The 144,179-nt window shown below is 43.2% G+C and overlaps 2 protein-coding genes across 5 annotated transcripts; one reads left to right on the top strand and one right to left on the bottom strand.

Annotated features, from left to right (window-relative positions):
* Positions 1 to 82,738: 82,738 nt before the first annotated feature.
* LOC308502962 (ras-related protein Rap-2a-like) lies at positions 82,739 to 83,511 on the bottom strand (the record flags this gene model as incomplete). The annotated part of the gene is made up of 1 exon (XM_081080780.1): positions 82,739 to 83,511. One exon carries the CDS (start codon positions 83,509 to 83,511, stop codon positions 82,960 to 82,962), a length of 552 nt encoding a protein of 183 aa, XP_080936906.1. The 3' UTR covers positions 82,739 to 82,959.
* Positions 83,512 to 86,117: 2,606 nt separating this feature from the next.
* Positions 86,118 to 143,710, top strand: LOC308502961 (ankyrin repeat domain-containing protein 26-like). Of its 4 annotated transcripts, XM_081080776.1 has the most exons (16): positions 86,118 to 86,538; positions 89,961 to 90,075; positions 90,238 to 90,411; positions 95,763 to 95,869; positions 97,171 to 97,308; positions 99,620 to 99,690; positions 111,947 to 111,997; positions 114,629 to 114,662; positions 117,184 to 117,256; positions 128,251 to 128,290; positions 128,661 to 128,719; positions 130,770 to 130,842; positions 132,865 to 133,044; positions 133,704 to 133,737; positions 136,283 to 136,334; positions 141,114 to 143,710. In XM_081080776.1, exons 1-16 carry the CDS (start codon positions 86,288 to 86,290, stop codon positions 141,279 to 141,281), a joined length of 1,620 nt encoding a protein of 539 aa, XP_080936902.1. In that variant the 5' UTR covers positions 86,118 to 86,287; the 3' UTR covers positions 141,282 to 143,710. The 4 variants fall into 4 exon arrangements, with proteins under 4 accessions (XP_080936902.1, XP_080936904.1, XP_080936903.1 ...); XM_081080778.1 differs by lacking the exon at positions 132,865 to 133,044 and having other exon boundaries at positions 141,114 to 143,072; XM_081080777.1 differs by lacking the exon at positions 111,947 to 111,997 and having other exon boundaries at positions 86,134 to 86,538; positions 141,114 to 143,073.
* The last annotated feature ends 469 nt before the right edge of the window (positions 143,711 to 144,179 follow it).

The following is a 144,179-nucleotide window of genomic DNA, read 5'->3' as shown; positions in this document are numbered from 1 at the left end:
TAGGACACTATCATGTTGCTGGAGCAAACACTGTATCAACATCTTCTTTACAACCCGGAGAGTGGAGCTCCCTCCTGTTCTGTGCTCTTCATTATCTGCCTGTGGCACAACCAGACCCTTTGTACTTTACTGACTCCTTCCTTCACGACTTTCTGTTTTGATTGCTTCTTTCATTCTATGTGATTCCTTCTACCTCACTTTCCCTATCCCACTCTCTCACTCTCACTCTTTTTATTCTTTCTTTAGTTTGTTTCCTTTTTGTCCTTTTTCACTTATTTTTTTTAATGTGCTTTACATACTCAACATGAAGTCCAACCTCTGAACGTTCCGAAGTATATACTACAGTAGAGTTCCCTATATGTACATAGTTGTACAGGCCATCTCTACATGTTCTTCATCTCTCATTGCCGAAACTGTACGCCCATTCACAGTAACTCCATATACCCACCCCACTCTCGGCAAGGACATTGTACGTTCTGTTTCTATGAGTTGGACTAGTTTACATACTCATTTCAATGGAATCATAAAGTATTTCAATTTGTTTATTTCTGAGAATGGCTTGTCTCACATAGAATAGGTTGATTCAAGATACTTCCAATGGCAGGATTCCCTTCTTTTTCAAGGTGAATTACATTGCATTAAATGTATTTTCGTTATGCTTTCCTCTGTCCATTGACAGTAGGGCTGGTTCTTGATATGGGTTTTTATGAGCAAAGCAGCAGTGATCAGGGCCATGCAGTTACCTCCTGGAGATCCTGATTTCAATTGCTTGGGATGGATAAACAGAAGTGCGATTAGTGCATCTATTTGCAATATTTTGAGGAACTTCAATACTGTTTCCACAATGGGTTCACATTTAATATTCCCATTTGACTTTCATAGTGGGAAGGCATGGGTTGAGGTACACAGGGTCCCTGTGTCTCCGGGTGCCTTCTGGCCTGGAGAGTGGTAGCCGCGACCCAGTCGATGAGTGGGTGGGATGAACATGGATGAAAGATTAGGAGGGTCTGGGGTCAGGTCACAAGCTGTGACTAATGAAGTGTCTCTCTCAGTGGACATGGGGAATTGTTTCTTGCCTCTTAGCTCTGGAGGGATGAAGGGGCAGTTGGATCCTGTGTTGAGGTGAGGGAAGTCTTCGGCAGGGATGTGGACACTCAGAACCCATGCAGTCACTGCACGTGCAGAAGGGTGCTCACATCAGTCGTCAGCAGATAGTGGAGGTTTGGCCTTAATACATTGAATTATGAATTACCAATGCACCAGGGCAGAAGGCCGCTTTCCCGGGTCAGATACATGAATTGCTCATCAGAGTAGGTGAATTAAATGGAAGCTATTTTTGGCAAAGCCGTCATATGGGAGTTGGTTCTCATATGGCAGAATGTTCTTTATTGGCGTGGGAGGCCCTCAGACTGCTCGTCACTCAGGGTGGTTTTCTGGTGAGGGGACACAGGGTGAGAAATAGCTGAGTGTGTGACGTCATTAGGGGCAGAGAGCCACCATTGTGTTCTCCCCTTGACTTTCAGAGGGTCTTGGTGTGGAGAAAATTGTTGTATTTGGGTCATGGACTGAAACGTGGAAGGCGGGGCTGTGTTGTGGATTTGGACTCCTCATGGCTGCACCACCTGCTCCCGGGCATCATCTCTCCCTTGCAGAAACCTTGGGGCATGGAGACTTGAAGGTTGATGTTGTTCAGGGGTCCCAGGCATGATCTCAGTTGTCTCAGGGTCTCTGATCACTATGCCAGGACATCAACCAAATAGTGGTACCCGATCTATCACATAGCAGTGTTGTGAGTCAGGGACAGTTGCTTACTCACGCGAGGTTTCTACGCCCTCCAGTGTAAAATATGGGTCACGACCCTAACTTGCCTCCCTTGAGGTGGCGCTGGTGTGGGCATCGCAAGAGATGATAACAGATACTCTCCATGAGCTGTAAAGCATCACACCCAGATAGAGGGTGAAAAGTCACCTCCCATGTGCCCTTTCAGTGGAGCCATCCAAGTATCCTATCTGAACTTAACCTCTACAAGTGTCTAGCTCATTCTTGCAGCCATTCAATGATTGGAAAGTCAGAGCAATTACACAACACCAGTCTTTTATTTGCCTGGAGGCTTCACCGGTATTTAATTTTGTTTAGACTCATCACATAATACTAACAAGGAGGTCCTCTTCACATTTTCTCACTTCAAAATGGGGCACTGAGTCCAAGTGCGGTCTCCATATCTTTCAGATACGTGCAACTTCTGTAAACGATTGGAACTCAGTGTACTAGGCGTAGTCTCTGTGTTTTGTTACGTTTCTATAATGCCTCAGCTCATTCAAGATTTTTCCTACAAAACCTGTGTGTTGGGGATTTGGTTGCTCAGCAAACTACAAGATATATCTAGGTCCATCTTTAAGTCTACTGGGTCACATGCTCAGCTAGCTGGTGAATGAAGGGAACAATAGTTGGTAGTGTGAATAAATTATTCCTAATGTACCTATGGTCTCCTGCCACTAAGATGTCACAGGCTCTATCTATTGTTGTGTATTTCTCAGGAAGTAGCAGCCATGCTGAGGGAAGTTGTCTTCCCATAAACAGAACCCACTCATCAGTTTCCAGCCAGAGATGGGAAAGAAGAGTGCGTGAGCGGCCACGCCTCAAGTACTACCCTGACAGGGACCCTGCAGAAGGTATTGCGGATCTATGCTCATTAGGTTAATTCAGAATTAAGAATTTTGTGTCCCAGTTTTAACAGAAAACTATAAAAATGCTAAGCCACGTTCTTCTTTTATGCCTACAAATTTAAGTATCTTCACGAAATTAGTACTGCTGTAACTATGAAGTCAAGATGCATTGACAACTCAAAATATCATTCACGTTGAATAGTAAACAATGTCCTGAGCTAATGCTCACATTAGCTGAGTGTTTACCTTTTGCTGAATAGATCCCTCCGGAATACAATGTCTCCAGGTTTGGAAACATGGATACACCTTGTTGAGAACAGGTTGGGATTCACAAAGGAGTTGACAAGACGATACACAACGTTCCCACAGCCCACCAAGCCAGTGCCCCGTATTCATAATACCTCACCTTCCTGTGATACGTTTGTTACAGTCATTGCAATGACACCAATGTTTTATTGATTAAATGTGCACAGTTCAGTTAAGGTTTACGTCTGCTGCGGGGATATTCTATATGTTGGGCGAAGATCATAAGATTAGGTGTCACTGTGGGAGGATCCCAGGATATCAGCACACGGATGTCATAGCGACATGCTTCACAACAGCCAACAGTTGCAAACTTTTCCAAAGTCCATCAAGTGATGAGTGGATAAATACAGTCTGATATATATACCCAGAGTGGACTGTCGTTCAGTCGTGAACGGGAATTGAACTTTGAAATATGCTGCAACATGAAAGGACATTTAAAAAATATTGTGCTTAGTAACACCAGGCAGACACAGAAAGACAAATAATGTGTGATTCCACTTACATGAGGTCCCTGCAACAGGCAGATTCACAGTTGAGAGACAAGGAGAGATAACAATGGTTGGAAGGAGGGAGAAAGTAGAGTGATTTGTTAAAGGGAACTGAGGTGGATATGATGAAAAAGATTGGATCTAGATAGTAGTGACGAGTCCGTAGCGTTGTACATATAATCCATGCTCCAGACCTATATAGTCACAAATTATGAAAAGCAGCGTAAATAGCATTTCTTTCTCATCACTGTCAAAAAGTTAAGAAAATCCAATAATAGAGATGATGAAGAGAGGACAGCATATATGAATTCATGGAAAACTGAAATGGTCTTGTAACATTTCAGGAAAAAGGATGACTGTGTTGTGTTTTAAAATGCGCAGAAAAATTCATGAAAATCTCTCACTGAAACACAACATGCATTTATTTGTCTACCGGTTTTAAGAGTATTTCAAATTAATTACATTCTATTTAGCTAGACACCAAAGACCCCATGTTTCACTTCTATCCTCGCCTCTCCTTGGCCTTGCTTCTTCCACCAAGGAGTTCAGCACGGCACATGTTCAGCTCGTAATTAATTAAAAACCCATAGCCACACAGTCTCTCTCACGTCCACATCAAGCTCATCTCCCTGAGTAGGTTTGAGTAGTATAACTGATGACACATTTACTCTGTGTTCTTGTAGTTCTCCCCGACATCCCAGAGGAAGATGAACTTCCTGATGATTGCAATGAGGACATCAAACCTATCACGGTAAGCTTGTTTTCCACCCTCTGAGACAGAAATCCTCTTTAATACTCTCAATCAAACTAAGATTGAAAACGTTGGCATGTCCATTCCAAAATAATACAGACAATCTTCTGGCTGAGGAGAATGTTGAGTGTGAATTTGTTACCAACTGATACTTGTTTTGAATATGCACTCAACGATGGCAGCATTAGTAACAGAATATATGGGAGTGACCTTTTTCCTATGTAGCATTTTTGTTTGTTTGTTTGTTTGCTTTGGAATACAACTGTGTAACTGGCAACACAATATGCCTGTGTGAGATACTTCCTGCAGCAAAAGTTCATGGCTTTTGACATGAGTACTTTTGCTTGATTTCTTGTTTTGAGTTCCCTTGAGCCACCACTGTTCCCATTGGTTTTCTATTGTTATTAAGGAAACCAAAGACCTGTGCAAACACAACCCACATGATCTGATCCTTGTCATATTTTCTATCATTTCAGGACAGTCCAGTGGACACAGTCTGTGGTACGTATTCTAGAATTCCTCATTTGGTGACAAAAAGTGGAGAACATGACAAAATAGGGGCTTTCTTGCTGGCTTTAAAATGCTGAGGCACTGTAATGTCAGCTTTTTGGTGGCCATGAGAACTGGGGATACGATGATAGAAACTGGCCTCTAGGTACTGAAGTGTTTCCAAGTTGTCCAGTTCCACTTTGGTTGTCCAATGTGCGGTTGTGGGAGTGACTGTCTCTATGTGTTTCCATGAGAGTTATAGTTTTTTTTTTGTTTGTTTGTTTGTTTTTTTTTGTGTGTGTGTGTGTGTGTGTGTGTGTGTGTGTCTGGTAAAATTTTTGTGGGATGAGTGTTTCCTGAGATTAATATTCGTGTAAATTCCACAACTGTTGGTGCTCACTTTCTCAATAAAAATTTCCATTTCACTAGCCATTGTCACCCCAATAAACTTTAATTTAAAAAAAGAGAGCTCACACAAATACATTCCTATCTCATGGCATCATGAGCGGATACCTATGGGTGTATGTATTCATCACAATAAGATAAATGTGGTCACCCACTGTATGCCATGTAGATGGCAATTAACCTAGAAAAACCCATCGCCACACAGGACAGTGCCCGCTGGGTTCTAAAGTGACAAACTCGGATCAGAACTCCTATCCCTGTGTCAATGCCAGTTTCATTCAATTATGACTGTCACCTTTTAGTACCTCTGAGGCATTTCGAATGCACATGATGTGTCACTGCTGGCACTTCCTTCACACACAACACATTTCTCTCAAATGCTTGAGATGGACTCCTCCGCGAAACACAGCTGAGTACTGGGCAGGACTCCGTCCTATTGCAGGTGGCCCCTAGTGTAGCTCCACACCACAACCAGTTCTGGAGGAATGTGAGTTAGGAGTTGCCTCCAGTTAGTGTTGGGGACAGTTCACTGTGACTTTCTGATAGATATCTAACAGTTCACTTGCCAGACTCTTGCTAAGAATACACAATGCCATTTTCATGTCGAAAATCTACCTCCCATTACTCATGCCATCTATGATTATTGCATGGAGGCAAGAAACATTGTACATTGAAAGGGAACAAAGACGTCATCATCAGGACGCAGCACCTGGGTGGCACCGAATCCCCTTCCTGTGAGGATGAGAGAGGTTGTGCATTGTAAGTCAGGGAAAGAGAAAATCATTGAAGTGACGGGACACGGCCACTCGTATCCCTCTAGAACACTCGGGGAGAAAATTGGTCATGGTTTCTTTGGAAGGGCTTTGGAAAAATTCAAGTCAACGGATGTACTTTAAGGCAATATATATAAACTAATTTTGAGTGTTGTTTGGAGCAGGACTACTCTGATTAAGATGTATTTTAGGAAAATTTGATTATCATTTAGGTTTCAATATTTTGACTACAAGCCGAAAAGAATGAGACAGCTTGAATATAAAATGTCACTTGTTTACCCCTGGAACTTCCTACTAGGGAAAAGTTTATCCTAGCAGTCTCCTTCAATCTCCATGATAGTTTACCCCTTGTGCTGAAGGGAACCCTGATGTGTAGGGTGACATGTTAAAACGATTATCACCAACAGCTGGGCTTCAAGAGTTAATCAAGTGCCACCGAGTGGGATAGATGTGTTAGTAAGCTCTGAGAGCTTTTCCAGGACATAACGATGACAACAATTCAGAGTAGCAGAGGGAGACACAGGCAAGGCACCCAGGTCACGTGGTGCTCAGGTGGAGGTTTCAAGGGCAGGAGAAGGAGTATGACATGTATCCCTGTGTCCAGCCTTGCCCACACTTGAGATGTTGTTTTGCTGTTTCTTGGATGGGGATTCGATAGGACACTATCATGTTGCTGGAGCAAACACTGTATCAACATCTTCTTTACAACCCGGAGAGTGGAGCTCCCTCCTGTTCTGTGGTCTTCATTTCTTCATTATCTGCCTGTGGCACAACCAGACCCTTTGTACTTTACTGACTCCTTCCTTCATGACTTTCTGTTTTGATTGCTTCTTTCATTCTATGTGATTCCTTCTACCTCACTTTCCCTACCCCACTCTCTCACTCTCACTCTTTTTATTCTTTCTTTAGTTTGTTTCCTTTTTATCCTTTTTCACTTATTTTTTTTAATGTGCTTTACATACTCAACATGAAGTCCAACCTCTGAACGTTTTAAGTATATAGTACAGTAGAGTTCCCTAGATGTACATAGTTGTACAGGCCATCTCTACATGTTCTTCATCTCTCATTGCCGAAACTGTACGCCCATTCACAGTAACTCCATATACCCACCCCACTCTCGGCAAGGACATTGTACGTTCTGTTTCTATGAGTTGGACTAGTTTACATACTCATTTCAATGGAATCATAAAGTATTTCACTTTGTTTATTTCTGAGAATGGCTTGTCTCACATAGAATAGGTTGACTCAAGATGCTTCAAATGGCAGGATTCCCTTCTTTCTCAAGGTGAATAATATTGCATTAAATGTATTTTCGTTATGCTTTCCTCTGTCCATTGACAGTAGGGCTGGTTCTTGATATGGGTTTTTATGAGCAAAGCAGCAGTGATCAGGGCCATGCAGTTACCTCCTGGAGATCCTGATTTCAATTGCTTGGGATGGATAAACAGAAGTGCGATTAGTGCATCTATTTGCAATATTTTGAGGAACTTCAATACTGTTTCCACAATGGGTTCACATTTAATATTCCCATTTGACTTTCATAGTGGGAAGGCATGGGTTGAGGTACACAGGGTCCCTGTGTCTCCGGGTGCCTTCTGGCCTGGAGAGTGGTAGCCGCGACCCAGTCGATGAGTGGGTGGGATAAACATGGATGAAAGATTAGGAGGGTCTGGGGTCAGGTCACAAGCTGTGACTAATGAAGTGTCTCTCTCAGAGGACATGGGGAATTGTTTCTTGCCTCTTAGCTCTGGAGGGATGAAGGGGCAGTTGGATCCTGTGTTGAGGTGAGGGAAGTCTTCGGCAGGGATGTGGACACTCAGAACACATGCAGTCACTGCACGTGCAGAAGGGTGCTCACATCAGTCGTCAGCAGACAGTGGAGGTTTGGCCTTAATACATTGAATTATGAATTACCAATGCACCAGGGCAGAAGGCCGCTTTCCCGGGTCAGGTACATGAATTGCTCATCAGAGTAGGTGAATGAAACGGAAGCTATTTTTGGCAAAGCCGTCATATGGGAGTTGGTTCTCATATGGCAGAATCTTCTTTACTGGCGTGGGAGGCCCTCAGACTGCGCGTCACTCAGGGTGGTTTTCTGGTGAGGGGACACAGGGTGAGAAATAGCTGAGTGTGTGACGTCATTAGGGGCAGAGAGCCACCATTGTGTTCTCCCCTTGACTTTCAGAGGGTCTTGGTGTGGAGAAAATTGTTGTATTTGGGTCATGGACTGAAACGTGGAAGGCAGGGCTGTGTTGTGGATTTGGACTCCTCATGGCTGCACCACCTGCTCCCGGGCATCATCTCTCCCTTGCAGAAACCTTGGGGCATGGAGACTTGAAGGTTGATGTTGTTCAGGGGTCCCAGGCATGATCTCAGTTGTCTCAGGGTCTCTGATCTCTATGCCCAGGACAGCAACCAAATAGTGGTACCCGATCTATCACATAGCAGTGTTGTGAGTCAGGGACAGTTGCTTACTCACGCGAGGTTTCTACGCCCTCCAGTGTAAAATATGGGTCACGACCCTAACTTGCCTCCCTTGAGGTGGCGCTGGTGTGGGCATCGCAAGAGATGATAACAGATACTCTCCATGAGCTGTAAAGCATCACACCCAGATAGAGGGTGAAAAGTCACCTCCCATGTGCCCTTTCAGTGGACCCATCCAAGTATCCTATCTGAACTTAACCTCTACAAGTGTCTAGCTCATTCTTGCAGCCATTCAATGATTGGAAAGTCAGAGCAATTACACAATACCAGTCTTTTATTTGCCTGGAGGCTTCACCGGTATTTAATTTTGTTTAGACTCATCACATAATACTAACAAGGAGGTCCTCTTCACATTTTCTCACTTCAAAATGGGGCACTGAGTCCAAGTGCGGTCTCCATATCTTTCAGATACGTGCAACTTCTGTAAACGATTGGAACTCAGTGTACTAGGCGTAGTCTCTGTGTTTTGTTACGTTTCTATAATGCCTCAGCTCATTCAAGATTTTTCCTACAAAACCTGCGTGTTGGGGATTTGGTTGCTCAGCAAACTACAAGATATATCTAGGTCCATCTTTAAGTCTACTGGGTCACATGCTCAGCTAGCTGGTGAATGAAGGGAACAATAGTTGGTAGTGTGAATAAATTATTCCTAATGTACCTATGGTCTCCTGCCACTAAGATGTCACAGGCTCTATCTATTGTTGTGTATTTCTCAGGAAGTAGCAGCGATGATGAGGGAAGATGTCTTCCCATAAACAGAACCCACTCATCAGTTTCCAGCCAGAGATGGGAAAGAAGAGTGCGTGAGCGGCCACGCCTCAAGTTCTACCCTCACAGGGACCCTGCAGAAGGTATTGCGGATCTATGCTCATTAGGTTAATTCAGAATTAAGAATTTTGTGTCCCAGTTTTAACAGAAAACTATAAAAATGCTAAGCCACGTTCTTCTTTTATGCCTGCAAATTTAAGTATCTTCACGAAATTAGTACTGCTGTAACTATGAAGTCAAGATGCATTGACAACTCAAAATATCGTTCACGTTGAATAGTAAACAATGTCCTGAGCTAATGCTCACATTAGCTGAGTGTTTACCTTTTGCTGAATAGATCCCTCCGGAATACAATGTCTCCAGATTTGGAAACATGGATACACCTTGTTGAGAACAGGTTGGGATTCACAAAGGAGTTGACAAGACGATACACAACGTTCCCACAGCCCACCAAGCCAGTGCCCCGTATTCATAATACCTCACCTTCCTGTGATACGTTTGTTACAGTCATTGCAATGACACCAATGTTTTATTGATTAAATGTGCACAGTTCAGTTAAGGTTTACGTCTGCTGCGGGGATATTCTATATGTTGGGCGAAGATCATAAGATTAGGTGTCACTGTGGGAGGATCCCAGGATATCAGCACACGGATGTCATAGCGACATGCTTCACAACAGCCAACAGTTGCAAACTTTTCCAAAGTCCATCAAGTGATGAGTGGATAAATACAGTCTGATATATATACCCAGAGTGGACTGTCGTTCAGTCGTGAACGGGAATTGAACTTTGAAATATGCTGCAACATGAAAGGACATTTAAAAAATATTGTGCTTAGTAACACCAGGCAGACACAGAAAGACAAATAATGTGTGATTCCACTTACATGAGGTCCCTGCAACAGGCAGATTCACAGTTGAGAGACAAGGAGAGATAACAATGGTTGGAAGGAGGGAGAAAGTAGAGTGATTTGTTAAAGGGAACTGAGGTGGATATGATGAAAAAGATTGGATCTAGATAGTAGTGACGAGTCCGTAGCGTTGTACATATAATCCATGCTCCAGACCTATATAGTCACAAATTATGAAAAGCAGCGTAAATAGCATTTCTTTCTCATCACTGTCAAAAAGTTAAGAAAATCCAATAATAGAGATGATGAAGAGAGGACAGCATATATGAATTCATGGAAAACTGAAATGGTCTTGTAACATTTCAGGAAAAAGGATGACTGTGTTGTGTTTTAAAATGCGCAGAAAAATTCATGAAAATCTCACACTGAAACACAACATGCATTTATTTGTCTACCGGTTTTAAGAGTATTTCAAATTAATTACATTCTATTTAGCTAGACACCAAAGGCCCCATGTCTCACTTCTTTCCTCGCCTCTCCTTGGCCTTGCTTCTTCCACCAAGGAGTTCAGCACGGCACATGTTCAGCCCATAGATATGAAAAACCCATAGCCACACAGTCTCTCTCACGTCCACATCAAGCTCATCTCCCTGAGTAGGTTTGAGTAGTATCACCGATGACACATTCACTCTGTGTTCACTCTTGTAGCTCTCCCCGTCATCCCAGAGGAAGATGAACTTCCTGATGATTGCAATGAGGACATGAAACCTATCACCGTAAGCTTGTTTTCCACCCTCTGAGACAGAAATCCCCTTTAATACACTCAGTCCAACGAAGATTGAAAATGTTAGCAAGTCCATTCCCAATAATACAGACAAATCTTCTGGCTGAGGAGAATGTTGAGTGTGAATTTGTTACCAACTGATACTTGTTTTGAATATGCACTCAACAATGGCAGCATTAGTAACAGAATATATGGGAGTGATCTTTTCCCTATGCAGCATTTTTTGTTTGTTTGCTTGTTTGTTTTGGAATACAACTGTGTAACTGGCAACCCAATATGCCTGTGTGAGATACTTCCTGCAGCAAAAGTTCATGGCTTTTGACATGAGTACTTTTGCTTGATTTCTTGTTTTTGGTTCCCTTGAGCCACCAGTGTTCCCATTGGTTTTCTATTGTCATTAAGGAAACCAAAGACCTGTGCAAACACAACCCACATGATCTGATCCTTGTAATATTTTCTATCATTTCAGGACACTCCAGTGGACACTGTCGGTGGTACGTATTCTAGAATTCCTCATTTGGTGACAAAAAGTAGAGAACATGACAAAATAGGGGCTTTCTTGCTGGCTTTCAAATGCAGAGACACTGTAATGTCAGCTTTTTGGTGGCCATGAGAACTGGGGATACGATGATAGAAACTGGCCTCTACGTACTGAAGTGTTTTCTTCTGACTAATACAGTGTAACGCGGGTGGGCAGTAGTCCACTGTCCTTTTGATTCTTATTTCCTTGGTGCTTTGTGCTGTCGAGCATGTTTTCAAAGGTCTGTTGGTCACTTATATGTCTTCTGTGTATAAATTTCTTTTTTTTCAGTGTTTTCCCCTTCTTCAATCGGGTCCTTTCCTTTTTTTCTTCATAATGAAGTTTTGGCGTGTCATACATATTTGGATATTAGCTCTTTTTCATAGATGAGGTTTCCAAGCGTTTTCTCCTATTCTGTGGGTGCTTTTCCATTGTGTTGATTGCTGAAGAGATTTCCTTTCTTCCATGGAGTGATATTGGCACCGTTCTTGAAAATCATTTGGTCATATATGTGTGTTTGAGAATTTTGTCTTCTGTTCCACAGAACAATGTGTCTGCCTTTATACCAGCAGCATACTGTTTTCTGTAGATTCCTGTAGCATTGCCATGTGTTTTGAAGCCAGAAAGTATGGAGCTTCTATCTTTGTTCTTCCTTCTCAAGATGCTTTTGGCTACAGGCATTCTTTGTAGTTCCATAACCATTTTTTGAGTTGTTTTTTCTGTCTCTGTAGAAATGGCATTGAGCTTTTCATAGGAGTTGCACTGACTCGCAGATCCCTTTGAGTTGTATGGGAATGGTAACGATGCTAAGCCTTCCAAGCCAGGAACACAGCGCATCATTCAAATTTTGTGTCCTTTTTAACTGTTGCAGCAATTCTGTGTAGTTTTCACAGTACAAGTCATTCACCCTCTTAGGGGTCTTTGCCACTAACTTCCTGCAGCTCTAATCCAGTGTTCAGGTGGATGAAGAGGGGATTCCTGAGGACAGCAAAGTGGCCCCTACTCAGACCATTACTCTGATTCCACCTAGCAGAGGGGTACCAGCCCTGCTGGTCTTCTCAGCTTGCAGTCGGGCCCCCTGCTGCGAATCCTTTAATAGCTGGTGGTCACCTTACTGTTTGAGTGTCCCCAGAGTCTGCAGAAGCACCTGGCACATTCACATGAGTCCTTGAATTCCTATGAGTGAATGATCAGTTCAGATCTGTGAACAACTCTGCAGGAACAATCTGGGGAGGGGAGAAGACACCTTCCACATCTTTCAGTTCTTGCTTTGGCCAATCCGTTTGGGGAGCCAGTGGCCAGCGGTGCCACTTTCAATTTATTTCACTTGATCATTTATTAACTTAATGAATTAAAAGAAGATAAATATCGAGTTGTGCAGTCACAGGAGCCACACTCAAGTTTGTATATAACAGCTGCAATTGCAGGTTGATGAGTTTGGAGGGGAGAGCAATTGTGGGCCAGTGGGACCAAGAAGGTGATTCCTTCCACGTATCACTGATTGGAAGGTTGGCATCTCTGACCAATGCCTCGTTGAAGGGCTCTGACCTCACAGAGTCCCGGGATGGTCTGAGAACCTGCAGGGAAGATGAGGGTGATGCTCTGTGTCTTCTCGTATCCTCAATTGGAGGAGGCCGAATGGGGGAGACAGACACTCTTTCTAATAAATGTATTGCTCATCTTTCTGTTTGCAAAGACTGGCCGGTGGAGAACTTCTCGGACTCTAGCAGTGAGGAAGAAGACTCTACGCATTACTACAAAGACTCGGGTTGGATCTAATGGGAGAGGGTCCCTGCGAGTGGTTAGGTGGTACTTGATGCTTGAAGACTGACGAAGGCACATATGGAATCAGAGACGAAAAGGAAATGTGTGGAAGTCTGATTTGTTCCTTTGCTATATGAATGATGTCTTAGAAAAAGGAATTGTGTCCGTGGGCTCTGAGTGTGCTGCGGCTGACGTCAACATTTTCTGCTTTGCTATGTAAAAATTATCTTTCCCGCAGAACCAGCCAAATCTCAGAGCATGGTTTTTTGTCATGTTTCATTGACAGCTGACATTCAGCATTATTTTATATTAGTTTCAGGTGAACTACATAGTGTGAAACCTTTATATAATTTATGATGTGATCACCCTGTTTTCGCTAGTACCTGCCTGGCACTATACGTAGTTGTTAGAGCATTATTGAGTAGATTCCCTATGCTGTACTTCACATCCTCGTGACTGTTTTGTAATCAGCATTTTGTACATCTTAAAGCCTTTACCTGATTCACCCAGGCCCCAGCCCCCTCCCTTCTGGCAACCATCATTTTGTTCTCTGTACCTATCCATCTGTTTCCATTTTATTATTGTTTCTTGAGAGTCCACATACAAGTGAGATCACATGGTATTTGTCTTTCTCTGTTTGAGATATTCCTTAGAATAATACCCTCTAAGTCCATCCATGTTGTCACAAATGGTAACATTTTTTTTCTGGCCGAGTTGTGTTCCATTTCATATATGTGCCACCTGTGGTTGTTTGTTGTTGTTGTTGACGATGTTTTTCTTGTTTTGATCCAGTTGTCTATTGAATGGGAACTACGTTGCTACCATATCGGGCCTGTTGTAAATAGAGCTGCAGTAGACATATGGGTGCATATGTCTTTGATATTCATGTTTTGGATTTCTTCCGATAAATACCCAGAAGGGGAATTGCTGGGTAATAATCCAGTTCTATTTTTAATGTTTTGAGGAACCTCAGAATTGTTTTCCATAGCGCCTGCACCAGTTTCCCACCTCAGCTACAGCACAGCAGGATTCCCTTTTCTTCACATCCTGGCCAACATTTCCTGGTTGTTGAATCATTCTGTGTTGCAGCCATTCTGACAGGTGTGAGTTGATTTTACATTGTGATTTTGATTTGCAGTTTTTCTCATGATTCGTGACTTGGAGCATCTTTCATATGTCTATTATCCACCTGTATGTCTGTTAAGTTCTTTGTATAGCTGTTAAGTTCTTTGGCCCATTTCTTAATTGGATTCTTTGTTGTTTGGGTGTTGAGTTATATGAGCTCTTTATCTATTTGAATGATAATCTCTTATTGGATATTATGGTGACTATCTGCTGAAATTCAGTTGTTGTCTTTACATTTTGTGGATGGTTTCCTTTGCCATGCAAAAGTTTTTAATTTGATGGTCTCCAGTTTGTGTGTGTGTGTGTGTGTGTGTGTGTGTGTGTTTGTGTTTATTTCCTTAGCCCAGGAGATATATGTTATTCAGAGCAATGTCAAAATCTTTACTGCATATATTTTGTTCTACGAATTGATGGTTTCATTCTCATACATTTAAATCTAATTTATTTTTAGTTTATTCTTGTATATGGAGTGATGAGGTACGTATTTTTCTATACTGCATCTATTTATGTATTGCATGTCATATATTATACATTATTATGCATACATAACATGTATTTTATATTTTCTATAGTACACATAGTATATTACAATGTATATGCATGTTCACATTTTCTATATATTTTATATGGTATGTATACATCTACTTATACAAGCACATATCCTAACATGTTATGTCTATTAAAATTGTATATTTTATGTCACATATATTATTTTTTAAAAGTAGCAACATATACATTAGAAATAAGTAAATAAGTTAGCAATATAATAAGACAAGGATCCTGATCCAACTATTCAGTACAGGAATATCTGAGATCTATTTATTAATTTAATATAAATTTTAAAAATATATCATATAGGATATATTCTGTGTGTTATTCCTCATTTTTAATCCTCTTGTTTCCCGTCATTTAAAGTTAAATACTACCTGAATTTGTTTAGGCATATCATTGTTTTCTTCATATATAACCAATAGTTATTACATGTATTATGTATATAGTACGGGGACATTATCAATATGGTGACATACTCAATGCCTTTTTTATATTACTAGCTTTTTATGAAATGGCATTATTTTTAATTACCATATTTCATTTCACTCTGACTGCGACTTTTAAAATCCGTTATCCTATTGATGATCATTTGAGTTGTTTCGTGTTTATTTTAAAGAACAATATGGCAGGGACCTGGTTTTGTAAATATCCCCAGGTAAACCTATGATCGAGTTACCCCGGAATATGTACAGTGATGAGTGGATGCACTGTGTTCTTATTTATAAATGTAAAGACTTTTAAAATAATGCAAATTGCTTTCCAAAGTGGTTGTACCAATCCACATTACCACCAGCACTGACTAGGACTTATCATGGCTCCACATTTTCAATAAAACTTGGTTTTCCCAGACTCTCAATATCTGCCATTCTGGTAAATACAAAAATTGAAAATTTTGCTTTAGTTTTATGTTTATCTAAGTATTAACAATATTAATGGCTTCTTATATGTTTCTGGCCAAAGTATATTCACTGTTGCTTTTTGAATATCATAAATATGTTTTTATATACTGCATCTATTTGAGTATTGTATGTTATAGATTATACATTATTATGCAAACATAAGATATATTTTATATTATCTATAGTACACATAGTATATTACAATGTATATGCATGTTTATATTTGCTATATATGTTATATGGTATGTATACATATATTTACATGAGAACATATCCTAACATATACTGTCTATTATTATCATATATGTATATATGTATATGTAGGGTCAGGGGTAGGGGTAGAATCAGGGGTAGGGGTAGGGTCAGGGAGAGGGGTAGGGTCAGGGTAGGGGTAGGGTTAGGGTCAGGGTCAGGGATAGGGGTTGGGTCAGGGGTAGGGGTTGGGTCAGGGGTAGGGGTAGGGTCAGGGATAGGGTTAGGGTCAGGGGTAGGGGTAGTGGTTGGGTCAGGGGTAGGGTTAGGGTCAGGGGTAGGGGTAGGTTCAGGAGTAGGGGTAGGGTCAGGGGTAGGGGAAGCGTCAGGGGTACGGGTAGGTTCAGGGGTAGGGATAGGGTTAGGGGTAGGGGTTAGGTCAGGTGTAAGGGTAGGGTCAGACTTAGGGGTTAGGTCAGGGGTAGGGGTAGGGTCAGGGGTATCGGTAGGGGTAGGGTTAGGGGTAGAGGTAGGGTCAGGGATAGGGGTTGGATCAGGGGTAGGGGTAGGGTCACGGGTAGGGGTTCGATCAGGGGTAGGGTTAGGGTCAGGGGTAGGGGTTGGGTCAGGGGTAGGAGTAGGGTCAGGGGTAGGGGAAGCTTCAGGGGTACGGGTAGGTTCAGGGGTAGGGATAGGGTTAGGGGTAGGGGTTAGGTCAGGTGTACGGGTAGGGTCAGACTTAGGGGTTAGGTCAGGGGTAGGGGTAGGGTCAGGGTTATCGGTAGGGTTAGGGTTAGGGGTAGAGGTAGGGTCAGGGATAGGGGTTGGGTCAGGGGTAGGAGTAGGGTCAGGGGTAGGGGTTGGATCAGGGGTAGCGTTAGGGTCAGGGGTAGGGGTTGGGTCAGGGGTAGGGGTAGGGTCAGGGGTAGGAATAGGGGTAGGGTCAGAGGTAGGGGTAAAGGTAGGGTCAGGGGTAGTGGTAGGGGTAAGGTCAGGGGTAGGGGTTGGATCAGGAGTAGGGATAGGGTTAGGGTCAGGGTTAGTGGTATGGCTAGGGTCAGGGTTAGGGGTAGGGAAAGGGGTAGGGTAAGTTGAAGTGTTTGGGTCAGGGGTAGGGGTAGGGGTAAATTCAGTGGTAGGGGTAGGGGTAGGGTCAGGGTTAGGGGTACAGGTAGGGTCAGGGGTAGGGTTTGGGTCAGGGGTAGGGGTAGGTGTAGGTTCAGGGGTAGGATTAAAGTTAGAGTCAGGGGTAGGGGTAGTGTCAGGTAAGGTCAGGGTTAAGAGTCGGGTTACAGTCAGGGGTAGGTGTAGGGGTAGTTTCAGGGATAAGGGAAAAGGTAGGTGTAGTGGTTGGGTCAGGGTTAGGGGTAGGGTCAGGGGTATGGCTAGGTGTAGGGTCAGTGGTAGTGGTAGGGTCAGGGGTAGCGATAGGGTCAGGAGTGGGGTAGGTTCAGGGGTAGGGGTAAGGGTAGGGTCAGGGCTAGGTGTTGGGCCAGAGGTAGCGGTAGGTGTAGGTTCAGGGTTAGGGGTTGGGTCAGGGGCAGGGGTCGGAGTAGGGTCAAGGGTAGGGGAAGGGTTAAGGGTAGTGGTTGCATCAGGGTTAGGGGTATGGTCAGGGGTAGTGGGAGGGGTTGGGTCAGGTATAAGTGTAGGGTCAGGGGAAGCGGAAGGGGTAGGGTCAGGGACAGGGGTTTGGTCACGCGTAGAGATAGGGTCAGGGGTAGGGGTAGAGTTAGAGTCTGTGGTAGGGGTAGGGTCAGGGATAGGTGTAGGGTTAGGGTCAGGTGCAGGGGTAGGGTCAGAGGTAGGGGTAGGGGTAGGGTCAGGTGTAGGGGTAGGATCAAGGGTAGGGATAGGGTCAGGGGGAGTGGATGGGTCAAGTGTATGGGTAAGGGTAGGGTCAGGGTTAGGGTTTTCGTCAGGGGTAGGGGTAGGGTCAGGGGTAGGGGTAGGGGTAAGTCTGGGGTAGGGGTTGGGTCAGGAGTAGTGTTAAGTGTAACGTCAGGGTAGGGGTAGGTTCAGGGGTAGGAGAAGGGATAGGGTCATGGTAATGGGCAGGGTCAGGTGTAGGGGTAGGGTCAGGGGTACGGGTAGGGTTTGTGGTAGGGGTAGGGTAAGGGCTAGTGGTAGGGTTAGAGGTAGGGGTAGGGTTAGAGTCAGAGGTAGGGGTAGGGTTAGTTGTAGTGTTAGGGGTAGGTTCAGGTGTAGGAGTAGGGTCAAGGGCATGGATAGGGTCTGGGGTAGGGGATCGGTGGATATGGGTAAGGGTAGGGTCAGGGGTAGGTTTGGGTCAGGAGTAGGGGTAGGGTCAGGGCTATGGGTAGGGTAATGGTGAGGGGTAGGTGTAGGGGTAGGATCAGGGGTAGGAACAGGGGTTGGTTCAGGGGTAGGGGAATGGTCAGGGATTAGGGGTAAGGGTATGGTCAAGGGTAGGGGTTTGGTCAGGGATAGGGGTAGGGGTAGGGTCAAGGGGACGGGTAAATTTAGAATCAGGGTTAGGGGTTGCGTCAGGTGTGGGTTAGTGTTTGGGTCAGGGGTAGGGGTAGGGGTTCAGTCAGGGGTAGGGGTAGGGGTAGGGTCAGGTGTAGGGGTAGGGTTAGGTTCAGGGGTAAGTGTTGGGTCAGGTGTAGGGATAGGGGTAGGGTCAAGTAGGGGTAGGGGTAGGGTCAGGGGTAGGGTTTGGGTCAGGTTTAGGGCTAGAGTTAGGGTCAGGTGTAGCGGTTCGGTCAGGGGTAGGGGTTGGGTCAGGGGTAGGGGTAGGATCAGGGTAGAGGTAAGGGTAGGGTCAGCGGTACGGTTAGGGGTAGGGTCAGAGTATAGGTAGGGGTAGAGTAGGGATAGGGGTAGGAGTAGGGTCAGGGTTAGAAGTAGGGTCAGGGGTAGGAGTGGGGGTAGGGTCTGGCCAGGGTAAGTGTTGGCTCAGGGGTAGGGATAGGGTAGGTTCAGGGGTAGGGTTTGGGTCAGTTGTAAAGGTAGGCGTAGGGTCAGGGGTAGGGGTACGCGTAGGGTCCGGGGTAGGGCTAGAATTAGGATCAGGGGTACGGGTTGGTTCAGGAGTAAGGACCCGGAGGTGCCAAGGAGCCGCACTGCCTTGGCTGGAGAAAGCCGCCCGAGGCAGTTTGGAGGCGGGTGCCGGCAGGCAGCCCTGGGCTTGGGCTTTGGGGGCGGCGAAGTGGGCGCGGCGAAGGGCTGCCGGTTGACCGCTTGCGCTTGCGGGGAAAAAAGAGGATATAGAAGGGGCTGTGGGGGGGAGACCGGGCCGAGGCGCCTGGCGTGAGGCCGGGGCTGCGAGGCTGTAGGTCCAGGCGGCGGCCCCGACCCCACGCTCCCACTAACCACCCCCACCCCCCCACGACCAGCCCCGCTGGCCAGGGGTCCCGCAGCGGTGTTGGCGGCAACAGAGGGTCCAGGGGCGTGGCGGCCGCAAAAGAAGTGGCGGGCAAAAGCCTAGAGCACCCGGTATTCCCAGGCGGTCTCCCACCCAAGTACTACCAGGCCCGACCCTGCTTGGCTGCGAGATCAGCCGAGATCGGGCGCGTGCAGGGTGGTATGGCCGTAGACGCTGGGACCGGTCTCCTGGCGCCCCAAGAGCTGCCGCCCAGCCTGCGTGGTGAGCGCGCGCCAGCTTGTTGGGCAGCGCAGGCGGCGAGCCTCTCCCCTCTCCCCGCTGGCCGGCTCCAGCATTGCCACGCCTCCCGCCTGCTCCCCGCCTCCTCAGGACGTCGCCGGCGAGGGCAGCGGGTTACTCCTTACCCACAGCGAGGCCCCTTCGCCCCACCCGTGGCTCCACGGGGCCTCTGCGACTACCCTGGCGGTGACGGAAGCCAGACAGACAGGGGTTGGGAGTTGGGGGCGACGCCCAGGCTGGGTCACGGACTGGGACAGACGCACGGAGGCTGTGTTGAAGTGGCAGCTCCCCCACCGGAGTGCTGTGGCGCCCGGGGCTGGGCTCCGTTAAGCAGGCAGTGCCCGGGGGGTGGGCAGTCACCCTGGGACCCCCGGGCAGGCCTCCAGGATCTGCGGAGTGCCGGTGGGGTCCGAGGCACGCATGGGGTCCCGCACGCGGGAGGAGAGGCTCAGGGACAGGCACCCTCCTCCTGTGGGTTGTGTGCCTGCCGGCCTGCCTGCTTTTCCTCTGTGGTGGTCAGTCCTGGAGCCCCGGGGCGCGGGCCACGCGTGCACGCAAGTGTGGCGCTCCCTCATTCCACTGGTTTGTCGGGTCTCTTTTGTGGCTGTGCGCCAGGGGCCGCCGCGGCTGGCCGGGGGGAACCGAGGGCGCAGGGCTCTCCTGAAAGAAGGAAGGGCACTGGGGGAGGGGCCGCGGTGCCTGCCAGCAGAGACAAAGGCCTCTGGTGGGGTGGGGCGGCTGGGCGTCTCCTCGGCCTGCGGTCCGGGGACAACTGGGGCCTCTGTCTCTGGGCCCTGGTGCAGGCAGTAAGATTGTCACCCCTGTGACAAGAACCCCGAGGTGCCAAGGACCGGCACTGCCTTGGCCTGCGGCGAGCCTCTCCCCTCTCCCCGTTGGCCGGCTCCAGCATTGCCACGCCTCCCGCCTGCTCTCCGCCTCCTCAGGACGTCGCGGGCAAGGGCAGCGGGTTAATCCTTACCCACGTCGAGGCCCCTTTGCGCCACCCGTGGCTCCATGGGGCATCTGCCACTACCCTGGCGGTGACAGAAGCCAGAGAGACAGGGGTTGGGAGTTGGGGGGGCGAAAGGAGGGACGCACAGGCTGGGTCATGGACTGGGACAGACGCATGGAGGCTGAGCTGTGCTGTGCTGCGCTGAGCTGAGCTGTGCTGTGCTGAGCTGTGCTGAGCTGTGCTGTGCTGTGCTGTACTGAGCTGAGCTGTGCTGTGTTGTGCTGAGCTGTCCTGTGCTGTGCTGAGCTGTGCTGACCTGAGCTGAGCTGAGCTGAGCTGAGCTGTGCTGAGCCGAGCTGTGCTGAGCTGAGCTGAGCTGAGCTGAGCTGAGCTTAGCTGTCCTATGCTGTGCTGAGCTGAGCTGAGTTGAGCTGTGCTGAGCTGAGCTGAGCTGTGGTGAGCTGAGCTGTGCTGAGCTGTGCTGAGCTGAGCTGAGCTGAGCTGTGCTGTGCTGAGCTGTGCTGAGCTGAGCTGTTCTGTGCTGTGCTGAGCTGAGCTGAGCTGAGCTGAGCTGAGCTGTGCTGTGCTGAGCTGAGGTGAGCTGTGCTGAGCTGAGCTGAGCTGAGCTGTGCTGAGCTGTGCTGAGCTGAGCTGAGCTGAGCTGTGCTGAGCTGTGCTGTGCTGAGCTGAGCTGAGCTGTGCTGAGCTGTGCTGTGCTGAGCTGTGCTGAGCTGTGCTGAGCTGAGCTGAGCTGAGCTGAGCTGAGCTGTGCTGTGCTGAGCTGAGCTGAGCTGTGCTGAGCTGAGCTGTGCTGAGCTGTGCTGAGCTGAGCTGAGCTGAGCTGAGATGTGCTGAGCTGAGCTGAGCTGTGGTGAGCTGAGCTGAGCTGAGCTGAGCTGTGCTGAGCTGAGCTGTCCTGTGCTGAGCTGTGCTGTGCTGAGCTGTGCTGAGCTGTGCTGAGCTGAGCTGAGCTGAGCTGAGCTGAGCTGTGCTGTGCTGAGCTGAGCTGAGCTGTGCTGAGCTGAGCTATGCTGAGCTGTGCTGAGCTGAGCTGAGCTGTGCTGAGCTGAGCTGAGCTGTGCTGTGCTGAGCTGAGCTGTGGTGAGCTGAGCTGAGCTGAGCTGAGCTTAGCTGTCCTATGCTGTGCTGAGCTGAGCTGAGCTGAGCTGTGCTGAGCTGAGCTGAGCTGTGGTGAGCTGAGCTGTGCTGAGCTGTGCTGAGCTGAGCTGAGCTGAGCTGAGCTGTGCTGAGCTGAGCTGAGCTGAGCTGAGCTGAGCTGAGCTGTGGTGAGCTGAGCTGAGCTGTGCTGTGCTGTGCTGTGCTGAGCTGTCCTGTGCTGAGCTGAGCTGACCTGAGGTGAGGTGAGGTGAGGTGAGGTGAGCTGAGCTGAGCTGAGCTGAGCTGAGCTGAGCTGAGCTGTCCTGCTCAGCACAGCTCAGCACAGCACAGCTCAGCTCAGCTCAGCACAGCACAGCTCAGCCCAGCACAGCTCAGCACAGCACAGCTCAGCACAGCTCAGCTCAGCTCAGCTCCCCACAGCTCAGCTCAGCTCAGCTCAGCTCACCACAGCTCAGCTCAGCTCAGCACAGCACAGCTCAGCTCAGCTCAGCTCAGCTCAGCACAGCTCAGCTCAGCTCAGCTCAGCACAGCACAGCTCAAACCAGCACAGCTCAGCACAGCACAGCTCAGCACAGCACAGCTCAGCTAAGCTCAGCTCAGCTCAGCTCACCACAGCTCAGCTCAGCTCAGCTCAGCACAGCACAGCTCAGCTCAGCTCATCTCAGCTCAGCACAGCTCAGCACAGCACAGCTCAGCTCACCTCAGCTCAGCACAGCACAGCTCAAACCAGCACAGCTCAGCACAGCACAGCTCAGCACAGCACAGCTCAGCTCAGCTCAGCTCAGCTCAGCTCAGCTCAGCTCACCACAGCTCAGCTCAGCTCAGCTGAGCACAGCACAGCTCAGCTCAGCTCATCTCAGCTCAGCACAGCTCAGCACAGCACAGCTCAGCTCACCTCAGCTCAGCACAGCACAGCTCAAACCAGCACAGCTCAGCACAGCACAGCTCAGCACAGCACAGCTCAGCTCAGCTCAGCTCAGCTCACCACAGCTCAGCTCAGCTCAGCTCAACACAGCACAGCTCAGCTCAGCTCAGCACAGCTCAGCACAGCCCAGCTCAGCTCAGCTCATCTCAGCTCAGCACAGCACAGGACATCTCCGCTCAGCTCAGCTCAGCACAGCACAGCTCAGCTCAGCTCAGCTCAGCTCAGCACAGCACAGCTCAACCCAGCACAGCTCAACCCAGCACAGCTCAGCACAGAACCGCTCAGCACAGTACAGCACAGCTCAGCTCAGCTCAGCTCAGCTCAGCTCAGCTCACCACAGCTCAGCTCAGCTCAGCACAGCACAGCTCAGCTGAGCTCAGCACAGCTCAGCACAGCTCAGCTCAGCACAGCTCAGCACAGCTCAGCACAGCACAGCTCAGCTCAGCTCAGCACAGCACAGCTCAGCTCAGCACAGCTCAGCTCAGCTCAGCACAGCACAGCACAGCTCAGCTCAGCTCAGCTCAGCTTACCACAGCTCAGCTCAGCTCAGCTCAGCTCAGCTCAGCACAGCAAAGCACAGCACAGCACAGCTCAGCTCAGCTCAGCTCAGCACAGCACAGCTCAGCTCAGCTCAGCTCAGCTCAGCTCAGCTCAGCATAGCACAGCACAGCTCAGCTCAGCTCAGCTCAGCTCAGCTCAGCTCAGCTCACCACAGCACAGCTTAGCTCAGCTCAGCACAGCTAAATTTAGTTCGGCAGAGCACAGTACAGCACAGCTCAGCTCAGCTCAACTCAGGTCAGCACAGCTCAGCCCAGCTCAGCACAGGACAGCTCAGCACAGAACAGCACAGCACAGCTCTGCTCAGCTCAGCTCAGCTCACCACAGCTCAGCTCAGCTCAGCACAGCACAGCTCAGCTCAGCTCAGCACAGCTCAGCACAGCTCAGCTCAACTCAGCTCAGCTCAGCTCAGCTCAGCTCAGCTCAGCACAGCACAGGACAGGTCCGCTCAGCTCAGCTCAGCACAGCTCAGCACAGCTCATCTCAGCACAGCTCAGCACAGCTCAGCACAGCACAGCTCAGCTCAGCACAGCACAGGACAGCTCCGCTCAGCTCAGCTCAGCACAGCTCATCTCATCACAGCTCATCTCAGCACAGCTCATCACAGCTCAGCACAGCTCAGAACAGCACAGCTCAGCTCAGCTCAACACAGCACAACTCAGCTCAGCACAGCTCAGCTCATCTCATCACAGCTCATCTCAGCTCAGCTCAGCACAGCTCAGCACAGCTCATCTCAGCACAGCTCAGCACAGCTCAGCACAGCACAGCTCAGCTCAGCTCAGCTTAGCACAGCACAGGACAGCTCCGCTCAGCTCAGCTCAGCACAGCTCATCTCATCACAGCTCATCTCAGCACAGCTCAGCACAGCTCAGCACAGCTCAGCACAGCACAGCTCAGCTCAGCTCAACACAGCACAACTCAGCTCAGCACAGCTCAGCTCAGCTCAGCACAGCTCAGCTCAGCTCAGCTCAGCTCACCACAGCTCAGCTCAGCTCTTCACAGCTCAGCTCAGCTCAGCTTAGCACAGCACAGGACAGCTCCGCTCAGCTCAGCTCAGCACAGCTCATCTCATCACAGCTCATCTCAGCACAGCTCAGCACAGCTCAGCACAGCACAGCTCAGCTCAGCTCAACACAGCACAACTCAGCTCAGCACAGCTCAGCTCAGCTCAGCACAGCTCAGCTCAGCTCAGCTCAGCACAGCACAGGACAGCTCCGCTCAGCTCATCTCAGCACAGCTCAGCACAACTCAGCACAGCACAGCTCAGCTCAGCACAGCACAACTCAGCTCAGCACAGCTCAGCTCAGCTCAGCACAGCACAGCTCAGCTCAGCTCAGCACAGCACAGCTCAGCTCAGCTCAGCACAGCTCAGCTCAGCTCAGCTCAGCTCAGCACAGCTCAGCACAGCTCAGTGTGGGTGCCTGCCGACGAGAGGAACAGTCCCTGAAGTGGGGAGTGAGGATTGAGAAAAAAAGAGCAACAAAGATGGGATCGGGAGGGCAGGCAATTCTAAGTAGACTCCTGCAGTTCTAAGTAGAATGCCTCAGTTCTAAGTAGAATGCCTCACCCCAAGTTTATTTTTGCAGCTTATATACTCTGGGCCTCAAAAAAGTAACAGAACTGTATGCAATCTAATAGTTACAATATAGGTAATACACAAGGGCTGGTTTCCTGGCCAGCTCCCTACTTCCTGACCTTGTCAATTCTGTGTTCTCAAAGTAGCAAGTTTTGCCTTGCTGGGAGCACAAACCACTCAAGGAAGTCAAAGGTTCAACATTACACAAAACAACACCTGCTAGCAGTTCAGCACGGTTTCACACAGCTCAGCTCAGCACAGCTCAGCACAGCTCAGCTCAGCTCAGCTCAGCACAGCACAGCTCAGCACAGCACAGCACATCTCAGCTCAGCTCAGCTCAGGTCAGCTCAGCACAGCTCAGCACAGCTCAGCTCAGCTCAGCTCAGCTCAGCTCAGCACAGCTCAGCACAGCACAGGACAGCTCAGCACAGCACAGCACAGCTCATCTCAGCTCAGCTCAGCACAGCTCAGCACAGCTCAGCTCAGCTCAGGTCAGCTCAGGTCAGCTCAGCTCAGCTCAGCTCAGCACAGCTCAGCTCAGCTCAGGTCAGCTCAGGTCAGCTCAGGTCAGCTCAGCTCAGCTCAGCTCAGATATAAAAGGCGTCCAAATTGGGAATGAAGAAGTTAAAATATTACTCTTTGCAGATGACATCATGCTATACATAGAAAACCCTAAAGACTCCACCAAAAAGCTGTTAGAAACAATCAATGAATAGAGTAAAGTTGCTGGCTACAAAATCAACGTACAAAACTCCATTGCATTCCTATATACTAACAATGAAATCTCAGAAAAAGAAATACAAAAAACAATTCCCTTTGCAATTGAAGCAAAAAGAATAAAATAGCTAGGAATAAACTTAACCAAGGATGTGAAGGATTTATATGCTGAAAATTATAAGACATTTATGAAAGAAATTGAAGAAGACACAAAGAAATGGAAAGACATTTCGTGCTCATGGATTGGAAGAATCAACATAGTTAAAATGACCATATTACCCAAAGCAATATACAGATTTAATGCAATCCCCATCAAAATCCCAATGGCATTTTTTAAAGAAATAGAACAAAAAATCATCAGAGTTGTTTGGATCCCCAAAAGACCCCGAATAGCCAAAGCAATCTTAAGAAAATAGAACAATACTGGAGGTATCGCACTCCCTGACTTTAGCTTGTACTACAGGGCTACAATAATCAAAACAGCATGGCATTGGCAGAAAAACAGACACATAGACCAATGGAATAGAATTGAGAACCCAGAAATAAAACCACATAAATATGGACAGATAAATTTTGACAAAGAAGCTAAAAACATACAATGGAGGAAAGACAGCCTCTTCAATAAATGGTGCTGGGAGAATTGGATAGCCACGTGCAAAAGAATGAAACTGGACTGCTATCTGTCACCATGTACCAAAATTAATTCAAAATGGATCAAAGACTTAAGCATAAGACCTGACACAATGAACTGCATAGAAGAAAACATAGGTACTAAACTTATGGATCTTGGGTTCAAAGAGCATTTTATGAATTTGACTCCAATGGCAATAGAAGTAAAAGCTAAAATAAACAAATGGGACTATATGAAATTAAAAGCTTCCGCACAGCAAAAGAAACCATCGACAAAATAGAGGCAACCAACTGAAAGGGAGAAGATTTTTGCAAACAGTGCCTCCGATAATGGGCTAATATCCAAAATATACAAAGAACTCATGAAGCTCAACAACAAAGAAAGCAAACAACCCAATTGAAAATTGGGCAGAGGACCTGAAGAGACATTTCTCTAAAGAGGACTTACAAATGTCAAATAGACATATGAAAAAATGCTCAACATCACTAATCATCAGAGAAATGCAAATAAAAACCACAATGAGATATCACCTCACCCCAGTCAGAATGGCTATCATCAACGAGACAAATACTAACAAGTGTTGGAGAGGCTGTGGAGAAAAAGGAACCCTCATACACTGTTGGTGGGAGTGCAGACTGGTGCAGCCGCTATGGAAGGCAGTGTGGAGGTTCCTCAAAAAATTACGAATAGAATTACCATATGACCCAGCAATCCCCCCCCTGGGTATCTACCCCCAAAATTTGAAAAAATTTACACATAAAGACACGTTGCTCCAATGTTCACTGCAGCTTGGTTTATGGTGGCCAAGACATGGAAACAACCAAAATGTCCTTCGATAGATGAATGGATAAATAAATTGTGGTATATATACACAATGGAATACTATTCGGCGGTAAGAAAGATGAAATAGGACCATTTGTGACAACATGGATGGATCTTGAGAGTATAATGCTAAGCGAAATGAGTCAGACAGAAAAAGCAGAGAACCCTATGATTTCACTGATATGTGGTATATAAACCAAAAACAACAAAAGAACAAGACAAACAAATGAGAATCAAGAACTCATAGATACAGACAATAGTTTAGTGGTTACCAGAGGGTAAGGGGTTGAGGGGAGGGAGATGAGGGTAAGGGGGATGAAATATATGGTGATGGAAGGAGAATTGACTCTGGGTGGTGAACACACAATGGGATTTATAGATGATATAATACAGAATTGTACACCTGAAATCTATGTTATTTCACTAAGAATTGTCACCCCAATAAATTTAAAAAATAAGATAAAATAAATAAAATAAAATTACATAGGTTTCAAGGGTTGTCATGAGTGCCTGTAAGTGACATTTCAGTCTCTTCCCGAAAGTCAAGAGGACATTAACCCCTCCACCGGGCCGTATGTCACTGTGTGGTACTCGTGACGTAAGTTGGGAACAAAGTCCTTTCACACAGGTTCAGGTAGAGTGAGTAGCACAGCTTTATTTTGGTACCAATGTCCCTCCAGAGGCCAATGCTCTCCTAAGCAGAGAAGATTATGCAGAATAGAATAGAATTTAATAATGAACCATGTCGCAGGGTCAATTGAGGTGGAGAAGGTCGCTGGTCCAGGAGAGACGGCAGGGCCCCGGACAGGTCTGAGGCAAGATGGTCTTGCAAGGAAGAACTTCAGAGAGTCCCGGAGTATTGTGGCTTGCACCCCACAGAGGACTGTCGGATTTCCCAGAGGAACATCGCAGTGGATCATTCCGGACTGTCTGGTTCAGAGCCTCGCAGAGGGTCTTTGCTCCCAGTCAGACCACTCATAGTATTGCTCTTGAACTCTGCTTTTGTCCTCTCTTCCTTGGACTTGTTTCCTCTTAGGTGAGAACCAGAAGTTGTTTTAGTGAACACGTTTACCACTCAATTTTGTTATGCTCAGTTTCACACATAAATATAATCATGCTGACTTACATGTTTATGCTCTAAACATAAACACGTTTACTTTCACTTTACTCTTATCAGTCTCACACATGTGCAGCCATAGTCCTGTTCCTACCAGTAAACAACTTGTTTTGCACACCTCAATCCGACATATGTGATACATTTTATATGCTCTATACAAGGGTACATTTCTGTATTACATCATCCATATATCACATTGTGTGATACCACCCAGAGTCACTTCTCCTTCCATCACCACATATTTGATCCTTTTACCCTCATCTACCACCCATCTCCCTGCTTACCCTCTGGTAACCACTAAACTATTGTCTGTGTCTATGAGTTTTTGTTTATTTGTCTGTCTTGTTCTTTGTTGCTTTCAGATCCCACATATCAGTGGAATCATATAGTTCTCGACTTTTTCTGTCTGACTTATTTTGCTTAGCATAATAATCTCAAGTTCCATCCATGTTGTCGCAAATGGCACTATTTCATCTTTTCTTATGGCAGAATAGCATTCCATTGTGTATATACACCACAATTTCTTTATCCATTTATCTACCGAAGGACACTTTGGTTGTTTCCAGTGCTGCAATGAACATCGGAGCACCTATACCAATGGAATAGAATTGAAAACCCAGAAATAAACCCACATAAATATGGGGAGATGATTTTTGACAAAGAAGCCAAAAACGTGCAAAGGAGAAAAGACAGCCTCTTCGATAAATGATGCTGGGAGAGTTGGAAAGCCAGGTGCAAAAGAATGAAACTAGACTGTTATCTGTCACCATGTAGCAAAATTACTCAAAACGGATCAAAGACCTAAATATAAGATCTGAAACAGTAAATTGCATAGAAGAAAACATAGGTACTAAACTTATGGGCTTTGGGTTCAAAGAGCATTTTATGAATTTGACTCCAAAGGCAAGGGAAGTAAAAGCTAAAATAAATGAATGGGACTATAGCAAACTAAAGAGCCTCTGCACAGCAAAAGAAACCATTGGCAAAATAAAGAGGCAACCAACCAAATGGGAGAAGACTTTTGTAAACAACACCTCTGATAAGGGACTAATACCCAAAATACGTAAGGAACTCATACAACTCAACAACAAAAAAACAAACAATCCAATTAAAAAACGGGCGGAGGACCTGAATAGACATTTCTCCAAAAAGGACATACAGATGGCTAATAGACATATGAAAAAATACTCAACATCACTAATTATCACAGAAATGAAAATGAAAATCACAATGAGATGTCACGTCATGGCTTTTTTGCCTCGCCTCGCCTCGCCTCACCAACAGAGGGCTATGAAAAGATTTTTTAGTAGGAGTGGAATAGAGCAAAACTTATAGTGTAAAAACTTAATTTCTGATATTGTGGAAGGCAAAGTAAAGGAAAAAAGGGTCTGAAGGAATTTTTGTCTTATGTCTTAAATGCTCATTCTGAGGTGGGGCCTGTCATGCACAAGCCCCTTCTCCACAGATAGAGCTTGCAATAAATATTTTTGTTTCTTTGTTCTTAAATGTGTACAATCAGATATTTGAATATAAGTGAAAGAATATGAGTGAGCCTGAAAATAATGAGAGAGATATCAGAACTTGGGAACAAATCACAGGGAAATGAAATCTGCATCCTTTCGCATGGTTTTTTCTCCATGAACCCTGGGAGGCACTCACACAAGAGCTGGAGAATCCTAAGAAATGCTTCTCCTGGTGAAAAACGTGATGGGGAAGAGCGCCTCTGTAGAAGGAGCATTGAACTCCACTGGGACACTTTCTCTCTACCTCCTCTTTTGAATAGGAGCCTTGATCTGTGGGGCAGGGGAACCAAACACTTTGCTCTTAGAATACTAGTGAAAAGAGATTGCAGCTGGAGAAGAGAACAAGACAATCTATCCTTAGTTGAGGGGCAGGGAAGTACTTGAATTACTAAGAGGATCAGCATGCTGCCTTGAAGGATATGATATCTGGATAAGATTTAACAAAAAAATCAGCAGGTCAAAAATTTAAGGAAAAATAGTATCTTTCAGTCGTAAAGTATCTCCATTAAATATTATTTATCAAGGGGGAAAAAGGAACTTCTCAATGAAAAACCATGGTAGACATTACGTTAATAAAATGACCAAGTTTAACATAACCAGTAATAATACAGATTTACATCATGCCCTCCCTGAAATTGTGCAGTGAGAAGGGCGTGTCACCTCTCTGATAGTCATCTCAAAAACCCATAACTGTATTGTACTTATAAGGATATATCAGACAAAATCAAAATTGAGGAGCTGCCTATAAAATAGCTGAGAATTACGCTTAACATGTGTCAAAGTCTTGAAAGTCAAGGAAAATCTGAGGAACTATTACAGATTAGAGGAGAACTATGGCAATCAAAGATTGGATTGGACTGGATCTTGAAACAGAAAGACAACACTTTAGGGGAAACTGGTGAAATCCAAATAAAGTCTCGAGTTTAGAAAACAGTATTGTACCAATGTTTATTTCTTTTTTTTAATTGAAGTTTGTTTGGGTGACAATTGTTAGTAAAGTTACATGGATTTCAGGTGTACAATTCTGTATTACATCATCTATAAATTCCATTGTGTGTTCACCTTCCATCACCATATATTTGATCCCTTTTACCCTTATCTACCACTCCCCTCCCCCCTTACCCTCTGGTAAAATGTTTACTTCTTAATTTTGATCATGCTAACATTAGGAAATTCTAGCTAATGGAAATAAGGGCACTGTGTACTATTTTTGTAGCTCTTCTCTAAATCTAAAATATTAAAATATTAGAAGCTATTTACATGTATAAATGTATGTCAAAATGTATGAATTTGAGGACACTAAGGAATCCAGGAAATACTGAAATGAGTTAGTATAAGTACCAAGAAAACCAGTAGAAGATCAGATTTTTGGAAAATGTGGTCCAGAGATAAAAATCAGATTCAATGGAATATATAATTATTGAGAGCTTAGAAAAATATTCCAGATGTAATAAATTCATGAAAGACAGATAATTCATTTAAATTTCATGACAGAACTTCCTTTTTGTGGGGCAGAGGAGTCACAGCAATGGACCTACAGAGTAGGGAATGGAATTCTAGCACCCTTCTTGGGTAGGGAGAGAACTCATGTACTTACCGACCGTCAGCCTCCTCCTGAGCCTTACAGGTGTCCTCATCTTAACGAAATGTGAAGTCAAGAGATTTTGGCTCTGGTTTGTGGGATAGGAAATGCAGGTGTACGTATCTTGTTTGAATTTGCATAGTTGACAAATCAGAATAGTGATTCAATAAATTACCCAAAAGAGTAGATAGGGGATGTAAGGGAGATCATCCTCATCTATCATATGGGGAAGGCAATAGTTAAAATATAACATCAATTGCAGAATAACGTTTAGATACAGAAGCAGTATTTGGAGAATAAACATTAATCACCCAAAGAACTCAAAAAGAAAAACTGATGGAGGGCATGTGTTGGACTTGTACAGGAAGGGCAAGATTGAGACAGACACGTATAGTTAGTTCTTTATTGTAAACCTATGATCTTTTACCACATATTTGGAGATATTTTGTTTGCAATATATAGCAAGTAATCTGTTAGAACCATAAAATGATGGGTAAGACAAATAAGTGTGAATATGTTTTTCTTTACATTCTTTTGTGTGTTTATGAGTATATACACATGCATGTGTGGGTATCTATTTAAATGTCAGATACACACACATAGATAGATACGTACGTACATAGATACGTAGATATAGATAGGAAAGAATCATATGCATTCCATATTATAGGTTACCAAATGTAATGCTAAATCACCAAGAAAGATTTTTAGCAATAGAGGCAGACAGTGAAATAGCTCATTTCATAAGCTCTTATATAAGAAAAGACTGCTTTTCTAAGTTGAAGACAAACATTGCGGGGCATATTCCTTTACACTGAAAAATCCTCAGCTCTCAAATCTAGAGCATATTTCAACCAAACTTTCCAAACCAATGTTATTACAACATGATTTATATAAAAGTCACTTGAGAATCACTTGTATTCTTTGATAGGTTGGCTGGAAATGGAATGCACACAGTCAGGCAACTTAAGAAAGCTTTATTGTAAGAGAGCAACAGTATATTGGCTGTGCAAAAGATGGCTACAATCCGGACTGCATGTCTAAAGGAGACTTCCAGTCCTGAAGAGGGGATGAGGAGGTTTTTATAGGGGCTGTGCAGACAGGATAGCATTGTTTGAACATGAAATGTTGAATGACAGCAAGCTAGTAGCTCTTTTGTGGTATTTTTTGTTGTTACAAGCATGGCTCTGTTTGTGTAGGTCAGCCAACATGGCTCTGTCTGTAAGTCAAGGTCTCTGAGACCTAACATTAAATGAAGGTCTCTAACATTCAGAGACCTACCCTTCCAGACTTGTTTGTTATTAAAATGTAGAAAGGCCACCGTGTCTCTATTCTGTAGTTTCTTCAGGCTGAATGAAGGTGGAGAGAGGAGGGAGACGTTGTGGAAGGGGCTGGTAATGTTGTTGTAGGTGAAGCATTTTATGGACAGCTCCATTTGTGCACACCTGGAGTAGGCTCTGCAGGAATTGGGTGAAAAGGTGGAAGAGGCAAAGACCAAAGGCTAGGACCATAAAAGATAATAGTTAAAGGCCCTATGAGGAGAACAAATCAAGAGCCACTCTTAGCTGTAAACTCGGATCGCCACTTGGTTCCTGAGGTGGTGTCTGTGATTCTGGGCCTGGCTGAGATCCTGTGGCAGGGTTTGAAATTCATGTAAGGAGACTCCTAGCCCTGCCGTTCCTTTCGTTACTCCCACAGAGATGTTCAGTGACACTAAAAGCGGATAAGGAGAACGACCATCTTTGGTGCATGAGAGTATATGTGGGGAGAGGTAGAAATTGACTATTGGGGGTGATCTCAATATCTGGAGAAAGGAAACCTAGGATGTAAGTCCCTGTACAATTGGTGAGCAGGCAAGCATATATGGAAGATGAAGAATTAGCTTGTGAGCTGGGTAGAGATAAGGGGTAATGGTAGGCAAAGTGTTATGAGAGGGAAGAGTCATATAATAAAGACAATAATGGGACTCAAGTCTTCTTGGGTTGAAAATCAGGTGATGGAATCAAAGAAAAGGAGCTCTAAAATGGACAAGTAGAGATAAGGAGAAAGGTAGAGATAACGGAGAGGATTTGGAGGGAGAGAGAAGGGGCTGGAGTGAGGTTGGAGTTGTGTGGTTCACGCAATGAGGAAAAGAGGAGAGGGTAGGGATCACAGTTCGTTAGTCTCTGAGTTTTTCCTGCAGGATGTTACAAAGTCAAAACGAGGTGGAGTGGAAATCAGGTGCCATATCACGGAGCCTGGGTGGAGTGGCAGGACAGGGGGTTCAGCTGTTTTTGCAGCTGAGACAAATGAAAGCAGGAGGGGTGATCCAGCAATTGCTGCTGTGGATGTGGTGAGAAGATGGTGGCAAGGCTCTTTCCCAGTTTGTCAACGTCTGACAGGTTCAGGTGTTTGAGATGGACCAAGTTTCCTGGAGCTTAGGGAATGTGAGAAAAACCGAGGAAGTGTCTTGGGGTCGGGGAAAAATGCAGTGTGCATGCTCCCCATGGATCTGCGGAATGAGGCTGATGGCTAGGAGGTAGTCGACCATTGGTGAGCTATTAGCTGTGAGGTTGTCTGGAAGGAAGGATCTGACATGAGGGAGCTTCTCCCCATCTTCCCTTCCTCTGAGGTCACAACTGACAAGAGCTTCCTGGCTGCTCAGAATGGAGTCTGGGGTGACACCTTCCCTATGGAGGGGTGCGTGAGCCTCAGACAGGTGCAGAGCTGGCTTCTGTCTCCTCCAAGCACTAGCTGTGTGACTTCAGACAAAGACATGGGAAGTCAGTGTCCTCACCTGTCAGGTGGGGATAACGGCTCCCTCTCAGGGTGGCTGTGATATCAGTGAGGTGATGCAGGTCAGCTCCTGCCCCACAGGAGATGGTCCCTCACTCCCCCTCCCTCTTCCCTTCTCAGTCCTTTCTCTACCTCCATGGGCTGGAAGGATCTATGAGCAAATAGAAGGACTATTAGCAGATAGTCTCCTGGTGGCAGAATGCGATCTCCTGTTGGTGTCCACACAGCCAGTCCCCTGAGTGCTGACTCTGGCATCTGTGCCAGCTTCGTCCACAGGGCAGCGCTCACCACAGCCCCTCCCTGGTCTTCAAACCCTGCTCATCTCCAAATTCAAGGCCCTTGTCTCAGCTCAGGCCAGAGCGCCTCTCACCGCTCTTCTCACGGGTCTCCCTGCTGCCGTCCTTCCCTCGTCCAGGGCAACCTGCACACTGGGACCAGCTCCATCTTTCTAACTAAGGTGGGGTCTAACCCCGTCACTTCCTGTGCCTACAACCACCAGCAGCTTCACTGGGGCTGGAGAGGAAAGTCTCTGTCATCAGCACAGTGTTGCGACTTTATCAGGCCTCATGTTCTTCTCCTGGTCTCATTTCCTATCATAACACCCCAGTTCACTCACCAGGTACCCCCAGCTGTCACCATTAACCTGTCTGGTGCGGGCTTTGACAGACAGAGGTGTCAGCACTGAGACTGGGCCTGAAAGCAGGAATCTGAATAAAATACAGACTTCAGTGAACAGTCATGCATCAACATGTGTACGTTGATTGTAACAATTCTGGAAAGAGAGGAGAAAGTAAAACTAAAGTTAAGATACACCTATTGCGTCGAAATGGGTGATTTCCATGAACAAAATGGACCCTAAAATAAGGAAAATACTAAGCAATGATCCATCCAGGACCTCATCTTCCCACTTATTCTCGTCACATTGCTCTGGAGTTCCCTCTCCTGGGACAGGGAAGGAAAGGGGACAAAGCAGTTTGGAAGTTCCCCTGAGATCGATCCCTACCCAGTGTCCTCATATCCTGCACCCAGGAAGTCTTGATTTTGATATGTCAGGTAGGACTGGAAGCCACTGAGTTCCCTGGAAGCTGAGGTGCTGGACTGGGGCCAGAGAACAGATGCTGGGTCAGGAAAGCAACAGATTGCACATCACTGAGCCCTAACCCTAACCCCAAACCAAACACCTAACCTGTAAAACCTAAACACTAAACCCTTAGCCCTAAGCCTAAATCTAAACCTTAACATAAACGTAAAACCTTACAACCATAAACCATAACCAACAGCATAAACCGTAACCTAAACCCTCAACGTAATACTAAACTATCTCCAGAAACCACAAACTATGAACCATATCCATAAACCGTGACTATAAACTATAACCAAAAACACATAGCCATAAACCATACATGTAATCCATAATCAATCTCATAAACCATATAACATACATGTAGCCATAAACACTACACATAAACCATAACCAAACTGTAACCCACAATCTTAACTTTAACCCCTGACTCAGCACCACACTGCCCCTCAGCCCCAACCCTAGCCCTGTGGGGACACTACTAGCCCCTAACCAGTCAAATCAGAAGTAGGTCCCAAAGACAGAAGACACAGATCTATGTCCCTTATAGAGTTGTAGTGATGTTCTCTATGTGAAAGGAAGAACTGAAACTGTCTATGCACAGATGACAAGTCGCATCTGAAATACATAACTTCCAAAAGAATCAACAAAAAAATTATTATTACTGTAAAGTAATTCAACGTTAAATGACAAAATATCAATACACAGGAATCTGTTATATTTGTATACGGTAGCAAGGAGTAATCTAAAAAAGAATTTAAGAACACAATTCCATTTTAAATAACATCAACGTTGATAAAATACTTAGGAATAGTGCAAGGCTTCTACACTGAAAATTACAAAACATAATGTCTTTGTTTGCTGAAAGAAATTAAAGGAAACTACCTACATAAACGTGAGGCCATCGCATGGTGATGGAAATTGTTAGGATGGCAACAGAACAGATGCGATGTAAGGATTCAGTGTCATTCCTGTGAAAAGGCCCCAAGGCCTTTGTGGAAAAACGTGCAAGCTGATCCTAATATTCACAGCAAATTTCCAGGGAAGAAAAGAGCCATAAGGATCTTCAAAAACAAAATCAGGTTGGAGGCTCACCCTTCCCAAACGTAATTCGTAATTAGTACAAAGCCACAGTAAGGAAAACATGGTGACACTGGCATAGAGATATACATAGAGAACAATGGAATTGTATTCAGGACCCAGAAATAAACCCGTCGGTCTAAATCAGTAGATTATTTACATACACATGAAATTTATCATTGTCATTTACAACTTTAATTTATAAAACACAGAAATACGCTTTTTTTCTATTTTTTCTGTTCCTTTTTTTTTTTGCTAAGGAGGGCGCAGCTCACAGTGGCCCATGTGGGGATTTAACCAGCAACCTCGGTGTTAGCAGCACCATGCTCTAACCAAGTGAGCTAACAGGCCACCCTCAGAAAGACATTTTTAAAAGTGCTCTATGACTGGAATTTAAACGCTACAAATATTAGTTTTGTGAGTGTAATTTGTATAAATTACAATCCGATAATTGGAGATTTCTTTTCAGTATGGTTACTATATAAATGAAATAAATGGCAAAAGGACTTAATAGCAATATTTTGTTATCTATGTATTATCAGATACTTTAGGACCTAAACCAAGATTCTGAGTATTCAGACTTCATTTACTGTGTTTCATCTTTAAATACTTCCCTACCTGTATTCTGAGTCAAGTCACTTGATGAAAGGGTGTGACTTGGGATAGCATTTTGTTTCATACCAAAACTTTTCCTATCTACAGTCACCACCTTCAAGGAATTAACATTACAAGGCCAAAGTAATCTGCTGGGTCCCTTTTTCGAACAGTTTGCAAAAAATTGTGGCAACACCCTCGAAAGCCAAACAGATACCCCCAAAATGGGACAATCACGCACGGTCCTGTAAAGTATGTTAAGTTTTCCCCCATCTAAAAGTTAAGCTATAAAATATATGAACTACAGTTGACTTGGTTTCAGGAGAAGCACATCTGAGGATTTACGTTAGTGTTCTCATCTTCAGGCATTACCAGGGAGTCTGTAGGCCACCATGCGATTTACTCTGGATAATGGCAGTGAGGCAGGAAGGTAGACGTGCTCACAATTGGTGATCAACTATAGTCCTGACTCTTCCCATTTTTCAGGCACAACCTAATATTTGTATAAATCAGTAGATCAAATGAACAAGAAACTTCCAATAGTGGCAGGAATGTCACTGTAGCTGTGATCTGTCTGAACACAGAACGAGTTTCATTTTGGAGACCTTTCTGAGCCTTTTCTCTGAGTGGACTGTCATTTTTGGCAGTCTTGTCACAATCAATATCAATTATCATCTTTTAAGGACCTCACCCCTTTCAATATTTGAGAGGACTGCCACCAGTTTCTGAACTAAAACTTTCTGTAATGAAATGTCCAGTTGTCCCACCACATGATTTAGGTATTTCATGCGTTCAGGATGAGTAGTTACAGGCGAGGTGAGGCCACGTTTCGGCGTTCGGCGTCGGAGTCAAGGTTTCAGGTGGATGTATGCACGCATGTTATATCCTACCATGCTGTTGGCGTCAAATAGAAACTCAGCCGCAGTTGTACTGCTCCCATGCAGGAAGGTGGTCGCAGGGCCATGTCCAGACCCACAAAGGCCAGACACCCTGACATTGGGGAAAGAAGGGTTTTCCAACAAATGGTACTGGGCAAATGACCATCCAAATGAAGAGAAATGAAATTGGACCCCAACCTCACACCACACACAAAACTTAAAATACATGAAGGGCTTAAATACAGGCAGTAAAAGTATAAACTCTCAAACAAAACGTGGAGATACATTTTCATGACCTTGGATTAGCGATGGTTTCTTAGATATGACAGCACATACAACAAAAAAAAGATAAATTAGACTTCCTCAAAATTAAAAACATACATGCATCAAAATAAGCAATCCAGAAAGCGAAAAGACACGCCATAAAATGGAACCAAATACGTACGCATTATATATCTGATAATAGTCTGCTATCCAGGAGACAAAGAACTTTTACAACTCAAGAACAAAAAAAGAAAATGACTAACATTTTAAAATAGAATTGAATAGAACCTTGTCCAGATGAGACCTGCAAAGTGTCAACAAGCACAGTAAGATGTTCCACATCCTCAGTCCTGATGCAAATGCAAATGAAAACCACATGTGATACCCCCTCACATAGTACCAGAAGGGCTATAATCCAGAAACTAAAACTAACAAACAGCAGCAACAATGTAGAAAAATTAGAACCCTTAAACATTGAACGTGAAAAATTACAATGGTGTGGCTTCTGCATACAACACTTGGAAATTTCCACCCCACAAAAAAATGCCCATGTGGCTCAACAGACCCACTTCTAGAAATATACCCCCCAAATTGAAAACAGTTGTTAAAGGTGGATACATGAATCCACAGAAGCGCTCTTCACAATAGCAGAGACTTAAACAATTCAAACGTCCATCTTAATCAGCAGTGGAAACTAAGTGACCAATCCTGCAGCTACACCAGGATTCTTTAGCTTGATGCAATTATGAACATATTTCATAACTTCTAGAAATATGTTTCCTCTTAGCACAAAAATTCTAACGTGGCAGAAGACATGTTTACTAATACACCCAAAAATATTTAGTTCATCTACAATAAATAGCAAAAAAGTTGATAAATCAATGTTCAGTACTTAGTGTGTCATTATTCTGCTACTTGGAAATGCTCTAGACATTCAATAATGATGCATCATGTAATTTATAGGACAAAACTTTATAATTTCCAATTACCAAAGACACCTGGAAAATCTTTTCCATGTATATATACAATGTAATTATCACTTAAAAGTTTACCTTTTATTTTAATTGTACCTATTTGATATAGTAGTTAAAACTTTGAGATTTCAAAGTCAGTAATGACCAAAGCTATTTTCTTGACATATTTTTAACAGATAACTAATTTTTATAAACCCAGTTAGAAAAAATTGTATTTTGTGCTGATAATTTTCAAACGCATGACTGTGTAATCAAACCAAACTAAAACCAGCTTTAACATCAACTATTTCACCAGATCATAAAGTATTTCTGTTTGTTTGTATTTTATTTCTTACTTTATATAATCATTTAACTTGTTCAAGCCAATCAAATATCACAAACTGGTAACACCGTACGGAGCTACAAAACGTCTTACCACACACAAACACAAACTGGTTTCACACAGAGATCACAAATTAACAGAGTTAGTAACAACTATAGAGAACACACACGATGTTTTACCAAGAAAACAGCTGGTTGTCACAAGAGTTCTATAACACAATGTAAATTTATAAGTGTTCCCCATTCCAAGGACCCATCGTCTTGATGTGGACAGTGAGGTCTAAATAGTGAGACACCAAGCAGCCTCTTTACTGCTCAGGCCAGGAAGCCAGAGGCCCCTCCACACCGAGTGCAGAGGAAGCAGCCCTCCCAGAGCCAAAGGGTCACCCCCAAAGACAGTCAGAGAAAGCACAGACCTTCATCACATAGGCAGTAGGGATGGTGGGGTGGACAGAGTGTCTCAGGTCTCCCACAAAATGTGAGGCACCTCCAGCCCCAAACCCACTAATCTGTGGCCCCGAGCAGGTGCTACTAGACCGGGATCTGACCAGCACTAAAGGGTAAGGAAGGCTGGGGGGGACAGATGCCCCTTATGGGCAGAGGCCCCTCAGAACACAGTCCCCTGGGAGCTGGCACAGCCAGGCAGAGGTGCACTGGGAACCCCAGCTTATCTCACTGGCCACCAGGTGCAATGGAGTAAGTGCACCTGGCCGAAGGTGGGGACCAAAGAGGATTAGCTTCCTTGGTCACAAAGCCAAGCTCCCAGGACTCAGAACAAGAAGGAAAGAAAAACCTAAAGAGACTTTTAGAGAGGGACCCACAGCAAAGTTTGTCTCTGCAGACACGGGTCTGGAGAGAAACACTTAACTCCCCAGCCAGTGGGGCCGGCTCCAATGACAGTCTTACTGGAGCCTGTGCCTGTGTTCTGTCCCCATGGTAGTTCCTTCTTAGGGCAAAGGATACGCAAGACACAGACACAAGAAACAAAGAACATCTCTGGGAGGAAAGAATAAAGAACATCTCAGGGAGGAAAGAATACAGAAAACCCTCGAGTCTCTAGGTGCAGGAAGTAGCTGCACAGATACTTTTTCTGCCTACCTAAATTCAGAAAGCAGACAAAGGCCTCGCACCCCTGCTATCTTCTGTCCAACTGCTGACAGAGACCAGGAATTGTAATCTATGAGCACCTAGAATTCACACACACACACAAAAATTCCAAAGACAGTGAGGAGAAATCAGGTAAATATGACATTTTAGACAAAGGTGGCAGTTGGCTCTTAGGCTTTAGACGTAAAAATGGGAGATTTACAGGTAATTCAGGAAAAGCTAAACACACATGGCAGGTAAAGTTTTGTGAGGCTCCTGCATGGAGTCTTCCTGTCTACTGCTAAGGGGATTGTGCTCAGGGTTTTATTTGTGCTTCATAGTCTTTAAGGAGGCTGGGAAAGGGGAGCCAGGCTGGAAAGGGGAGGCTTGTATTGTTAAAACTGCCCCTTTGAAATTTTTATTTTATTTACCTCAGCGGGCCTGGGACAGTTGTGGGCTCTGTTTCCGTTTCAGATCTACTCAGCAGAGGGTCCAGGGTGATGCTGAGACTTTCTCACGTCTATCGGACTGAAAAATCAGCTTCCATTTTTCTCAGGTTTCTGATTGGTTATTAAATCCTTTCAAGCCAGTTTCAACATACCAGTTCTCAAAATCTTAAATCTCCGTAAAGATTTTTAACACTTACACATCTCTTGATTTTCTCTTCTGCGTATTTTAAATCTAATGTTGACATTAGCATCTATTAAGACCCAAGAAGCTGAAGAACTAATTCAAAATCTTAAGAATAGTTAAATTTCCTTGTATCCGTTAGTATTAAACATGTGGTCTATCTCTAGGGTCCAAAAAAACAGCTTTGTTATGAGAGTTCTCTAACACATTTTCCAATTTAGAAGTTTTTCCAATTCAAAGGATCCATACTCTGGCCACTGATGGTAGGATTTTAATAGCTACTCAAACCAAAAAGCCTTTTGACAGCTTGACCAAGGAAGCCAAAGGCTTTCTGTCACTGTGGTATTTCCTTGTCAGGACCAACGACACAAGAGACACAGAGACACAAAAAATGACCATCTCTGGAAGGGAAGGCGGGAAGGGAGGGTCAGGGTTGGAGATTAGGGTCCAGGGTCCCTGGTAAGGTGTCCTACTCAGGCCCTGGTGTCTGGCTATGTGGGACAATGGTCCATTTAGAGGTCTGGATCTGGGGTCCATGGTCCAGCTCTGGTGTCTTCTCTTATCTGAACACACAGGTGAGTACACATGTGAGTACTTTCGCCAAACTGGTTTCCCACGCACATTTCCTCCAGGCCCTATTGAAGTGATCACTTCATTAAAGAAAACCTGTGGACATATCCCCTCATGAGAGGGAAGAAAAAAAATAAACATGTGGGATTACATCAAACTAAAGAGTGTTTTCACAGCAAAGGAAACCATCAATAAAACAAAAAGGGATCCCAATGAATGGGAAAAGGTATCTGCCAATGATATATCTGATAAGGGGTTAATGTCGCAAATTTATAAAAAACACACTCAACTCAACTCCAAAAAAACAAACTACCCAATTAAAAAATGGGCAGAGGACTTGAAGAGATATTTTTCTAAAAAGGGCATACAGATGGCAAACAGACATATGAAGAAATGCTCAACCTCACTAACCATCAGAGAAATGCAAATAAAAACCACAATGAGATACCACCTCACCCCAGTCAAAATGGCTTTCATCAATAAATCAACAAACAACAAGTGCTGGCGCGGATGTGGAGAAAAGGGAACGCTTGTGCACTGTTGGTGGGATTGCAGATTGGTGCAGCCACTATGGAAAACAGTATGGAGGTATCTCAAAAATCTGAAAATGGAACTACCCTATGATCCAGTAATTCCACTCTTAGGTATCTATCCGGAGAAATCCAAAACTCCAATTCAAAAATCTTTATGCACTCCTATGCTTATTGCAGCACTAAGCACAATAGCCAAGACATGGAAACATCTGAAATGCCCATCGGTAGATGACTGGATTAAGAAACTGTGGTACATTTATACAATGGAGTATTGCGCAGCCATAAAGAAGAAAGAAATCTTACCATTTGCAACAACAGGAATGGACCTAGAGAACATTATGTTAAGTGAAATAAGTCAGAAAGAGAAAGACAAATACCATATGATCTCACTTATATGCAGAATCTAAAGAAAAGAATGAGTGAATGAACTAATCAGAAACAGTTTTGGGGACAAAGAGGAAAAACTGAGGGTTGCTAGATGGGTGGGGGGGGATAAGGGGGAAGGTGAGGGGATTAGAAAACAGTCGGTAACCACAAGATGGCCACGGGGTTTTGAAAATTGATTTGGGGAACGTAATCAATAATGTTGTAAAGATTTTGTAGGGTATCCGATGGACACGTGTCCCATTTGGGAGACCACCTCAGGGATGATGTGGATGCCTGATCACTGCACTGTACACCTGAAGCTGAACAATAATGAATGCCAACTCTAATTTTATATATATAGATATGTGTATATATATGTATGTATATACTTACAAGTGGAGTACAGCATTAGGAATCGAGACAGTGGAAATGTAATGGCTGTGTGCGATGTCAGAGGGGTAGTGGATGGGGGGAGAAGGGTTCACACAGTGTGAGGGATATAAATGATAAATGTCTAAGTATTACTTTGTCTTGTGCACCTGAAACTAATAAAAATATATTTGATAACTAGGATACTTCACTAATTTTGGCAAACCTACATGACCTAGTTCTTCAAAATCAACAAGATTCTTCTCTCCTGAAAGAACTCTCCCTCACAGTCTCAAATAGATAGGCAGTCCTTAAGACAAATAACTAATTTATAACTGTTTCTAAAACCACATAGTGAGTCCATTTCCGTCACTATTCATTGCCATTGGTACAGCAAGAAGAGAGGGGCTCATATACACTATGTTTTCTTTGATAGTGAAAAGGGGAAAAAATTCCTGAGTCTTCAAGAGGGGAAAGATCAATTCTTAGCCTCCCAAATCCACAAAGATGATGGGAACTTTGGTGCCATTATAATTTTGATTGAGCAATGTTGAACGAGGTTTTAACTGTTTTTTGAAATAGGGAGATTTTCTAAACTAACCGAAAATGAACGTCTTGCACACTACATATTTTTATTTCTGAACTGTAAGCTGCAAGCCCGATGGAATCAATATACCCTAATTTCCTACATCCTCATACAAATTAATATTTTACTAATATTTATCAATAATAGAACCATATATTTTATTTTAGGTTTTAGTAAAAATAACTTGTATTTTCACAAGAGATATATTTTAATTTCATTTTAAAAAAAAAGAAAACCTGTGAGTCTCTACTCTCGAGAAGCTAGGTTCACAAATATATTTTCCTGCCAGTCTACTTGTAGAGGAGGGGAAAAGGACGTGCAGCACTTCTAAATTCTCTCAAACCCTGCATAAATACATACACCAGAAAGGCTCACAGCTTGAACAAAAACACCGCTTACCTCTGGCGGCAGACGTCCTTGCCAGCTGCGGTGGTTGCCAGGAGCCAGCAGTGCCATGGCCATTAATTCTCCTTGCAGGCTTCCCCAATACTGTGGGGGCTTCACAATTATTTGTTTTGCTCTGACCTAGTAAGTGTGTTATTGGAGAGCAGGTCACTCATCACAGGAAGGCATTCCAGGATGTAGGAACAACTCGTGAACAAAGGCAAGCAGGAGGAGGATTTGTTTTTAAAAAGAAAATATATCCCCAAAATGCAGGAGTGCACAGGCACAGGAGGAGAGCGACTGTGCTGAAACAAACAAAATTTAGGATTATATTTTAATGAGGGTGGGAAACAATCAGGAGTGGAGTCACAGGTGGAGCCTAGGGCGTTTCCAGGGCGTTCCCAGGGTGTGTCTCTGCTGATCACTCCCTCCCATCAGGAAGAGGGATTTCCTTGTGGGAACTGTCCTGAGGACACAGGGGTGGAGATTTTTCCCAGCCTGCAATGCTAATAGTGTTATAACCCTTTACAATCAGCTGTAGCTGTAGCATTTCTGAGGAGTGATCTCATCTCCCTTTTCTTTGTTTCACAAATCATCTTCCTTCCTTTCCTTATGTCTGTCCCTGAGGCACTGTTCTCTCTGTCCAGAAGAACAACTTCTTCTAGCTGAGCTAATCATCAAATTAAGAATCGGGTTAATAAGATAAAATTGAATTTTAACCTACGTGCATGGGGAATTCACATATGCCAGTCGTCTAAAAGTACAACAGCTGCAATTACGTACAGTTCATAATACTTGATAGTAATAAATGATCATGTCCATGGTTAGTGTATTGATTTCAACTTTATCCTTATTTTTATGCTAGTTGGGCCTTTATGCACCTTACTTTAGTAAACGTGTACTTGTTTGAAAGGTCTTATAAACTGAATGAACGCCCACTAATGTGAGATATAAGTCATTCCACTCAGCAAGGTAATTTTTTCAGGGGATATTGTTACGGAAATCTTTTTCATCGCACTGTAGTTACATGAATATCAGATGTAATGACACGTACAACCTAAATAAGACAGGATAACCGAGAATGTACACGTTGTAAAAATACACATATTTCTAAAGTTAGCCCTGTGGACAGATAGGTGTTGTGGCGTGGAATTTACAAAAGGTGAAAGCATTCACAGACTCTACAAAGGAAGCTTTTATGATAGTTAGGGCAGAGAGAGAATGCCCATGGCAGTGTCCAACAATGACGGCTGCCTCTGGTAAGAAAGAGAGAAACACGGGGGGTTAGGGGTGAGGGGGAGTCGCCGGCACAGAGTCCAGTGTCTGAGGGTGGACAGCTGCACCTAACTTTGGGTTAGCTTTTTCTTACGTAGGAAAGGAGGAGTCGGTCAGGCTGGTTTGAGGGCTGACATCCTTCCTGGGGTCTGGTCTGTTTGAAGACAAAGTTATGTCCGGACTCCAAACTAGGAGTTAGCCATAGCAGCCTGGGACTCGAATGCATCACCAGTAAAAAAGTGCAAGAAGTTGTAAATTGGATTCCAGTGTCCAGGTGCCTGGGGATTACGAAATTGCTCTTTCCCAGGTTAGGATGTTAGTTCACGAGGTATGGGTTTACTTGAGAAACGGAACAAACAGTTAATCATTGAGGGCAGAAACAAAGAGAAAATAACTGAATATCAGGGTGGATCAATAACTGGGTTTAATTACAGGTGGCTGGATAGCGAGCTCTGCGGTGAGTCACACTGCAAACTAGCTAAGTCTAAGTGTGTTATTCATTCCCCGAATCTCACCGATACAATAGAGGCATGCGGTGGGAGGAGTGGGCGATGCAATGTTTGCAGACCCAGGCCCCATATGCAGTAACACTGCCTCGTCCTCTCATTATAGTAAATAAGTTCCAGGCACTGCTGCCAGTGTCCCACACACAACTCAGTGCACAGGGGGCCGCTGCCACTTCCCTGGAGGTGGAATAAGACAGACAAACAAGGGTTGGGAGTTGGGGAGGAGGAAGGACGGACACACAGCATGGGACACCGACTGGTACAGACGCACTAGGTCTGAGTTGAAGTGGCAGCCTCCCCACCGGAGTGCGGTGGTGCCCGGTGCTGGCCTCCGTTATAAAGGCAGTGCCCCGGCGCTGGCAGTCACCCTGGGACCCTGGGGCAGGCCTACAGGGTCCGCGGATTGCTGCAGGGCTCCGAGCCCCGCCCGGGGTCCCGCATGTGGGAGGAGAGGGGCAGCCCCAGGCACCCTCCTAGTGTGGGTGGTGTGCATGCCCGCCTGCCTGCTTTTCCGCTGTGGTGGTCTTTCCTGAAGCCCGAGGGCACCTGCGCTCCATACTCCTGCCATTCGGTCCTGGCTCTTTTGGTGCTGGGGGTGGGGCCACCGAGGCGGACGGGAAAGGAGGGCGCCCTGCGCTCCTGGGAGATGAAAGGGGGGCGGGGAGGGGTCGCGGTGCCGGCCATCAGAGACGGAGCTATCCGGTGGGGTGGGGCGGGTGGCCTTCCCCTTGGTCCGGTGTCGCGCGACACCCCGAGTCTCTGTGTCGGGGCCCAGGTGCAGGCAGAGCGATGGTCGTCCCCAGGGCTCAGTCCCGACGTCCCAAGGACCAGCACGTCCTTGTCTGGAGAAAGCCGCCCAAGGCCTAGGCAGGCCTGCGCCTGCAGGCAGACCTGGGTTTGGGCGTTGGGGGCGGGGCGAACGGCTGCTGGCAGAAGGCTTGCGGGAGGGAAGGGGACTAAGAAGGGGGTTGCGTGAGGGGGAGCCCAGGCCGAAGGGCCTGGCGTTGGGCCGGGACAGCGAGATTGTAGTGCCCTGTGGCTCACGCAACCCTGTCCCCCTGCCCTCCAGCCCGCACAGCACCATCCCTGGCGTGGGTTTATTAGGCGGGCTGCGCCACTCCCGGAGGACGAGGGGCGGGGCGGCCGCAAAAGGAGTGGCGGGCCGAAGCCTAGGGCACCCGGTATTCCCGGGCGGTGCCCCATCCTAGTACTATCCAGGCCCGACCCTGCTTAACTTCCCAGATCAAAGGAGATAGGGCGAGTTCAAGCTGCTGTGGCCATACACGCTGGGAGCAGGCTCCCGGGGCCACAAGAGCAGCGGACCGCCCTGCATGGTGAGCGCGAACCACGCTGCCGGGCTGCTCCCATCCGGAGCATCACCCCGCTGGCCGGCTCCGCCAGGGCCCCGCCCCCCGCCTGCTCCCCGCCTCCTTAAAACGCCGCCTGGGTGGACTGCCTTTGGCTCCTTCCCGCAGCGAAGCCCCTTCGCGCCATCCGAGACTCCAGGGGGCCTCTACCACTTCCCTGGAGGTGGCAGAAGACAGACAGACAGGGGTTGGGAGTTGGGGAGGAGGGGGGACGGACGCACTGGATGGGACACCGACTGGGACAGACGCTCTGAGGCTGAGTTGAAGTGGCAGCCTCCACACAAGACTGCGGTGGTGCCCGGTGCTGGCCTCCGTTATATAGGCAGTGCCCCGGCGCTGGTAGTCACCGTGGGACCCCGGGGCAGGCCTCGAGGGTCCGCGGATTGCCGCCGGGCTCCGAGCCCCGCCCGGGGTCCCGCATGCGGGAGGAGAGGGGCAGTCCCAGGCACCCTCCTAGTGTGGGTGGTGTGCATGCCCGCCTGCCTGCTTTTCCCCTGTGCTGGTCTCTCCTGGAGCCCGAGGGCACGTGAGCTTTCTACTGCCATTTTGTCCTGGCTCATTTGGGTCTGGGGGCGGGGCCACCGAGCTCTGCGAGAAGGAAGGGCACCAGGCTATCCTAAGAGATGAAAGGGGGGCGGGGAGGGCTCGCGGTGCCGGCCAGCGAAGAGGCAGCTATTCGGTGGGGTGGGGCGGGTGGCGTTCCCCTTGGTCCGGTGTCGGGCGACACCCGGAGTCTCTCTCTCAGGGCCCAGGTGCAGGCAGAGCGATGGTCGTCCCCTGGGCTGGGTCCCGAGGTGTCAAGCACCAGCACGTCCCTGGCTGGAGAAAGCCGCCCAAGGCCGAGGCAGGCCTGCGCCTGCAGGCAGATGGGGGCTTGGGCCTTGGGGGCGGGGCGAACGGCTGCTGGCAGACGGCTTGCGGGAGGGAAGGGGACTAAGAAGGTGGTGGGGGGGAGGGGGGAGCCCGGGCCGAAGGGCCTGGCGTGGGGCCGGGGCAGCGAGATTGTAGTGCTGTGTGGCGCCACCCATTCCTCTCCCCCTGCCCACCAGCCCCCCCAGCGCCACCCCTGGCCTGGGTTTATTAGGCGGGCTGGGCCACTCCCGAAAGACGAGGGCCGGGGCGGCCGCAAAAGGAGTGGCGGGCGGAAGCAGAGGGCACCCGGTATTCCCGGGCGGTCCTCCATACAAGTACTGACCAGGCCCGACCCTGCTTAGCTTCCCAGATCAGAGGACATCGGGCGCGTTCAAGGTGCTGTGGCCACAGACGCTGGGAGCAGGCCCCCGCGCCACAACCATAAAATATCTAGAAGAAAATATGGGAAGAAACTTCATGGACATTACCCGGAGTAAGAGTTTTACTGATATATCCCCTCGCGCGAGCGAAGTAAGAGAAAAAATAAACATGTGTGATGACATCAAACTGAAAAGTTTTTTCACAGCAAAGGAAACCATCAATAAAACAAAAAGGGATCCTACTGTATGGGAAAAGATATTTGCCAATGATATATCTGATAAGGGATTAATATCACAAATGTATAAAAAACTTACTCAACTCAACTCCAAAAAAACAAACCACCCAATTAAAAAATGGGCAGAGGACTTGGGGAGACATTTCTCTAAAAAGGACATACAGAAGGCAAGAAGACATATGAAGAAATGCTCAACCTCACTAACCAGCAGAGAAATGCAAATAAAAACCACAATGAGATACCACCTCACTCCAGTCAAAATGGCTATTATCAATAAATCAACAAACAACAAATGCTGGCGCGGAAGTGGAGAAAAGGGAACGCTAGTGCACTGTTGGTGGGACTGCAGATTAGTGCAGCCACTATGGAAAACAGTATGGAGGTATCTCAGGAATCTGAAAATGGAACTCCCCTATGATCCAGTAATTCCACTCCTAGGCATCTACCCGGAGAAATCCAAAACTCCAATTCAAAAATCTGTATGCACTCCTATGTTTATTGCAGCACTTTACACAATAGCCAAGATATGGAAACAACCAAAATGCCCATCGGTAGATGACTGCATTAAGAAGCTGTGCTACATTTATACAATGGAGTATTACGCAGCCATGAAGAAGAAAGAAATCTTATCATTTGCAGCAACATGGATGGATCTAGAGAGCATTATGTTAAGTGAAATAAGTCAGAAAGAGAAAGACAAGTACCATATGATCTCACTTATATATGGAATCTAAAGAAAAGACTATGTGAATGAACTAATCAGAGACAGTTTTGGGGACGCAGACAAAAAACCGAGAGTGGTTAGATGGGTGTGTGGGAGGGGGTTGGCCATAAGGGGAAAGGTGAAGGGATTTGGAAGCAGCTGGTAACCACAAGATGGCCTCAGGGTTTTTTTGAAAATTAATTTGGGGAAGGTATTCTATAATGTTGTAAAGATTTTCTTGAGTATCCGATGGACATGCGTGCTATTTGGGAGACCACCTCAGGGATACAGTGGATACCTGATCATGGCATTGTACACCAGAAGCTCAACATTAATGAATGCCAACAATAATTTTATATATATAATGTGATGGTTCAGTATGAGGTCGGAGGGATAGTGGATGGGGGTGGGGGGTTCACAGTATGAGGGATATAAATGATGAACGTCTAAGTATTACCTTGTTTTGTACACCTGAAACTAATAAATAAATTAATTAATAAAAAAATAAATAAATAAATAAAATAAAATAAAAATGAGCAGCGGACCGGCCTGCGTGGTGAGCGCGAACCAGGCTGCCGGGCTTCTCCCGTCCGGAGCATCTCCCCGCTGGCCGGCTCCGCCAGGGCCCCGCCTCCCGCCTGCTCCCCGCCTCCTCAAAACGCCGCCTGGGTGGACTGCCTTTTCCTCCTTGCCCGCAGCGAGGCCCCTTCGCGCCATCCGAGACTCCACGGGGCCTCTACCACTTCCCTGGAGGTGGCAGAAGACAGACAGACAGGGGTTGGGAGTTGGGGAGGAGGGGGGACGGACGCACAGCGCACTAGGTCTGGGACAGACGCACTAGGTCTGAGTTGAAGTGGCAGCCTCCCCACCAGACTGCGGTGGTGCCCGGGGCTGGGCTCCGTTACGGAGGCAGTGCCCGGGCGCTGGCAGTCACCGTGGGACCCCGGGGCAGGCCTCCAGGGTCCGCGGATCGCCGCCGGGCTCCGAGCCCCGCCCGGGGTCCCGCATGCGGGAGGAGAGGAGCGGCCCCAGGCACCCTTCTTGTGTGGGCTGTGTGCATGCCCGCCTGCCTGCTTTTCCCTGTGGTGGTCTCTCCTGGAGCCGGAGGGCACGTGTGCTCCCAACTCCTGCCGTTTTGTCCCTGCTCTTTTGGTGCTGTGGGCGGGGCCACCGAGTTCTGCGGGAACGGAGGGTGCCTGGTGCTCCGGGGAGATGAAAGGGGGGCGGGGAGGGGTCGCGGTGCCGGCCATCAGAGACGGAGCTATCCGGTGGGGTGGGGCGGGTGGCGTTCCCCTTGGTCCGGTGTCGGGTGACACCCGGAGTCTCTGTCTAGGGGCCCAGGGGCAGGCAGAGCGATGGTCCTGCCCTGGGCTCGGTCCCGAGGTGTCAAGCACCAGCACGTCCCTGGCTGGAGAAAGCCGCCCAAGGCCGAGGCAGGCCTGCGCCTGCAGGCAGATGGGGGCTTGGGCCTTGGGGGCGGGGCGATCGGCTGCTGGCAGAAGGCTTGCGGGAGGGAAGGGGACTAAGAAGGTGGTGGGGGGGGAGGGGGGAGCCCGGGCCGAAGGGCCTGGCGTGGGGCCAGGGCAGCGAGATTGTAGTTCCCTGTGGCGCCACCCATTCCTCTCCCCCTGCCCACCAGCCCCCCCAGCGCCACCCCTGGCCTGGGTTTATTAGGCGGGCTGGGCCACTCCCGAAAGACGAGGGCCGGGGCGGCCGCAAAAGGAGTGGCGGGCTGAAGCAGAGGGCACCCGGTATTCCCGGGCGGTCCCCCATCCAATTACTGACCAGGCCCGACCCTGCTTAGCTTCCCAGATCAGAGGACATCGGGCGCGTTCAAGGTGCTGTGGCCACAGACGCTGGGAGCAGGACCCCGCGCCACAACCATAAAATATCTAGAAGAAAATATGGGAAGAAACTTCATGGACATTACCCGGAGTAAGATTTTTACTGATATATCCCCTCGCGCGAGCGAAGTAAGAGAAAAAATAAACATGTGTGATGACATCAAACTGAAAAGTTTTTTCACAGCAAAGGAAACCATCAATAAAACAAAAAGGGATCCTACTGTATGGGAAAAGATATTTGCCAATGATATATCTGATAAGGGATTAATATCACAAATCTATAAAAAACTTACTCAACTCAACTCCAAAAAAACAAACCACCCAATTAAAAAATGGGCAGAGGACTTGGGGAGACATTTCTCTAAAAAGGACATACAGAAGGCAAGAAGACATATGAAGAAATGCTCAACCTCACTAACCAGCAGAGAAATGCAAATAAAAACCACAATGAGATACCACCTCACTCCAGTCAAAATGGCTATTATCAATAAATCAACAAACAACAAATGCTGGCGCGGATGTGGAGAAAAGGGAACGCTAGTGCACTGTTGGTGGGACTGCAGATTAGTGCAGCCACTATGGAAAACAGTATGGAGGTATCTCAGGAATCTGAAAATGGAACTCCCCTATGATCCAGTAATTCCACTCCTAGGCATCTACCCGGAGAAATCCAAAACTCCAATTCAAAAATCTGTATGCACTCCTATGTTTATTGCAGCACTTTACACAATAGCCAAGATATGGAAACAACCAAAATGCCCATCGGTAGATGACTGCATTAAGAAGCTGTGGTACATTTATACAATGGAGTATTACGCAGCCATGAAGAAGAAAGAAATCTTATCATTTGCAGCAACATGGATGGATCTAGAGAGCATTATGTTAAGTGAAATAAGTCAGAAAGAGAAAGACAAGTACCATATGATCTCACTTATATATGGAATCTAAAGAAAAGACTATGTGAATGAACTAATCAGAGACAGTTTTGGGGACCCAGACAAAAAACCGAGAGTGGTTAGATGGGTGTGTGGGAGGGGATTGGGCATAAGGGGAAAGGTGAAGGGATTTGGAAGCAGCTGGTAACCACAAGATGGCCTCAGGGTTTTTTTGAAAATTAATTTGGGGAAGGTATTCTATAATGTTGTAAAGATTTTGTTGGGTATCCGATGGACATGCGTGCTATTTGGGAGACCACCTCAGGGATACAGTGGATACCTGATCATGGCATTGTACACCAGAAGCTCAACATTAATGAATGCCAACAATAATTTTATATATATAATGTGATGGTTCAGTATGAGGTCGGAGGGATAGTGGATGGGGGTGGGGGGTTCACAGTATGAGGGATATAAATGATGAACGTCTAAGTATTACCTTGTTTTGTACACCTGAAACTAATAAATAAATTAATTAATAAAAAAATAAATAAATAAATAAAATAAAAAAAAAATGAGCAGCGGACCGGCCTGCGTGGTGAGCGCGAACCAGGCTGCCGGGCTTCTCCCGTCCGGAGCATCTCCCCGCTGGCCGCCTCCGCCAGGGCCCCGCCTCCCGCCTGCTCCCCGCCTCCTGCAAACGTCGCCTGGGTGGACTGCCTTTTCCTCCTTGCCCGCAGCGAGGCCCCTTCGCGCCATCCGAGACTCCACGGGGCCTCTACCACTTCCCTGGAGGTGGCAGAAGACAGACAGACAGGGGTTGGGAGTTGGGGAGGAGGGGGGACGGACGCACAGCGCACTAGGTCTGGGACAGACGCACTAGGTCTGAGTTGAAGTGGCAGCCTCCCCACCAGACTGCGGTGGTGCCCGGGGTTGGGCTCCGTTACGGAGGCAGTGCCCGGGCGCTGGCAGTCACCGTGGGACCCCGGGGCAGGCCTCCAGGGTCCGCGGATCGCCGCCGGGCTCCAAGCCCCGCCTGGGGTCCCGCATGCGGGAGGAGAGGAGCGGCCCCAGGCACCCTTCTTGTGTGGGTTGTGTGCATGCCCGCCTGCCTGCTTTTCCCCTGTGCTGGTCTCTCCTGGAGCCAGAGGGCACGTGTGCTCCCAACTCCTGCCGTTTTGTCCCTGCTCTTTTGGTGCTGTGGGCGGGGCCACCGAGTTCTGCGGGAACGGAGGGTGCCTGGTGCTCCGGGGAGATGAAAGGGGGGCGGGGAGGGGTCGCGGTGCCGGCCATCAGAGACGGAGCTATCCGGTGGGGTGGGGCGGGTGGCGTTCCCCTTGGTCCGGTGTCGGGCGACACCCGGAGTCTCTGTCTACGGGCCCAGGGGCAGGCAGAGCGATGGTCGTCCCCTGGGCTGGGTCCCGAGGTGACAAACACCAGCACGTCCCTGGCTGGAGAAAGCCGCCCAAGGCCGAGGCAGGCCTGCGCCTGCAGGCAGATCGGGGCTTGGGCCTTGGGGGCGGGGCGAATGGCTGCTGGCAGAAGGCTTGCGGGAGGGAAGGGGACTAAGAAGGGGGTGCGTGGGGGGGAAGCCCGGGCGAAGGGCCTGGCGTGGGGCCGGGGCAGCGAGATTGTAGTGCCGTGTGGCGCCACCCATTCCTCTCCGCCTGCTCACCAGCCCCCCCAGCGCCACCCCTGGCCTGGGTTTATTAGGCGGGCTGGGCCACTCCCGAAAGACGAGGCCCGGGGCGGCCGCAAAAGCAGTGGCGGGCGGAAGCAGAGGGCACCCGGTATTCCCGGGCGGTCCTCCATACAAGTACTGACCAGGCCCGACCCTGCTTAGCTTCCCAGATCAGAGGACATCGGGCGCGTTCAAGGTGCTGTGGCCACAGACGCTGGGAGCAGGCCCCCGCGCCACAACCATAAAATATCTAGAAGAAAATATGGGAAGAAACTTCATGGACATTACCCGGAGTAAGAGTTTTACTGATATATCCCCTCGCGCGAGCGAAGTAAGAGAAAAAATAAACATGTGTGATGACATCAAACTGAAAAGTTTTTTCACAGCAAAGGAAACCATCAATAAAACAAAAAGGGATCCTACTGTATGGGAAAAGATATTTGCCAATGATATATCTGATAAGGGATTAATATCACAAATGTATAAAAAACTTACTCAACTCAACTCCAAAAAAACAAACCACCCAATTAAAAAATGGGCAGAGGACTTGGGGAGACATTTCTCTAAAAAGGACATACAGAAGGCAAGAAGACATATGAAGAAATGCTCAACCTCACTAACCAGCAGAGAAATGCAAATAAAAACCACAATGAGATACCACCTCACTCCAGTCAAAATGGCTATTATCAATAAATCAACAAACAACAAATGCTGGCGCGGAAGTGGAGAAAAGGGAACGCTAGTGCACTGTTGGTGGGACTGCAGATTAGTGCAGCCACTATGGAAAACAGTATGGAGGTATCTCAGGAATCTGAAAATGGAACTCCCCTATGATCCAGTAATTCCACTCCTAGGCATCTACCCGGAGAAATCCAAAACTCCAATTCAAAAATCTGTATGCACTCCTATGTTTATTGCAGCACTTTACACAATAGCCAAGATATGGAAACAACCAAAATGCCCATCGGTAGATGACTGCATTAAGAAGCTGTGCTACATTTATACAATGGAGTATTACGCAGCCATGAAGAAGAAAGAAATCTTATCATTTGCAGCAACATGGATGGATCTAGAGAGCATTATGTTAAGTGAAATAAGTCAGAAAGAGAAAGACAAGTACCATATGATCTCACTTATATATGGAATCTAAAGAAAAGACTATGTGAATGAACTAATCAGAGACAGTTTTGGGGACGCAGACAAAAAACCGAGAGTGGTTAGATGGGTGTGTGGGAGGGGGTTGGCCATAAGGGGAAAGGTGAAGGGATTTGGAAGCAGCTGGTAACCACAAGATGGCCTCAGGGTTTTTTTGAAAATTAATTTGGGGAAGGTATTCTATAATGTTGTAAAGATTTTCTTGAGTATCCGATGGACATGCGTGCTATTTGGGAGACCACCTCAGGGATACAGTGGATACCTGATCATGGCATTGTACACCAGAAGCTCAACATTAATGAATGCCAACAATAATTTTATATATATAATGTGATGGTTCAGTATGAGGTCGGAGGGATAGTGGATGGGGGTGGGGGGTTCACAGTATGAGGGATATAAATGATGAACGTCTAAGTATTACCTTGTTTTGTACACCTGAAACTAATAAATAAATTAATTAATAAAAAAATAAATAAATAAATAAAATAAAATAAAAATGAGCAGCGGACCGGCCTGCGTGGTGAGCGCGAACCAGGCTGCCGGGCTTCTCCCGTCCGGAGCATCTCCCCGCTGGCCGGCTCCGCCAGGGCCCCGCCTCCCGCCTGCTCCCCGCCTCCTCAAAACGCCGCCTGGGTGGACTGCCTTTTCCTCCTTGCCCGCAGCGAGGCCCCTTCGCGCCATCCGAGACTCCACGGGGCCTCTACCACTTCCCTGGAGGTGGCAGAAGACAGACAGACAGGGGTTGGGAGTTGGGGAGGAGGGGGGACGGACGCACAGCGCACTAGGTCTGGGACAGACGCACTAGGTCTGAGTTGAAGTGGCAGCCTCCCCACCAGACTGCGGTGGTGCCCGGGGCTGGGCTCCGTTACGGAGGCAGTGCCCGGGCGCTGGCAGTCACCGTGGGACCCCGGGGCAGGCCTCCAGGGTCCGCGGATCGCCGCCGGGCTCCGAGCCCCGCCCGGGGTCCCGCATGCGGGAGGAGAGGAGCGGCCCCAGGCACCCTTCTTGTGTGGGCTGTGTGCATGCCCGCCTGCCTGCTTTTCCCTGTGGTGGTCTCTCCTGGAGCCGGAGGGCACGTGTGCTCCCAACTCCTGCCGTTTTGTCCCTGCTCTTTTGGTGCTGTGGGCGGGGCCACCGAGTTCTGCGGGAACGGAGGGTGCCTGGTGCTCCGGGGAGATGAAAGGGGGGCGGGGAGGGGTCGCGGTGCCGGCCATCAGAGACGGAGCTATCCGGTGGGGTGGGGCGGGTGGCGTTCCCCTTGGTCCGGTGTCGGGTGACACCCGGAGTCTCTGTCTAGGGGCCCAGGGGCAGGCAGAGCGATGGTCCTGCCCTGGGCTCGGTCCCGAGGTGTCAAGCACCAGCACGTCCCTGGCTGGAGAAAGCCGCCCAAGGCCGAGGCAGGCCTGCGCCTGCAGGCAGATGGGGGCTTGGGCCTTGGGGGCGGGGCGATCGGCTGCTGGCAGAAGGCTTGCGGGAGGGAAGGGGACTAAGAAGGTGGTGGGGGGGGAGGGGGGAGCCCGGGCCGAAGGGCCTGGCGTGGGGCCAGGGCAGCGAGATTGTAGTTCCCTGTGGCGCCACCCATTCCTCTCCCCCTGCCCACCAGCCCCCCCAGCGCCACCCCTGGCCTGGGTTTATTAGGCGGGCTGGGCCACTCCCGAAAGACGAGGGCCGGGGCGGCCGCAAAAGGAGTGGCGGGCTGAAGCAGAGGGCACCCGGTATTCCCGGGCGGTCCCCCATCCAATTACTGACCAGGCCCGACCCTGCTTAGCTTCCCAGATCAGAGGACATCGGGCGCGTTCAAGGTGCTGTGGCCACAGACGCTGGGAGCAGGACCCCGCGCCACAACCATAAAATATCTAGAAGAAAATATGGGAAGAAACTTCATGGACATTACCCGGAGTAAGATTTTTACTGATATATCCCCTCGCGCGAGCGAAGTAAGAGAAAAAATAAACATGTGTGATGACATCAAACTGAAAAGTTTTTTCACAGCAAAGGAAACCATCAATAAAACAAAAAGGGATCCTACTGTATGGGAAAAGATATTTGCCAATGATATATCTGATAAGGGATTAATATCACAAATCTATAAAAAACTTACTCAACTCAACTCCAAAAAAACAAACCACCCAATTAAAAAATGGGCAGAGGACTTGGGGAGACATTTCTCTAAAAAGGACATACAGAAGGCAAGAAGACATATGAAGAAATGCTCAACCTCACTAACCAGCAGAGAAATGCAAATAAAAACCACAATGAGATACCACCTCACTCCAGTCAAAATGGCTATTATCAATAAATCAACAAACAACAAATGCTGGCGCGGATGTGGAGAAAAGGGAACGCTAGTGCACTGTTGGTGGGACTGCAGATTAGTGCAGCCACTATGGAAAACAGTATGGAGGTATCTCAGGAATCTGAAAATGGAACTCCCCTATGATCCAGTAATTCCACTCCTAGGCATCTACCCGGAGAAATCCAAAACTCCAATTCAAAAATCTGTATGCACTCCTATGTTTATTGCAGCACTTTACACAATAGCCAAGATATGGAAACAACCAAAATGCCCATCGGTAGATGACTGCATTAAGAAGCTGTGGTACATTTATACAATGGAGTATTACGCAGCCATGAAGAAGAAAGAAATCTTATCATTTGCAGCAACATGGATGGATCTAGAGAGCATTATGTTAAGTGAAATAAGTCAGAAAGAGAAAGACAAGTACCATATGATCTCACTTATATATGGAATCTAAAGAAAAGACTATGTGAATGAACTAATCAGAGACAGTTTTGGGGACCCAGACAAAAAACCGAGAGTGGTTAGATGGGTGTGTGGGAGGGGATTGGGCATAAGGGGAAAGGTGAAGGGATTTGGAAGCAGCTGGTAACCACAAGATGGCCTCAGGGTTTTTTTGAAAATTAATTTGGGGAAGGTATTCTATAATGTTGTAAAGATTTTGTTGGGTATCCGATGGACATGCGTGCTATTTGGGAGACCACCTCAGGGATACAGTGGATACCTGATCATGGCATTGTACACCAGAAGCTCAACATTAATGAATGCCAACAATAATTTTATATATATAATGTGATGGTTCAGTATGAGGTCGGAGGGATAGTGGATGGGGGTGGGGGGTTCACAGTATGAGGGATATAAATGATGAACGTCTAAGTATTACCTTGTTTTGTACACCTGAAACTAATAAATAAATTAATTAATAAAAAAATAAATAAATAAATAAAATAAAAAAAAAATGAGCAGCGGACCGGCCTGCGTGGTGAGCGCGAACCAGGCTGCCGGGCTTCTCCCGTCCGGAGCATCTCCCCGCTGGCCGCCTCCGCCAGGGCCCCGCCTCCCGCCTGCTCCCCGCCTCCTGCAAACGTCGCCTGGGTGGACTGCCTTTTCCTCCTTGCCCGCAGCGAGGCCCCTTCGCGCCATCCGAGACTCCACGGGGCCTCTACCACTTCCCTGGAGGTGGCAGAAGACAGACAGACAGGGGTTGGGAGTTGGGGAGGAGGGGGGACGGACGCACAGCGCACTAGGTCTGGGACAGACGCACTAGGTCTGAGTTGAAGTGGCAGCCTCCCCACCAGACTGCGGTGGTGCCCGGGGTTGGGCTCCGTTACGGAGGCAGTGCCCGGGCGCTGGCAGTCACCGTGGGACCCCGGGGCAGGCCTCCAGGGTCCGCGGATCGCCGCCGGGCTCCAAGCCCCGCCTGGGGTCCCGCATGCGGGAGGAGAGGAGCGGCCCCAGGCACCCTTCTTGTGTGGGTTGTGTGCATGCCCGCCTGCCTGCTTTTCCCCTGTGCTGGTCTCTCCTGGAGCCAGAGGGCACGTGTGCTCCCAACTCCTGCCGTTTTGTCCCTGCTCTTTTGGTGCTGTGGGCGGGGCCACCGAGTTCTGCGGGAACGGAGGGTGCCTGGTGCTCCGGGGAGATGAAAGGGGGGCGGGGAGGGGTCGCGGTGCCGGCCATCAGAGACGGAGCTATCCGGTGGGGTGGGGCGGGTGGCGTTCCCCTTGGTCCGGTGTCGGGCGACACCCGGAGTCTCTGTCTACGGGCCCAGGGGCAGGCAGAGCGATGGTCGTCCCCTGGGCTGGGTCCCGAGGTGACAAACACCAGCACGTCCCTGGCTGGAGAAAGCCGCCCAAGGCCGAGGCAGGCCTGCGCCTGCAGGCAGATCGGGGCTTGGGCCTTGGGGGCGGGGCGAATGGCTGCTGGCAGAAGGCTTGCGGGAGGGAAGGGGACTAAGAAGGGGGTGCGTGGGGGGGAAGCCCGGGCGAAGGGCCTGGCGTGGGGCCGGGGCAGCGAGATTGTAGTGCCGTGTGGCGCCACCCATTCCTCTCCGCCTGCTCACCAGCCCCCCCAGCGCCACCCCTGGCCTGGGTTTATTAGGCGGGCTGGGCCACTCCCGAAAGACGAGGCCCGGGGCGGCCGCAAAAGCAGTGGCGGGCGGAAGCAGAGGGCACCCGGTATTCCCGGGCGGTCCCCCATCCAAGTACTGACCAGGCCCGACCCTGCTTAGCTTCCCAGATCAGAGGACATCGGGCGCGTTCAAGGTGCTGTGGCCACAGACGCTGGGAGCAGGCCCCCGCGCCACAACCATAAAATATCTAGAAGAAAATATGGGAAGAAACTTCATGGACATTACCCGGAGTAAGATTTTTACTGATATATCCCCTCGCGCGAGCGAAGTAAGAGAAAAAATAAACATGTGTGATGACATCAAACTGAAAAGTTTTTTCACAGCAAAGGAAACCATCAATAAAACAGAAAGGGATCCTACTGTATGGGAAAAGATATTTGCCAATGATATATCTGATAAGGGATTAATATCACAAATCTATAAAAAACTTACTCAACTCAACTCCAAAAAAACAAACAACCCAATTAAAAAATGGGCAGAGGACTTGGGGAGACATTTCTCTAAAAAGGACATACAGAAGGCAAGAAGACATATGAAGAAATGCTCAACCTCACTAACCATCAGAGAAATGCAAATAAAAACCACAATGAGATACCACCTCACTCCAGTCAAAATGGCTATTATCAATAAATCAACAAACAACAAATGCTGGCGCGGAAGTGGAGAAAAGGGAACGCTAGTGCACTGTTGGTGGGACTGCAGATTAGTGCAGCCACTATGGAAAACAGTATGGAGGTATCTCAGGAATCTGAAAATGGAACTCCCCTATGATCCAGTAATTCCACTCCTAGGCATCTACCCGGAGAAATCCAAAACTCCAATTCAAAAATCTGTATGCACTCCTATGTTTATTGCAGCACTTTACACAATAGCCAAAATATGGAAACAACCAAAATGCCCATCGGTAGATGACTGCATTAAGAAGCTGTGGTACATTTATACAATGGAGTATTACGCAGCCATGAAGAAGAAAGAAATCTTATCATTTGCAGCAACATGGATGGATCTAGAGAACATTATGTTAAGTGAAATAAGTCAGAAAGAGAAAGACAAGTACCATATGATCTCACTTATATATGGAATCTAAAGAAAAGACTATGTGAATGAACTAATCAGAGTCAGTTTTGGGGACGCAGAGAAAAAACCGAGAGTGGTTAGATGGGTGTGTGGGAGGGGGTTGGGGATAAGGGGAAAGGTGAAGGGATTTGGAAGCAGCTGGTAACCACAAGATGGCCTCAGGGTTTTTCTTTTGAAAATTAATTTGGGGAAGGTATTCTATAATGTTGTAAAGATTTTGTTGGGTATCCGATGGACATGCGTCCTATTTTGGAGACCATCTCAGGGATACTGTGGATACCTGATCATGGCATTGTACATCAGAAGCTAAACATTAATGAATGCCAACTATAATTTTATATATATAATGTGATGGTTCAGTGTGAGGTCGGAGGGATAGTGGATGGGGGGAGGGGGGTTCACAGTATGAGGGATATAAATGATGAACGTCTAAGTATTACCTTGTTTTGTACACCTGAAACTAATAAATAAATTAATTAATAAAAAAATAAAAAAATAAAAAAAAAAAAAGAAGCTGTGGTACATTTATACAATGGAGTATTACGCAGCCATGAAGAAGAAAGAAATCTTATCATTTGCAGCAACATGGATGGATCTAGAGAGCATTATGTTAAGTGAAATAAGTCAGAAAGAGAAAGACAAGTACCATATGATCTCACTTATATATGGAATCTAAAGAAAAGACTATGTGAATGAACTAATCAGAGACAGTTTTGGGGACGCAGACAAAAAACCGAGAGTGGTTAGATGGGTGTGTGGGAGGGGGTTGGGCATAAGGGGAAAGGTGAAGGGATTTGGAAGCAGCTGGTAACCACAAGATGGCCTCAGGGTTTTTTTGAAAATTAATTTGGGGAAGGTATTCTATAATGTTGTAAAGATTTTCTTGGGTATCCGATGGACATGCGTCCTATTTGGGAGACCACCTCAGGGATACAGTGGATACCTGATCATGGCATTGTACACCAGAAGCTAAACATTAATGAATGCCAACAATAATTTTATATATATAATGTGATGGTTCAGTATGAGGTCGGAGGGATAGTGGATGGGGGTGGGTGTGGGGAGCCATGATTCCACTTGTCGGAGCCTGCCGACTAGACGAACAGTCCCTGGAAGGGGCAGCGGGAATGAAAAAAGAGACACACACATATGATGATGCTGCAGGTCTCCAGTGATGCTGGAGCAATGATTTAATCACCTTCACCAATATATATACCCTAGGGGTACGTGCAGTTTAACAATAACATGGGTGCATTACCTCAAGCAAAATAAATTTTTAACTTTTACACAGAAACTACAAAATCATCACAAAGTTTCCTAGTCATAATTATTATAGAAAAGAGACTACTAAAATGTCATGATAGCCACCAGTTATCTGTGTCTGGGAAACTGGCCAGTTCCATCTCATTCCTTAGCAACTTGTAAACATTCTCAAGGTCCTTTACCTTAGAAGCTGAGACAAGTTAACTATATATTAGCCAGTTCACAAGGTTTCTGAGAAACAAGAAATCATGGCTCCCCACATATCCCCCTTTTTTTTATTTTAAAGCTGCAAAAATTTTCATACAGCAAAAAAGCAGGGTGACGGCGCCTGGCTTGGGCGTCTCAGGATAACCTTATCAACTTGCCCGTCATCGGTGCTCGTACTGTGCAATACAAGCCCTGTCTTAGGTGTTGAAAGGCTCCTTAAGACTTACCCGTCTTTGGCTAACCCGTCCCATTAGGCACAGGGGGGAGAGGGAATCAAGGTCTTGTTTTAAGTTTCAGTTGATAAATGTCAGCTCGCAACTCCAGTATTTGATTAATGAAATGCTTAATGAGGATGGGAAGTAGGCACAGAATCATACAGACACAGATGCTTAATGTTAGAAAAATCAAGATAGAATAAGTGAGATTTGGCATAGAAGGCATAGCATTCTTAAGAACATCAATAAATTTTGAAGCAGCCTGGGCAGCATCAAATTTCAATGGCTCAGCTTCTTTTATAATTTTAATTTCATTATGAAGCTGAAGCATATCTAGAGACACATTAGCATCATGCCAAATTCCTTGGAGATGTAAACGAACCCGATTCCAATTATTTTGACTTTGATTATACTTTTTAGAAGTGACACATATCCAATGATATTCTGAATGACACTCCAAATGAGATCTAACTTTTAAACTCTGGATCACATCTCCCATATATTGAACTGTATCATAAAGGGCATTTACCTTTTGTTCTATTTTTATATCAACATTTTCTTGAATCCCTAGAGCCAAAGTAACATTTTTTGTAAGAGTATTAACATAATGAGCATTTTGAATAGTTTGAGAAAGAGCTACAGCTGCTGAAGCAGCAGTTGCAATAATAGTAACCAAAGCCGTAATTCCTGCAATCAAAAGTCCAACAAACCGTTTTTGTCTACTTAAGGCATACTCAATTTCTTTAAAAACTTGCAAACTTCTTTCTGCATACCAAGGTCCAGAAATATTAACAGGAAGCATAACAAATGAAGGTTGTTTAAGAACCATAACTTGAGTTCCCTGAGGTACCCAAGAAATACAATTTGCAAGAGAACAATTATTGCAAGATACATGAAACTGATTTTCCATAAAATTTACATTAACATGTCCAATTAATAATGCATAAGGAGAAGGAACACAAGCAGATACATTAACAGTTTTAGTGATATTAGACCAGTCTCTAGTTTTATCTTTTAAAACAGTCACAGGAGTACAAGGAGTACCTGATTTACAAAACTCAACCATTTGAATAACTTCATCCATTACTCCCATCAGTTTTTACAAAGCGCTTTGTTGATACTGTGCATCAGAAATCCAAAGTCCAGCAATCAAGTCCCGAGCCCATCCTGGCTGATTGTTCCTTGACCAGTCAATAATATATCTGTCCATTCCAGGAATGTCATAACGAAAAGAAGCATTGCCTGGACAGTCTTTCCATGGAACAGTCTCTATGTTCAATCTCAGTCTCTTATTACAAGATGGACGCGACGGGGGGATAGGCAGATCGACCTTGCGTCCTCCAGACCAATCTCCTAATACATTGAGACGAACAGTCCATCCCACTAAAGAATTATTAAGGTGCATATTAACCGGAGAACTACGCAGGCACCCAGATGTTGATTTATTTTTGGCAATACAAATAGGCAAACCTATTCCTTTACCAATATAAGTGAAATTCTTTTCCATATGAAATTTCATGTGTCCATCAGAAGGCAGCCCTAAGGCATTAGTATCATTAACATAAACTGGAATTTCAGGACCATCCCACACAGCAGGGTGGAGGAGAGGTGGATCAGGTATATAGGCCCAATACGTCTGGTCATCTGTTGCATTGCTGAGGGTCATCAGCATCATCAGTAGGTAGAGGGTCCACATGTCGCACCAATCTTTTTGGCAGCCACCGAGGGCTGTCTGCATCCTGTGGAAAAACACAAACATACCCTCGGCCCCATATGAGGACCGGGTCTGGGTCTTGCCACGAACCCGTAAGTGGGTCCTTCCATTTAACCAAGGTCTGAGGGCTGGCAGAAGGATGCCAAAAGCGATCTGTTGCACTCTTGAGAAGCATTAACAATTTGGCAGGTTGGGCAAGTTTGAACTATATGTCTGGCCTGTTTGTAAATAATAGGAAAACGAGCTTGAAGGCCAGCAGCATTTGTATGGGTTAAAGAATGAAACTCAGTTGCCTCAGTAATTAGAACATTAGCAATCAATGAATCAGCAACAGCATTGCCACGCATCAGTTGTCCCGGTAGGGAGGTGTGGGCACGTATATGAGTAATGAAAAATGGATGTTGTCGGTTTTTGATCACCTGTTGAAGCTGATTAAAAAGAAACTGGAGAGACGGGCTTGAGTTATTAGACAGTAATGCCATCTCAATGTTTTTTACTGTGTGAACTACATAAGCTGAATCAGAGACAATATTTAAAGGTTTAGTATAATCCTATAAGGCAGTTAATACAGCAAGTAACTGCTCTCTGTGCAGAGGTGCAATTAGTTTGAATGACTTGTTGATTTATTTTACTTATTATCGCTGTCCTGTCGTTACTAGACCCATCAGTAAAAACTGTTACAGCTTTTGAAATTGGAGCTGGACTTAATCTCTTAGGGTGAATCCAACTGGTCTTTAGAAGGAATTGAAACAATTTATTTTTTGGATAGTGATTATCAATAATTTCAAAATATCCATAAATAGCAACTTGTCAGATTTTAGAATGGGTATTTAAGTGTATAATTTGTTGTTTTTTAAACGGGACTACTATTTTATCAGCTTAGATTCCGTTTAAATAAAGAACTTAAGTGTGAGCTCATAAAACAAGCTTTGAAATTAATTCCAAATAAGTTGGGAGTGATTTAATAAAATTATTAGGTAGAAACAGCCACTCTACCAAGTCAGTTTGTTGAATTATCACCGCTGTAGGTAAATGGGGGATCTCATATGCGAGATTCCTCAAGAGGCAGAGCAGTGGAATTATTCACAGGGGGATCCCCACCCCCGGGATTCCATGGACCGGTGTAAGCAATCAGGGGAGGTCTGGAAACGCTTTTCTCAGTATAAGGCACTTGGGGGGGTCCGAGACGACCTTCTCCCTCTCTAGCAACCTTAAGCCTCACAAGCTGTCCCTGAAGAATCTTTATTTGTTGAGAAAGTGTATAAATTGGATCTGAAGGCTGTCTGCTTTCTTGAGCTGCAGCCACTACTGGGGGACATTTTCCCCTATCAACCTTAGCTGCAGCCTCTTCCAAACCTTCCTGATCTTGCAGATCTAATTCTTCCCATAGCTCATCCGGCACTTCCTGATAAGCAGGTTCATTATTGTATATCGGAGCTCCCTCCCCCTCCTCTCCTTCCTCCGGAGCAGAGGCAGAAACGGGAAGCTCCACATTCCCTGCCTGCTTTACCTTCTCTAGCCTACAGCCCTCATGTCTAAGATCTAAGCAGTCTCTAATTAAAGTCCATAGCCCAAATGTCTCTACTGGGACCCGTTGAGGTCCATGGGCAGTATAATATTCCTGCACTCTTTCTCCAACCTTTTCCCAAGTTTCCAGGCTGACGGTACCTTTATCTGGAAACCAAGGGCAAACTTTTTTTACAAATTCTAAAAATTTATCTAACTGTTCTCTGCTCACCCTGCTGCCACGGGCGGCGAGTAATTTCTTAAGTCCTCTAACATAAAGGTCCTTGCTGCTAGCGTGACCCATCTCTTTTCCCTAACCTCGGCCCTTCTTTCACACACTGAAAACAATCATTCACACACTCATTCGACCGAGGGGGACCGTGTCTCACTCACCGTGCATCCAATGAAATAAGCTCCGCTTTGTGAGCCGGGCCCTGACCACACGGTGTTCCTCGCTGTTACCCCCGTGTCCAGGTCCCTGTTCGGGCGCCACTTGTCGGAGCCTGCCGACTAGACGAACAGTCCCTGGAAGGGGGAGCGGGAATGAAAAAAGAGACACACACATATGATGATGCTGCAGGTCTCCAGTGATGCTGGAGCAATGATTTAATCACCTTCACCAATATATATACCCTAGGGGTACGTGCAGTTTAACAATAACATGGGTGCATTACCTCAAGCAAAATAAATTTTTAACTTTTACACAGAAACTACAAAATCATCACAAAGTTTCCTAGTCATAATTATTATAGAAAAGAGACTACTAAAATGTCATGATAGCCACCAGTTATCTGTGTCTGGGAAACTGGCCAGTTCCATCTCATTCCTTAGCAACTTGTAAACATTCTCAAGGTCCTTTACCTTAGAAGCTGAGACAAGTTAACTATATATTAGCCAGTTCACAAGGTTTCTGAGAAACAAGAAATCATGGCTCCCCACAGGTGGGGGGTTCACAGTATGAGGGATATAAATGATGAACGTCTAAGTATTACCTTGTTTTGTACACCTGAAACTAATAAATGAATTAATTAATAAAAAAAAATAAATAAAATTTTAAAAAAATGAGCAGCGGACCAGCCTGCGTGGTGAGTGCGAACCAGGCTGCCGGGCTGCTCCAGTCCGGAGCATCTCCCCGCTGGCGGGCTCCACCAGGGCCCCGCCTCCCGCCTGCTCCCCGCCTCCTCAAAACGCTGCCTGGGTGGACTGCCTTTTACTCCTTGCCCGAAGCGAGGCCCCTTCGCGCCATCCGAGACTCCACGGGGCCTCTACCACTTCCCTGGAGGTGGCAGAAGACAGACAGACAGGGGTTGGGAGTTGGGGAGGAGGGGGGACGGACGCACAGCGTGGGACAGCGACTGGGACAGACGTACTAGGTCTGAGTTGAAGTGGCAGCCTCCCCACCAGACTGTGGTTGTGCCCGGGGCTGGGCTCCGTTACGGAGGCAGTGCCCGGGCGCTGGCAGTCACCTTGGGACCCCGGGGCAGGCCTCCAGGGTCTGCGGATTGCCGCCGGGCTCCGAGCCCCGCCCGGGGTCCCGCATGCGGGAGGAGAGGACCGGCCTCAAGCATCCTTCTTGTGTGGGTTGTGTGCATGCCCGCCTGCCTGCTTTTCCCCTGTGCTGGTCTCTCCTGGAGCCGGAGGGCACGTGTGCTCCCAACTCCTGCCGTTTTGTCCCTGCTCTTTTGGTGCTGTGGGCGGGGCCACCGAGGTCTGCGGGAACGGAGGGCGCCTGGCGCTCCTGGGAGATGAAAGGGGGGCGGGGAGGGGTCGTGGTGCCAGCCATCAGAGACGGAGCTATCCGGTGGGGTGGGGCGGGTGGCGTCCCCCTTGGTCCGGTGTCGGGCGACACCCGGAGTCTCTGTCTCGGGGCCCAGGTGCAGGCAGAGCGATGGTCGTGCCCTGGGCTCGGTACGAGGTGTCAAGCACCAGCATGTCCTTGGCTGGAGAAAGCCGCCCAAGGCCGAGGCAGGCCTGCGCCTGCAGGCAGATCGGGGCTTGGGCCTTGGGGGCGGGGCGAACGGCTGCTGGCAGAAGGCTTGCGGGAGGGAAGGGGACTAAGAAGGGGGTGCGTGGGGGGGAAGCCCGGGCCGAAGGGCCTGGCGTGGGGCCGGGGCAGCGAGATTGTAGTGCCGTGTGGCGCCACCCATTCCTCTCCCCCTGCTCACCAGCCCCCCCAGCGCCACCCCTGGCCTGGGTTTATTAGGCGGGCTGGGCCACTCCCGAAAGACTAGGGCCGGGGCAGCCGCAAAAGGAGTGGCGGGCCGAAGCCGAGGGCACCCGGTATTCCCGGGCGGTCCCCCATCCAAGTACTGACCAGGCCCGACCCTGCTTAGCTTCCCAGATCAGAGGACATCGGGCGCGTTCAAGGTGCTGTGGCCACAGACGCTGGGAGCAGGCCCCCGCGCCACAACCATAAAATATCTAGAAGAAAATATGGGAAGAAACTTCATGGACATTACCCGGAGTAAGATTTTTACTGATATATCCCCTCGCGCGAGCGAAGTAAGAGAAAAAATAAACATGTGTGATGACATCAAACTGAAAAGTTTTTTCACAGCAAAGGAAACCATCAATAAAACAAAAAGGGATCCTACTGTATGGGAAAAGATATTTGCCAATGATATATCTGATAAGGGATTAATATCACAAATGTATAAAAAACTTACTCAACTCAACTCCAAAAAAACAAACAACCCAATTAAAAAATGGGCAGAGGACTTGGGGAGACATTTCTCTAAAAAGGACATACAGAAGGCAAGAAGACATATGAAGAAATGCTCAACCTCACTAACCATCAGAGAAATGCAAATAAAAACCACAATGAGATACCACCTCACTCCAGTCAAAATGGCTATTATCAATAAATCAACAAACAACAAATGCTGGCGCGGATGTGGATAAAAGGGAACGCTAGTGCACTGTTGGTGGGACTGCAGATTAGTGCAGCCACTATGGAAAACAGTATGGAGGTATCTCAGGAATCTGAAAATGGAACTACCCTATGATCCAGTAATTCCACTCCTAGGCATCTACCCGGAGAAATTCAAAACTCCAATTCAAAAATCTGTATGCACTCCTATGTTTATTGCAGCACTTTACACAATAGCCAAGATATGGAAACGACCAAAATGCCCATCGGTAGATGACCTAAATTTTCATGAACATTAGAAGCAAAAAATAAAAATAAAAAGAGAGAGAGAGAGAGAGAGAGAGAGAGAGAGAGAGAGAGAGAGAGAGAGAGAGAGAGAGAGAAATTTAAAAATATTTTTAAAATCCTAACCTTTTCCTGGCTTTGCAAATTCAACCTAGGCTGGGGCACTCCTTCAGCGCTTAGCCAGGCCATTCACAAGTGCTTCTTACCCTTTCCTTCCTGCTACACTGAGCCCAGAGATCAGCCAATGGTGAAAGCTTAGAGTTTTCTTGTGTCTTTCCTGAGCAGGCATCCTGCCTTGAGGATGTGTGTGTCTAAATTTCCAGCATACAGGAGTGCCTTTGAATACCTCAATTTTACAAAGAAACTCCATCTCTAGCTCTTCACCCATGGCTTTCACTGGTCTATTGTGTGCCTCAATCTATAATGTTTTGTCCTTACTGGCTGTGGGTTGACAGTTTGCCTTACATTGCTTTTGCAGACCGCCTGCCTCTTTTCACCAGGAGTGAGTTCTGAAGTAGTCAAAAGGGGGCAGTGCTTTGTGTGTCTTTTAGCTTTCAGACAGGTTTGAACATACAAATACCTCTTTGTTAACAAGCTCTGTTCTGCGCCCTCTGAAACACAGCCAAGGGTCCCATATCAGGAATACAGGCCCCCTTCTTGAAGACCACCACCAGCACTGTCCTTACCAGGCAGTGGGTTGGAACAAAGGCTAATTAAAATGCCACAAAACATTCTATCATTTTAAGTTGTTTTTTTCTCTCCCAGATTTAGTGTTCACTTTGTTGATATAAAGATTGGCTTGTTTTCTAGAGTTCTGTCAGAGTTGATTTTGACAATTTTATGTAATTTTTTAAAGTTTCTGTGGTGAAACAGGCTCTACGATTAGCCTCTTCTCTTTTGTGCACTTATGTCAACCCAGATATATTTTGCAGTGTGTTGTGAGTTCAATCCAGGGCCCCAAACCAACAAATTTCATAACCAAAGTAAATTGCTTTGTTACGACAAATCTTGATTATGATGAAGACTTTCTTAAATTAGAGTATCAGTTTATAAAAGTTTAAGATAAAAGTACCTAAGGTAAATTTTGAAATCTGAAAGATTAATGAGGACAACAGTTGTATATGACGTTAATTCTCATTCTATCTTTCAAATTTCTGTATTTTGTGATGTAATTTTTTCAGAGAATGGAGAGACTAAAGTATATTATTGGGTATTGTGACATGACTTGACTAGTTGAGGTGTTGACTTTCTCTACATGACCTATATTTTAATGTTCAGTAGACAATGGGAGAAAAGATTTGAAGGTGGAACACCATAGGAGTTCAGTGAATAGACTTGAAGATATTCCAGTTACCAAGAAGGCAATCATTTAAGCAGTTTATCAGAATGAACGAGAAGAGTGTAAAAACCTTAGATTCCCTGGAACCCAGCGGTCTAGATTCTGATTTAATAGGTTTGTAGTGAAGCTTCAGAATCTTGTGTCTAAAAATTTACTGATATAATTCCAGTGCTCAAGCTGATTTGGACATCACTGGCAGCAAAATAGCCAATTTCTTGAATTTTCAATTCACATAGTATGGAAGGCCTCAATTAGAAAACCATCTATATGTTTGGTGAGGAATTCACATCTCCTTTGAAAAGGATCATGAGCAAGGAGTAGTTTACTGTATATTTGAGAGGCACAGATTTTTCCAGATTTTATCGTCAACTGACCTATTTAGTATAAGTTTTGTCATTTCCAAAATGTCAGACAATTTTGAAATAGTTTACAAGCTCAATATACCACTACATGCCATAGAATGAAATTCCTTTTGGAGCATAACCTTTTAAAAACGTCTCACTGTTGTTCAAATGCATCTCTACAAAACAATAAGTATGGAACCCTAGGTTGTATTTGCATTAGGGTCTGTCTGAGGTGAATGCAGGTAGGCAAAGAATAACCATCACATATGAGTGTGTGTGAGACAAACAGGATGGGGATATCTTAGGGATGGTCGAGGAGGTGCTGTCCAGAAAAGAGTTGAAATTCTCAGGATAACAGAGAAGTAACAGTGAGAGATGTCCAAAGAACTTTCAAAAGCACTCACGTGAGGATGAGTTTTATATTCAAGCCCAGAGAAGGCATGTATTAGACCATCATGGCCGCATGTGTGACTTAAGAATTTTCCTGCTCCCTATCCTTTTCTCATTGGGCATATTCCCACCCAGGAACCAACTTGACAAGATGGAAAGGAGAAGAATCTATGGTTGTGAGGCCTGGCAAAAAAAAAAACAAACAAAAAAGTTTATTCTACTAATTACACAACAGAGTGTTTTCATTCTGCCTACCCCCATGCTTTTTTGGTTTGTTTTCTAAGAGATGTTGTTTCCTCTCCAGAATAAGGAATTTATGAGGCAATTTATTAGTGGTACTCACAGTGGCCACGTCCCTATACCTACTGGGGCCATGTTTCTCCTCCTTAAAACTAGGCCAGAAACCAGTATTCACAAGGAATGGAGTTGGCTCCTTGCTTGGCTTGGGCTCAGCTTGTGCTCTGACAACCAGAATATCTCTGGGCCCTGCCCCAATGCTGGTCTCAGTTTAGGGCCCTGGATCTCAGGCTTATAAAACCTGTGACTTAGGGCCAGTTGTGTGGCTTGGATATGGCCCCTGCTCCCATACTTATCTTTTTTCTAGATCTCCCATCTTTCCTTTGAGGACCCCAGTGTCTCTGACCCCTGTTCTGACTGACGACTGCTAAGAAACCCTCTGGGGTTGCCAAAGAGCTCCCTGCCCTGACTCCATTTCTGGTTCCAGACTTGCTTCTGGTTCTAGCCTTGCTTCTGGTTTTAGGCTCCCTTCAAGCTAGGATCAGACTGGGCTTGGGATCTGCCTCTTACACAACCTTAGAGGGACTGAGGATCATGTCCTGGAAAGAGAGGCAATGTTCTCAAACAACAAAGTGTCAACTGATTGTCATTGGTGCTAATTCAATGTCAAGAGGATTTACAATTTGTGGTGTGGTGAAAGAGGGAAGTTTATTCAATGTAAACTGCTCAAGTGTGATACAGCAAAGCTATGGTGGAGCTCAATAGTGCTACAGTTCAATTAAGAGACAGCACGACTGTGCGTCTGCATGGATTTGAGATGGCCCTGGGGCACGGCCCCTCTCTGGCTTGATAGTTCTGCTCTGCTACAGTCTTGTCTGGCCCACTCCACCTGCTCTCCTCCACTCAGCTCTGGTCTGCCCTGCTTTGGTGAGATGTCTTCGGTATTTCAACTCCAACTAGGTCAACTCAGCCTTCAATAACAAGGGAGAGTGTGGTCTCGAATGGGGTTGGAGGGGGTGATTTATACAGAGAGAAGTCCCCACCCCAGGTCCCTGATTGGTCTTTATGCCCATGAGAATGTCAAATCTCAATTTAATTGGTCCAAAAATCACGGTCTTATTTGGTCAGAATGGAGCCACTCTGTTTGGTCGGTGTAAATGCTAATGGGGTTATAGCTGTGCAGTTCCAGCTCTTATTGAAAGAAGAAACAGCTCAATCCTTTTGGTTGAAATACAATTCCAGGATCTCCTCTGTACAGGTTAGCTCCAATGGTAGGAACACAGTGCAGGCAGAATGTTCTGTTCAGTGTGGGAGGCACGCAGCTTAGAGCAGGTTTCTCCCTGAAGGGCAGTTTGCCTGAGAGGCCCTTGTTTAGAAATGGCTGCTAGGCTCTGTTATCATAATTGAGCTCAGTTAGCCATCAGGAGCCCTTCTTGGTGGGTATCTTCTCAAGATCACCAAAAGTAGCTGCTGGATATGTTGCCCATCTCCACCCTACCCAACAGTTTCCGGGAGAATTTCCAAGGAAGTCAGTTTGAGCTCTGATTACTTGCATGCAGATGCTGGAGCTCTGTTGGGCAGCACGTTATTTGCCCTGTAGCCTGACCACCCCCATATGTGTCTGTGGCCTGTCCTCTCAGGAGTCCAGTTAATACAAGGAACATTTTAAAGGCAAATAATGTGTGTGCCTGTCTTACATGATCCACGTTATTGGAAGACTTTAGCTTGTTCACAGGCAAACACATACATATCACACAGATATTACATGTGTTGTGATTGACATTTTTTTTCCTTCATGAGACTCATCCGGTGGCATATTTCTCAGTGAAGGCTTTAATGAACCTGGTTTCACCTAATTTATTTTTTCTAACTACAATTATTTTTCCTAACTACACATGTAATATATACACATATGTTAGAAATAATTATATACAATGAAAGTTGAAAATAAAAAATCCAAAATCTATCCCTAAACCATCTTTCTATCCCATTCCTCTCTTTGAAGAACATGGAAGAAAGTGGGTGTTTGTCCTCACAAACTCTATGCATTTATAGGAATATCAAAATATATGTAAATATATATTTTCATAAATATTATTGAATTATTTGTACATGCAAATTACATTTTTGACCTAAGATGTACAAAGAGCTCACCATAACATATAAGTGCATATAAATTTATCTTCTTCTTTTAAATTGCTCCATAATTTTTCCAGTGTATGGGTGAAACATAAATTAATGAGTCATAACCTTATTGATAGACCTGTGAGTGGTTTAGAGTCTTTTACTGATACAAGCAGTGTCGAATGAATGAATGTCTCTTATTTAGAGAATAAGAACTGTGTGTATGAGATAATTTTAGAAGTAGGTTTACTAGGGCAAAGGGTATCCCCCTTTTAAATTTCTACAAATATTGATTAAGATATGTAGAAGTTGTATCAATTGACACCTTCATAAACAGTGTATGAGGTTTTGTTTTTCTATAGTCTATCTCAGAATGTCAGTCAAGTGTTTGATTTGTTCCATTGGCATATTATTTTGGTTTTATTTTTAATTTATTGCTTAGAATCACCATATTTCCTCTTTGGGTGAACTATCTTCTATCTTTTGCCAGTTTTCCTTTTGGATTGTGGGGATTTTCTTCTGGATGTATAGGAACCATTTATATATTGAAATGATTATGTTTTACTGTCTTTTGAGTCATGAGCCTCCACCCTGCCTCACCCATATTGCTGCTTGTCAAGGCTGTGTTTTCAGTTGAATTAACTAATTCTTTTCTTCTATGAGCTCTGGATTTTGTGTCATAATTGACAGACTTTTCTTTTTTTCTGTTATTATAATTACCTACTTTTTTTCATTTAAGTATTGATCCATCTGGGGAATTCATTTTACTGAAATACATGAAAGTAAGAATCAATGACATTGAGTGCTTGCTGTCAATCAAAAATTGTGTTACCTTTCCATAATATAAAACTGAAATGGAAACATGACAGCCACATCAAGGACGGATTTTCTAGTCCTTTTGACTCGAATGTGTGACCAGTAAACAATTATAAAATATGCAAAGAAGTGGTATGTGTCACCTACAGGCCAAGACTTTTAAGAAGTTCTCTGTCCGGTTTACCATCTAGACATAGGCAACAGAGGAGCCTATTTGAAATATGGTAACATAAGTTACCAGGAACTTGGGTCTCTGAATCACCAGGGGCAAGATAACTGTTCAGTGACCAGTCACATCTTCAGTGACTATTACATGAAGGAGAAATACACTTCCATTGTAATAAGCCACTAAAATCTTGGGGCTTATTTATTAAAGTGGCTGGCATGGCTTTACCAATAAAGAGTCCAATGAAGAGATAGGTATCTCTAACCACTCGTATCTGAGCACACTTCATTTTATTTAGTGAGTGTTCTGCCCACTGCCGATGAAAGGGAATTGCTAGTAACCTAGCATCTGTAAAGGACCTGGAATGGAGCTGATAAATCAGCTGGTGATGTTTAGAGTTAACCACATATTCAAGTGAGAATTCTGTTCAGTGCACCTGTGTCATCCACATGAGTAGACCAGAACTTGGCAGAATCTGAAAGTAAAAAACAGAGGTATATCAAACCAGTCAAAGCTTCTTATAATTCACCTATTAATCATCATAATGCATTTCAAAGAAGACATCTAGGACAAATTTAAATTAGAGTTGTATACCAGGACAACAGTAGAATACTAATTCTGGCTGAAGGCAACAGAGTTACCTATTGCATAGGAAATTTATTAATGACCTATACCATCCAAAATAGGCATCATTTGTCAACACGAATGGAGAACCAAAGATTTTATCTGTGGAATACATGAAGAAGGAACTTGATGAACAAATAAAAAACAAATATTTGGTGCTTAAGCTGAGGTTGATTGAAAAGCGTGACTGTATGAACTTTTCCTCTTGGCTGTCTGGCATGAGCCAGATTTTACAAGTAGTTCTTTGAAGAACTACTTGGAAAACCAATCTAGTGCTTTACAGTAGTATTGAAGTAGTTTGTGAGTGCATCTTCTATTCATTTTTGCTGCAATCTCTTCAAAACCATTTGTGAATCTTTAATCAAAGCGTTCAATGAAGGGAACACCTTGGAAACTGAAAGTTTTGAAGCCTTTAGCAAATTGGAATTATTAAAAACGGAGTGTGTAAATAGGAAGCCATTGAATTTGTCACTACCAAAGCGAGGAAGGATGTGAATTAAACACAGAGAGCTCGGTGTATCTGGTTTAAGTTTGAAATGTTATAACTGTGTTTTGTAATTTCCTCCCTTTTGAGAAGAATTTTTTGATGAGCTTCCTGGGGATGAATTTGCATTTGTATTGAATGGAATGAAATAGAAAAGGCCTGTTATTTTGCAACATCTCCATTTGGTTTGGCAAAACATTCAAGATAATCAGAAATGGAAACAACTTATTTGCTGAGTTTTATGGCATAAAATATTTATCTAAGAATGGCAGTGTCAATGAAATAATGAAGACAATGATGACGAAAATATTTGGACTAAAATATTTAAACATTTTCACATATAAAAGCATAAATCATAAGCTCTACATAGTAGAATTTCCTTGAACTTTCCAGGAATCTCACCATAGGTAGAAACAGCATTTTTTTTCCAATAAAATATGGGCTACAGAGAAGTGTCAATTAAAGGCATCAATAAATTCAAATTCATTAATGATAAAATGCAAACTTGAAGAATATTGCCATTTTATAAACCGACTAAAAATAACAAGTTGGAGCACCAGAAAAGGAGGAGAAATATTTGAAGAAATAAAGGTTAAAATATTTTCAAGTATGATGGAAAATATCAAACAGGTTCAACAGCTCAAAGAGAACCTTAGAGGCCTGAATAGAAAACACATCATACACAACCATATCATCGTCAAATTCCTGAAAACCAATCATGAAGAAAAAATGTCTCAAAAAGTAGCGAGAGAAATAAAAAAGGCAGATTTTATAGAGAAGAACTATGTAACAGGGAAGGCTGACTTCTAATCCAAGCATTACATCAAGAAGACAATGGAATTACATTTTCAAAGTGCTGAAAGAAAATAACCATGCCAACATAGAATTCTATGCCCAGTTAAAGAATTCTTTAAAAAGAAAGAGGAAATAAAGGCATTGATTGATCCCTAGTCAAAGAAGAAATCACAAGGGAAATAGGAACTTATTTTGAAATGAATGGTAATGAAAATTTCTGGGTATAGTTAAAACTGCATTTAAAACAAAATGTGTAACATTAAAGGCTTTCAGAGAAAAGAATAAATGTTTAAATCCATGGCTTGAACTACCACATTAAAAAGCTTGAAAATAGAAAGAAAATTAAAGTAAAAGTAGAAAACAAGAAGCAATAAAGAAAAGAAATCAATGAATTAGTGAATGGAGAAATCATAAAGAAAATTCAGAAAGCCAAAATTTGGTTCTTGGAAAAACATGATGTCATCAGTAATCCCTTGATCAAGACATAAAAGGATGTAATACACATGGTCAATATCAAGAATTGCACAGGAGACATCACTGGGAGCTTTAAAATGATGCTAAGAAAATAATTAATGGCCACTTATGAATATGGGTCCTTGTAAGATAAGACATACCTAAACTGACCCAGTAAGAAACACGACATCTGAATGGTATTTCATTTGTTAAAGAAAATGAATTTGAAATGCAAAGCCTTCCCAGAAAAACTGAAGGCCCCAATGATTTCACTGGTGAATTCTTCAAATATTTAAGGGAAAAATAAAGAAATGATATTAATTATACATCATAAATTTCAAAAAATAGAAGAGGAGGATTATTGACCAGCTCATTTCCTGAAGGCAACATAACCCTGATATCAAAACTTGAGAAAGATGGTACAAGTAAATGGAAGTACAGACCCATATGTCTCATCATCACAGGAACAAATATTGACAAAGTAGTCACAAAACAGAGCAATATTGAAAATCATCATATGACATGATCAAATGTGAGTCATCCTAGGAATGCAATGTTGGTATCATATTTTTTAAAATTTATGTATTGGGGTGACAATTGTTAATGAAATTACATAATTTCAGGTGTACAATTCTGTATTACATCATCTATAAATCCCAGTATGTGTTCACCACCCAGAGTCAGTTCTCCTTCCATCACCATATATTTGATACCCCTTACCCTCATCTCCCTCCCCCCACACCCCTTACCCTCTGGTAACCACTAAACTATTGTCTGTGTCTATGAGTTTTTGTTTCTCATTTGTTTGTCTTGTTCTTTTGTTGGTTTTGGTTTATATACCACATATCAGTGAAATCATAGGGTTCTCTGCTTTTTCTGTCTGACTTATTTTACTTAGCAATATACTCTCAAGATCCATCCATGTTGTCACAAATGTTCTTATATCATCTTTCCTTAACGCTGAATAGTATTCCATTGTGTATATATACCACAACTTCTTTATCCATTCATCTATCGAAGGACATTTTGGTTGTTTCCATGTCTTGGCCACCGTAAACTAAGCTGCAATGAACATTGGAGCACACGTGTCTTTATGTATAAATGATTTCAAATTCTTTGGGTAGATACCCCGGAGAGGGATTGCTGGGTCATATGGTAATTCTATTTGTAATTTTTTGAGGAACCTCCACACTGCCTTCCATAGCGGCTGCACCAGTCTGGATTCCCATGTTGGTGTCATATTAAGAAGTCATTCAACATAAAGAGAATTAGATTAAAGTAAGAAATGACATGATAATCTTAAAAGATGGATGAAAATTGTATGATAAATTTCAGTATCTATTCGTGATAAAGCATTTCAGCTTACTCAGAGTAGAGAGGATCTTTCGCAACCTGATAGAAACCACTATGAAATACCTCCAGGTAATTATTATACTTGATGTTTCCCATAGAGATGGGAACAAGGCAGTGATCCTGCACTTAGTATGTTTTCCCACGTTTTTCTGGATGTTTTAAACCAATATAATAAGACAAGTAAGAAATAAAGATTATATCAGAAGAAATAAAATGGCTTTTATGTGCCCTTCCCATAGTTGTATAGATATACTACTAAAATCTGCAAGAACTAATAAATGGACATAATCAAGTTACACTATATAAGGTAAGTTTACAAAATCAATTGTATTTTTATGTACTAGAATAACATGGGAAAGGAACTTAAAATTAGTGTTATTCAAAATGCCATAAAAATAAACAATACTTGGAAGTAAATATGCCTAAATCTATAAGATGTTCTTGAGACAAATTAAGGACATAAGTCAATACACACATAGACTATTTTCACAGATGGAAGAATCCACATTGCTAAAATGGCTATTTTCCAAATTGATCTGTAGATTCACCATAAACTCGTCATGATCCCAGAAGGCTTTCTCTCTCTCTGTCTCTCTCTTTTTTTTTTTTTGGATAAATTGACAGGTGATTCTAAAATGAATATTTAAATCTAAAGAAACTAGAATAGCAAAAACAATTTGGAAAAGAAGAAAAATGTTGGACAACTTACACAACCTAATTTCAAGAATTACTGTACAGCTTTAATAATCAAGGCAGGGTGATATTGGCTTTAGTACAGATAATAAGATCAATGATTAGAAAAAAGCCACACATAAATTGTCAACTGATTCTTTGACAGAGGTGCCAAGTTAATCCAAATTAATTAGGGAAAGGTTAGTCTTTTTACTAATGATGCTGAAAAAACCAGAAAACTATTATGGAAATAAATGAATCTCTTTGCATACTTCCTGACAAACACAAGTTTATGGATCAAATGTAAAATCAAAACTACCGTGTTTCGCCCAAAATTAGACCTAGCCGGACAATCAGCTCTATCGCATGTTTCGGAGCAAAAAATAATATAAGACTGGGTATTATATTATATCACATTATATTATATAAGACCCGGTCTTGTATTACAGTAAAATAAGACCGGGTCTTATATTAATTTTTGCTCCAAGAGATGCATTGCAACTGATTGTCCAGCTAGGTCTTATTTTCAGGGAAAGACGGTGTCTGTCTTGAGAACAACACAGGGATGAATTTTTTTTGTAATCTTGGAATAGGCAACATTTTCTTAGAGAAGACACAGAGAGCTCTAACCAAAAATGGAGAACGAAGGGGAAGAGGAGGAGAAGATGGAGAAGGAGGAGAAAGAGAAGAAAAATGGGATTTCAAAACTTTAAAAACTTTAGTTCATCAAAATACACCTCTAAAAGAATGCATAGCAGAGCCCCAGATTGAAAGAAAATGTAAGTTGAACTTTTACATAATAATGCATATTGGAAATATAATGAAAATAATACTCTATGCAAGCATAACATAAAAATCTGAAAAATACTCTTCATCTAGAGTAAAATATTGTGTCATGTAGAATCGTAACTTGCTAAATTTCAAAGATCGAAAATTTTTGCACTTGGAAACAGCTACGTCCACTACTTAGGAGGTGCATAATGTATAGAAGCACTGCCAAAAACTTGCACTCAGTGCTTGTGACAAAAAGGCCAAAATACTCTCCAGAGCATCAGAAATAGTCTTTCTCTGCTGGAATCCATTTCTGAAAACTCAGAAAAACGCAACAGCTAAAATTGGACTCTTTCCTCTGAAATGGTAGATTAGAAAAATAGTAGATACTTTTTCCACTAGCTGCCAAACTTACGTAGTGATTAAGGAGAAGTGATTATTAGTGCATAGCATTTTAGGTTCAAATGTATATGCAACTTAAAAGCACAAAAACCTAATAGTAGCCTTAACGTGTTATAATGTAAGGGTTTCATCCCAAGAAAGTTGTCAGAGCTATTACTGGTTTTACCTCGATTACCTCGATTTTTACCTCGATTTTTAGCTATAATCTTCCATGATTTATTTCTAATGATTTATATATTTAATTTGTTTCACTTGACGTAAGGATGTTTCTCAGAATGCCTAATGATGTCTTAGTTTAATAATTGTATTATGTCTGTATGATCTGTGCTTCTGGGTGTTGGTAAATTCATTTTTATATTTCCCACTCAGTTTTATAAGGACAAAAAGATGATTAAATACTCAAATATTGGCAAAATAATTGTACAGACAAGTGTGGTGACACTGCCAAAAATGAACAGTCAGTAGTGTGGTTAGTTATGAACTGATTAACTTAATGCAAACTCACCTTTGGAAAGACAACTGAAGGATTTAAGTGACAAATTTAAGGTGGGTTTTTATTTTTTTTTATTTTTTTTATTTATTTATTTTTTTTTCATTAAATAAATTTATTTGTTAAAATAATTTAACTCCAAATACAACTGTTGAATTTGCATTGAGTTATAACTACAATTCATGTTTTAATTGAAACGTCAAAGTTTAACAACTGACATTGTTACAAAACAATAAACTGTTGTTCAATTTTAAATGGTCAGTTGTATTAGAGCTCAACAATTAACTGTGAACTATGTTTTTCTCTGGGAAACCCCAAATCAATAATGATAAGTCTGTTTCCAAAACCCACTGCAGTCATTCTTGAAACCCTGATCAAGATTTAATAGATGCACAATGACACATTAAAAAAAAAATAGACCCTCCCCCATAGTCTTTAACATTTGATTGGCTAAGGAGACAATTAAAGCTTACCCAGAGCTAACACAAGACTACAAAAAACTAAAAAACAAAACAAACAAAAACTCAACACAATAAACAAAATAGCACTTTCATATTCATACACGCACAGACAATATTCCCACTGGACAACTCTTGAAAACAAAGAGCAGACATCCTTAGGCAACATTTCTTTACATAGAAAAGCAGATATCAGTAGTTTTACCACAGAAAAGTGATGGCAACTATAGCGATTAGTCAAGTTCAGTCTTAATTCTATAAACCAAAGGAGAAAATCATCAAAGCACCTTTCAATAGTTTAAGATATTATGTAATACTTTTGATCAGATGCTGGCTTGTTTTGTGTAAGTGGAACAAAATGAAAGGCATCAGTTACCATCACTACCACAGCGTAAAAGAACCAAAATAAAAGCTGCAATATAAAAGAAAAAAAATTTAACAAATGCTGCCTTTGTATAAAAAATAAGACAAAACAAAAACAAAAAAATCCTTAGCATAATAGCTAAAAAAAAGAAGTGGGTCTTTGGATCAAACCATAATATTTTTAAGGCATGTTAGAAAAACTTTCACTTATCTAGTTGCTAGTCTGATCAGGGCATAAAATAAATAGTGACACAAGGTCACAAACTTTTCTCTGTAGCCACTATTTTACTTCATGTGCCAACAAATTTAATCTTGTTCTTAAGCTTTTTATTAACATCTCAACAAACACATTCATTCAAGCTGAGTTATAGTCATACCAGATGAAATACCAACAGTAAGAGCGCACGAGGGTTTCCCCGTTTCTGGATCTTTGATGCTTTGTCACTAAATATGTAGGCTGTGTGGAAACACTGTGATCAGGCAGCCACTAAGTCAGTTATTAGTAACATCTTTACAGTAAAAGCCCACCTTATTGTCTGACACAATCACTTCTAAGTAAAACCCCAATTTGAAGATAATCTTTTCCACCTTACATTTTGCCATACTGTTCATATTATTTTTCTTATCTGCATAGCAATCCATAATGTGAATGTTATTAGATGTTTCTAATAAGTAATTTTAGTTGTGATAAATTGCTATTAAATATGGAATTCTAAAAATCAATCATTCTGAGAAGTGAGAGGCTTTAAAACTCAACCAATTCACTAACAAAATATTTGTTTCAGTAGATAAATCGTATTTCTCGAATCTTTGATTTCTCTACATGCTGAGTCGAATTTTACACAATGAAATTTGTTTCAATAGAACTGGTTAGGGCTTTTGTTCTATAAATGAGGTGCTTATAATTGGGGTATAAGAAAACCTATACTGAAGAATGCAAACATTCACAATTCAAAGACGCTGATCACCATGGCCTGGTTTCCCCCACATAGTCTGTTTTCTTATCTATGAAAAGTCCACCTTTTTCTATCCTCTAAGCTTAATGCCAATTTACTAAACACTTGGGGAGGGGGGGTGTGGGCACCAATGATTTCAATTATGTATAATAAACATTTAAATAATTTATATTCTGCAGTACGGATTTTCAGTATAGGCAATTATCTCCAACTTGTGCCAAATTCTTAGGAACAATAAACACACATGCACACATACAGTCTTCTCTCAGTTACACACATAAGACCAGAGGTTACTTGCACAAGAGTGTGAAACCAACAAAACATGGGGCAGTATGTAGATCACAGGCTCAGTGATATTGCAGTTCAAGGCCAAATTTATCTCCAGAGAATCAGCTCAAGATACTCTCTTTAGCATTTGTAACTCTGAAGTTAGTTAAAAACCCTTCTACACTTGATTGTAAAATGTATGAATAGATTTTTCCTGTGCCATTACTCATGCAAATGATAAATACTTCACGGCTATGAAAACCAAAAGTATCAGAGCTTGAGCACCTTTTCAAAACACAATGTTCTCTAGCTTTATTTGCCACTTCAGTAATCAGAGCAAAATTCTTATAAGAAAATCTTAATATAATTCTCCAGGAAAATGAAAGATAAAAGGTTTTTCTGTCCCTTACCTTCCACTCTATAATTTACGTTCTACTTTTAAGCCCAAATTATTTCACATGGTTATTCAATTTTTTTAAATGCCTGCAATAAAGCTCTGCTAGAGCAAACTCGATTTTGAAAGCAGGTTAACCAAGAATCACACCACAACCATAGCCCTTAAAGGCAAGAAGGAATTTGCTGCTTAAACAAACGTAAAAATGCAAGATATTTGTAGTGTCCTGTGAGGTTCTACAAATGGGAACATGTGGATGCAGCATGGCTTCATTTTCCTTACATGATGGTACTAGTCAGTCTATCAGAACGCTTCTCGTTAGTAAGGCGAGGCAATCTCTTTGCATCCCAGTTGCTCTTCCTTCTTGTTCAGTAAAGTAATCAAGACCATACCTGCTTGGTTAACAGAGGGTGGGTTTGGGGTTGTAATTCGGATCAAACCCTTGTGAGAGCCTCCATTTTCTGTGGCAAAGCAGGTGATTTAACACATTTAAAACCAGATTGTATTTTTACACAACCTGTTCTGACTTATGCTCTACTAAGGATTGATGCATGAATTAGTTCCGTGTCACAAATTAGGATAACATCTACAATTAAGCATCAATTTTGAAAAACAGAAATGTGTCGGCTGAGCAAAGAATCTCTCCCTGTAATGCTGCTGGCAGGTCAGCTGTTATTATGTTACTTGACAGAATACATTGGTTAGAAGCACTATCTCAATGCCTGAAAATTCAGTACTCTCGTAGGAAAATATTTCTCCTTTACTTATTTCTTTTTTAAAGAAGACAAAATATTTTAATTGTAAGTGGTCACAGGAATTCTTCTGGGTTCTCTCTTGTGATTATTTTTAATTTATACAATAGTTGCTTCTGTCAACTCAGGGACCATGCCATCATAGCTTTCAAAGGAGATCACCCTGAAGATCGATTGGCTATGCCTTAAAGTTGCAGGTGCATACAGGAGACTGAGGACAATGGTGAAAACTGTAGTTACTGAACCCAAATGTTACTCAGAGACGTCAACTGACAATCACGGCTGAATTCTGAATAAGGGCAGCTATTTCACTGTAGATCACACCACATGTCCTGCAAACTCCGCAGTCGAGTAGACGGCGTTTGTATCGCCTAGGATATGGGGCAAATCCTGTCCAGGAGAGCCATTTTTGAATGCTATTGTATGTTACATGCGGAACAGCATGGGTCGTCTTTGTCAGGCTGCGCGGCATAGTTCATTTGCCTCACAATTTCTGCAAAGAGTTCATCCACCATTGTTTTACTTTTAGCAGAAGTCTCCATACAGGGGCAGCCCCACTCTTCAGCAAGGGCTCGGCCTTCATTGGATGACACTTCTCTCTCACTTTCCAGGTCCACTTTGTTCCCAACCAAGATGACTGGCACTTTCTCATACCGCTTCACGCGGATGATCCGGTCCCGCATGGGCTTGATGTCCTGGAAGCTCTGCTGGTTGACGAGGCTGTAGACGAGGATGAAGCCCTGGCCGTTCTTGATGTACAGGTCCCGCATGGACGCGAACTGCTCCGTGCCCGCCGTGTCCAGGATCTCCAGCACCGACGACGACGAGTCCACCTCGATCTCCTTGCGGTAGAAGTCCTCGATGGTGGGGTCGTATTTCTCGATGAAGGTGCCGGTCACGAACTGCACGGTCAGGGCGGATTGGCCGACCCCGCCCGAGCCCAGCACCACCACTTTGTACTCGCGCATCGTCCCTCCGCGGCCGCCCGCGACATAGACCTACGCCCGCCGCGCCGAGCTCCCGGACCCTGCCCCGGCGGCCGGCACCGCTGCCTGCCGCGGCCGCCCCCACCTCACAGCTGTCGCGGCCCCCCGGGCGCCGGCGGAAGGAGCGGCGGCCCAAGACATGGACCGATCCCGGCGGCAATGCGCCCCGCGGGGGCCGGCAGGAACTAAGGGCGAGCAGCGAACGCGAGCCGCCCGAGCCGCCCGAGCCCCCCGAGCCGCCCGAGCCGCCCGAGCCCCCCGAGCCGCCCGAGCCCCCCGAGCCGCCCGAGCCGCCCGAGCCCCCCGAGCCCCCCGAGCCGCCCGAGCCCCCCGAGCCGCCCGAGCCGCCCGAGCCCCCCGAGCCGCCCGAGCCCCCCGAGCCGCCCGAGCCGCCCGAGCCCCCCGAGCCCCCCGAGCCGCCCGAGCCCCCCGAGCCGCCCGAGCCGGCCGAGCCCCCCGAGACCCCCGAGCCGCCCGAGCCCCCCGAGCCCCCCGAGCCGCCCGAGCCCCCCGAGCCGCCCGAGCCGCCCGAGCCCCCCGAGCCGCCCGAGCCGGCCGAGCCGCCCGAGACCCCCGAGCCGCCCGAGCCCCCCGAGCCGCCCGAGCCCCCCGAGCCGCCCGAGACCCCCGAGCCGCCCGAGCCGGCCGAGCCCCCCGAGCCCCCCGAGCCGCCCGAGACCCCCGAGCCGCCCGAGCCGGCCGAGCCGGCCGAGCCCCCCGAGCCCCCCGAGCCGCCCGAGCCCCCCGAGCCGCCCGAGCCCCCCGAGCCGCCCGAGCCCCCCGAGCCCCCCGACCCGCCCGAGCCGCCCGAGCCCCCCGAGCCGCCCGAGCCGGCCGAGCCGCCCGAGCCCCCCGAGCCCCCGGAGCCGCCCGAGCCCCCCGAGCCCCCCGAGCCGCCCGAGCCCCCCGAGCCGCCCGAGCCCCCCGAGCCCCCCGAGCCGCCCGAGCCCCCCGAGCCGGCCGAGCCGGCCGAGCCGCCCGAGCCCCCCGAGCCCCCCGAGCCGCCCGAGACCCCCGAGCCGGCCGAGCCCCCCGAGCCCCCCGAGACCCCCGAGCCCCCCGAGCCCCCCGAGCCGCCCGAGCCCCCCGAGCCCCCCGAGCCGCCCGAGACCCCCGAGCCGCCCGAGCCGCCCGAGCCCCCCGAGCCGCCCGAGACCCCCGAGCCGCCCGAGCCGCCCGAGCCGCCCGAGCCGCCCGAGCCCCCCGAGCCGCCCGAGACCCCCGAGCCGGCCGAGCCGGCCGAGCCCCCCGAGCCGGCCGAGCCGCCCGAGACCCCCGAGCCGCCCGAGCCGCCCGAGCCCCCCGAGCCGGCCGAGCCGCCCGAGACCCCCGAGCCGCCCGAGCCGGCCGAGCCCCCCGAGCCGCCCGAGCCCCCCGAGCCGCCCGAGCCGCCCGAGCCCCCCGAGCCGCCCGAGCCCCCCGAGCCGCCCGAGCCGCCCGAGCCCCCCGAGCCGCCCGAGCCCCCCGAGCCCCCCGAGCCGCCCGAGCCCCCCGAGCCCCCCGAGCCGCCCGAGCCCCCCGAGCCGCCCGAGCCCCCCGAGCCGCCCGAGCCGCCCGAGCCCGCCCGAGCCCCCCCGAGCCCCCCCGAGCCCCCCCGAGCCGCCCGAGCCCCCCGAGCCGCCCGAGCCGCCCGAGCCGCCCGAGCCCCCCGATCCCCCCGAGCCGCCCGAGCCCCCCGAGCCGCCCGAGCCCCCCGAACGGCCCGACCCCCCCGAGCCCCCCGAGCCCCCCGAGCCGGCCGAGCCGCCCGAGCCCCCCGAGCCCCCCGAGCCGGCCGAGCCCCCCGAGCCGCCCGAGCCCCCCGAGCCGCCCGAGCCCCCCGAGCCGGCCGAGCCCCCCGAGCCGCGGGCCCGCAGTGCTGCCCGCCAGCCTCCTAAGGTGGCTTTTTAAAAAGGTGTCTGAAAATCAAACCGGCTATAATAATACTGGTCCAGTTGTCACAAATTGACAAGTGAATATAATACCAACTAAAGAAAGGATTGGAAATGTGGATCTTTTCTGGCCATTCTAGACTGAATAAATCGGTGAAATCCTGAGGCAAAACAGCAAATTTCCTTTCTTTCTTAACATATATACTGAAAAGAGAAAGAGATTTCTAGTTTCACAGGCCTTATTCAAAAAGCAGATAAGTACAAAGTATACTCCAATTTTTAAAGAAGATTTTTGGGTCTAAGGTGATAGATATTGAGGTTGAAAATAAAACGTTTCAAAATACAAGAGTTTTCTCTGGGAAATCAAGCTTTTAAATGCTTTTGTGTTTTATACATCGAAATTAATACATTTCAGTTTTAGGGTACATAAAGTTTTTTTTTTCTTCTCTCATTTATGGTTTTTGCTTCCCCCAAGTTCTCTGCCTGTTACATACCTGTTTTCTTAATTCAGGAAATGAAATTTCCTATTTCATTTTGCTCAGACGACCCAGCAGAAGCCTGGGCCAGCGCCCACCGAGGTCCGAATGGAACTCAGCGCTGCCCACAGGCCACCTCTGAAGCTTGAGGCGCCTGGGCCTTGCACGTGGGCTCCGGGTGCCCTTGACCTTGGCCCCGGGGCTCTGTGCGCATGCGCAGCCCTCGGCCTCTGCCCCGTGCACCGTTGCTTGGTGACGGCCGTTCCGGGCGGAGAGATTCCAAACCGCCTTGCTGTCCTGCGGGGATACTGTGGCGACTGGAGTTGGCTGCTCTAGAGGCTACTGTTGGCTGGGCGCGGAGAAAACAGGCGTGAGAAGTGCGGAGGAGGTTCTGAAGCCCGTGGCTTGGCCATGAAGAAGTGTTTTGGCTCTGGGCTTCAGAAGGTCAGGTCCCGCTTGGGTTTCCGAAGGAGACCCCAGAGCGATGGTGGTGGCTGGCAGCCTGAGGCCGGAGGTGGGGTCACCTCGGAGTCCGGGTACTGCAACCAAGGCAGAGATCGCATACAAATCTACAGAGCTGCCGCCAGGGGCAACGTATCAGAAGTGCAGAGGCTGCTCTCGCTCCATCCAGAGAGACTGGATGACAGAGACCTGCAGAAGAGGTGAGCGGGCCTGGGGGGCCGCAGGGCACGGGCCGGAGGCGGCGGGGGCCTGGGAGAGGGGCCTGGGAGGGGCGGTACGCTGGTGGGGCCCTTACCCCGGGGGCAGGGCCCAGGCCGCCGTGGTGAGCACCAGGACAAACTCTCAAGGTCCCGTCACTCATAATTCCCCTTACAAAGCACTTTACTGACAATTTTAAACAAATTCAACTAAATATCAGTAATAGAAATGAAAAGAAGTATAGCATTTGAAAAAGAAGCATTTTACTTTTGATGTGCACAGTTTTAGACCATGTTGTTAAACACTACAGAAAAGTGCGTAATGAGAAAACTGATTCCCATAATAGAGCGACTTGTGGGCTAAAAAAATCAGCTAAAACCCAGTATCCGTTTTACATCAGTGTCCACCCATGTATGTATGGTGTTTATTGAGGGGCCTTAGAAGGGAAGCTTCCAGTGGAAGATGGCTGTGGTCTGTCTAGGAAGACTCGTTTTCTCACCGCGTGTGCTCTTCCTCTAGTTATCAGTTTTCCACAAGCCAACTAAACTCTCAGGGTTTTAAAAGTTTTGGGTTGCACATGGTGTCTCTTTGATTGTAGTGATAAAATTAAGAATCATTCTGCATAGTAGACGAAGATTTGCCCTTCTAGGTGTCAACGGGTGCTCTATTGCCACCATTTCTTTACTAAGAGCTGAAAAGAGAGATAAATGATTGGAATATAGCAGAAAATGCCCAAACACCCTAATATATGCAGGATGTTAGAGCTTCATAGTGATGACATTTCGCGTTAGTAGAAAATATGAATTACTCATGAATGATGGAGAAATACCTGTTAAGTATTTGGAGAAAATTTGTTAGATTTTCATGTCACAAAAATAAGTTCCAGATGTACTGTAGATTAAAAATTATAAATATACAAAATGAGGAAGGTACCAGAAGAAAACAGAAATGCCTATTTATACAATTTTTTATGTTGGCGAAGACTTCAAAAAAACCAAGAGTTCAGAAGGTTGGTTGAGCAATATAAGAAATCAATAGTCTCTGTATATCAGAAAATAATACTAACAAAATAAAAGAAAAGGTACTTGCAAATTATGTACAGCATACACATATCAGGGAAAAGTGTATCTTTGTTTTATAGAGAAGTGTCTGAAATCAACAGAAAAAAGCGCTCGAATTTTGAATTGGACCAAGTTCTTTCTGTGTATCTATAAGTGACCAATATTTAGTGCCCCAGGTAAAAAAAAAAAAAGGAATTAAAGTTGAAAGAGAAATGAAAACTTCTTTTCCATCCTCAAAGGTTGAGAAGATGAGGAGTCATGGTACTTGTACTTCTGCTTCAAATTAAAGTTGCTTCAGACTTTTCAAAGTTTGGTGACTTTTCATTTTGGTGATAAGTACCACATTTAAAAATGTATATTCCCTTTACTCATCAATTCCAAGTGCTAAAATGTTTTTATGAAATAATTATATAAATCACATACAATTTGCTTTTCTCAGCACTGCTTACAATATCAATGTATTGTGAAAAACTCACATCAACACATTTCGTAAATAAATTGCAGTGCATCTGTAGGATGGAATTACCTGAGACCGCTGAAGGTGGTATGGATAATACATACATGTTTACATGCAAAGATGTACTTTGGTAGATTGGAAAAGGAGAAAGAATTCCTTTGATTATACACACACACAGACTACGATGTTATTTTAGCCAAAAATATGTGCAAACTTGATTACTGAGTATTTGTACAGTGACATTTTCTTTTTTAAAAAGTCTGATCTCTACACTGAACATATACAGAAATTCTAGTAACAGTTTATTATTAATAAAGTAGTCCCAGGTAATATTTCATTATTCCCAGGAATATGAATCTTGTACAGATTAAAACAATTTCTCACTTCTATTTTCAATTTTTTTTTTTTAAAGATTGGTATTTTCTGGCAACTTTTAGCCTCTTCAGAAGTAAAGGCAGTCTTTTTATCTGTGCCGGTAGAAGTTCATGTATCTATATTTCTGTACACACTTATTTTTTTATTATATAGAGCTTCATTACCTATAACATTAAGTGATTTTTGATTCATCATTTTGGTTCTGTCTTTATGGAAATCAAAAATAGCACATATAAGTGATTATTACTATTGCAGAAGTACTGCTTTACTATAAACATTTTGTTTAAAAACATTGAACTCTCCAGCTGTAGTTATCCCTTCTTTCAATCCATTTATTCATCAAATATACACTGAATAACTGTTACGGAGCAGACACAGTCTACTCGGGACTCTCAGAATCTATCTCTCAGGCCCTCTTCATCCTTAAAAACTTTATGTTGCCCAGTAGGAGCGAAATGAAAAATTGTAAATGGACGTAATAGTACCTAATCTCCATTGAAGCTTTTCCTCCCTCGTTTCAAATAAAAGGATTTCTACAGTTAGGACATTGTGAACAGTAACCAAACTTGCTGTTTACCTAGTGTACAATAGTATTAAATATGAGTATCGATCACTGGAAATCGTCCGATTTTCATATAATCTATGACTCGAAACAGACAATGAAAGGAGCCATCCTTAGTCACTTGAATGCTGAGTCTCCTTTGGCTTCAAGTTTCTTGAAAATCAAAACAAGAATTACTTTGTGATTTTAGTCCTCTTTCCCCATGATGCCCTTAAGAATGAACATTTATTTAGATGCCAATTTATGACGAGAACTGCGGAAGGTCTGGTGTGTTTCCATTATTTCACTTCACGTCAGGGTGGTAAGATGCCGGTTCTTGTAAATACCAGTAAGAAATTATTTAAATGCTGCCAACTATACTTTCAAGGCACTCTGAATTGTACATTGCCTTCCAGAGTCAGAGGTGTTAAAATATGAGAAAAGAAGCATCTTAGAACCACTGAAATACAGTGTTCTTTCTTAATCCTTAAAACATAGCTGCAAAGTAGGTGGAATGATATCATTTTACTTAATTGAAATGTTGTCTTGTAAAGTAGTAGTGATGGTAATAATTCTGATAATATTACCAGTTACTGAGCTGTGTGTTTTGTGCTAGGAACCTAAGTAAACACTTTACATAGATTCCCATGTGAGCCCACAACAGTGTTAACTACTGTTTTTATCCCCACTTTGTTGATGAGGAAATGGAGGCACACAAAGGCTAAGGGACAGCTAATAAGTGGTCGAATTAAATTAGGATCAAACCGAGTTGAGCTGATTCCCCAGGGCATGCTCTCTGTAGTCACATAGGCTGCTCTTTCCTTAGTGTGGCGAGTAAGCAGAGCTCGTGAATATTGTACTTTGTGCAGAAGAAAACTCCATGTTGGTTCTGAAGGCATTGGAGTGGCGTGTCATGTTTACAATTGCGTGCAGAGCTGCATGTTTGAGACAGTGCCCTGTAATGTCCTAAATGTCCTCTCACCCTCATAGGACTGCTCTCCATTTGGCCTGCACCTTTGGCCATTCGGAAGTGGTGACTCTTCTAGCAGAGAAAAAATGCCAGATGAATTTCGGTGACAACAGAAACAAGACAGCTCTAATAAAGGTATGTGGTAGCCAGCTCTGTCAACAGGAGATGGATTTTATTTTAGTATTTAGAATAAAAATGAATTTATCTCAATTAACTATAACTAATTGTGGAAACTTGTGGAATGCTTACTTTGAATTCCCATAATTTACCGTTTATTTAATGACGTAATCCTGACAGGCCGTGGAGAGCCAGGAAGAGGAGTGTGCAACAATCCTACTACAACATGGAGCGGATCCACATGTGAAGGACGATTGTGACAACACGGCTCTCCACTACGCGGCCATAGGGCAAAACACCGCGATAGTTGAACAGCTGCTGCAACATCAGGCAGATATGGAAGCAACCAATGAGGTATAGATCCACAGACTGTATTTACACAATATTTGTTATACGTGTGTTTCAGTCACAAGCATTTTATTTCTAGTCGACATATACTGCATGCTGTACATCGCTCCCTGTCGCCATAGAAACAAGTCCAAAGCCAAGTCAGGAAGGGGAAATGAGGTGGCCACAGAAAGGGCCCAGCTCTGTCCTGTAACAGTCCTGTTACTGCGTGGGAGTGGGTGGCAGGCTCAGAGCCCACCAAGGACTGACGACCCGGGGGGAGGGAAGTATGTGGGGGTGGCTGCTGCAGGGCAGGGCCTAGGAGATGGGTGAGCCTGGGTCCCGCCAGGGAGCTGGGGGGTGCAGGTAGGGAGGGGAAGCAGCAGGACACAGGCCCTGAGCACCCCAGGCCTCGGGGATTCTGAAGATCGGGGCAGGAGGGCCAGCACGTTTGGACATCCAGCAAGGGCATCGGCCTGTGCTCCTAGCCACTCTGCCAGCCACGGCCCCCCTTGGGGTCTCCACCTCGGAGTGGGGCTCCTGCTCAGGCTGGCGGAGGTGCTGGGCGGGTTTTAGGTGTACAGAGGGAGCAGGTGATGGGGACGCGTTCACCCCTTTTTGTTCTTGGACATACATCACCGCTCGCCACTGCAACCCCAGCAGGAATGCCCTTGGTTGACAGAGGAAGGGTCAATTTTACACCTTTGGAAGCTCAAGTGTTCCCTGAATGCAAACAGTTGGAACTTAATTTTCTAAAATTTTACTTTACGTGATGATACCTCTAAAGTAGCAGTAGAGGGCACAGCTCTCTTTTATGCACTTATGATAAATTACTTGTGAAAACAACACTTGTAACAGGCAACACTTCCTTTTTTAAGTGTTTTTTCACGTCCGAGTTGTTTTCCAATTAATGCAAAACAATGCAGGAAAGCAAAATTTGCCTTTGAAATCGGCTTTACCTTAAAACTCAAACAAACAAAAGCATTTTACAATATCATAGTAATCTTCCCGCTGTTGACAAATTGCTATTTATAAACAAATGATTTATATAAAGCTATTTAGTTTTCATTGGCTAAAGCCTAAGAGGTAAAAAGGAAAGGGAAAGGAAATAACTATCAGAAATATGCAGGGCAATTTGGAAATTTGGCTATTGAGGGGAAATAACAAGAAGAGGTTTTTCAAAACCTCATGGACACAGACAGCAGTTCAATATTTGCCAGAGGGTAAAGGCGGGAGGGGTGATAGATGAGGAAAAAGGGGTCAAACATAATGGTGGTGGAAGGAGAACTGACTCTGGTGGTGAGCACACAATGCGATATACAGATGCTGTATCATAGAAATGACACTTGCAACCAACGTGATTTTACTAATCAATGTCACCCCAATAAGTTTAATTAATAAACAGAGGTTTTTTTATTTTTGTTTTCCTTCAGTTTATATGCTTAGTCAAGGTCCTCTTCAGTTTTGGGGGATAATAATCCTTAGTTTGGGAGAGAGAGTTAGTGAGTTTTAAATTCCCCTAAGACCACATCTAGGAAGGCTCCGAATCCACCAGATTACAGTGAACAGGTGGCAATTAAGTGGGAAAGGAAGGAAAGACAGATAATTAAGTGACATATCATCTGTTCTGGCAGAAAGAGCCACCTAGGTAAGAGTCTAAACTCTGCTGTGAAATGTAGACTGTCCCATGAGAAGTAAGGAGTTTAGCAGTAATGAAATCAAGTTGCATTTTAATTGTTAATCCCGTTTCCACTCCTACCCAGGAAATTAAGTGTGGTTTTCATAAGTGACATGTCTCTTCCACTTTTATTTGGCCTAATCCTCAATATCAGAGGAAATTGGTGACATAGGCGAGAGAAGAGGAGACTGAAGTGATCGTCTACTGGACTAGTTCTTGGCTAGAATTATGCTGGCGAATCACAGTCACCCTAGGAACTTTAAAAACATTCACAACCATTTACAAGCTAGGCTCTTCCTGAAGGTTTTGACTATGTAAAGCTAATAAGGCCTGGACATGTGTTGTTTAGAAATATTTCCCTGAGATTCTGATACAACTCTTGGTTAAGAACTACTAGTGCAATATATCAATTCGCAGATCTCAAATACTTAAGAAATCTCTAGAAGAGGTGGAGTTTGAGAGGTGATTTTCCTTCAGCTCTCTCCTTCCCAACACTCTTTGCCTGACTTTTGAACTGTCTGTACCTCTGGGCTCGAGAAGTGGAAGGAAATATCATTGGCAGTATCTACTGGCTTAAAGAAGAACACCTTTTTCCTTTCAGCCATCAGTCATTCACTGGTGCTCTGAGAATCTTTAGAAACTTGCTGATGGGTGGTCTCCTAATGCATAGAATCGGGCCCTTTAAGAGTTTTGCCGATGGACATGCGTCCTATTTGGGAGACCACCTCAGGGATACTGTGGATACCTGATCATGGCATTGTACATCAGAAGCTAAACATTAATGAATGCCAACTATAATTTTATATATATAATGTGATGGTTCAGTGTGAGGTCGGAGGGATAGTGGATGGGGGCAGGGGGGTTCACAGTATGAGGGATATAAATGATGAACGTCTAAGTATTACCTTGTTTTGTACACCTGAAACTAATAAATAAATTAATTAATTAAAAAAAAAAAGAGTTTTGCATGTTTGTTTGTGCTCAGGTTGTTAGATCAACAAATGCTTACTGCATGCGGGGTTTTCCTGCAGTAATAGGAAATTGTGAACCTGCTTTTTTTGCCTGTTGTTCTGTAAATCTCCAGTTTTCTTTTCTTTGTTTTTAATTAAATTTATTAGGATGACAATGGTTATTGTATTTAAATAGGTTTCAAGTGTACATTTCTATAATGCATCATCTATATGTCATAGTATGTGCTCACCACCCAGAGTCAGTTCTGCCTTCACCGTATATTTGACCCCCCTTACCCTCTTCTACTATCCACCGTCCCCCCTTATGTTCTGGTAACCACTGAACTGTTGTCTGTGTCTGTGAGTTTTTGTTTCCTTGTCTTGTTCGTCTGTTGCTTTCAGTTTCATATCCCTCATATGAGTGAAGTCGTATGGTCCTCGACTTTTTCTGTCCGATTTGTGTTGCATAGCATAATACTGTCATGATCCATCCATGTTGTCCCAAATGGCAGCATTTCATTTTTTTCTATGGCAGAGTAGTATGCCATTGTGTTTGCATACAACATCTTTTTTATCCAGTCATCTATTGAAGGACAGTTTTGTTGTTTCCATTTCTGGGCCACCGTAAATGTTGCTGCAATGATCGAAGGTGTGTGATAAACTCTCTCAGTATGTCTGTGAAATTCATAGAGCCGTGGCATAATCACGATGGTAGGTTTAAACATGAAATCCCGTGAAGTTAGTAGCAATACAGATGGGAAGTGTCAATAATTTAGTGTCAGCAGTTCTATAATGTAATTATCCATTGGGTTAACAATCTGAAAAATGAATACAAATAGATTATGGTTTGAATAAGAATGGGAAAAATTCTTGAAGTGGGTGTAATGAGTCTAAATGACAGTTTTATTGCATGTTGGGGCCCAGTTTTTTAATGAAGCATATGATACTAAAAAACAGAAAGATTTTACATACAAATATTCACATTATACACAAACATTTGGAAACAGCAGATAAAAAATTCCAAGTGGGCCACGGACTAATTATGGCTCCTCAATATGTTTCGTTTGCCTCCATATGTTGAGTCAACATCGAAAGTTTTGGAGACTCATGAAGAAGTAAGGATGTCAAGCTTCTCTGAAAGAATCAAGCCTGGTCCCCTTGAGCCCTGACTACAGTTGGGTGTCCTGTGGCGAGGCTGCACCTCTTATATGAGACATGTGTTCCCTAGTGTGCCACTGTCCCCACCTGGGTTCTTCACTTACTTGGGTCACCTTCTTTGCCTCCGTAAGCACTGGAGTGTGCGATTCCTGTTTTATAGAATATTTTGATAAACGCTTCAAGATTTTCAAGACAGTCTATATTGATTTATTATATGTATTCTATATTAATCTCCTTAGAATGAGAGTGAGTTTTTCAAGCTAGAATTCTAAGTTTTTCTTTTTAAAAAACAAAAACCAAAAAACTTCCTTTTTCATTATATGTCCTATAAAGAATCATACCCATTGAAATGTCTTTAAGTCTTATGAGGTCAATGATGGTTATAGTTGTAGATGTTATGCATATTGCAGGCAGTATTCTATCATCCTCCTCAACGTGGTTCCTTAAAAATGCAAGTGATTTAGTCGCTTTCATGATGCTAAAAATCATCCATATAGATCAGCATTAAAACGTGAACTGATAAGCCATGATATTTTATTTCGGAGTTACATTTTGCCTGAGCTATAAAATAATTTTAAGTAGCAATTAAAATAGAACCAGAATAAAAAAGAGATTTTTTCAGAAAGTAGATAGGCATTGGGGTCCCAAGGTTATCATTGTAACTGAGAATAAAATTTCACATTGAGCTTACCAACAGCTAAGATAAAAACCCATCGTCTTATAATGGGAGAAAACCAATGGACCATTTAGTGATAAGCAATCAAAGGTCATTTGAAGCCTAACTCTTTTTAATTTAGAGTCCACTTCCTTAGTGACCCTTTTGGAGCAGGAGAGCCTGAAGTTGACATCTGGGATCCTGAGAACATGGATAGAAGAGAAGCAAGCAAGTTTGTATAAGCTGCAGAAAACCTCACCTCTGTTGGAAAGCTCTCCGAACTGTATCCCTGAAATTCTGTGATATTTCAAACGTTAATGTTTGCCACAGAAAAGTATTGTCAAATCGGGATTAAGCAACCTGAAACACTTCTTTAGTAATAACCATATAAAGCACAGTTTTATAATACTTCTCAAACACAGGTGATCTTTCTGGAATCTTCCTACTGGGGCACAGTAATTAATTTCTGCTAAAGTACATATTCTTTGGAATATAATGTAACAAACACTACCCCAGAAATAATTATTTAGGTTATCAATTCAATGAAACGACTTAAAGCATTTACGTCTATGTTTTCGAGCTTGGAGATACAGGGATGGAGAATAGCCCCTGCCCTCAGAAGGCTCTGGGTTCAGGTGGGGAACGATAAAATAACTGCAGTATAGTGCGATAGAGATTGTGATGGGAGCAAAGTTCTTGGCACCAGGACTGTCAGTGTTTGAAGGGAGTTCTGGAGAATGAGGTGGAAGTCCATCTGTTGGAGAGGAAGGGGGAGGATATTTTAAAGGGAAGGAGCAGCAGACGACAACACAGAGGGCTACTTTTTATTTACTTTCTCTAGTGTATGTTCAAGTTTAGAGGATCTTTTATGAGTTTTCAAATTCAATTTAGAACTACGTAGTTTTTTAAGCTATAAATTGTTTTCTCTGTTTTACAGTTTGGTTTTACACCACTTTTATTTGCTGTGAATGAGAACTGCCCGAAAATGGTGGAATATTTACTCGAGAGACATGCAAACATACATGCAGTTGATAAGTGGAAAAGGTACTTGTTTGTTTGTTTTTTAACTTAGAACTGTTTTAGAGCGGTAACAGTTACTCAAGTCAGAAAGATTAAATTAAGAAGAAGAGGATTAACCTATAATTACAAAGTGAAAAATATCAGCACATCGTCAGTTAGGTAGAATAGCAATTATTCTGACTGGTGAACAGGAAGAACCGTATCCTGCAGGATTCATATTCATTTATGATATCGACTGATGTCATTTGTCATTGCAGTTTTTGGTCACATGGTATTATATTAGCTAAAGGGTTTTCACGGTAATTTTACTAGTTTTGTATAGTATGGACTCTAACTTAGTTTATGATACAATATTGGGTTTAGTCTCTCTGACAGTTTTTTTAACCTCTACTGTGTATTCAGGTTTCCTTAAAAGATGCACGTTAAACATAAATAGGAGTTGATTTTGTTGTTTGGATGACTCTGCTTTAAATTGTTTTCCTGAAGGAATACTGATGTTATAGGGTTTTCCCTAAATGACTGTGAATTACTACTACCAGATATTCCTCAGTTTTTATTCTTTTTTCATTTCTAGTCTATTTTGATGTTTTTTTAAATCATTTTTAATTGGTATGGGTAGAAGGGAGAAAGACAACATTAACTGAATAAACTTCTTCTTTAATGAAACAAGTCATAGATGGGTGATTAAAAAAGAGATGGGCTTTCAGTTCACTCAGGACTGGGTTAAAAGCTCAGCTTTCCTACGTGTCACGTGTGTGACCGTGGGAACATTACTGTCATCACCAAACATGTTTCCCGATGTGGAAACGAGGGAAATAATATCTCCTTCAAGTACGGTCGTGTGTCATGACCTGGCATGTGATTCAGTGCCCAGCACATGCTTATGAGCACCGTTAACTCAACGATGACAATGTTTACTAGAATTATCACTAATATTATTGTTTTGAGCCTGCCAAGTAGCTTTAACTTACTTGAATTCTAGCTGACTTTGGATGCACCATATATAAGACTAAGGAAGAAACGGGAAATTCTTCATTGAAATCTTCACCTACTTCAGTTAAGTGACCTCAGCAGAGTTACTTGGCTATTAGAGAACTTTAAATTAGCACCTTCTAGGTAATACCCAGTGGGGCAAGAGGCTTTTTTTTTGTTTTTATGTCCCTTCATTTTAGCCTTGGACATAATTTACAAAGATGAACACTTAAGCATGTAAATGGTCGATTGTATACAGATAAGCACTGTATTGAACTTGGTAAAGTCTCTCAATGTTGCTGTGTACGTAACTGAAAGTTCCTAAGGGTGAAGTTGTCTCTCCGTTATTTCAGAACAGCCCTCATGCTTGCTGCAAGGAATAAGTCCTCAAATACAGTCCGGCTTCTGCTTCAGGCAGGTGCAGATGTCTTTGCTCGAGATGACACTGGGCGCACCGCGGAAGAATATGCTTTCTCTAAGGGTTTGAAGGAGTAAGTGTGTACATTGAAATGCTAGTTATCACCAAACTGGGCTTCCAAACACTTGAACTGTTACTTCTTAGGGAACAGGTGAGACGTCCTAACTGGGGTCAGGCAGGGGGGGAATGGCAGTGAGTTAGTAGACATCCTTAGCCAGAAACCAAGCAAACGATCAGACGTGTAAGACGTAGCAAAGGGACAGATTCCTTATCCCAGAACTTTGAAGACCTTTATCTTTAGGGATCCCCACATTCTCCGTTTCATTCCAAGCATAACCCCTGTGTGTCAGGTACCAATAATGTCTCTTCTCTGACTTTTCCTACTAGTTATTTGGGGGTGTAAAATGTACAGTTTAGCAGGAAATTCTGTATTTTCTGGAGGCTATTGGCTATGCTCCCCCCTTGAATTTTTCAAGAAGCCAGAGTGTTCCCTAAGTCCAAGGGGGACCATCCTCTTTCACAAGTCAGATGGAGAGGGAAGGAAGGTCATTCTGGTCATTCATTGGTTTCCATCGATTGTGTTGCTGCATGGTTGCTATAGAAACGGATCCTGTCGTCATGACTCCCCGTGCTCCCAGGTTCCCTTGCTGATCCCGAGTCCTCTGTGTCCATGGTTTTCCACATTTGGACTTCGAAGTGGCGATATTTTTAACTTGACATGCAGATGCTTGCTTACATTCTCAGCCCCTATTCCAGAGCACCAGCTCCCTGTCCCGGGAGCCAGGACTTCTAGCTTTAGCCACACACAGCCTTCCCTAACACTGAAAAACTATGCGGGGCCCACATCTTAGCCCAAACCTCATGATGACTTACCCTTTGGAGTGTCTTGTTGTGTCTTCTGCCAGCACATGTTAGTTGGAACTTTCTGAGCTGTCAGAGAGGTGCTAGTAATGCTGCAGGAAAAGATCAGACTTTCCTTTCTCCTTTGTTACCAGATCTGTACCCCAAGGCCACTTGCTATCCCATGGAGTATCTTTCCTTAGGTCCTGGAAGGTCCCATAACGCCTTTCCCAGAGTAGACACTAACTTGCCTGTGATTCCTTAGTTAAGATGAGGCTCAGTGATCTGTTTTCCAAAATAATGAAAATCTGGCCAGTGACTTGACTCTCCCTCAGGTTTCAGAATATTTAAAGTTTTGCCTGACATGGAAGCCAGTAAACAGAAAGCTCTGGATCTAAAGGAGGTTACTTGGTGTTAGAATAGCTGCACCCCTTCCACGCCTCATGAGTGTGCATATATGTTCTATCTTTCAAGTCAACTGGGGATGCCTAGGAAGGTTAGAAAGATCTGATAGGTCAGAGTTTCAGCAGGTAGACATGAGACGGAAGTAGTCCAAGCCAGGTCTTGACTTCTGTGACTTTTCTGCCACTGGTGTGATTAGCTACGATAATAGGGGCAGTTATGTTATCTACCTTATTGAGGTAACATATTTCTAAACGCATTTAATTACAAATTACATAATAGCTGAGATGTACTGAATTACAAACCACAAAGAGAGTAGCTGATAACCAAAATTAAAAACATTTTCTGTAAACTGCAACATTTGAATGTTAAATAGAACCTATGAAAAGCACACATTAGGTTTATTTGGAATTCCAAAATAATTTCAAAAACTAAAGCTCAAAAAAACTTATTCCGTTGCCTTACAATTTTGCTGTATTATCTATTTGATCCTCTGACAACCTGTAAAATAAGGCAGTGAGATGCTTGGTTTGTAGAGGAAAGCTCTGAGCCTAATAGCGGTGACTTCCCCGAAAACGGATCTTGTGGACTATAGAACTAGGATTTCTGAGTTCTCAACTCTCGCCCCTGCTAATTCTAATTAACTGACTGAACTATACTGCCCTCAACATGACTGGTTCACCTTGTTTTTTTGTCTTCTTTAATCACATGCTTAAGAAAAATTTTGTACAACTTACTATGGTTTTTTTTTTAACTTAAATTTATAGGGGTGACAATGGTTAGTAAAATTACATAGGTTTCAAATGTACAATTCTTTAATATATTGTCTATATATCACATTGTGTGATATACCACCCAGAGTCAGTTCTCCTTCTGTCACCATATGTTTGACCCCCTTTACCCTTTTCTACTATCCCCTCTTCCACTTACTCTCTGACAACTACTGAACTGTTGTCTGTGTCTATAAGTTTTTGTTTCTTTATTTGTTTGCCTTTAGAACTTACAAAATTGAAGCGTATGGGATAATTCAAGTTTTTATATTAGTTCAGATATTACCTGAAATACTCTAAGAATTCCATGTTTTGATAAATGTTTTCCTGTCAGTATTAAGACAGTAATATTCTCACCTCTTTTATACATAGCAACGTCCAACTAATTTCTGGTTATAAAAAAGGATGGAGATGTGAAACGTCTTCTGACAGTAACAGTCGAGGTAAGACTCTTAATAGTGAAGTATTCTTTGTGGTTCTACCAGACATACAGTAAGACTAAGAAAGTTTTGCTATTGAAAGAGCTGTTAAAAAATGTGTATATTGCATGTATATTTTTTCTTTGTTAGTTAATGTCTTTCTTAATAGTCTAGTATTCAGAATTATTATAAAAGTTAATTGTAGGTAATTTAAAATCTGAGAGAGTATTGTGTGAAAAGAAACTCATTTATCTAGTCATGACCCCTACAATCCCATATGATATTTGTGTAAATAAGAAAAATGATTTTTAAGTTAGTATGTTGTATGTTGCTTCTATAATCACCTTATAAGTTGGACAATAAGTTGGACTTGTAAAAATGGATATTTGTTTAAATTTTACAGCAAATGGATTACACGTAGTGAATGAATTCTTGTTATTACATTGTGGTTTGTCTCACCATAATGTAACTAAAACTAAGAACTCAACAATACCTTCATAGTCCCATAAACAAATGGCAAACAACAAGAACTACAAAACTTAGCCAGTGTGAAGGAATCGCAGTGAGACTGTTTTTTTAAAAAATTTATTTATTGGGGTGACAATTGTTAATGAAATTACATAATTTCAGGTGTACAATTCTGTATTACATCATCTATAAATCCCAGTATGTGTTCACCACCCAGAGTCAGTTCTCCTTCCATCACCATATATTTGATCCCCCTTACCCTCATCTCCCTCCCCCCACCCCCCTTACCCTCTGGTAACCACTAAACTATTGTCTGTGACTACGAATTTTTGTTTCTCATTTGTTTGTCTGTTCTTTTGTTGTTTTTGGTTTATATACCACATATCAGTGAAATCATAGGGTTCTCTGCTTTTTCTGTCTGACTCATTTCGCTTAGCATTATACTCTCAAGATCCATCCATGTTGTCACAAATGTTCCTATATCATCTTTCCTTAAGGCCGAATAGTATTCCATTGTGTTTATATACCACAACTTCTTTATCCATTCATCTATCGAAGGACATTTTGGTTGTTTCCATGTCTTGGCCACCATAAACAAAGCTGCAATGAACATTGGAGCACAAGTGTCTTTATGTATAAATGAGTTCAAATTCTTTGGGTAGTTACCCAGGAGAGTGATTGCTGGGTCATATGGTAATTCTATTTGTAATTTTTTGAGGAACCTCCACACTGCCTTCCATAGCGGCTGCACCAGTCTGCATTCCCACCAACAGTGTAAGATGGTTCCTTTTTCTCCACAGCCTCTCCAACACTTGTTGCTATTTGTCTTGTTGATGAAAGCCATTCTGACTGGGGTGAGGTGATATCTCATTGTGGTTTTTTATTTGCATTTCTCTGATGATTAGCGATGTGGAGCATTTTTTCATATGTCTATTTGCCATTTGTAAGTCCTCTTTGGAGAAATGTCTCTTCAGGTCCTCTGCCCATTTTTCAATTGGGTTGTTTGTTTTTTTGTTGTTGAGTTTCATGAGTTCCTTGTATGTTTTGGATATTAGACCCTTATCAGAGGAACTGTTTGCAAATCTCTTCTCCCATTCAGTCGGTTGCCTCTTTATTTGTCGATGGTTTCTTTTGCTGTGCAGAAACTTTTAAGTTTCATATAGTCCCATTTGTTTATTTTAGCTTTTACTTCCATTGCCTTTGGAGTCAAATTCATAAAATGTTCTTTGAATCCAAGGTCCATAAGTTTAGTACCTATGTTTTCTTCAATGCAGTTTATTGTGTCAGGTCTTATGCTTAAGTCTTTGATCCATTTTGAATTAATTTTGGTACATGGTGACAGATAACAGTCCAGTTCATTCTTTTGCACGTGGCTATCCAGTTCTCCCAGCACCATTTATTGAAGAGGCTGTCTTTCCTCCATTGTATGTTTTTAGCTTCTTTTGTCAAAAATTATCTGTCCATATTTATGTGGTTTTATTTCTGGGTTCTCAATTCTATTCCATTGGTCTATGTGTCTGTTTTTCTGCCAATACCATGCTGTTTTGATTACTGTAGCCCTGTAGTACAAGCTAAAGTCAGGCAGTGTGATACCTCCAGCATTGTTCTTTTTTCTTAAGATTGCTTTGGCTATTCAGGGCCTTTTGTGGTTCCAAACAAATCTGATGATTTTTTGTTCTATTTCTTTAAAAAATGCCATTGGGATTTTGATGGGGATTGCATTAAATCTGTATATGGCTTTGGGTAATATGGCCATTTTAACTATGTTGATTCTTCCAATCCATGAGCACGGAATGTCTTTCCATTTTTTTGTGTCTTCTTCAATTTCTTTCAAAAATGTCTTATAGTTTTCAGCATATAAATCCTTCACTTCCTTGGTTAAGTTTATTCCTAGGTATTTTATTCTTTTTGCTGCAATTGCAAAGGGATTGTTTTTTGTATTTCTTTTTCTGAGATTTCATTGTTAGTATATAGGAATGCAATGGACTTTTGTATGTTGATTTTGTAGCCAGCAACTTACTGTATTCGTTGATTGTTTCTAACAGCTTTTTGGTGGAGTCCTTAGGGTTTGCTATATATAGCATCATGTCATCTGCAAAGAGTGATATTTTAACTTCTTCATTCCAAATTTGGATGGCTTTATTTCTTTCTCTTGCCTGATGGCTCTGGCAAGGACTTCCAACACTGTGTTGAAAAGCAGAGGTGATAGGGGACAGCCCTGTTGTGTTCCTGAACGTAGAGCAAAGGGCTTCAGTTTTTTACCACTAATTATGAGATTAGCTGAGGGCTTGTCATAGATGGCCTTTATTACGTTAAGGTATTTTCCTTCTATGCCTTTTTTTTTAAGTGTTTTAATCATAAATGGATGTTGTATCTTATCAAATGCTTTTTCCTCATCAATTGATATAATCATATGATTTTTGTCCCTTATTTTGTTCATGTGATGTATCACATTGATGGATTTGCGGATGTTGAACCATCCTTGTGCCCCGGGGATGAACCCCACTGCATCGTGGTGAATAATCTTTTTGATGCATTGTTGTATTCGCTTTGCTAGAATTTTGTTCAGGATTTTTGCATCAGTATTCATCAGAGATATAGGTCTGTAGTTTTCTTTTTTTGTGTTGTCCTTACCAGGTTTTGGTATCAGGGTAATGTTGGCCTCATAAAATGAGTTAGGGAGTACTGACTCTTCTTCAATTTTTTGGAAGAGTTTGAGCAGGATTGGTATTAGATCCTGTGTGAAGGTTTGGTAGAATTCACTAGTGAAGCCATCTGGTCCTGGACTTTTCCTTTTGGGAAGGTTTTGGATGACTGATTCAATTTTGTTACTGGTGATCGGTCTGTTTAGATTTTCCAGTTCTTCATGGTTCAGCCTTGGAAGGCTATATGTTTCTAAGATCTTATCCATTTCTTCTAGGTTATTGAATTTGGTGGCATATAGTCCTTCATAGTATTCTTGCATGATCCTTTGTATTTCTGTGGTGTCCATGATAACTTCCCCTTTCTCATTTCTGATTTTGTTAATTAGTGTCTTCTCTCTTTTTATCTTAGTGAGTCTAGCCAAGGGTTTGTCGATTTTATTAATTTTTTCAAAGAACCAGCTCTTTGTCACATTAATTTTTCCTATTGTCTTTTTGTTCTCTATTTCATTGAGCTCTGCTCTGATTTTTGTTATTTCCTTTCTTCTGCTGACCTTGGGTTTCACTTGTTCTTCTTTTTCTAGTTCTTGGAGGTGTAACATGAGGTTGTTTATTTGGGATTTTTCTCGTTTCTTGAGACAGGCCTGTAATGATATAAACTTCCCTCTTAAAACTGCTTTCGCTGCATCCCAAAAATTTTGGTAGGATGTACTTTCATTGTCATTTGTTTCTATGTATCTTTTGATCTCTCCTCTAATTTCTTCTTTAACCCAGTCGTTCTTTAAAAGTATGTGGTTTCATCTCCATGTATTTGTGTTTTTTCCTGCTTTCTTTTCGCAGTTGATATCCAATCTCAATTTCAAAGCCTTGTGATCAGAGAATATGCTTGGTATGATTTCAATCTTCTTAAATTTGCTGAGGCTGCTTTTATGCCCCAATATATGGTCTATCCTTGAGAATGTTCCATGTACACTCAAAAAGAATGTATAGTCTGATGTTTTAGGATGAAGTGCTCTATATATGTCAATGATGTCCATTTCATGTAATGTGTCATTTAGGGCTGCTATTTCGTTATTTATTTTCTGTTTGGATGATCTATCCATAGCTGTCAATGATGTATTTAAGTCCCCTAGTATAATTGTGTTTTGGTCAATTTCTCCCTTTAGTTCTATTAGTAGTTGCTTGGTATATTTCGGTGCTCCCTGATTGGGGGCATAAATATTGATGACTGTTATGTCTTCTTGTTGTATAGTCCCCTTTACCATTATGAAATGTCCATCTTTGTCTCTTGTTATCTTTTTCACCCTGAAGTCTGTTTCATCGGAAATCATTATGGCTACACCTGATTTTCTCTGGGTACCATTTGCTTGGAGTGTCAATTTCCACCCTTTCACTTTGAGTCTATGCTTGTCCTTGTAGCTGAGATGTGTCGCTTGGAGACAGCATGTGGTTGGGTTTAGTTTTTTGATCCAATCTGCTACTCTGTGCCTTTTTATTGGTGAGTTCAGTCCATTTACATTTAGGGTGATTATTGATACGTGAGGATTTCCTGTCATTCTATCTTTAGTTTTCTGGTAAGGCTGTGACTCCATTGTTTCTTTGCCTTTTTGTTGTTGTCTATTATTTCTGTGTGGGGTATTCTATGATGTTTCTCTCTGTTTCTTCTTTTATTACAGTATATATTTCAGTTCTGGATTTTTTTTGAGTTGTTACCCTTAAGATTATGTAAAAGAAAGTTTGATATTTAGAGTATTCCATTTTCTTCAGCACGCTTACTTTCTCCATTCTCCATTCCCATATTCTGGTTCAGGCCTTTACACTCCCCCCCTTTTTTTTTTTATGTTTCGGTTGCCACAAATTGTCCCTGTTGATGGTGGTCTAATAGCCTCCTTTAGTGTTTCTTGTAGTGCAGGTCGTGTATTAGAAAATTCCCTCAGCTTCTGTATGTCTGGAAAAGTCTTTATTCCTCCTTCATCTCTAAAGGATATCTTTGCTGGATATATTATTCTTGGCTCATGATTTCTCTCTTTCAGTAGTTTGAATATTTGGTTCCACTCCCTCCTGGCTTGTAGAGTTTCTGCTGAAAAATCTGATGATAACCTAATGGGGTTTCCTTTGTAGGTTACCGTCTTCTTTTCCCTGGCTGCCTTGAGGATTCTTTCTTTGGTGTTAATTTTAGACAGCTTCAATATAATGTGCCTTGAAGAAGGCCTGTTGGGATTGAGGTAATTAGATGTTCTATTTGCTTCTTGGATTCGAGGATCCAGTTCTGTCCACAAATTTGGGAAGTTCTCATTAACAATTTCTTTGAATATATTCTCTATTCCCTTCTCTCTTTCTTCTCCTTCTGGTATGCCCGTTATTCTTATATTGCTCTTTCTGATGGAGTCAGATACTTCTTGTAGAGTTCTTTCATTTCTTTTAAGTCTCAAGTCTCTTTCTTTTTCCATCTGTGTAATTTCCAGGTTTCTATCTTCGATGTCACTGATTCTTTCCTCCATATGGTCAACTCTACTACCTAAGCTGGTTATTTCATTCTCAATTTCTTCTATTGAGTTCTTAATCTCCAGAAATTCCATTTGGTTCTTTTTCAAATTTTCAATCTCTTTCATAAAATGCTCATGTTGTTCTTTGATTGCGTTTCTGAGTTCATTAAATTGCCTACCTGTGTTTTCTTGCATCTCTTTGAGGTTTTTCAGAACTGCAATCTTGAATTCTCTATCATTTAAGTCACATATTTCCATATCTTTAAGTTCCTTTTCTGCAGACTTCCCTTTCTTTCTGAGCTGTCTTGTTGCCTTGGTTTTTCTTGGCAATTACTGATTTATTATTTCTCTTCTTAGACATCTACAGGAGAGGCTTCTGCAACAGGTTGATAGGAAGAGGTCTTTCTTTTGTTTTCCAATACTTGTTGGTAGAACATTTTATTTTCTCTCTGACTGCAGCCTTTTTTTTTCTCTCTGACACAGTAGTGCTATGTTTTCTCTGCACTATTCCAGCTTCTCACACAATGGGGGGATTTCCTGGGAGACGGGCCTCTCCTCTGTTAACAGTTCACCTGGGTCATAGGGCGCCACGTCCTTGTGGGGGTGCAGAGAACTTTTGAAGTTCCAAAGCTCTTTTTGCACCCGATTAAGAGCCCGTATGTTTTAGCAGTTCTGTTTACTCCTGCAGGGATCCGCCCAGATAGGTTGGGCCAGGGGCGGGGTGAGTTGTGAGAGGTGGCCCAGAGCAATGGCGGCGATCACCACCACAGCCGGTCCCGCTTCCATAGCTCCCAACCCTTCACCGGAACTAGTTGAGCTGCGAATCTGTGTCTACGGTCCACAGTTCTCAGATCTGCAAATATCCTGTCCTTTTGATCTGACACTGCTACTTTTTCGCTTCTAGCACCGGGCAGGTGGGGGTGGGGCGAGCTCTGGGAGGGTAGGGAGGGGCGGCTAGTCTCCGTGCCTAAGGCTTCCGTTCTCTGCTCGGCAGTGAGGGCTTAAACCACCGTTTTCAGCCTTCTTCCCTCAGTCTTCACTCCGAGTTCTCTGCCGTGAGCGTTGGGTTCAGCTGTGTTATATGCTGCCCCCTCAGTGCTGTGGGCCGTAAGCAGAGCCCTAGCAGTCCGAGTCATTCCCTCTCCCGCAGCTGCGGTAGTTCCGGGATGCAGCGAGCTTGGAGCTCTGAGCTAGGTCTGCGTGCATCCTCGCCCTGCGCGGCTCCATCCCCACACTTCTCCCTTCCCTCCTCCCCGGCTCACGCAATTCGCCCACCTGGAGGTGAATTCAGTAGTGGGCCTCTTCATCTTGCCTGTCTGCTGTGCAGGGAGTCCTTTGTGGAGTTATTGTTGTCCGATTAGTTGTAAATTCCAGGGGAGCGTTACAGAGGCTCACCTCACGCCGCCATTTTTGGTAGTTCTCCGCAGGGAGACTGTTTTTAAAAGGTATCTACTGATACAAGTCAGTAAAGCTGTGCCTTGTTGAGAAGCATGGATTATTTTCCATGTGGATATGCCAACCAGGTCTCCCTATTATCACCTTTTTTTCTCATAAGTCAAAACAGAGTGAGACATGTTGACCTCATTAGAAGAAAATGTTTTCTTCTGTTAGTTGGATAGTTGTCATAACAGTGTAATTTCTCTAGAACAAGATGCTTTGTAGCCATTAGTCAAAAGATAATCATAATAAATGTTCCCATAGCCTAACTTAGGACTCAAAAGATTATAATAAAAGTACAGAAAAGTTTCACAATGACAAAAACACTATTCTGCTCACTGAATGTGGCACATTGTGCAATCTGAAATGCCCGAGGACCCCTTTAACTTAGTAGACCTCTATCAAAGCACTTGTGTCGGTGGTTTTGCAAATTATAGGAAACACAGAGATGAAATGGAATTTGATCTTTAATGTGCCCCTAAGACTTTAGAGCTGTCCCTGGCTTATTTCTATGGTTTCTTAAAACAGAATTTTCAAGGACAATCTTTTCATTCATGTATTTATTTGCCTCTGCAGCCATTTGCTATGTAACCATCAGGAGTCTTTTAGGCACTAAGTGTTATTTTGATGTTGCAGAAGGCAAGCATTTTAAAACCACAGTCCCTACCTCCAAGAGCGTGTTCTTATCATTGTCATTTTTATTATTTATTATACTTTACACAGTGCTTACTAGGTGCCAGAGCCCACTGAGAGCTTATAATTATCATTATTGTTTGTTATTCGGTGTGTAGCATCAGATCTGACAATTAAGTTTGAGAACTTGCCACTGTGCGCTTACATTGGCAGCACTGTACAAACAGCTCAGTAAGGTTTCATAACCTTGGTATATCAGTGTCTCAGAGCTGTGTTCGTGTTGATGTGTGGCGGTGTCTTGCTGAGTAGCAGTGTCTTGCTCGTTGTTGTTGCATGTTTTTGTGTGCCATTGCGAGGCTGTTTGAGCTTGAATCAGAGCTATGATCAAACATTAAATTTCTTGTTAAACTTGGCAAGAGTAGAAGTGAAATCAGGAACATGTTAGTCCAGGTTCATGGGGATAATGTCACGAGGAAAACGGCCATGTAAAAATAGATTAAACATTTTTCTGAGGGGAAAGATTGCGTCACTGATGAAGAGACGTCATGGTGGCCAGTAACGACCAGAACGGAGGAAAACATTGCAAAAATTCATCGAATTGTGAGTCAAAATCATTGGCTGACTGTGAGAAGCATAGCAGACCAAGTAAACATCGATACAGAAACAGTTAGGAAAATTTTAACTGACAATCTTGGCATGAGAAAGGTGTGTGCAAAAATAGATCCAAAGGAGCTCACCGATGAACAAAAGCAAAGGAGAGTCAAAGGCTGCCAAGACCTTTTGGAGAGGCAAGACAATGTTTTGAGCCGTGTTTTCAATGGTGATGAAACGTGGGTGTACCAATACAATTCTGAAACAAAGCATCAAAGTACACAATGGAAGTCAGCCAATTCTCCACGACCAAAAAGTTCTGTCAGTCGAAATCAAGAGTCAAAACAATTTTGCTAAACTGTTTTGACATCAGAGGGATTATTCATTATAAATTTGTACCAACTGGACAAACAGTTAACCATGTTTAGTTTTTGGAAGTTCTGAAAAGACTGCATGAAAATGTTAGAAGAAAACAACCTCAACCTTTGGCCCACTATTCATGGCTGTTGCATGACGGCAATACATCAGCTCCCATGGCACTGTCTGTGAGAGAGTTTTTAGCCAGTAAACAAATAACTGTATTGATACACCCACCCTACTTATCCGATCTGGCCCCCAATGACTTCTTTCTTTACCCGAAGATAAAGGAAATACTGAAAGAAAGACATTTTGATGACATTCAGGACATCAAGAGTAATACAACAACAGCTCTGATGGCCATTCCATATAAAGAGTTCCAAAATTGCTTCGCAGAGTAGACTAGGTGCTAGCATTGGTGCATAGTTTCCCAAGAGGTGTACTTCGAAGGTGACCATAGTGATACTCAGCAATGAGGTATGCAGCACTTTTTCTAGGATGACTTCGTGAACCTAATTGTCAGATCTCGTGGGCCAGACACTTTATGACCATGATGACGATTTCGGTTGTGAAAATCTGGGTAGGATTTAAGGGAAGTATGCAGTGTGAGTGGGAGTTGGCCAGATAAAGAGGCAGAAGGACCGTGTTGGGCAGGGGAAACAATAATCAAGATTATAGGTTTGGCAGAAGGAACTGCAGACATAGGCTAAGATATACAATGAACTTTGCAGGATTTACAAGCAGTTCAGTTTTGATGGTATAAAAAGCGTGCTGTGGGAATGGTTGAGAAGGTGGTGAATACCTAGGTAAGGCAAGCTTAGGAAAGTCTTTAGTTCTAGAGAAAGGAGTTGCTCTTATCCTGTAGGCCTTGGGAAATATGTCAGTTAGAATGTTTTAGCTGCAGGTAATAGGTGACCTAATTAACAGTGGTTACAACAGGAGGCACCAGGATGGTTTTGGTGGTTCTGTGATGCCATGAGTTGCCTGTTGTTGTCCCTATTTCAGTTGTGAGGTTGTCAGTGTTTCGTTTAAGTCTCATTTGCTGGCTGGTTAATTAGCAACGGCTCCAAGCATCATATTCTCACAGGACAATATCCAAAGGCTGAAGGACTGCGTTTCTATAGGTTTTCCATTTTCTTTGCTGGCTGGTTAATTAGCAATGGCTCCAAGCATCATATTCTCACAGGACAATATCCAAAGGCTGAAGGACTGCGTTTCTGTGTTATATAGTTGGCATACAACATTATATCCGTTCAGGTGTACAACATAGTGATTTGACATTGATATGCCTTGCGAGGTTATCACCACAATATGTCTAGTAAGCATCTATCACCCTTCAAAGTGACTGTAATATTATTGATATTTTCCCTGTGCTGTTAACTACATCCCTGTGGCTTAGATATTTCATCACTGGAAGTTTGTACTTCTCATACACTTTCTTTTTCGTTCATCTCTTCAACTCCCTTTCATCTGGGAACAATCAAGTTAGTTTTTTGTAGCTATGGGTCTGTTTCTGTTTTGTTTGTTTTGTTTTTTTAGGTTCCACATATAAATGAGATCATAAGGTATTTGTCTTTCTCTGTCTTCTTTCACTTACATAATACCTCTAGGAACTTCCATATTGTTACAAAGGGCAAGATTTCATCTTTTATGGATGAGTTATTATTATATCAGTTATATTATGGATGAGTTAATTATTCTAATATCAGTTATAGTATTACTGTATACACACACATACACACACACACACACACACACCCCACACACACATATCAAATCCTCTTTATGCATTCATCTATCGAAGGACGCCTATGTTGCTTCCATATCCTGGCTATTATATATACTGCTGCGGTGAACATAGAGGTGCAGATGTCTTTTCAAATTACTGTTTTGGTTTTCGTTGGACAAATACCCAGAAGTAGAATTGCAAGATCTCATGGCAGTTCTATTTCTGATATTTTGAGGAATCTCCATACTGTTTCCCACAGTGAATATAACAATTTACAAATCCAAAAACAGTGCAGGCTCTGTTTTCCCTTTCCTCCACTTCCTTGCCGACATTTGTTATCTGGTGCCATTTTGATGATAGCCATCTGACAGTAATGAGGTGGTATTGCTCTGTGGTTTTGATTTCCGTTTCCCTGATAAACAGTGATGATCAGCTATGTGATTCTTTTAAATAGGAAGAAGACTGAGAGGCTGCCAGTAGATCCCTTAACATTTCCAGGCTGGGGTACAGCACATGCTGGTTCCCACAGCAGTTAGGGGTAAAGCAGTCACTGTGATTAGCATAGTATAATCATTTTTCTTTGTGGAGCTGGAGAGAGGCCATGTTCTTTGTGTATTGGGACAGTAAATATCCACACAGCATTGTGGTTCTCCAGTGAGAATGAAGATGAAGAAATGGCAAGTGGGCAGGGACTCAGCAATGGTTACTGCAGGGATCATGGGAGAGTTTTGAGCAGACTAGGAACAAGATGAGACAGCATTCGGACACTCTGGTTGTGGTATAAAGCAGGGACCAGCAAGCTTATCTGTAAAGGGCCTGATTTTAGGCCATGTGGTCTCTGTCATACCTACTCAAATCTGCCATCATGGTATGAAAGCAGTCGTGGGCCAACTGAATAGGCAAGACCGTGCTACAGTAAAGCTTTATTTACAAAAACTGATGGCAGGTTGGAGTTTGCTGGCCCCTCACATAGAGGATAGATTGAAGAAAAGCACATAAAAATAAGTCGCAGACAAAGGAAGCTTTTACTTCCTTGGACTAGTATCAGTCCATTGTGATGTTTTCACCCATCCATTTTGAAAGAAAAGAAAGTCAGGAAGGTTAATTTATTCAATTTAACATGTTGGTCTTTGCTGGCTTATGTCTTTCTCATTTGTTTTGCTGAAAATAAATCCTATTCATTTAGGAAGCAACAATAACAGTCGGTGGTGTCTCATTTTTCCCCCTGTGAAAGCCATCTGCTAAGAGCCCCTGTTTGACTAGGGCAGTGGCTGTGGAAAAATAAAGCAGAGCCTGGAGAGTGTTATGGTTAATACAATTTAGTGATAATTGAATGTAAAAAGTTAGTGGGGAGTGAGAAAACTAAGATGATTCCTAGGTTTCCAGAATGTGCACTAGCATTTCAATGGGACATGAGAAGAGTGACTAGGACATTATCAGATGGAGAGAGAAAAGCAGCAGGTCAATAGGGAAGACATGTTTTTTTCCTCTGAATGTTGAGTTTCTTGGTATATCCAGGGGTAATTCATCCTACATGGATATAATTTTTTGTTTCATTTTCACATATTCTGTTAACCACTGCCTTTTCACACGAGAGCTATGTTTTTAGTTTTATAAGAAATAAAGAAGTTTAGAAAGCAAAGGAACTCTATAATCAGTGTACATTATTATACTACAAGTGATAGTTATATGTTTTTCTGTAATTATCCCAGTTACTTGATTGATTCATAAGTATTATAAAAAGAACATAAACCTTGCCTAGTTGTAGAAAATTGACAGTGCGATCTCTTCATTTGCTATATAGGAACTGATAGAACATGTTGTCATTAGGATTTTTTATTTTTTATTCTGATTAAAATAGGATGGTTGCTTGTTTTACAGTATTTTCTGACATCATTTCATTTATCCTCTTTATGCCTTTATTCAAATATATCTAGCTCTACAGGAATCTGCAAAAGAAGAATCAAAAAAAACAAATTTAATGACAGGTAATCTGCAAAATCACCTTCTGACCTTAATCATGTAGAAAGCATCAACCCACAGAATGAAAATTTCATATAATGCCATTTATTAGAGGTTCTTAATACCACCCCTGGGTTTGGTTATTCACTAGAGCACTTTACAAGACTCAGCTTATAGCTGTACTAGTGCCTGTGATTTGTTACAGTGAGAGCAAAATCAGCAAAGAGAAAAGGTGTGTGTGGCAATGTCTATGACAGGAGGGAACCAGGCGCAAGTTTCCAAGACGCATGTCCTGTGGAGTTAGCAGGATGTGCTTAATACCCCACTATTAAATTCTGGCACCACATGTGAAATGCTGTCTAGTGGTACTGGAGTCTCATTAGACTCAGTGCCTTCATGGAGTGCTTTCATGGCACGCCAGTCACATAGGCAGCGTCCCCCTAGCAGATGCTAACATTCCTGATTCCCAGAAGGAAAGCGAGTGTCCAGCATGAACCACCTTGTTTGTACAAGCAGTTCAGGCACGGTGAGCCACACTTAGTTAGGGAATGGTGGGAACCCTCCCCATATGCAGGTTTCCAGATACCAGCCAAGGGCCAGCCATTCAAGCAGGACTTTCAAAGGATAGCAGTCAGGCCTGCTGTATGAAATCTTTTCTGCACAGCAGTTATAGGCCTGACTTAATTTTTAGTGTAGCTTAAAATTTTATTTTAATAGCAAGGAATATGGTGACGTGCCTTGGTATTGGTTTCAGTTGTATCATCCATTAAACATTGCAGTGCTGGTTACTTTTTTGCCTTTTCGTGAGTATTTCACAGGTATTGCACATACATTACTATGGCAATAACCATGGCAACTCCAATCTTTTTGTGTGATTAATGTTTCAATATAGCTTTTGAATAAAATCAGCACAATGATTTCTGATTTACAATGAGAATCAAAGTTGCCCTGTAAGTACAGGGACGATTCCATTTTGATTCACTTGGCATCACTATTCAGCATGCTAAAGCGAGATGTTCAGTCACGTTTATCAGTGATTTTCTTGTGTAAGTATTCCAAAAATGACTTGCTTTGTTTATGGCTTTTCATACGCTTCATTCGGTTGGGTGAATAATCATATTCTGATACTGGACCTTGATATTCATTTTCAAGGTGACTGTAGTTTGAAAATAGCATTAATGTGTTCATATCTGGTAATAGCAGTTTCAGTGGAAATTTTTTTTTTTTTTATTAGTAAGCCTTCGTTTTTAGAGCAGGTTTAGGTTCAGGGCAAAATTGAGTAGAGAGTAGAGAAAGTTCCCTCAAAACCCACATCCCCGTCCACACAGAGCCTCCCTCGCTGTTGACACCTGCACCCGGGTGGTACATTCACGACGATCTATGAATTGCACTGACTCAGCATGACCACTCACAGCCCACACTTTACGTTAGAGTTTACTCTTGCTGTTGTACAATCTGTGGGGTATGACAAACGTATAATGACAGGTCTCCACCCTTCCAGTATCACACAGAATAGATTCACTAATAGATACTCTCTGCCGCATTTCCTCAGCCCTCCCTTCTCCCTAACCTCTGGAAACCACTCGTCTTTTTACTGCTTCTATAGTTTTGTTTTTTTCTGAATATCATATAGTTGGAATCATACAGTGGCCATCTTTTTGAATGTTTAAAAACTTAAAACTCCAGGGTCATTGAAGGTTGTTATTCAAGATAACCTCTTTGTCTTTTGGGGGGGGTGTGTTTGTTTGTTTGCTGTTATTCATCGGCTTAGGATTTGATGATATATGACTTACAAGGTAAAAAACCATGATTTCTATACACATTTGCCACTAAGGGGAGGGATGAGAAAAATGGCATCACACGCTGCTGTACAGCAATAACCCTTTGGACCTTCCTGCTCTATGAGGTGAGCCGGATAGACTCTCCAGCAATGGAGGGAAACAGTCTCAGGGGTTAGACTTGATAAAACTGGAATCGCAAAGTCTTTCATACTTACCCTGCACTGGAGAGAGGGCCAGAAAGAGTCTATTTCCTGTGTTTTGCCGTGCTGCAAAGTAGACTGCTTCTTGACTAAGCTGCTAATGACAGGGTGTTTCATCCTAAACTGAACACCCTTGACTGAAGAGCGGCACAGCGGTACTGTGTCAGAGCAAAACAAGTGGACTCTCTTCTAACTGCTCTTCATGACAGAAGTGCAGAAAAATCATGCTATTTAAATTGCACCGTGTTAGTTTATGATACTGATTTTACTGCTGATACCGTTTCGTTGACTGCAATGGGTTTGGGAGGATTACAATCATTGTAAGTAGCACTTGACTTGTAGCTATCAAATGATTGCACATCCCGTTTATTTTTCTTTCATTAGATATAAATGTATAATACATACAAACATGCATAAGTACATGCATGTACATATATGTGTACGTATCTATGTATGAATATATAAATATAAATATATGTACACACATATAAATAGGAGTGGAAGTAAAAGTTCTGCACGTATTAATTTCCCACCAATAGTATCATTAACATTCATTCTACTGTAGTCTTCAGGGGTTGTCCCAAAAATATTTTTTCATAAGTTCAGCCTGATAATTTTAAAGTTCTGTGTTTTTCTGTTGTGTATTTACAATGTATGTAAATTTTTTCTTTAACAGTGGATGAATGCTCTAAATGCAACTCTGCAAGCAGGTAGGATTTTATGGATTTCTAAAATTGCATGTTAACTGAGAGACTGCCCAGAGAAGCCAGTAAGCTTTAATGAGTGTTCTGCTCTGGCCTAGATCCTATACTATGTGCCTAACATTGGTAATCCCAGGTCGTCGGCACAGTAGATTCGCAAAGTAGCTGTGCTGTTCGGCCTAGATTTATTCATTAGCCGAGCTTCCGGGAGGTGGATTAACTGACCCTTGGTTCCATTGTTACCAAGTGGCTGACCTGTGATGTGACGTTCACCTGCTTGGCTTCCCAAGTCCGTTCTCTTGTCCCTCGGCCTGTACTGAAAAGTGCCTGGACAGGTCTGGATTCAAGATTCAGGTGCACGTCAGGTGGCCTCAGAGAGTCCCGTTTAGTGATGCCTTAGTGCTGATTTAGAAGTTTCCTACCAAGCCCAGTTAGCCCAAGCTCTTGTCTGAATGTACTTGACAGTTGCAGCAGTCACGAGAACCTTGTTTTCACCATCAGTGTTTAGGGCAGATCTCAGTTCGTTGTGGCCACCAAACCACAGGTTGTACATAAGCAAGACCTAATCAGATAAATGTTTTCAGGTATAATGCGATGTACACTTCTTGGGATGAATCGTTGTTCTGTAAGTGAAGAACATCTATGTATAGACCATGTTGTGTTAATGCAGCACAAATTGAGATGATATTTCTAATTGATTCCTCTACTGACTGACTTCCCAGCCTGTGTTTCCCTTCTGGCTAATACCTTTCCCTTGTTCTAGGAAGTTTTTTCTCTTTTTCCAGAGTCTTTCTTCCCTCTTCCATGAGTTTTCTTGATTTTTCCCCTTTTTCTCTGCATTCTCGGGGTATTATTGTTGCCGTTGTTGTGTTATTTTTTTCCACTTCTGCCAGCTAAGTGTTCTCCATTTTTCTTGACAGAATCAAAAGTACATAGAATTCCAGGTGTTAAAGGAATGTTAGCAATTAATTATTCAAAACACCCCCTAGTACTTCATGCTGCCATTAATGTTTTGGTCAAGTAGTTGATCACATGAGGAGTTTGAGCCCCAAGAGATTAAAGTGACTTATTTGAGTATAGTGAGTGATGAAATGAGATTAAGTGTAGGTTTCTAAGCCCAGCACACTTCCTTCTTTATCATCCTTTGGGTGAGGGTTTAATTATGGAAAGGTCTAGTGAATGCAGTGGAAGAGGATAAGAATGGAATTAGCAGGGGAATCCAAGTCTCAATAGGACCAACACTGGGTTGGAATAGGAATAAAGCTTTTAGAATAGAGATCAGAGATCAGATAAGGGAAAAGAGATCAGAAGAGTAGGGTATGACAAGGTAAAGAGAAATTACAAGCAAGAAGGACACCGGATGTTGGTAGTTGTCTAAAGAAGCAGATTAAAGTAAGGGGTTCAAGGGTATCTGAACAGGTTGCTGCTTTTTCGTTTGTTGAATTGGAGGAACCAGCAAAATTTAAGGTTGTATGAAAACATATTAAACCTTTGAGCCTCTGGAAACATTCTCTTAATAGCAAGTAGGAATGTGGTATCATCCACCTGCACCCGAAATTACAGAGGGGGTCCCCTCGAGTCCAAAGGCACTGGAGATTGCTGAACTACATAGATCTATGGCCCACGGCAGGTGTCTCGTCACCTCCACCTCTTTTCCCAACGGGCTGATGTCCTTCCCAGGGAGATGGAGGGTTGGGCAGAGGGAGGACTGATTGTGAAAACAGTAATGGAGTTGGGTAGGTGGTAACATGCCTGTGTTGGGAGTGGATGACTGAGGCTCCATTGAGCTTATTTTCCAGGAACAGGGAAATAGAAAAGTCCTACTGTGGGTCATTTGAGCCCAACCTTGTTTCAGGAGTCTCTATGCCTTCGTAGGCTGAAGTTTTCAAGGTTGGAGATTGCCAGGAAGCTGTGCGGACAAGTGATCGGAGAGTGGGGAGGCTAACAACATACATTATTTGTTCTTTGACTTTTGTACGTGTAACTTGCAAACATTTCACACATTTCAGGGACCTCACTGTAATGTTTCAGGGTGAAAGGAAGGAATGGGGTCAATTTAATAACTGCTTTCTACGTTAAAGACGCAAGACTGCCGTTTTTGACCCACACAGATTAATCTTTGAACCAGGGACAGACCGTGGAGAAGGCTCAGTGTATCGTTCTACCTTGGTTTAGGTCATTGCTTTTGTCCCAGTTCAGGTTCCTCTTGTCAGCTATTAATTGCGTTTTCAATTCAGCCCTGGGGACTTTTGGTGAAAACAAGGTACTTTCAGGTGTTGCCAACATATTGGCTGTCATTCTTTGTTATGGAAACTTAGAGTGTATCTTCATTAACTCGTGCACGAGTTGGGAGTGGTGCATTCAGAAATAGATAACTGATCGCTTTTCTAGAACATCATCTAAATTTTAATCATATAAAGAAACTTCATTTCATATGCAGATAGCTGAATTTTACTCCTTTTGTTGTTGTTGTTGCTGCTTTTGTAAAGAAATGAATTCACTTGTTTCTTTTGTGTATCTTTCCCCGAAGTCTTTCCTGGAAACATGGCAGTGATGATTCATGGTCTTCGTCAGACGATGGACTCTTCGATGTTGGTACCAAGGTAAAAGGCTCCTGTGTGAAATTAACTGTTGTGCTCTTAATTTAGTTTTGTGTAGCACCGAGTTGTAAAATTTGGTAGTGTTCCACCTATCATTGTTTTATGTTTGTTATGGAAAATTGGTCAGTGTGAAACATTTTATAACATATGACCATTTGACGCTTCATTGTTTTGTTGTTGTTCTTTTAACTTTAGTAAGTATCGAAGATGGGAGCTGAGAAAAAGAAGGGGCTGGGATATGTATAGTGATAGTAAAATTCTATAGGGAGTTTTCCCACAGTGACGGAGATATGCAATTTGGTTAAGGGTAAGGATTTTTAATGTGACTTTTACGTTATACCAGCCTGACTTTTATCATACTCGTGCCTAAATGGAATCTTTAATGGATTCCGGTACTCATTGTAACAGTCATGAAATCTTCCTGGTAGCTTTCAGTTATAAAACTATATAGCATAAGACATATAGTTTTATTTTTTTACACTTTGTATGTTGGTATGGTATACTTGTTAGGAGGAAGTGTTTTCTCCATTTTCTTTTTCGCTTACAGTCCGTGGACATTCCATATTGTTTTATATTAGTTTCCAGGATATTAGGTTCATCATTTAGACTAAAATAATAGTAGAGTTTTGAAAGTTTCGAATTCACGTTCTCCATCTCAAAACCCATATTACAAAAGGATTGCACTATGATCTAAATCATTGCATTGTGAATATATTTAAGTGTCTTCATCTAATTGAAGAGTACATGTGTTGCATAAAATAATAACCAATTTGAAAAGCAGAGATTCTTTTTTTTGTTTGTTTAGTGTTTGTTTTTTTTTTTAATTAATTTTATTGGGGTGACAATTGTTAGTAAATTTACATTCATTTCAGCTGTACAATTCTGTATTACATCGTCTATAAATCCCATTGCGTGTTCACCACCCAGAGTCAGTTCTCCTTCCATCACCATATATTTGATCCCCTTTACCCTCATCACCCACCCCCCACCCCCTTACCCTCTGGTAACCACTGAATTATTGTCTGTGTCTATGAGTTTTTGTTTCTCATTTGTTTGTCTTGTTCTTTTTGGTTTATATACCACATATCAGTGAAATCATAGGGTTCTCTGCTTTTTCTGTCTGACTTATTTCACTTAGCATTATTCTCTCGAGATCCATCCATGTTGTCACAAATGCTCCTATATCATCTTTCCTTAACGCCGAATAGTATTCCATTGTGTATATGTACCACAACTTCTTTATCCATTCATCTATCGAAGGACATTTTGGTTGTTTCCATGTCTTGGCCACCGTAAACAAAGCTGCAATGAACCTTGGAGTACACGTGTCTCTATAGAGAGATGCTTTTATATTTTTGGGGTAGATACCCAGGAGAGCGATTGCTGGGTCATATGGTAATTCTATTCGTAATTTCTTGAGGGACCTCCACACTGCCTTCCATAGCGGCTGCACCAGTCGGCATTCCCACCAACAGTGTATGAGAGTTCCTTTTTCTCCACAGCCCCTCCAACACTTGTTACTATTTGTTTTGTTGATGAAAGCCATTCTGACTGGGGTGAGGTGATATCTCATTGTGGTTTTCATTTGCATTTCTCAGATGATTAGCGATGTTGAGCATTTTTTCATATGTCTATTTGCCATTTGTATATCCTCTTTGGAGAATTGTCTCTTCAGGTCCTCTGCCCATTTTTCAATTGGGTTGTTTGTTTTTTTGTTGTTGAGTTTCATGAGTTCCTTGTATATTTTGGATATTCGCCCCTTATCAGAGGAACTGTTTGCGAAAATCTTCTCCCATTCAGTTGGTTGCCTCATTATTTTGTCAATAGTTTCTTTTGCTGTGCAGAAGCTTTTCAGTTTCATATAATCCCATTTGTTTATTTTAGTTTTTACTTCCATTGCCTTTGGAGTCAAATTCATAAAATGCTCTTTGAACCCAAGGTCCATAAGTTTAGTACCTATGTTTTCTTCAATGCAGTTTATTGTGTCAGGTCTTATGCTTAAGTCTTTGATCCATTTTGAATTAGTTTTGGTACATGGTGACAGATAGCAGTCCAGTTTCATTCTTTTGCACGTAGCTATCCAATTCTGCCAGCACCATTTATTGAAGAGGCTGTCTTTTCTCCATTGTATGTTTTTAGCTTCTTTGTCAAAAATTATCTGTCCATATTTATGTGGTTTTATTTCTGGGTTCTCAATTCTATTCCATTGGTCTATGTGTCTGTTTTTCCGCCAATACCAAGCTGTTTTGATTATTGTAGCCCTGTAGTACAAGGAAAAATCAGGGAGTGTGATACCTCCAGTATTGTTCTTTTTTTTTAATATTGCTATGGCTATTCGGGGTCTTTTGTGGTTCCAAACAAATCTGATGATTTTTTGTTCTATTTCTTTAAAAAATGCCATTGGGATTTTAATGGGGATTGCATTAAATCTGTATATGGCTCTGGGTAATATGGCCATTTTAACTATGTTGATTCTTCCAATCCATGAGCACGGAATGTCTTTCCATTTCTTTGTGTCTTCTTCAATTTCTTTCAAAAATGTCTTATAGTTTTCAGCATATAAATCCTTCACATCCTTGGTTAAGTTTATTCCTAGGTATTTTATTCTTTTTGCTGCAATTGCAAAAGGAATTGTTTTTTTCTATCTCTTTTTCTGAGATTTCATTGTTGGTATATAAGAAAGCAATAGACTTTTGTACGTTGATTTTGTAGCCAGCAACTTTACTGTATTCATTGATTGTTTCTAATAGCTTTTCGGTGGAGTCTTTAGGGTTTTCTATATATAGCATCATGTCATCTGCAAAGAGTGACAATTTAACTTCTTCATTCCCAATTTGGATGCCTTTTATTTCTTTCTCTTGCCTGATAGCTCTGGCGAGGACTTCCAACACTATGTTGAAAAGCAGAGGTGATAGGGGACATCCTTGTCGTGTTCCTGAACGTAGAGCAAAGGGCTTCAGCTTTTCACCATTAATTATGAGATTAGCTGAGGGCTTGTCGTATATGGCCTTTATTATGTTGAGGTATTTTCCTTCTATACCAATTTTAATAAGTGTTTTAATCATAAATGGATGTTGTACCTTATCAAATGCTTTTTCTGCATCAATTGATAGAATCATATGATTTTTGTCCTTTATTTTGTTTATGTGATGTATCACATTGATGGATTTGCGAATGTTGAACCATCCTTGTGCCCCGGGGATGAACCCCACTTGGTCGTGATGAATAATCTTTTTAATGCATTGTTGTATTCGATTTCCTAGAATTTTCTTTAGCATTTTAGCATCTGTATTCATCAGAGATATAGGTCTGTAGTTTTCTTTTTTTGTGTTGTCCTTACCAGGTTTTGGTATCAGGGTAATGTTGGCCTCATAAAATGAGTTAGGGAGTACTGACTCTTCTTCAATTTTTTGGAAGAGTTTGAGCAGGATTGGTATTAGATCCTCTTTGAAGGTTTGGTAGAATTCACTGGTGAAGCCATCTGGTCCAGGACTTTTGATTTTGGGAAGGTTTTTGATGACTGATTCAATTTCGTTACTGGTGATCGGCCTGTTAAGATTTTCCAGTTCTTCATGATTCAGCCTTGGAAGGCTATATGTTTCTAAGAACTTGTCCATTTCTTCTAAGTTATTAAATTTGGTGGCATATAGTCCTTCATAGTATTCTTGGATAATCCTTTGTATTTCTGTGGTGTCCGCGATAACTTCCCCTTTTTCACTTCTGATTTTGTTAATTAGTGTCTTCTCTCTTTTTATCTTAGTGAGTCTAGCCAAGGGTTTGTCGATTTTGTTAATCTTTTCAAAGAACCAGCTTTTTGTCACATTAATTTTTTCTATTGTCTTTTTGTTCTCTATTTCATTTAGTTCTGCTCTGATTTTTGTTATTTCCTTTCTTCTGCTGACCTTGGGTTTCGCTTGTTCTTCTTTTTCTAGTTTTTTAAGGTGTAACATGAGGTTATTTATTTGGGATTTTTCTTGTTTCTTGAGATAGGCCTGTAATGATATAAATTTCCCTCTTAAAACTGCTTTCGCGGCATCCCAAAAATTTTGGTAGGATGTATTTTCATTGTCATTTGTTTCTATGTATCTTTTGAGCTCTCCTCTAATTTCTTCTTTGACCCAGTCGTTCTTTAATAGTATGTTGTTTAATCTCCATGTATTTGTGTTTTTTCCTGCTTTCTTTTTGCAGTTGATATCCAATTTCAAAGCTTTGTGATCAGAGAATATGCTTGGTATGATTTCAATCTTCTTAAATTTGCTGAGGCTGATTTTGTGTCCCAATATATGGTCTATCCTTCAGAATGTTCCATGTACACTAGAAAAGAATGTATAGTCTGATGTTTTAGGATGAAGTGCTCTATATATGTCAATGATGTCCAATTCATCTAATGTGTCATTTAGGGCTGCGATTTCGTTATTTATCTTCTGTTTGGATGATCTATCCATAGCTGTCAATGATGTATTTAAGTCCCCTAGTATAATTGTGTTTTGGTCAATTTCTCCCTTTAGTTCTGTTAGTAGTTGCTTGGTATATTTCGGTGCTCCCTGATTGGGGGCATAAATATTGATGACTGTTATGTCTTCTTGTTGTATAGTCCCCTTTACCATTATGAAATGTCCATCTTTGTCTCTTGTTATCTTTTTCACCCTGAAGTCTGTTTCATCGGAAATCATTATGGCTACACCTGATTTTCTCTGGGTACCATTTGCTTGGCGTGTCAATTTCCACCCTTTCACTTTGAGTCTATGCTTGTCCTTGTAGCTGAGATGTGTCTCTTGTAGGCAGCATATGGTTGGGTTTAGTTTTTTGATCCAATCTGCTACTCTGTGTCTCTTTATTGGTGAGTTCAGTCCATTTACATTTAGGGTGATTATTGATATGTGAGGATTTCCTATCATTCTGTCTTTAGTTTTCTGGTAAGGCTGTGTCTCCATTGTTTCTTTGCCTTTTTGTTGTTGTCTGTTATTTCTGTGTGGTGGTATTCTATGATGTTTCCCTCTGTTTCTTCTTTTATTACAGTATATATTTCAGATTGGATGTTTTTTGAGTGGTTACCCTTGAGTTTATGTAAAAGAAAGTTTGATATTTAGAGTATTCCAGTTTCTTCAGTACGCTTACTTTCTCTATTCCCATATTCCAGTTCAGGCCTTTACGCTCCCCCTTTTTATGTTTCGGTTGCCACAAGTTGTCCCTGTTGATGGTGGTCTAATAGCCTCCTTTAGTATTTCTTGTAGTGCAGGTTGTGTATTAGAAAATTCCCTCAGCTTCTGGATGTCTGGAAAGGTCTTTATTCCTCCTTCATATCTAAAAGAGATCTTTGCTGGATATATTATTCTTGGCTCATGATTTCTCTCTTTCAATAGTTTGAATATTTGGTTCCATTCCCTCCTAGCTTGTAGAGTTTCTGCTGAAAAATCTGATGATAATCTAATGGGCTTTCCTTTGTAAGTTACCGTCTTCTTTTCCCTGGCTGCCTTGAGGATTCTTTCTTTGTCATTGATTTTAGACAGCTTCAATACAATGTGCCTTGGTGAAGGCCTGTTGGGATTGAGGTAATTGGGTGTTCTATTTGCTTCTTGGATTCGAGGATCCAGTTCTGTCCACAACTTTGGGAAGTTCTCATCGACGATTTGTTTGAATATATTCTCTGTTCCCTTCCCTCTTTCTTCTCCTTCTGGTATGCCCATTATTCTTATATTGCTCTTTCTGATGGAGTCAGAAAGTTCTTGTAGAGTTCTTTCATTTCTTTTAAGTCTCAAGTCTCTTTCTTCTTCCCTCTGTGTAAATTCCAGGTTCCTATCTTCGATGTCACTGATTCTTTCCTCCATCTGGTCAACTCTACTACCTAAGCTGGATATTTTATTGTTAATTTCTTCTATTGAGTTCTTAATCTCCAGAAATTCTATTTGGTTCTTTTTCAAGATTTCAATCTCTTTTGTAAAATGCTCATGGTGTTCTTTGATTGTGTTTCTGAGTTCATTAAACTGCCTTTCTGTGTTTTCTTGCATCTCGTTCAGTTTTTTCAGAATTGCGATCTTGAATTCTCTGTCATTTAAATCACAAAGGTCCATATCTCTAAGTTCCTTTTCTGGAGACTTTTCACTTTCTTTCTGAGCTATCTTGTTGCCTTGGTTATTCATGGCAATCACTGATTTACTATTTCTCTTCCTAGACATCTACAGGAGTGTCTTCTGCAACAGGTTGATAGGTATGCGAAGAGCTTTTGGAGTTCCAAAGCTCTTTCTGCACCAGATTCAGAGCCCGTATGTTTCAGCAGTTCTGTTTACTCCCGCAGGGATCCGCCCAGATAGGTGGGGCCAGGGGCGGGGTGAGTTGTGAGAAGTGGCCCAGAGCAATGGCGGCGACCACCACCACAGCCAGTCCTGCTTCCACAGCTCCCTCCCCTTTGCCAGAACTAGTTGAGCTGCGAATCTGTGTCTGCGGTCCACAGTTCTCAGAGCAGCAAATATTCTGTCCTTTGATCCGACACTGCTACTTTAATGCTTCTAGCACCGGGCAGGTGGGGGCAGGGCGAGCTCTGGGAGGGTAGGGAGGGGGCAGCTAGTCTCTGTGCCTAAGGCTTCCGTTCTCCGCTCGGCAGTGAGGTCTTAAACCACCGATTTCAGCCCTCTTCCCTCAGTCTTTGCTCCGAGGTCTGCCGTGAGAGAGCATTGTGTTCAGCTGTGCTATATGCTGCCCCCTCAGCCCTGTGGGCCGTAAGCCGAGCCCTAGCAGTCCGAGTCCTTCCCGCTCCCGCAGCTGCGGAGGATCCGGGAGCAGCGGGCTCCGAGCACTGAGCTAGGTCTGCGTCCTGCGCCCGCGCGGCTTCGTCTCCGCACTTCTCCTCTCCCTCCTCCCCCGCTCGCGCGATTCACCCACCTGGAGGTGAATTCAGTAGTCGGCCTCTTCGTCTTGCCTGTCTGCTGTGCAAGGAGTCCTTTGTGGAGTTATTGTTGTCAGATTCGTTGTAAATTCCAGGGGAGCGTTACAGAGGCTCACCTCACGCCGCCATTTTTTTTGATCTCTTGATTAGTGTTTTAATGGCCTGTTTGATTATGTGGTATTGATGCATGGGCCCTGGCCTGTATAAGCAAGAGCGACACAGATTTTCTTTTCACTGATATGGTGAAATACTCCATAGTCAAATCAACACTTGTTCTGGACCTATTCTGTAACCAGCACGATGTGAGTTAATCCTCAGAATAGCTTTGTGAAGGAAGGGAATCTTCATCTTCAGAGATAAGTAAATGGAGACCAAGACAGTCTAGGCAGCATGACTTGCAGTAGCCAGGGAGAAGTTTGAGGGTTTGATGCAAAATCCACTTGGCTCCAAAGCTGATGATGCTCTTGGCTGCTCCCTATAAAAATATGTCCGTGAGATTCTATGCCCATGTCCATGATGCATTGACCAAAGTAAAGAAAGGAGCCGTGTCTATAAAAGATAGGATCCTTTCTTTACTCTGGTCAAAAGCAGAGATTCTTAAAAACCATATAGTCAAATGTCAAGTTTCAGAAAGTTTTTAGTTTTGTTTTTTAAATGTAAAATTTTTCATTTCTGTTACAGCTGACATTCAATATGATGTGAGCCTCAGGTGTACAGCATCGTGATTAGGCATTTATATAATGTGCAAACTGGTACCCCGATTAGTGTGGTATCCCTGACACCGTACTTCGTTATTACAATCCTATTTACTGTATTCTTTGTGCTGTACTTGACATCTTCACGACTATTTTATATCTGCCACTTTATACTTCTTAGTGTTGTTTCCATTTCAATCATTCCTTTAACAATCCTCGAACCGGGCAAGGATCAGTTCGTTCTCTGCTCCTATGAGTTTGTTTCCCTTTTCTCTGTTCATTTATTTTTTTTTTTTTGGACATAACCAATAAGTGAAATCATGTGGTATTTGTCTTTCTCTGTCTGACTTTTTTCACTTAGAATAATACCTTCTAGGTCCACACATGTGTCACAAACGATAAGTATTTATTCTTCATTACAGACAAGTAGCATTTTGTTATATATATATGTCCATCTTCTTCTTTCTCCAAGATGATGGATTTTTTGGTTACTTTCTTATCTGGACTATTGAAAATAATGCGGCAAACAATAAAAAAAAAATAATGTGGCAACGACCATAGAAATGCATGTTGTTTTCAAATTAGTGTTTTGGATTTCTGTGGAGGAAAACCCAGAAGAGGGACTGCTGTGCCACATGGTAGTTCTATTTCTAAATTTTTGAGGAACTTCCATATTGTTTTCCATTGTCTGCCTGGATTTGCAGTCTCACCAACAGTGCACGAGGACTCCGTTTTTTTTCATATCCTCACCAACACTTGTTGCTTGTTGATTCATGGATCATGGACATTCTGACAGTTGTGAGGTGGTAGCTCATTGTATTTTTAATTTGCATTGCTCTGATGATTAGTGACACGGAGCATGTTTTCGTATGTCTCTTGGCTATATGTGTGACCCCTTTGGAGAAAAGTCTATTCAGGTACTCTTCTCATTTTGTAATTGCATTGTTCGTCTTTTGGTGTTAAGGTTTATGAGTTCCTTATATGTTTTGGATGTCAACTCTTTATCAAATATATCAGTGGCAAATATTTTCTCCATTCTTCCCGTCGTGACTTCATGTTGTTGTTGGTTTCCTTTGCGGTGAAGAAAGTTTGTAGTTTGATTGTCGTGTGTATGGGTCTTGCATTCTTAACCATTCAGCTACCTTATGTCTTTTCTGGAGCATTTAATCTATTTACATTTAAAGTAATTATTTGTAGGTACGTAGTTATTGGCATTTTCTTATTCACTTCTCCCCCTCCTGCTCTTTCTCCTCCTTCTCCTCATCCTCCTTTTTTTTCTAGTCGTGGTTTTACATTTCTTGTGATAGTGGTTTCCTGGTGCTGAACTGCAACACCTCCTTTTTCTCTGGCAAGCTCTTTTCCTCTCGTTTGATTCGAAATGAGAGCCTTGCTGGATACAGTGCTCTTGGTTGTAAATTATTGCGTTTCATCACATTTCTATATTTCTTCCCCATTCCTCTGTCCTTCGGATTTACTTTTGAGAGATCACCTGACAGTCTTATGCAAGCTCCCTTGTATGTACCTAACTGCTTTTCTCTTGCTGGTTTTAATATCTCTCTGTGTCTTTACCCTTTGGTGTTTTAATTCTGGTATGTCTTGGTCTGGGCCTGTTTGCTTTATTTTGTTTGGAGCTCTGTGTGTTTCCTACTCTTGCGTATCCTTCAACAGGTTAGGGAAGATTTCCGTCATTATTTATTCAAATAGGTTTTCAATTCCTTTCTGTCTCTCTCTTCTCCTTTTGATAGCCTTACGAGTGCTGTTACACTTTATCTTGTCCCAGAAGTCCCTTAAAGCCTTCTCTCTCTCGTTCTTTTTGACACATAATCATTTTTCATATCTTTTTCTTCTGTTCTGATTGTGTGTTTTCTGCTCCCTTGTCTTCCAAATCACTGATTTGAACGTCTGCTTCAACCAAATCTGGTGCTGATTCCATCTATTAATTACTCATTTCAGATGTTGTATTTTTCATAGTCGACTTTCGTTAATGATTTCCATGTCCATTTTTTAGGTTTGCTGTCTCTGTTGATGTGTTACAACGTTTATCTACTTTTCCCCAAAGTTCATTGACATCCTTAGAAGTAGTATTTTGAACTGTGTGTCTGGTAAATAACTTGTCTCCATTAGGTTTAGTTCTTTCTCTAGTTTTTTTTTCCTGGTCTTTCATTAGAGAAAAATTTCTTTCTCTCTTCTTTTTTCACTTCCTCTCTGTGTTTGTTTCAGTGTTTATGTGGATCTTCTAATTCTCCTCATCTGGACAGTATTGCCTTATATACCAGGTGTCGTGTGGCGCCCAGTGGTACAGGCCCCAGTTACCTGAGCCTTGTGTTCCAGAAGCTCATGTGGGTGATGTGTGCCCTCCTGTTGTACTTGAGCCTTATTGCTGTTGGCACATCTGGGTGTGGAATTGACCCTCAGGACGACTGGCTGTGACGACAGTAGATGAACCCCTGTGTGTGGGCTGACCTCGCAGAGTGAGATCGGCTGTAGCAGGGCTCCGGTGTCTGCTCAGTCCATGGCTTGGCTTTGTCATTTGTGAAGCTAATTTGGTCATGTTCTGGTGTCACTTGAAGCTGGTCCCAAGGTGTGTTGGATTTGGGGCTCTTGTGAGGGGCTGTCTGGCAGGCCCAGATCAGCTGCTGCTTGTGCCCAACCGGGAGCCACTAGGGGAAGGTACAAAGTGACCTGTTGTTGGTAGCTGCGTTTGTGAGTTTGTAGGCAGCTGCGAGGCGCTATGTCGTGAAGCAAGACAGGCTGATGGATAGGCTCCTAGAAAGAAATGGAACTCCTCAATATCATAAATGGTGCCCGAGTGGCTGTTGTAAACTAGAATTGTGATGATGCAAACCTCTGTTTACTGAGTGACTCCCCATGACGTGAGGGTAGAATTCATCTGCTAGCATGACACGTGCCTTCTTTGATTTGGTTCTGATTCTGCAGTTGTCTCTCCATCCCATTCTCAGAGTTCCAGGCTTACCCCATTCTTCTTCTGCCCTCACTTACAATATGTTGTTTCATACGCAGGCTTTTGCGCCCGCTGCCCTTTCTGGACTCCCCTTCATGGTTTCCCTCCGCACCTCGTATGTCTTTCAAGATGCAGCCCTGTTTTTGCAGCATGTGGTACAACTGATTGTTGTTTCTTTTGTGCCCGTACTATACTTTATTGATCTGAGGTGTAGGACTGGAGAGCGGTACTTTTCTGTTCTGATTGTTTTCACAAATTATAGTATATCGACCTCTACTAGAATATAGGACAAAGTCTTTCATTTCTATTTCCAGCTTCCCCTGGGTCTATGCCTGTGATTTGATGGCTATGATAGCGGTTTGTTGTCTTACTGACTGAAGGACTGAGTGAGCGAGTGAATGAGTAAATGAATATGATGTTTTCTGAAGTTGGGTTTTTCTTTTCTTTTTTTTAATAGAAAGAAGCAACCAAGCCGCCAATTGGAAAAAGAGAAAAAGGTGTGGATATTATTGAAAGTGCTCCACAAGAGCAAACAAAAACTGATATCTTGACTTGTGTTGATGGAGCACACCAAAATAATACAAGTGATAATTTAGTGACTATCTATGAATTCTTTCTAGCTTAAGTGCTGCTATACACAAATCTAACACGTGTAGATCCAACTGTGATTTTCATTTCTTATAAGCATTTGTTCCTATCTTTTTTGCAAAAGTATCCCCATTACTAACAACTGCTTCTTCTTGCAAATGCTTCGACCCCCTGAAATTCTTTTCTGCTGTTACTTTTATGGAAATATTCATGACTTGGATGTGTATTTAAAATGCATAGAAATATATGTTCACATTAATGTTCTGTGACGTTTTATAGTTAAAACATCGGCATTAAGATTGAAAGAAGAAGCTGAAAAATTATGTTGGGATTCTGAGGTACTGTCATTCACTACTATTATTTTTATCATTATTATTTTAAATGTCACCATCCGGTGATGTTAAAACATAAAAGGTATGGTTTGACTATACTTTCTTACCTCTGCATTTCCCCACCTAAATTATTTTATTATGGTATAGCCTATAATTAATAAAATACATATGTGCTGAATATAATGAGACTGCATAGTACAGCTTGGCTAACTTGCATGGGTCACTGAAGGCGGTCGGTGTAGAATAGTATAAAACGAGAAGGCTTCCAAGTCATAAGGAATCAGTTGGGTTCTGAAGTTAAGTTTACCTAAAAGCTAAAGAATCATTCCAGCTTGAAGTATGCCCAAATGCATGCTTCTGTGGTTTTTACGGTTGTGTAAATGTCCTAATGAGATTCAGAAAGAAAGAATTTGGAATTTAGGGTTTTTTATACCTTGGAATTTGAAAAGATAATGCCTGCTACATGCAAGTATTATTGTATTTGTATTCTCCAATAGATCTGCAAGGAACTTTTCCAGGGAAGGAAGAGCATTGTTAATAGTAATACTGTGCAGGATTATACTAACAACAATCGGCCGAGTGCTGCTTTAATACACAACAACTGTCCTGTTCAGTTAAAATAGCATGCATTGAGTATCTTGATGGCAACCATGCTTGTAGTAATAGAAGTACAAAGTAATGATGAGCCAATGTGAGATGACAGCTGTGAAAAGAGACAGGAGGAGTGTGATCTTCTGATATAGGCAGCTGCTGCCTACTGGTGTAGACACTGTGTTTGACGATAAGAACACACTAGAACCCTGGATAGGTCACTTAGTAGCTGTGGGATCTGGGGGAAACTTCTTTTTAACCTGTTGGATGTCAGTGACCTCATTCATCATAAAGGTACTTATGCCTACCTTTCAGGGTGTGAAATGAACTAATGTGGTAACAAATGTGAAAACACTTTGTGAAGTGTAAAGGGAGCTATAGAAATGTAAAATCAATGATCACAGTGGGTGGTAGTGACTTACCAAATGGTGGGGACACTTTTTGTAAACCTGAAGGACAATCAAATGGCTGTAGTGTGAAGAACAGAGTGGAAAAGTTAGAAGGGGCATGTGGATTTCTAATCTGGGGGATGCTAAACTTCAGGAGACTGTGATAGGCGATACCCTGTTGATGTGTAGTGTTTCGGTACTTGAGGCTCTATTGGTGCGAGCTCAGTGTTTTGACCTGAAGTAAATGTCTGTGTGGGATACTGCCACGTGAAGCATGAGAAGGAGCCAGTCATGTGAAGGTCTAGGAGCGAAACCTGCTGGGCAGGGACAGCAATGGATCCTGTGGGTTCATCATTTTATTCTAGTGTCTTGGAATGGTCAGGAAGCAGGAAGAGGGTCAACCACCATCAAACCATTTTTATATTTGTTGTTTGTGTGGATAAGAAATAAACTGTGCATGGCAGATGCCTGGTACATTTGAGATGGTTAACATATAAATGTTCTTATTTTACCCTGATTAGATCTTATTAAACTTTTTGAAAAGTTGCATAACTATATATAACATTTTCCTATTATTTATTTAAATATAACTTAAAGAAAGGTTTTTCTTACACCTTTGTCATTCTGTTTAACCACTTTTCCTATCAAAATTTTTATCAAATAAGAGTTTGGTTTTGCCAAGCACTTGTTGACCTAGATGAAGTAGGTTCTAATATGTTCTGTTTAGACTCCACAGGACATACACCAAGGTTTCTTACCATGTCGGTCAAGTATCTTGTTTTAACACTAAAAAAACAAACAAAAAGAATGTATCATTAGAAATATTTCAAAGTATAGGAAGTACACTTTTCAAGGTATTTAGTTCGCTGCAAAAGTAATTGCAGTTTAAAAGGTTTTAAAAAATTGCACAAACTGCAATATCATTTGTACCAACCTAATATTTGCTTAAATACCTATTTTTCAAAAAGTCCTTTTCTTGGAGTTTATAACGTTAATATTGTTATCCTGAATTGTTAGCTAGAGATTGCATGAAGTGTCCATTAGTTACTAATCATCTTGTTTCCTAACCCCTTCAGCCGAGCATTGAATTGGAAGATCCTGTTCCTAACAAAGCTGTAGGAATGGATTTGGTGCAACTCTTCGGACCAGGTACACTTTGTAATACCAATTTAATTTTGCGCAGGAGTACGCAAGGACATGTGACATGCTTGCAGTCTTCTCTTTCTCATTCCTTTTTTTTGTTACAAATTTAATTGAAGGATTTGACATAAATAATGTGATGTCATTGTTGGTATCGGTGTTTGAGAAAAGGTATTCACAGGAATAAGAAAATGAGATTTTAAATTGGTGACTTCACTAAGATGGTTCTCCGTTTGTTCCATAGCCTAAATGTCCCAGTTTAAAATCCCTGTACTTAATAGCGTTACCAGAGGTCAATTATCACACTGGAAGATTTTTCCAGCGTTTTCAAATGGTCATTTGAATTTTGACGTTTACCCAAGTTAGCCTCAGTTGCTACCATGACAATTGTTTTTTAACTTTACTTCCTCTTAGTGTTGTAACACTGATGGTCTTAAGCCAACCAGATGTTCTGCTGAGCAGACACTGGCGGCATGTGTATGTGCGCCTATGCTATCTTCGATTATTAAAAATGGGAGAAGTAGTTAATGGTAATGAATATTTGGTAGACACAATCTTTGAAAACAGGAATTCTGAAGCTTTTGTGCCTTGGGATGCTTTTATGCGATTAAAAATTATTGAGCATTCCAAAGAACATTTTTAAGTCGGTAGGCTCCATACATCGTGACAATATTAGAAATAAAAACTGAACAATTTAAAATAGGAGCACACACAGTCATGCATTCTGTGAGCCATTGGAGCTACGACCCAGTAACCGTAGACCTATGATGTCACCATCAGAGCTGTGATATCACGGCTGTGGAAAACTCTACTGTACACTTAGAAGAGAATGAGAGTGAAAATGGCAAATGACATTCAGTATTTCTGTGAAAATAGTTTTGACCTTTTCGGGCCCCTCGACTGACAGACCTTGGGACTTCACGGATTCTCACATGACATTGGAAACCACCGTCTTAAATGATGTACGGGCTTCCTGGATGTGAAGTGATAAAAGAGGCTTTAAAGCTTCACTTCTACAGTGTGGTTTTCTTTCACTTGTCTCGTAGATTTAAGCTGAGATTTTGTTTAAAAAGCAAAAGGAAAATGTTTTGTTATGTATTTGTTTTCTGTCTCATGGTGCCCTGTATTCTTTGGAGCTAATGTATACCTAGTTTGAACGTATTTTTTTTTAAGATTTTTTTTTTATTGGGGAAGGGGAACAGGACTTTATTGGTGAACAGTGTATTTCCAGGACTTTTTTCCAAGTAAGGTGTTGTCCTTTCAATCTTAGTTGTGGAGGGTGCCATTCAGCTTCAACTTGTTGTCCTTTCAGTCTTATTGGTGGAGGGCGCAGCTCAGCTCCAGGTCCAGTTGCCATTAGTAGTTGCAGGGGGCGTAGCCCACCATCCCCTGCGGGACTCGAGGAACTGAACCGACAACCTTGTGGTTGAGAGTCCACTGGCCCCTGTGGGAATCGAACCGGCAGCCTTCGGAGTTAGGCGCATGGAGCTCTAACCACTTGAGCCACCGGTCGGGCCCTGATCGTATTTTACTTGGAAACAATAAGGTCACCCAAGCCTGTCATTTGTCATTTGAATTTCAATTATCAAAGGCTTAAAAAGTGAATTCTGAACGTATTGGAGCATTTAGAAAAGACCATTTTCTTGTAATAAGTAGTTTCTTATTTGAAATAGTACGATTCATTGAAACTTGTTTTAAACCCATGTTTGTCACACATATTTAAACTTAAGCGGTTAGACATAACTTTTGATAATGACAAAAAGATTCATACCCACACCATTTTAACTATTAAGAAGAAAAGCTTTAATTGGAAACACATTATATAACAGAAATTGCTGAGTGACAATAGTTAATTCAACTTAACTTACGTGAATGGCAAGTATAGGACAACTAAAATAAAATGTACTAAGAAGGAACAGAGTGTTTGGGAGAAAGGAGGACGTGGGACTGCTTCTCTGAAGAAGGACGTTTTACAAGATGGTCAGCTTTGTGTTATTTTTACCTCCTCATAAACGAAAATTTTATTTTCAGATTCTCCCAGCTGGAATGTTGCTTCTTTGATTTTCAATCATGAAACTTGTCAAAGATCCTGGGATTCGAAATTTCGTGATAAATGGCCATTTGTCACACACTCATTTAGAAAACCTCTGTCAGCATCCACAGAGTTTGGACAGATGGCCGCAATAGACAAACGAAAGACGCAAATTGGAGGTGTGTTCCTCTTACATAATTCTTCCCTCCATGACTAGTGTGAATCACAGCCACCAGGAAACAGAGAAAGCAAAGAAGGAAATAAAAAACACACAAAGAGTTCAACCCTAGCCTATCTCTGTGTAGGATGATCGTAGTTCTGAATTTCCTACAGTCATTTTGTAGCAAAATCTGCTTTATGTTTACTCTGTTTACACAACTTACAGCCAAATAGAATAACTTTTAGCAGGACATTGGCATTCTTCCTCAATCAGAGTAACATAAGGAAATAAGAAAGGGAATAAGGAGAAAGTGTGATTCCATTTAGACTAGTATTTAGCGTACACTGGGGAGTATATATGCATACATACACACATATGTAGGTACATACGTATATATGTATATATATCTGTGCATATGTGTATGTGTATGAATATATATTAAAATATATATGTGTGTATACACACACACACACACACACACAGACAGACATAGAGCAGAGGAAGTAAAAGTTCTTCATGTATTAATTGCCCACCAGTTGTATCAGTAACATTCACTCTACTATAGTCTTCAGGGGTGTTCCCAAAGAAACATTTTTACATCACTTGAATCTGATGCTTTGAAAGTTCTGTGTTTTTCTGTTGTGTATTTACAATGTATGTAAATGTTTTCTTTAACAGTGGATGAGTGTCCTAAATGCGACCCTGCAAGCAGGTAGGATTTTATGGATTTCTAAAATTGCATGTTAACTGAGAGACTGCCCAGAGAAGCCAGTAAGCTTTAATGAGTGTTCTGCTCTGGGCTAGACCCAATATTATGTGCCTAACTTTGGTAATCCCAGGTCGTCGGCACAGTAGATTCGCAAAGTAGCTGTGCTGTTCGGCCTAGTTTTTATTCATTAGACGAGTGTGGTTCCGGGAGGTGGATTAACTGACCCCTGGTTCCATTGTTACCAAGAGGCTGACCCGTGATGTGACCTTCAGCCTGCTTGGCTTCCCAAGTCCGTTCTCTTGTCCCTCGGCCTGTACTGAGAAGTGCCTGGACAGGTCTGGATTCAAGATTCAGGTGCACGTCAGGTGGCCTCAGAGAGTCCCGTTTAGTGATGCCTTAGTGCTGATTTAGAAGTTTCCTACCAAGCCCAGTTAGCCCAAGCTCTTGTCTGAATGTACTTGATAGTTGCAGCAGTCACGAGAACCTTGTTTTCACCATCAGTGTTGAGGGCAGATGTCAGTTCGTTGTGGCCACCAAACCACAGGTTGTACATAAGCAAGACCTAATCAGATAAATGTTTTCAGGTATAATGCGACGTACACTTCTTGGGATGAATCGTTGTTCTGTAAGTGAAGATCATCTATGTATAGACCATGTTGTGTTAATGCAGCACAAATTGAGATGATATTTCTAATTGATTCCTCTACTGACTGACTTCCCAGCCTGTGTTTCCCTTCTGGCTAATACCTTTCCCTTGTTGTAGGAAGTTTTTTCTCTTTTTCCAGAGTCTTTCTTCCCTCTTCCATGAGTTTTCTTGATTTTTCCCCTTTTTCTCTGCATTCTCGGGGTATTATTGTTGCCGTTGTTGTGTTATTTTTTTCCACTTCTGCCAGCTAAGTGTTCTCCATTTTTTTGACAGAATCAAAAGTACATAGAATTCCAGGTGTTAAAGGAATGTTAGCAATTAATTATTCAAAACACCCCCTAGTACTTCATGCTGCCATTAATGTTTTGGTCAAGTAGTTGATCACATGAGGAGTTTGAGCCCCAAGAGATTAAAGTGACTTATTTGAGTATAGTGAGTGATGAAATGAGATTAAGTGTAGGTTTCTAAGCCCAGTACACTTCCTTCTTTATCATCCTTTGGGTGAGGGTTTAATTATGGAAAGGTCTAGTGAATGCAGTGGAAGAGGATAAGAATGGAATTAGCAGGGGAATCCAAGTCTCAATAGGACCAACACTGGGTTGGAATAGGAATAAAGCTTTTAGATTAGAGATCAGAGATCAGATAAGGGAAAAGAGATCAGAATAGTAGGGTATGACAAGGTAAAGAGAAATTACAAGCAAGAAGGACACCGGATGTTGGTAGTTGTCTAAAGAAGCAGATTAAAGTAATGGGTTCAAGGGCGTCTGAACAGGTTGGTGCTTTTTCGTTTGTTGAATTGGAGGAACCAGCAAAACTTAAGGTTGTATGAAAACATATTAAACCTTTGAGCCTCTGGAAACATTCTCTTTATAGCAAGTAGAATTGTGGTATTATCCACCTGCACCCGAAATTACAGAGGGGGTCCCCTCGAGTCCAAAGGCACTGGAGATTGCTGAACTACATAGATCTATGGCCCACGGCAGGTGTCTCGTCACCTCCACCTCTTTTCCCAACGGGCTGATGTCCTTCCCATGGAGATGGAGGGTTGGGCAGAGGGAGGACTGATTGTGAAAACAGTAATGGAGTTGGGTAGGTGGTAACATGCCTGTGTTGGGAGTGGATGACTGAGGCTCCATTGAGCTTATTTTCCAGGAACAGGGAAATAGAAAAGTCCTACTGTGGGTCATTTGAGCCCAACCTTGTTTCAGGAGTCTATGCCTTCGTAGGCTGAAGTTTTCAAGGTTGGAGATTGCCAGGAAGCTGTGCGGACAAGTGATCGGAGAGTGGGGAGGCTAACAACATACATATTTGTTCTTTGACTTTTGTACGTGTAACTTGCAAACATTTCACACATTTCAGGGAACTCACTGTAGTGTTTCAGGGTGAAAGGAAGGAATGGAGTCTATTTAATAACTGCGTTCTACATTAAAGACGCAAGACTGCCGTTTTTGACCCACACAGATTAATCTTTGAACCAGGGACAGACCATGGAGAAGGGTCAGTGTATAGTTCTACCTCGATTTAGCTCATTGCTTTTGTCCCAGTTCAGGTTCCTCTTGTCAGCTATTAATTGCGTTTTCAATTCAGCCCTGGGGACTTTTGGTGAAAACAAGGTACTGTCAGGTGTTGCCAACATGTTGGCTGTCATTCTTTGTTATGGAAACTTAGAGTGTATCTTCATTAACTCGTGCATGAGTTGGGAGTGGTGCATTCAGAAATAGATAACTGATCGCTTTTCTAGAACATCATCTAAATTTTAATCATATCAAGAAACTTCATTTCATATGCAGATAGCTGAATTTTACTCCTTTTGTTGTTGTTGTTGTTGCTTTTGTAAAGAAATGAATTCACTTGTTTCTGTTGTGTATCTTTACCCTGAACTCTTTCCTGGAAACGTGGCAGTGATGATTCATGGTCTACATTAGACGATCGACTCTTCAATGTTGATACCAAGGTAAAAGTCTCCTGTGTGAAATTAACTTTTGTGCTCTTAATTTAGTTTTGTGTAGCACTGAGTTGTAAAATTTAGTAGTGCTCCACCTATCATTGTTTTATGTTTGTTATGGAAAATTGGTCAGCGTGAAACATTTTATAACATATGACCATTTGACGCTTCATTGTTTTGTTGTTGTTCTTTTAACTTTAATAAGTATTGAAGACGGGAGCTGAGAAAAAGAAGGGGCTGGGATATGTATAGTGATAGTAAAATTCTACAGGGAGTTTTCCCACAGTGACGGAGATATGCAATTTGGTTAAGGGTAAGGATTTTTAATGTGACTTTTACGTTATACCAGCCTGACTTTTATCATACTCGTGCCTAAATGAAATCTTTAGTGGATTCCGGTACTCATTGTAACAGTCATGAAATCTTGCTGGTAGTTTTCAGTTTTAAAACTGTATAGCATAAGACATATAGTTTTATTTTTTTACACTTTGTATGTTGGTATCCTATCCTTGTTAGGAGGGAGTGTTTTCTCCATTTTTTTTTCATTGACATTCCGTGGACATTCCATATTGTTTTATATTAGTTTCCGGTATACTAGGTTCATCGTTTAGACTAAAATAATAGTAGAGTTTTGAAGTTTCGAATTCACGTTCTCCATCTCAAAACTCATATTACAAAGGGATTGGACAATGATCTAAATCATTGCATTGTGAATATATTTAAGTGTCTTCATCTAATTGAAGAGTACATGTTTTGCATAAAATAATAACCAATTTGAAAAGCAGAGATTTTTTTTCCCAAGTTTAGTGTTTTAATGGCGTGTTTTATTATGTGGTATTGATGCATGGGCCCTGGCCCGTATAAGCAAGAGCGACACAGATTTTCTTTTCACTGATATGGTGAAATAGTCCATAGTCAAATCAACACTTGTTCTGCACCTATTCTGTAACCAGCACGATGTGAGTTAATCCTCAGAATAGCTTTGTGAAGGAAGGGAATCTTCATCTTCAGAGATAAGTAAATGGAGACCAAGACAGTCTAGGCAGCATGACTTGCAGTAGCCAGGGAGAAGTTTGAGGGTTTGATGCAAAATCCACTTGGCTCCAAAGCTGATGATGCTCTTGGCTGCTCCCTATAAAAATATGTCCGTGAGATTCTATGCCCATGTCCATGATGCATTGACCAAAGTAAAGAAAGGAGCAGTGTCTACAAAAGATAGGATCCTTTCTTTACTCTGGTCAAAAGCAGAGATTCTTAAAAACCATATAGTCAAATGTCAAGTTTCAGAAAGTTTTTAGTTTTGTTTTTTAAATGTAAAATTTTTCATTTCTGTTACAGCTGACATTCAATATGATGTGAGCCTCAGGTGTACAGCATCGTGATTAGGCATTTATATAATGTGCAAACTGGTACCCCGATTAGTGTGGTATCCCTGACACCGTACTTCGTTATTACAATCCTATTTACTGTATTCTTTGTGCTGTACTTGAAATCTTCACAACTATTTTATATCTGCCACTTTATACTTCTTAGTGTTGTTTCCATTTCAATCATTCCCTTAACAATCCTCGAACCGGGCAAGGATCAGTTCGTTCTCTGCTCCTATGAGTTTGTTTCCCTTTTCTCTGTTCATTTATTTTTTTTTTTTTGGACATAACCAATAAGTGAAATCATGTGGTATTTGTCTTTCTCTGTCTGACTTTTTTCACTTAGAATAATACCTTCTAGGTCCACACATGTGTCACAAACGATAAGTATTTATTCTTCATTACAGACAAGTAGCATTTTGTTATATATATATGTCCATCTTCTTCTTTCTCCAAGATGATGGATTTTTTGGTTACTTTCTTATCTGGACTATTGAAAATAATGCGGCAAAACAATAAAAAAAGAGAAAAAGACAATAATGTGGCAACGACCATAGAAATGCATATTGCTTTTCTAATTAGTGTTTTGGATTTCTGTGGAGGAAAACCCAGAAGAGGGACTTCTGTGCCACATGGTAGTTCTATATCTAAATTTTTGAGGAACTTCCATATTGTTTTCCATTGTCTGCCTGGATTTGCAGTCTCACCAACAGTGCACGAGGACTCCGTTTTTTTTCATATCCTCACCAACACTTGTTGCTTGTTGATTCATGGATCATGGACATTCTGACAGTTGTGAGGTGGTAGCTCATTGTATTTTTAATTTGCATTGCTCTGATGATTAGTGACACGGAGCATGTTTTCGTATGTCTCTTGGCTATATGTGTGACCCCTTTGGAGAAAAGTCTATTCAGGTACTCTTCTCATTTTGTAATTGCATTGTTCGTCTTTTGGTGTTAAGGTTTATGAGTTCCTTATATGTTTTGGATGTCAACCCTTTATCAAATATATCATTGGTAAATATCTTCTCCATTCATCCGGTCGTGACTTCATGGTGTTGTTGGTTTCCTTTGCGGTGAAGAAAGTTTGTAGTTTGATTGTCGTGTGTATGGGTCTTGCATTCTTAACCATTCAGCTACCTTATGTCTTTTCTGGAGCATTTAATCTATTTACATTTAAAGTAATTATTTGTAGGTACGTAGTTATTGGCATTTTCTTATTCACTTCTCCCCCTCCTGCTCTTTCTCCTCCTTCTCCTCATCCTCCTTTTTTTTCTAGTCGTGGTTTTACATTTCTTGTGATAGTGGTTTCCTGGTGCTGAACTGCATCACCTCCTTTTTCTCTGGCAAGCTCTTTTCCTCTCGTTTGATTCTAAATGAGAGCCTTGCTGGATACAGTGCTCTTGGTTGTAAATTATTGCGTTTCATCACATTTCTATATTTCTTACCCATTCCTCTGGCCTTCAGATTTACTTTTGAGAGATCACCTGACAGTCTTATGCAAGCTCCCTTGTATGTACCTAACTGCTTTTCTCTTGCTGGTTTTAATATCTCTCTGTGTCTTTACCCTTTGGTGTTTTAATTCTGGTATGTCTTGGTCTGGGCCTGTTTGGCTTTATTTTGCTTGGAACTCTGTTTTTCCTACGCTTGTGTTTCCTTCAACAAGTAAGAGAAGATTTCCGTCATTATTTACTCAAATAGGTTTTCAATTCCTTTCTGTCTCTCTCTTCTCCTTTTGATAGCCTTACGAGTGCTGTTACACTTTATCTTGTCCCAGAAGTCCCTTAAAGCCTTCTCTCTCTCTTGTTTTTTTTTGACCCATAGTCATTTTTCATATCTATTTCTTCTGTTCTGATTGTGTATTTTCTGCTCCCTTGTCTTCCAAATCACTGATTTGAACGTCTGCCTCAACGAAATCTGGTACTGATTCCATCTATTAATTACTCATTTCAGATGTTCTATTTTTCATGTTTGACTTTCGTTAATGATTTCCATGTCCATTTTTTATGTTTGCTGTCTCTGTTGATGTGTTACAACGTTTATCTACTTTTTCCCAAAAGTTCATTGAGTGTCCTTAGAAGTAGTATTTTGAACTGTGTGTCCTGTAGATAACTTGTGTTCATTAGGTTTAGTTCTTTCTCTAGTTTTTTTTTCCTGGTCTTTCATTAGAGAAATTTTTTTTCTCTCATCTTTTTTCACTTCCTCTCTGTGTTTCTTTCTGTGTATTCTGTGGATCTGCCAATTCTCCTCATCTTGACAGTATTGCCTTATGTACCAGGTGTTGTGTGTGGCCCAGTGGTACAGACCCCGGTTACCTGAGCCTTGTGTTCCAGAAGCTCATGTGGTTGGTGTGTGCCCTCCTGTTGTACTTGAGCCTTATTGCTGTTGGCACATCTGGGTGTGGAATTGACCCACAGGACGACTGGCTGTGACTGCAGTAGATGAACCCCTGTGTGTAGGCTGACCTCGCAGAGTGAGATCGGCTGTAGCAGGACTCCGGTGTCTGCTCAGTCCATGGCTTGGCTTTGTCATTTGTGAAGCCAATTTGGTGCTGTTCTGGTGTCACTTGAAGCTGGTCCAAGGTGTGTTGGATTTGGGGCCTCTTGGGAGGGGCTGTGGGGCAGGCCCAGGTCAGCTGCTGTTTGTGCCCTATCGGGAGCCACCTAGGGGAAGCTACAGAGTGACCTGTTGTTGGTAGCTGTGTTCGTGATTTGTAGGCAGCTGCGAGGCGCTATGTCGTGAAGCAAGACAGGCTGATGGATAGGCTCCTAGAAAGAAATGGAACTCCTCAATATCATAAATGGTGCCCGAGTGGCTGTTGTAAACTAGAATTGTGATGATGCAAACCTTTGTTTACTGAGTGATTCCCCATGACGTGAGGGTAGAATTCATCTGCTAGCATGACACGTGCCTTCTTTGATTTGGTTCTGATTCTGCAGTTGTCTCTCCATCCCATTCTCAGAGTTCCAGGCTTACCCCATTCTTCTTCTGCCCTCACTTACAATATGTTGTTTCATACGCAGGCTTTTGCGCCCGCTGCCCTTTCTGGACTCCCCTTCATGGTTTCCCTCCGCACCTCGTATGTCTTTCAAGATGCAGCCCTGTTTTTGCAGCATGTGGTACAACTGATTGTTGTTTCTTTTGTGCCCGTACTATACTTTATTGATCTGAGGTGTAGGACTGGAGAGCGGTACTTTTCTGTTCTGATTGTTTTCACAAATTATAGTATATCGACCTCTACTAGAATATAGGACAAAGTCTTTCATTTCTATTTCCAGCTTCCCCTGGGTCTATGCCTGTGATTTGATGGCTATGATAGCGGTTTGTTGTCTTACTGACTGAAGGACTGAGTGAGCGAGTGAAGGAGTAAATGAATATGATGTTTTCTGAAGTTGGGTTTTTCTTTTCTTTTTTTTTAATAGAAAGAAGCAACCAAGCCGCCAATTGGAAAAAGAGAAAATGGTGTGGATATTATTGAAAGTGCTCCACAAGAGCAAACAAAAACTGATATCTTGACTTGTGTTGATGGAGCACACCAAAATAATACAAGTGATAATTTAGTGACTATCTATGAATTCTGTCCAGCTTAAGTGCTGCTATGCACAAATGTAACACGTGTAGATCCAACTGTGATTTTCATTTCTTATAAGCATTTGTTCCTATCTTTTTTGCAAAAGTATCCCCATTACTAACAACTGCTTCTTCTTGCAAATGTTTTGACCCCCTGAAATTCTTTTCTGCTGTTACTTTTATGGAAATATTCATGACTTGGATGTGTATTTAAAATGCATAGAAATATATGTTCACATTAATGTTCTGTGACTACGTTTTATAGTTAAAACATCGGCATTAAGATTGAAAGAAGAAGCTGAAAAATCATGTTGGGATTCTGAGGTACTGTCATTCACTACTATTTTTTTATCTTTATTATTTTAAATATCACCATCCGGTGATGTTAAAACATAAAAGGTATGGTTTGACTATACTTTCTCACCTCTGCATTTCCCCACCTAAATTATTTTATTATGGTTTAGCCTATAATTAATAAAATACATATGTGCTGAATATAATGAGACAGCGTAGTACAGCTCAGCTAACTTGCATGGGTCACTGAAGGCGGTCGGTGTAGAATAGTATAAAACGAGAAGGCTTCCAAGTCATAAGGAATCAGTTGGGTTCTGAAGTTAAGTTTACCTAAAAGCTAAAGAATTATTCCAGCTTGAGGTATGCCCAAATGCATGATTCTGTGGTTTTTACGGTTGTGTAAATGTCCTAACGAGATTCAGAAAGAAAGAATTTGGAATTTAGGGTTTTTTATACCTTGGAATTTGAAAAGATAATGCCTGCTACATGCAAGTATTATTGTATTTGTATTCTCCAATAGATCTGCAAGGAACTTTTCCAGGGAAGGAAGAGCATTGTTAATAGTAATACTGTGCAGGATTATACTAACGACAATCGGCCGAGTGCTGCTTTAATACACAACAACTGTCCTGTTCAGATAAAATAGCATGCATTGAGTATCTTGATGGCAACCATGCTTGTAGTAATAGAAGTACAAAGTAATGATGAGCCAATGTGAGATGACAGCTGTGAAAAGAGACAGGAGGAGTGTGATCTTCTGATATAGGCAGCTGCTGCCTACTGGTGTAGACACTGTGTTTGACGATAAGAACACACTAGAACCCTGGATAGGTCACTTACTAGCTGTGGGATCTGGGGGAAACTTCTTTTTAACCTGTTGGATGTCAGTGACCTCATTCATCATAAAGGTACTTATGCCTACCTTTCAGGGTGTGAAATGAACTAATGTGGTAACAAATGTGAAAACACTTTGTGAAGTGTAAAGGGAGCTATAGAAATGTAAAATCAATGATCACAGTGGGCGGTAGTGACTTACCAAATGGTGGGGACACTTTTTGTAAACCTGAAGGACAATCAAATGGCCGTAGTGTCAAGAACAGAGTGGAAAAGTTAGAAGGGGCATGTGGATTTCTAATCTGGGGGATGCTAAACTTCAGGAGACTGTGATAGGCGATACCCTGTTGATGTGTAGTGTTTCGGTACTTGAGGCTCTGTTGGTGCGAGCTCAGTGTTTTGACCTGAAGTAAACGTCTGTGTGGGATACTGCTACGTGAAGCATGAGAAGGAGCCAGTCATGTGAAGGTCTAGGAGCGAAACCTGCTGGGCAGGGACAGCAATGGATCCTGTGGGTTCATCATTTTATTCTAGTGTCTTGGAATGGTCAGGAAGCAGGAAGAGGGCTAACCAGCATCAAACCATTTTTATATTTGTTGTTTGTGTGGAAAAGAAATAAACTGTGCATGGCAGATGCCTGGTACATTTGAGATGGTTAGTAAATAAATGTTCTTATTTTCCCTAATTAGATCTTTTTTTTTAATGTATTTTTAAAAAGCCAAAGGAAGTAAAAAGAGTAATAAATTTAATATTCTGTACTAGAACAATACCCAAACTCCTAATATATAAACTTAACTCTTAGTTTTGAAAATGTAAACTAAATGTTAATATAATTGTATTCAAGGGCAGCCGCAACCATGGAACCCTGTTACCTTACAGAGGAAGGGAAGGGCTTCCTCAAATTGTTCTTTTTTTTTTTTTCATAAATTTATTTATTTATTAGTTTCAGGTGTACAAAACAAGGTAATACTTAGACGTTCATCATTTATATCCCTCATACTGTGAACCCCCCTCCCCCCATCCACTATCCCTCCGACCTCACACTGAACCATCACATTATATATATAAAATTATAGTTGGCATTCATTAATGTTTAGCTTCTGATGTACAATGCCATGATCAGGTATCCACAGTATCCCTGAGGTGGTCTCCCAAATAGGACGCATGTCCATCGGATACCCAACAAAATCTTTACAAACTTTTTGAAAAGTTGCATTACTATATATAACATTTTCCTATTATTTATTTAAATATCACTTAAAGAAAGGTTTTTCTTACACCTTTGTCATTCTGTTTAATCACTTTTCCTATCAAAATTTTTATCAAATAAGAGTTTGATTTTTCCAAGCTCTTCTTGACCTAGATGAAGTAGGTTCTAATATGTTCTGTTTAGACTCCACAGGACATACACCAAGGTTTCTTACCATGTCAGGCAAGTATCTTGCTTTAAAACTAAAAAAGCAAACAAACAAACAGAAAGAATGTATCATTAGAAATAAGTCAAAGTTATAGGAAGTACACTTTTCAAGGTATTTAGTTCGCTGCAAAAGTAATTGCGGTTTAAAAGGTCTAAAAAAATTGCACAAACTGCAATATCATTTGTACCAACCTAATATTTGCTTAAATACCTATTTTTCAAAAAGTCCTTTTCTTGGAGTTTATAACGTTAATATTGTTATCCTGAATTGTTAACTAGAGATTGCATGAAGTGTCCATTAGTTACTAATCATCTTGTTTCCTAACCCCTTCAGCCGAGCATTGAATTGGAAGATCCTGTTCCTAACAAAGCT

The sequence above is a fragment of the Rhinolophus hipposideros genome, assembly GCF_964194185.1.
Source record: "Rhinolophus hipposideros genome assembly, contig: SUPER_9_unloc_5, whole genome shotgun sequence".
Taxonomy (NCBI): Eukaryota; Metazoa; Chordata; class Mammalia; order Chiroptera; family Rhinolophidae; genus Rhinolophus; species Rhinolophus hipposideros.
This window is presented reverse-complemented; position numbering and strand designations above follow the sequence as displayed.

Excerpts from the sequence above, each read along its gene's own strand:
- LOC308502961 (XM_081080776.1), top strand. The coding sequence starts at position 86,288 with ATGAAGAAGTGTTTTGGCTCTGGGCTTCAGAAGGTCAGGTCCCGCTTG. Across the intron at positions 97,309-99,619 it reads TTCTCTAAGGGTTTGAAGGA|CAACGTCCAACTAATTTCTG; the intron begins GTAAGTGTGTAC and ends TTTTATACATAG. Across the intron at positions 133,045-133,703 it reads ACGAAAGACGCAAATTGGAG|TGGATGAGTGTCCTAAATGC; the intron begins GTGTGTTCCTCT and ends TTTCTTTAACAG.